Here is a 136,133-nt window from a genome sequence, read left to right as displayed (position 1 = left end):
ATTAGCATTATTATTCTTTCCCTTTTCTGTCATAACTCGAATAATGCTGTTGTCCCAAGCCCATGGCACTGTGAGTGTGTGTGACGGGTGAATAGAGAGAATGGGGGTGGGTAGATGGATGGTGGTGGTGTGGTTCGAAAGGGAGAATGACCCGATTTTTACCCCTTTTTACCTTTTCTATCCAAAACTTTACTTTACAATTTTTACAAAATCTATGGCATGCAGATTACAAGTATTCTCCTTTTTACATGTATGTATTTTAAGTGAAACTTGCTGTCATCTCAGCCGTTTAATCATGTGTGTGTGTGTGCGTGCGTGTGTGTGTGTGTGTGTGTGTGTCTGTGTTGGAGTGTAACAGTTGTAGTATTGAGAGTATGTTACTTTGTAAGTTTTATACATTGTGTTTTTATAATATTAATGATTCGGTTTTATGTTTCTACTACTTTTTATATGCTTTATTATTTCACTTTAGGTACTGGATTGTAAAGCGCTTACAGCTTGCTTATACTTGTATTATAGCGCTATATAAAAATAAAACATTATTATTATTATTTATGTTAATTTTTTTAAGCGCTTTGGTTTGTGTTATTAAGATTAGACAAGACAAGACGTATATATTTCAGGAAACTCCGTGGGGCCATATGAAAATGTTCAATATTTCACCTTACTTATACAAGTATAAATAACATTTGGTATTGTGCGTGTTTATGATAGTTTACAATGACCACACCAACTGTTTGGTAAAGACATACATAAGACATACATTTTGAGGTGAAGACATACATAAGACATAAATTTAGAGGTGAAGACATACATAAGACATACATTTTGAGGAAAAGACATACATAAGACATACATTTTGAGGAAAAGACATACATAAGACATACATTTTGAGATACGTAAGACATACATTTTGAGGAAAAGACATACATAAGACATACATTTTGAGGAAAAGACATACATAAGACATACATTTTGAGGAAAAGACATACATAAGACATACATTTTGAGATACATAAGACATACATTTTGAGGAAAAGACATACATAAGACATACATTTTGAGACACTTAAGACATACATTTTGAGGAAAAGACATTCATAAGACATACATTTTGAGGAAAAGACATACATAAGACACACATTTTGAGATACGTAAGACATACATTTTGAGGAAAAGACATACATAAGACATACATTTTGAGGAAAAGACATACATAAGACATACATTTTGAGATACATAAGACATACATTTTGAGGAAAAGACATACATAAGACACACATTTTGAGACACTTAAGACATATATTTTGAGGAAAAGACATACATAAGACATACATTTTGAGGAAAAGACATACATAAGACATACATTTTGAGGAAAAGACATACATAAGACATACATTTTGAGATACATAAGACATACATTTTGAGGAAAAGACATACATAAGACATACATTTTGAGGTGAAGACATACATAAGACATACATTTTGAGGTGAAGACATACATAAGACATACATTTTGAGGTGAAGACATACATAAGACATACATTTTGAGGAAAAGACATACATAAGACATACATTTTGAGATACATAAGACATACATTTTGAGGAAAAGACATACATAAGACATACATTTTGAGGAAAAGACATACATAAGACATACATTTTGAGATACATAAGACATACATTTTGAGGAAAAGACATACATAAGACATACATTTTGAGACACTTAAGACATACATTTTGAGGAAAAGACATTCATAAGACATACATTTTGAGGTGAAGACATACATAAGACATACATTTTGAGATACATAAGACATACATTTTGAGGTGAAGACATACATAAGACATACATTTTGAGGAAAAGACATACATAAGACATACATTTTGAGATACATAAGACATACATTTTGAGGTGAAGACATACATAAGACATACATTTTGAGGTAAAGACATACATAAGACATACATTTTGAGGTGAAGACATACATAAGACATACATTTTGAGGAAGAAAAGAAAGGAAGAACAAAAGTAACATACAAGAGATAGGGGATCACACTGTGCAATAACTGTCCATTGTTCTTTTGATTTTTTTTTTCGTCATCGTCACCGTCCTTAGTGTTGTCTTTGTGATCGTCGATTGTCACAGTCATCATCATCATCATCATTGTCATCAGCAGCAGCAGTAGTAGCAGTAGTAGCAGCAGCACGATTTCCACCTTTCTAACCACCCGCTATAAGCCCTGACACGGCCTCTTTTCGGTCAGCTGGGCGACAAGCAACCTAGAAATGAAATCTCCATGTCTAATTGTTTGTTCATTTCCAGTTGAAAAACCACCGAGGCAACCATGCGTTTGTTCTGTATTGTCCATGTGTTCTGTGTGGCTTGTTCAGGGTTAAAGAGGCTATGCCAGTCTTGAATAAAAGCTTATTTGTGTTTCTTCTGTCTTTGCTGCTGTGTGCACATGTCTGATGATCGGTATAAGGACAGGCCCGGCGCTTCCTTTTTTTTCGGGGGGGGGGGGGGGGGGGGGAGTGTCTGGGTTTGTTCCAATGTACCTTTTATTTACCTGTGTGCTAACTGAATCGGTAGCGTAAGCAGCACTGACTTGAAGTTGTGTACCTTGTGAATGGAGAGAGGTACCACTCTTTACTATTTGTTATACAAGCAACATAATTTGATTTGAAGCACTCACTGAAGCTGCGTTTCTTCTCTCTCTCTCTCTCTCTTTTCACCATTTACAGCTGGACACCCGACCTCTTTACTTGCCCAACCGGCGCCTGCACCCGGTGAAGTGGGGCCCGTGGTCGGCCTGGGGGGCTTGCTCGCGCACGTGCGGCCAGGGTGTGTCCAAGCGCACGCGCGTGTGCCAGGTGTGGGATGGGTCACGGTACAGGCGTACCTACATGGTGCTGTGCTCTGGGGTGGAGGTGTCCTACCGGATGTGTGCAATGCCGGTGAGTGTTGTTGTTGTGTGTTTCTCTGTGTCTGTGTGTGTGTGTGTGTGTGTGTGTGTGTGTGTGTCTGTGTGTGTGTGTGTGTGTGTGTGTGTGTGTGTGTGTGTGTCTGTGTGTGTGTGTGTGTGTGTGTGTGTGTGTGTGTGTGTGTCTGTGTGTGTCTGTGTGTTTAGAGGGATTGAGAAAGGGGAGGGAAGGAACGTGTGTGTCTGTGTGTCTCTGTGTGTATTTGTATGTAGAGGGATTGAGGAAGGGGTAGGATGGGGGAGGGAGAGGGAAGGAACGTATGTATATGTGTGTGTGTGTGTGTGTGTGTGTGTGTGTGTGTGTGTGTGTGTGTGTGTGCAGAACATGCACTTAGAGCACGCCACCAACAAAAAAAACAACACACACACACACACACACACACACACACACACAAACCCGCGACATTTAGAGATGAATTATCGTTTCTTTTCAACTAGAAAGTAATACCAGTACAATGCAATATAGTACAATATAATGCAATGTATTGCAACATAACACAATACAATATCTAGGATCTGTATGGATCCTGATATTTGACACGTCCGTTTCTTTGTGTGTGTGTGTGGGTTTTTTGTGTGTGTTTTTTTGTTTTGTTTTTTTTTGTTTTTGTTTTTTTCATGAAAGTTAATCATTGTTAACTTTTCAAGACATTTATTGTGTTAATAATCTTCAGCAGCGACAAAGATGCTGAATATGATAGTTTCAGTTTCAGTTTCAGTAGCTCAAGGAGGCGTCACAGCGTTCGGACAAATCCATATACGCTACACCACATCTGCCAAGCAGATGCCTGACCAGCGGTGTAGCCCAACGCGCTTAGTCAGGCCTTGAGTGAATATGATAATGACGATGATGAGAACGAAAGCTATGACGACGACAATAATTATGATTAAGACCCTATCGCTGTTGATAAGAGTGATGACAAGCAACAAGAAGACGATTACATATTAATCCTTTCGTCAGGACTGTCCACCGGGTAGCATGGATGACCGGCATTGGCAGTGTGCCACTGCAGGCGACCGTCTGGCCATGACCTCTAACCCTTCCCGCGTCACGTGGACTGCTGCACGAGGAGGTTCGTCAGTGATGGCGCGAACTCTTGCTGCCCCACGTTTTTTTTGTTTGTTTGTTTTTGTTGTTGTTGTTGTTTTTGTTTGTTTTTTCCTTTTTTTTTTTTTTTTTTTTTTTTTCTTTTTTTTTTCTTTTTTTGGTTTTTTCCTTTTTTTCCCTCCCCCCCCCCCCCCCCGTCGGAAATCCCCATTTTCTGTCTCTGCCCCATCCCACCCTGTCCTTTTAACTCTGTGTGTGTGTGTGTGTGTGTGTGTGTGTGTGTGTGTGTTATATCTGTCTGTACGTCTGTCTCTGTCTCTTTCTGTCTGTCTCGTTTTCTATTTGTTTCTGTCTGTCGGTTTCTTGGTCTGTTGTTGTCTGTGTCTCTTTCTCTCTTTCTCTTTTTCCTTCTCTGTTTCTGTCTATCTGTCTGCATCTCCTCTGTCTCTCTGTCTCTCTGTCTGTCTGTCTGTCTGTCTGTCTCTCTCTCTCTCTCTCTCTCTCTCTCTCTCTCTCTCTCACAATATCTCTCTCTCTTTCTCCCCGGCTGTTTTCTTCATGTACGTTTTCTTCCTCGTTGAATGATTGTTGAATCTCAAAAGTTGTGTGTGTTGAATGTATGCATTTCTTTTTAAATTGTTTGCTAAAACGCACATGTGTAGGGGCAGTAGCCCATGACAAAAGCAATATCTGCTTATCTCTTTTTCTTCTATAAACAGAATTAATTCATTTCATTACCCTCTCTCCCTTCCTGGTTTTACACTAAGAAAAGTATGTGAATAAATAAATAATATTTCAAAACAAAAAAAAGCTTGATGTTGTTGTTATTGACAACAACAGTCATGGCGATAACAATGAATGATGACGGCGCTGATGATGCTGACAACGACATGAATACCTCCTCGTAGTGATACTCATTACGATTTGGTGAAAGCCGAGCAGGAGGACGATAATCTTATCATTACGATAACGATGACAATAATAATATAATAATAATAATGGATACTTATATAGCACACTATCCAGAAATCTGCTCTAGGTGCTTTACAAAAACGCTTTTGTTAACATAGTACATCATATCTATGTTACATACACACACCAAAATGTGACTACACACACACACACACACACACACACACACACACACACACACACACACACACAACACACACACACACACACACACACACACACACACACACACACACGCTGCATACATACATTTTAACATACATGTGTATCTAACAGCTACCCTAACACATACGCACACATAGGCAGGCACAAACTTACATAAACACACGCACACACAATACACATTCATATATATGCATGTAGTTATGCACACATACATATGTATACACACATAGTCAAGCACAGCTAACGCAAAGGAAGTGGACCTGCCACAATTGAACTTATTGCTAAGGGAAAAGGTGAGAAAACAATGATGGTATGTGACGACAACGACGACGACGGTGGTGATAGTGGTGATGACGATGACGACGACGATTTTTTCAGGACGACCTTGTGACCTTCGGTGTCGGAGTTCGCTGGGTTGGGTCCACACCTTGGGCAACGCCCTTGACGGAACGCGTTGCTATAGCAACGCCAAACTCTCTCACGTCTGCATCAGGGGACTTTGTAAGGTCAGTAGAACAGCTCACAAAACAATGAAGTTAAGTGGAATTCTTTGTTTTTATATACAGTGGCTGCCGACTTCTGCTGCGTTTTCGGCACAGGCAAATTAAAAATATTTCTAAAATAATGTAGGTCTATCTCGATTTTTTTTTCGGGGAAAGGTGGGGAGAGTCGGATGGAGAGAACGAAAATAGGAAAATAGCGAGTAAGGTTTTGTGTTTATTCAGTGAGTGGGTGTTTAGGAAATTTTTTTCTTTAGAAATAAGAACATCAGAAGAGCCCCGTATTGCTCCAGCTTGTAAATGATTTCATTTTATTGAATTAAAAAAAAAAGAAGAAAAAAGAAACAAACTCAGAGAATGACATGGCGTGGCATAACTTATTTTCAGCATGTGGGATGGGAACTCGAGTCTTGTAAACAATAGGTGTGATAAGAAACTCTAGGGAGAGCTGGACAGTACAAGGTCTTCAGAGAAGAAGCCCCCCTCAGTCAAGAGTTTCGGCCCTTGACTCCTTACACTCTAAGGGGACTGGGCCGCACCCAGGTCATGACTCCTGGATGCCCTTGTATTGCCGCCTTTTCTTTTTCCTGTGTTTTGTAGGGCGTAACGATATAACGTTTGTAAAGTGTGGGTTTAGCATACTGGGGCTTGTAAGCTATGGAATGTGGCAAAGTTTGAAAAAAAAAATGTTTAAAAGGTTTTAAGCACATTTTGCTTATGATATCGTAGAATTTGTATTTAGATATTTACCTTAAATACCTCGCTTTCTGTTGGGTGTGATTCTCATAACCCACTCATACTGCTGTACAGGTTTTTAAAAAACTTTTTAAAATACTTATTTTCTTCAGAGGAAAAAAAAAAGAAAAGAAAACGACGAAAACAGAGGAAGAATTTGTATCGGTTTTTTTTTTTTTTTTTTCTCAGACTTGACTTCGCTCCCTGTAAATAAACAAAATACATGCGAATCCTTCACAAGGAAAACTGTGTACAATACGTCACAACTTGTCACAGAGCGTGGGCTGTGACGGCATCGTGGGTTCTCGTGCGACACTGGACGTGTGTGGCAAGTGCTCCCGGAGAGGGGTGAAGACCACGTGCTTTCTCATCGCCGCCAAGTACCACCAACCTGTGGCTGATGATTCCTCGGGTGGGTGATTTGAGTGATTGTGTACTGATTGATTGATTGATTGTCTTGATTGGGATGCTTGTCTTTGTGGATTTGTCTCCTTTGCGTCACGTACTGTCACGCCCCCCCCCCCCTCCCCCTCTCTCTCTCTCTCTCTCTAGCTCTCGATTGATATTGTCTCTCCTTCTTCTTCTTCTTCTTCTTCTGTGTTTGTGGGCTGCAGCTCCCACGTTCACTCGTATGTACACGAGTGGGCTTTTACGTGTATGACCGTTTTTTTACCCCGCCATGTAGGCAGCCATACTCCGTTTTCGGGGGTGTGCATGCTGGGTATTTACTTGTTTCCATAACCCACCGAACGCTGACATGGATTACAGGATCTTTAACGTGCGTATTTGATCTTTTACTTGCGTGTACACACGAACGGGGTTCAGGCACCAGCAGGTCTGCACACATGTTGACTTGGGAGATCGGAAAAATCTCCACCCTTTACCCACCAGGCGCCGTCACCGAGATTCGAACCCGGGACCCTCAGATTGAAAGTCCAACGCTTTAACCATTCGGCTATTGCGCCCGTCGATTGTCTCTCCCTTGTTTGTTGCCCTACTCTACTGTGATAGTAAAAACACTTATAAGGTCCTGTTAATGTTGATAACAATGCTTAATTAACAAAATATACTCTCTCCTATGTTTGTTGCCCTCCTCTGTTGTGATAATAACAACACTTGAAAGGTCATGTTAACGTTGATAACAATGCTTTATTAGCAAAATAGACTCTCTCCTATGTTTGTTGCCTTACTCTGTTGTGATAATAAAAACACTTAGAAGATCCTGTTAATGTTGATAACAATGCTTGATTAGCAAAATAGATTCTCTCCTGTGTTTGTTGCCTTACTCTGTTGTGATTATAACAACACTTAGAAGACCATGTTAACGTTGATAACAGTGCTTGATTAGCAAAATAGATTCTCTCCTGTGTTTGTTGCCTTACTCTGTTGTGATTATAACAACACTTAGAAGACCATGTTAACGTTGATAACAGTGCTTTATTAGCAAAATATATTCTCTCCTATGTTTGTTGCCCTACTCTGTTGTGATAATAACAACACTTAGAATGTCATGCTAATGTTGATAACAATGCTTAATTAGCAAAATAGATTATCTCCTATGTTTGTTGTCCTACTCTGTTCTGATAATAAAAACACTTAGAAGATCCTGTTAACGTTGATAACAATGCTTTATTAGCAAAATAGATTCTCTCCTGTTTGTTGCCTTACTCTGTTGTGATTATAACAACACTTAGAAGACCATGTTAATGTTGATAACAGTGCTTGATTAGCAAAATAGATTCTCTCCTGTGTTTGTTGCCTTACTCTGTTGTGATTATAACAAGACTTAGAAGACCATGTTAATGTTGATAACAGTGCTTAATTAGCAAAATAGATTCTCTCCTATGTTTGTTGTCCTACTCTGTTGTGATAATAACAACACTTAGAAGGTCATGTTAATGTTGATAACCATGCCTAATTAGCAAAATAGATTCTCTCCTGTTTGTTGCCTTACTCTGTTGTGATTATAACAACACTTAGAAGACCATGTTAACGTTGATAACAGTGCTTTATTAGCAAAATATATTCTCTCCTATGTTTGTTGTCCTACTCTGTTGTGATAATAACAACACTTAGAAGGTCATGTTAATGTTGATAACAATGCTTTATTAGCAAAATAGATTCTCTCCTATGTTTGTTGCCTTACTCTGTTGTGATTATAACAACACTTAGAAGACCATGTTAATGTTGATAACAGTGCTTAATTAGCAAAATAGATTCTCTCCTATGTTTGTTGTCCTACTCTGTTGTGATAATAACAACACTTTTTAGTCATGTAAATGTTGATAACAGCGCTTGATTAACAATATAGGTAACTATGTTGATTGTTAATTATATCATTATATGTATATTCGCCCACGTATTATATAGCTGTGGGTGATGTGGTAACTTGTGATAACCCCGTTTTGTCTCTATTATTTTGTTAATTAACTAAATGCCCTTTGTCCTTTTCAAGGCGAGGGACAGATGGGTAAAAAATACATTCGCTTTGCCAGCTGTTACATTCATAGTGATAAAGTTGTTGTTTGTTTGTTGTTGTTTCGTTTTCTTCAATTTACGAACCAATCATCCAACCACTCAGTAAATGAATCAATCGCATTCAGATATTAACCAAACTAGCTGATTACTCAGTAACATTCAGAAGTACATACAATTGATCGATCTGTCGATCAGTCAGTCAGTCAGTCAGTCAATCAGTCGGTCAGCTTAGCAATAATCAGTCAGTGTCGACTACACTGGGTGTGGTTCCAGAAATCGAGGGCTACAACTTCATCATCACCGTGCCCAAAGGGGCGACCTACCTGTATGTCCAGGAGAACGCCACCAACCTGATCGGTGAGTCCGTCCACTAGATGCTACACTGTTTGCTGTGTTTGTGATTGCTTTCATCGGAGCCTCTTTGTGTGTGTGTGTGTGTGTGTGTGTGTGTGTGTGTGTCGGGACTGGCGATCGAGGGGGTCTATGTGTCTATGTAAAGATTCACCGTGCTATGTCGAAGTTTAAGTCATGCCTCTCTCTGAACTACGACCCTGCCTTCTCCCCATCCACCCCTTCTCCACATCCAGCATCACCTGCTGACACTGTTTCAGGGTGGGAGAATGGGTGTCGGGGGGGGGGGGGGGGGGTGCAGGGGGGGTGGGGGGGGAGTGGTGACGTATTTTGCCTACGGAAGAAATCTGCATTAAACGAGTGTCTCCTCTTACTTCCTACCTTTCATCTTTTTCATTCCTCGTCCCACCTCCTGTGTCTGTCTTTGTTGTTGTTGTTGTTCATACTACAGTTTCAGTTCTTGTTGTTGTTGTTGTTCATACTACAGTTTCAGTTCTTTTTGTTGTTGTTGTTGTTGTTGTTCATACTACAGTTTCAGTTCTTGTTGTTGTTGTTGTTCATACTACAGTTTCAGTTCTTGTTGTTGTTGTTGTTGTTCATACTACAGTTTCAGTTCTTTTTGTTGTTGTTGTTGTTGTTGTTGTTCATACTACAGTTTCAGTTCTTCTTGTTGTTGTTGTTGTTGTTGTTCATACTACAGTTTCAGTTCTTTTTGTTGTTGTTGTTGTTGATGTGTTCATATTACAGTTTCAGTTCTTGTTGTTGTTGTTGTTCATACTACAGTTTCAGTTCTTGTTGTTGTTGTTGTTGTTGTTGTTCATACTACAGTTTCAGTTCTTTTTGTTGTTGTTGTTGTTGTTCATACTACAGTTTCAGTTCTTGTTGTTGTTGTTGTTGTTGTTGTTCATACTACAGTTTCAGTTCTTTTTGTTGTTGTTGTTGTTGATGTGTTCATATTACATTTTCAGTTCTTGTTGTTGTTGTTGTTGTTGTTCATACTACAGTTTCAGTTCTTTTTGTTGTTGTTGTTGTTGTTGTTGTTGTTCATACTACAGTTTCAATTCTTTTTGTTGTTGTTGTTCATACTACAGTTTCAGTTCTTGTTGTTGTTGTTTTTTCATACTACAGTTTCAGTTCTTGTTGTTGTTGTTGTTGTTCATACTACAGTTTCAGTTCTTGTTGTTGTTCATACTACAGTTTCAGTTCTTGTTGTTGTTCATACTACAGTTTCAGTTCTTGTTGTTGTTGTTGTTGTTGTTCATACTACAGTTTCAGTTCTTGTTGTTGTTGTTGTTCATACTACAGTTTCAGTTCTTGTTCTTGTTGTTGTTGTTCATACTACAGTTTCAGTTCTACTACAGTTTCAGTTCTTGTTGTTCATACTACAGTTTCAGTTGTTGTTGTTGTTCATACCACAGTTTCAGTTCTTGTTGTTGTTCTTACCACAGTTTCAGTTCTTTTTGTTGTTGTTGTTCATACTACAGTTTCAGTTCTTGTTGTTGTTCATACCACAGTTTCAGTTCTTTTTGTTGTTGTTGTTCATACTACAGTTTCAGTTCTTGTTGTTGTTCTTACCACAGTTTCAGTTCTTTTTGTTGTTGTTGTTCATACTACAGTTTCAGTTCTTGTTGTTGTTGTCCATACTACAGTTTCAGTTCTTGTTGTTATTGTTGTTCATACTACAGTTTCAGTTCTTGTTGTTGTTCATACTACAGTTTCAGTTGTTGTTGTTGTTGTTCATACTACAGATTGGTGTTGTTGTTGTTCATACTACAGTTTCAGTTCTTGTTGTTGTTGTTGTTGTTGTCCATACTACAGTTTCAGTTCTTGTTGTTGCTGTTGTTGTTGTTGTTGTTCATACTACAGTTTCAGTTGTTGTTGTTGTTCATACTACAGTTTCAGTTGTTGTTGTTGTTGTTGTTCATACTACAATTTCAGTTCTTGTTGTTGTTGTTGTTCATACTACAGTTTCAGTTCAGTTGGGGCTGTGGGTGTTTATTATTTTAAGTTGGGATTTTTGAAGTGACCTCAAACACATATACCAGTCACTTCACTGTTGTTTTCTCCTCCTATCCAGTCGCTTGAAAATCGCGCCTCCTCCATCTCCTCAAAAATAAATAAATAAATAAATCTTATTTATGGGGAGAAAACATACGTGATGTGCTTAGTGGACAGATGGACTGATATATCGGGGTGTGGGGGATGGTAATTTTTCATCTGGTGGTGTTTTTTCTCTCTTCTCTTTTTTTTTCTTCTCTACATCATCTATTGCATTTTACTTATAGAAAGAAACTGTAGTCTATGAAGTATGATATGATAACTGTGAAGTTATTGTTTCTCTTAGTTGATGTGGTTTTGATGAAAGACCCCACTGTTTATTCTCGTATTCAGCTGAATACACGATGTCATAGATATGGTGTATTTTCTTTTCCTCGTGAAAAAAATGTAAAATACTCCCACTTAAAAAAAAAATTTTAACTCTGTTTTTTCTTCTTCTTTTCTTTTTTTTTTCTTTTTTTTTCCATCACTTGTGCTAATCATCTTGTTCCCATGTGCAGACGTGTAACACGAGCTTGCGTGTGTGTATGTATATGTATCTATGTCATCGTAAGTTTGTGTGACTTCATGTATGTCTTGATTTAGCTTATGCACGTAACCGTCCAGTTGCAAAAGAAAAAAAAAAATCTTTGTACATTACATCAATATGAATTTATGATATGATGATGTAAAACTATCAATGAGAGGACCTCTTGTGACACTATGTTTAAAATTGCAAACCCAAAGATGGAAAAAACAACAACAAACAAGAGAGGCAAGGCCTTCAAGACTCACTTGTGATAAATTAAATTAAGTCCCCTATCATTAATTACAGAGTAATTTCCCTTTTTTACAATCTGCACCAAAACGTTTGCAAAATAAATAAAAATTCCATGCTTAGCAAAAGAAGTTCCTGTTTGAACAAAAAATGATAATAATGACTCCTCTTGTTGTTGTGTCAGAATAAGAGGTCAAAGTGCCAAGTTTAGAGAATACCAAAAATATAAACAGTAAATGCAGTTTGCATATAATTAGGCTTCTTTTTTTAATTTTTTGTGCCCATCCCAGAGGTGCAATATTGTTTTAAACAAGATGACTGGAAAGAACTGAATTTTTCCTATTTTTATGCCTAATTTGGTGTCAACTGACAAAGTATTTGCAGAGAAAATGTCAATGTTAAAGTTTACCACGGACACACACACACACACACACACACACACAGACAACCGAACACCGGGTTAAAACATAGACTCACTTTGTTTACACAAGTGAGTCAAAAACCACTGTTTGATTAAACCAGGTTATAACCTGACCATTGTAGGCCTGTTTGACCCCCGTTGATTGTGTCACCACACCACGCCCGTTCTCTGATTTTCAGCCCTTCGGGATGAAACGGGAACATTCATCATCAACGGACAAGGAAAACCGAGCAGAAATGGCGTCTACACCGTAGCGGGAAAGGACTTCCGTTACAGACGCTCACCCCTTGGGCCGGAATCGCTGGAGAGTGATGGGCCTTTAACGAGAGAAGCCACCATCATGGTGAGCGCTTTGTGAAAGTCATAATAAAAAAAATTAACGATAATAATAATGGTATTTATATAGCGCTGAATCTTGTGCAGAGACAAATCAAAGCGCTTTCGCACCAGTCATTCACACGCATGCATAATTCTAAAACTGGAGAAACTGAAGACAAGGAAGAGGCAGGGAAGGCAGGCTATTTTGGGAAGAGGTGGGTTTTAAGGCCAGACTTGAAAGAGCTGAGTGTGGAGGCTTGACGAAGCGAAAGAGGAAGTTCATTCCAATTGCAAGGTCCAGAGTCAGAGAAAGAACGGCGGCCAACAGTCGAGTGTTTGAATCTGGGTATGCGTAAACAGAGTGGATCCGAAGCCGATCGTAGTGAGCGAGATGGAGTGTAGAGGTGAAGGCAGCTGCACAGATAGGAAGGGGCAGATTTGTGAATACATTTATAACATAGAGTGCTGATCTTGTACTGGTCATGAGTATGATTACTGATTTTCATTATGGTTTTGACTTTCCGTGTTCTTTTTCCTTTTCTTTTTTGGCGGCAATTTTATCATGTCGGGTATGAAATTAATTATGTTCATGTGTTATGCAGTTACTCAAGGCACAAAAGTTTTGTTCGTTAATAATTTTATCAACATCTTAAATGTTTCATTCAATGTCTAATAACCTATGGTAGAAATGTGTGAACTATTTCTAGATAGAATCCACATAAGTCCCCCCCCTCCCCCCCCCCCTCTCTCTCTCTCTCTCTCTCTCTCTCTCTCCCTCAGTTCCGACAGGTTTGGAGTTGTACATGCAAAGAATTATACTATGTCTGCATGCGACTCTCTGAGTGTGTGTTTGGGGGGTGGGGGGCGGAGAGAGAGAGAGAGAGAGAGAGAGAGAGAGAGAGAAAACGTATTCAAAACGGTCGTATTTATAGTGGCGGCTATATCTTTTCGTGGCCTCTATGTGGATGAGGGTTTTCAAAACAGACTGCCTCCTAGATTTTTTTTTTACATGGTGTTGCGTGAAAGAAGGGGAAACAGAGACAGAGACACAGAGGGAGTGTTCAGATAGTTTAGAACATTTTTTCTAGCTTTGTTGACATCATATCGAAGAAACGATCACATAAAGACAACTGATTTTCGACGCGCAGCTGGTGATGAAGGAGCCCAACACCGGTGTCTACTACCACTTCTGGCAGCCCACGGCAGGCCCCGCCACCCTTCCCTTCGGCTCCACCTACATCTTCCCCCCTCCCCAGACCCTCCCGCCACCAGCCACCATCCGGACCACACCTAGAACACGACCCACCACAACGACAACGACCACCACCACCACCACCACAACCCCTCCCACGACTACAACACCGTCCACAACAACAACGACCACGACCACCACCACCGTCAGACAGCCACGGCTGCAGGATCGCCCGGTGGTGTCGGATGACGACATCTGGGCCCTGGTGATGGAACGACTCGCCGGGCCCAGCGAGGTCCGCACCCCTTCTGTGGACGACCCTTTCGGCAACAGCGGTCGGCCCGACGACAACCAGGCCTTCGGTGGCGGCGGCGACGACGTTGTTGACCAGTTCGGGTCTCAGCCCGGAGCGAATCTGGACCGCTTTGGCGGGGGTGGTCAACCCAGCAACGGCGATGGTGACCAGAGTAGACGGTCTGAGGGTGGTGATGATGGCAGCAGTAGCGGTAGGGGGCTGGGCACGGACAGTTTCGGCAGGGAGGGTCAGGGAGAATCTGCTGACCGTTCTGACACAGGCGGCAGGTCCAGCGGAAGGGACGTCATCCTCCCTGGAATCGACGGAGGGTCGGACCAGTCGGGACACAACGGAGGTTCCGGCTCCGGTTCCGGTTCCGGAAGCCAGCAGCCCTCTGTCCAGGGAGGCCCAGACGCGAACGTTCCAGGTCAGATCGGGAGACTGGTCAACGTCACTTCCTCGGAGAAAGACGGACGGTCTTCTACGACGGCGGCACCTACAGGAGGGGACAGAGACAGAGACAGAGGCAGAGGCAGAGGCAGAGCGGAGGGCAGAAAGACCACGGAAAGTCCCTCGCCGGTCAACACGACCGAAGCACGTGAGTATGGAGAGGAACTTCACGGGAGATCGGTGGTGTCTGTTGCTTTAATTGGGAAATGGTTCGTGTGTGTTTCGTGTGATGGTGCTGATTGAGTATTGATCGTTGGAGGGCAAGGGAGTGGGGAGAGAGATGTAGGAGAGAAGAGCGAGTCTATCAGACTGAACGGAAAGATTTGAATAAAACAATGACAAGAGAGAGAGTGAAAAAGAGTCGGCCATTACAAAAGATGTATTCAGAAGCTGTGCGAGAACTGCGTGTTTTCACACGTTTGCGCGTGTGCACATGCACACACACACACACACACACACACACACACACACACACACACACACACACACCACATTAACTGTCATTGTTGCCAATTTACAACAACTTAAAACAACTAAAAATAGAGAAAGAAGTATTGCCAACTGAGAAACAGACAAATAGAACCACTTCACTTTTCCATGAAAGAAATATTGTTAAATTTCCGAAGAAAATCAATCTTTATGTGAATGTAATCAACAGGTAGTTGGTTTCCTGTTATTATTTGTTTGAGGTTTGTGTGTGTGTTTCTGTGTTTGTATTTGTCCGTGTTTCTGTTTGTGTCTGTTTGCGTCTGTGTTTGCGTCTCTGTGTCTGTGTGTGTTTGTATTCATTTGCGTGTTCTGTGTTTGTATTTGTCCGTGTTTCTGTTTGTGTCTGTTTGCGTCTGTGTTTGCGTCTCTGTGTCTGTGTGTGTTTGTATTCATTTGCGCGCGCGCGCGCGTGTCTGCATGTATGTGTGTGTGTGTGTGTGTGTGTGTGTGTGTGTGTGTGTGATGCTTTTTTGTTCCTTTCACATGGTCATTTATTGATATTTATTCGTCAAATTCCAACATACAGACAGTCGTCTGGACAGATTTATGCACAGTCAGTCAATGTCTTTTGTTTCAGCTGTGTGCGGAGTGTGTAAGAAAATGAAGAGGAGGGTGTTTCATTTCTGCGACAGTGATTTTGGTGAGAATCCTTCTCTCTGTCTGTCTGTCTCTCTGTTTGTGTCTCTGTCGTTATCTTTCTGTCTCTATCTTATATCTCTCTGTCTCTTCTTCTCTGTAGATAGATAGATAGATAGATCTTTATTTCCATCTCTATACTTGTGAAGACAAACATAGAGAGGGGTGGAAGTGCATGCGGCGGAAGTGCACATGTGCCTGAACACACACACACACACACACACACACGCAGGCACGCACGCACGCACGCACGCACACACACGCACGCACACACACACACGCAGGCACGCACGCACGCACGCACGCACGCACACGCACGCACGCACGCACACACACACACACACACACACACACACACACACAGACGCGAGCGCGCGCGCGCGCGCAGGGAAAGAGGGAAAGAGATAACAATAAATTCAATCCCTTTTATCCCGGGGGTGGGCGGGGTGATATAGAAGAAATTGTCAACATCTATGCGTAAACAAGATAGATAACAGAAATCAGCAGATCTGCACATGTGTTGATCTGGGTCATCGGAAAACCTCCTTTCATACACCACCAGATTCGCTGCCGAGATTTGAACCACCGATCTCAAGAATCCTGGAGACAGAAAACGGGTGCTTTAAAACCACTCAGCTACTGTGCTCCAGAAAGCAGTCAATCTGGGATTGGTTGAAATCTTATGCGTAAAAAAGCACACACACACAAAAGTCCTCATTTAATCGTTAAAAAGATATCATGAGATTTAACAACATTCTCGTCAGCGTGTTATCAGAAAGTCAGTACAGATGAAGTTTCATGATCATTAGTTATCCTCTTTTTTTTCTTTTTAGTGACGCAAATGATGATCAACGGGAAGCGTTACGTCAACGGCGAGACCCGCTATGACGTCACCATCATGAAGTCCTACAAGGCCCGCATGCAGCTGCTGAGCAGAGAGTACCTGTGGGCACCCAACCTCTGCGACTGCCCTCGACTGCGCACGCGCAGATCTTACGTCATCATGGGTTTCATGCAGCGCCATCTGGACCGTGAGCTCAAACTGATTGTCACGCCAACAGCTTACGTCAGGCGCTACTCCGCCAAACAACACAAGCGTATGCTGAAGCTAAAAGATTTTGTCAAATGTTAACGCAGTCGTTGAGAAATTTGGATTTTCCCTACCTGCATTAGCGAGTGCCGGAAGTGCAAGACAATTAATTACCGATGATTTTAATGTTGGACGTGAAAGACAATCGTTAGCGCGAAACTGTCATAAACGGTTAACCAAAGAATAGGCTACTGGAAGTGCAAGACTGTTTCATACCAGTTGGTTATGAACAATGAACACGCAAGACACAAGAGGCTATCGATATCGCAGAACTGTCACTGAGACGCAATTTATTTGAAGTACTGAAAGTGCAAGACTGCAAAAAGAAACAAAAAAAAAACGAACGGCATATAACGGGTTATATGCAAAACTGTCGAATATACAAGCGTGTTGGGGTTTTAGATACTGAAAAGACGTTTTGAAACGCAACTGCATTTGTTTTTTCTTTAATGTGAGCGAAAACTGGAACCCAATGGCACTGCTCAATCAAAAGGAGATAAAATAAAAAGGTGGGGGGAGGGAGAGGGGGGGAAGTTGCTTCCAGTACTATCCCCAAACACTCACAATAATCAAACCACGAGGGACCCCGAAGCTTCAAGACTTCGTAGAAGTAAACTTGAGCATCAGTGAACTGAACTACAGTCAAGAGGACGAAATGAAAAGAGCGTTAATATAAGCACAGCACCACTCCGTCATCCAGAATCTGACGTGTTTAAAAACAATACATTCCATGACATGATTGGTGAAGATACAATACTTCGAACCTCGGGTGTTGCTTCCGATAGCAGCGTGTTTGTTGGTGCAAGTAAATGCTGATAACGCGGAACCTTTTCAACGTTTTGGTTTTACAGTTTCTCCAAGACTGCCCCCTGTATGAGAAGATGCGGCAGCAGTCCTGGCCTGGGGGTGCTGACCTCAACACCAAGCTCTGGGGGACGGCAGCCGATCTTCACCGGACGTCCGAGTTTGTGGCATCCCTCGGACTTCGACCCTGACTGCGTAGCTGTCGAACGCAAAGAAGAAGAAGAAGGTTTTACAGTATCATTTACATTGATTTCAGCGCCGGGGGAGGACAAAATGTCAGGGAGAAATGAGATTGCATTTTTACCCCCCCCCCCCCCCCCCCACCCCCCCCCCCCCCGGAACATAGCATTGAATCAACAGCACATACGCCTTCTCGAAATAAAGAGAGAATCTTGAGGACCAAAGAAAAATGGCCTTTCAAAAATGTTGCTTACAGATGATGATCATAATATCATATTGTTATGTATGAATGTAGACAAAACGTTGTTCTGTATTATCTCTAGTTCCTATTTATTTCATGTTGATTACCTGTTGTTCTTCTCCTGCCTCAGTCATAACATATTTATATGAAGAGTGTGTTTTTAACCGACCGAAAGAGACGGCGACAGTGCTGCTATCCTTGTTAAGTTATATGCGGGACGGACTAACGAGAGAGAGAACAATAAGTTTGAAGCATCCTGAATAATATACAAAGTAACGATTTTAATAAACTTTTTTTTTTCCACTATAATTATGTTCCATCTCTCAATGAGGTTGCAAAACCAAAAAAAACACGCAGAGACGCACGCACGCAAGCACGCACGCACGCACACACACACACACACACACACACACACACACACACACACTCACACACACAAACACACACACACACACACACGCACGCACGCACGCACGCACGCACGCACACGCATTCTGTATAGGCAATTGTATAGGATTTATCAGAAATGTGTTGAGGAAAAGGTTTAACATGTCAGCGCCGATCAGACTATTCGGATGTAAGCTGGTATTTTTTTCAGTTTGAGTGGGCCGTCAAAAACAAAACAAAAAACAAAAAAAAAAATCTCAAAATTCTTGTGTGGAACAGTGATGGTGGAAAACAGGGAGGCGTTAAGGATACATTCGGAGCATAGTCATCACATCATTAACAATAAGAAGGAAACGGAAAGAAAGGAGAAGACTTCTTTTTTTTCTTTCTTTCTTTTTTTTTTAAACAATACACTGTACATTATTTAAGTGATGCCGGCCACATATATTAATATATAACGCAAAGTGAGTGTGATATTCAGCATTCGGGAAATAGATGTCATATACAGGAGTGAGCGTGCGTGCATGTACACATTCTCGGGCACATAGACACACAGCCACGCACGCACGCACACACACACACACACACGCACGCACGCACGCGCACACACACACACACACACACACACACACACACACACACACACACACACACACATGAATGCATATAATCATGGCAAGCATGCAAACATTCGTGCACACGAACCATTCGACGCGTCAAAGCAACGCAGCGTAGACTCTCATGGCATTTGCAGCTATTGGCGAATCTATTCAATTCAATTCAAAACACTTTATTGATCATCATGGAAATTAACCTGTGCAGTCACACACACACACACACACACACACACACACACACACACACACAATATGCGCACCATAAAAGACATTAAGTGTCGGTGAAGGAAACAAAAACACCCTGTTGTTATTCTTATCTTTATTGTATTTTATCTATGTTGTTATTCGTTGATGAATGAATGTCTGTTTGTTCTGCATAATAAATGATTCGCTCTTTGGATGTTTGGTTTGGTGGATGGGTGATTGGTTAAATAGCTAATGTTGATTGCTTATTTATCTGACTGTGATGTCTAGTTTCCTTGCTTAATCAGGTTAATGTTACAGGTTCTTTGTTTGCTAACGCCGGTGGTCTTGTTAATAAAGAAAGCCATGGAAAACAAAACGAAAATAGAATTCATGCTGCCTTTCTCTGAACACAAACACCAAGACAGATAAGTATCTGCTGAGAGTAACGCAGCTCAAATAGCGATGTCGATCGTACATATTGGTTCTTAATACAGGATGAAAAGAACATGTTAGAGGAAGAACGTGTTAAGCTGTTCAAACTCATTTTAAAAAAAAAAAAAAAAAAAAAAAAAAAAACGTATCCACGACACACAACACACTGGCACCCAAGCACGTGCAGAACGAGACCTGCAAACTCTTCATGGTCTGATCCAGTTTTACCTGGGATGATGTGTTCGCTGCTGTGCCTCGCCTTGCCGACCGATACGCTTGGCAGTGACAGTGTCTCAGTTTCAGTTGCTCAAGGAGGCGTCACTGCGTTTGGACAAATCCATATACGCTACACCACATCTGCCAGTGTCGATGTTGACAAATAACGACTGTTTCATATGAAAAACAAAACAAAACATTGCCATGATCTCCATGACTGTGACTTTGCCGTCGCGCTTGCTTATGTTTGTCGTGTCGCATTGCTGAATGGGCTGAACAGCTTGATGGTATTCAATTTTTTTTTCGTTTGTTCTCAGTCTCTCTCTTCCCTCGAAATGTGAGATATTCAAAGCAAAGGCAACTTCATCTCTCTGACACAGAGGCAGATTCTCTCTCTCTCTCTCTCTCTCTCTCTCTCTCTCTCTCTCTTTCTCTCTAAAGATCGGCTCTTTCACATAATTATATTATCTTGTATCTGATGATTATATTATACATTCTCCCTCCTTTCCCCGAGGCGTGAGATATTCTTGACCGAGAGCAGAAAAGGCGTGGGTTGGGGGTTGGGGGTGGGGTGAAAATGATTAGAATTCTGTGTTGAATACGTGCCAAGCCTAAGAGTTATGTATATGTCATCCAGCAGGTAAAGGTGTTAGCCAGGTAGTGTATGTGAAACAACGAAACAGCCGGTATTCACGTTTAAAAAAAAAAAATGATTTAAAAGGTGGAATTGATTTAACAGCAGCAGTGGAGACGGGTGTGGCAGATTTGTCTGATGTTCACGAAGTTCACGAGAAAGGAAGGCATGTATCAAACTGTCCGTAGGCCAGTTCGCGATAGTTCGCTACTCCGACCCTCACCCCCTCCCTTTCACCCCTCCCCCTCCCCCACCCACCCTACCGCTGTCCTCTGTCCTTCCAGGGTAAACCGGTGTCAGGGCAGGTTTGATCCTGATCGTCCTCTGCTTCAGCGCAGCGACCTCATCCATGGTTGCAGAATCAAACCCCGGGCCCGGGCCCAGCAGTTCCCCAAGACAGGGGTGAACAACTGATGAGTGATGGAACCGCACGTCGCGCCAGCACGAGCCATGTTCTATAAACAGCCCGGGATTGTCAGAATTCCCACATGTAGAGTTTGTCATAATTATATGTGAGCTGCCAAGTTTAGTTTCACGACCTAGCAATTAAAAACTGTGAATGAGTCTTTGGGTATCCACACTTAACTGAAGGACTCCTTGAGACTTGATATGCACGGGCTCCAGGTTCAAGATTTTTAAGTATATAAAGGACAGACGGAGTAAATTAGACGATAACATGTGGAAAATGGCTCTGTACGAAAACAAATTATACAGGACGGACTCACAGAACTGGAAAGAAAGACAGACTTCGTTTGCGTTACGATCTGTCATAAAGAAACGGCTTGATATTTTATTAAACAAAAAATGGTTGTAGATATTCTCTGCGTTGAATGATAAATAACAAGCCAGAGCTGTTACAAGACTTAGAATTCAGGCACATCGTCTGAACAACGAAGAAAAAGAACATTGTGAGATTTACCTTTCATAATGACAAAAGAAGAATTCTGAAAGCGACAGAGAAACTGAAATGAGGTACACTCATTTTGAAGGATTATTATCCCCAACGAGAACACGACATCATACAGCGTCTAAAACCTATTTCACACACACACACACACACACACACACACACACACACACACACACACACACACACACACACACACACACACACACACACACACACACTGAAAAGGGGCACGTATTTAACACCGCATCTTCTCATCGATGGTAAAATACCCGTCTCCAATGAGATAAACCAGCTGAGATATGTTAATGAAGGGATTTGACCGGATTTGTATAAAAACAGAAACGGCTCAACGCATATGAAGCCTTTGAGCGGTCCAAAATTATACTGACACCGCATTGCAAAGCGGCCGGACAATTGCACGCACTGTGCATGCACCGTTTCATGCGTGCCAAACGTAAACGTTTTTGTAAGACTGAAACTCCTGTCCCTGAGGTTTGCAAAAGTTCACTTTCTTTCCAGTTTGGCGGAAAAACACTCACGTGTGAAGGGGAACAGCGGAGAGTCCTAACAGGTGGGAAACTTTACAATTTCAAGACTTTGGTGACAAATGACAATGCTAACGGAAAATACATTGTTTCCGACTCATAATTTTTCAAGAGAAAAATGTATCTTTCGTTCGAGGAATGGAAGTATTACGGTCAGTTTAGAGGGACATTGCTGGCGTGTTCCTTTATTCGATGCAGTTCAGCTGTTTGTTATTCACTTACAGCATAGTGATGATCACTTTCCTACACTCCGCTCCATCCTTGCATCTGTATCCGGCATGCATCCTGGGCACTTACCATTTGTCTGTCATTTAAGTAATCCACTTAATTACCTTACATCCCTTTAATAAGCGTGTACGTGCGAGTGCTGTTGAATAAGTGCGTATTCATGATTATGGTTATGTGACCTATTTTATTGTATGGTTTTCTCACTGTATAATTTTGGTCGGAAAAAAATCTGATTATGCAATGCATTTCTGTTAACAGCAGATAGACAGGGAGTATCTTACACTGAGGTTTCAAAAGCGTTACATGTCACAAATCATGTGTGTATGCGTGTGTAAGCGCGCATGGGTGCGCCAACCGCTTTGGATTTAGCCCATTTTGGGCGTTGTTCGTTTCAAAAAAAAATTGCCAGTTATATCTGATTGTGCATGTGTTTAAACTGTTTCTTTGGTCAGGTTGTACTGGCCTGGTATTGACTGTCAGTTTTCAGCCTTGTTATGGCCCCATGCGGTCGGCTGGGCTTTAAACAACAACGATAAGTAGTATGTTTACTGTGCTGTTTTAACGTGGAGTGGTGGGCAGGGGATGGGGAGGACCATGACCACTGTACCTGTATACACTCAGCCACAGCAGTTCCTTCGTACTAAAATCAGCACAGTAACAAACCATTTCAAGACCTTTTTTCAGTGAAGTCAGTAATTTACACACACACACACACACACACACACACACACACACACACACACACACACGTACGCACACGCGCGCGCGCACACACACGCACGTACGCACGCACGCACGCACGCACACACACACAATAACAACATAAAATGACAATGACAAAAAAATGGACGCAAATCCAAGTCATTTACGCACGCAAAAAACTGAACCCTAGAAAGGCAATAAGTACACATCGATTACACGTTCAGTATTACAAGAGACTGAATACAGGTCATGAAGTACAGGAGACAGTACGAAATAGAGAGGTGCGGGTTGAGTCTAACATCGCGGTACGAAATAGAGGTGCGGGTTGATTCTAACATCGCAGTCAGTTTAACGAACAGGCGGAAACGAACGACGCAAAACGGACGAGGAAGCGATGCGTTTCAACCTTTCTTCAGGCAATACAATGAAACTTGAAAACAAAGACGCAAGTAGGCCTACTTAGCCGCACATGAGTTGAATGACATCTTAGTGTAGCTCAATCCTTCATTTAAGTTCTTCAAGTATTTTTGGCGCTTGCTTGTGGTGGGAATCTTTTTTTTTTTTTCACTCGAGATCTCATCTGGTGGCTGGACAGAACGATAAATCAGCTAGACTTGCATGCGTGCAGAAAGGGACCAAGTTGTTGCTGGTGGAGTGAAGACTGACAGAAAGCGTACGTAACACGGTTAAAAAGAACGATAGCAAGCATACACTGATAAAAAAGATACGGATGTAGACATACGATACATTTACAAGCAGACTGACGTACGTGTAGAGGGAACTGCTCATTTGTGCTCCCTTAGTCAGTGACGAATGTAAAGTATAAAATAGCGGAAGAGCGTGGTCTGGTGGATTAAAACCCCTTCAGTGCCAAGGGGAAAACAGCAGAAAGTGGTGTTTCAGGTCATAAAACATTATCCAAAACAATAAGCCCCAAACTGAGAAAATGGTCTGGAGATATACCACTCTAGACAAAATGTGTGAACTTTCAGCCTTCCAGAGCTATTTACCGTTTTCTGATGACGTCATCAGTGACGTCACTATGCACGTACGTAATACGTTTATGGCAGTCAATCGAGCGTCCCGTTAGGAAGCGAAGGTCTTGGGTTCGTGTTGAGGAGGAAACAGTGTTCTTACACGTGAGCGACTGTCTTTGTTTTTCGGGCGAGACCATAAACCGAGGTTCTGTGCACATTTTGCTCTCAAAACTGGATGACTCTAAATAAGTTACAATTGAACGCAGACAAAACCGAAGCAATGATCATAGGAACTAAACAAAAACTCCCTTCCATCACAGCTGACAAAATCAAACTTGGCAATACATCCATCCCTCTTTCCAGCTCAGTCGGGAACCTCGGCGTTGTTCTTGACAACGCACTGTCCATGCAAAAAGTTATCAGTCAGACATGTCAATCCTGCTACTGTCAATTGCGACGCATCAGTGCCGTTCGCAAATATCTGTCCACCGACGCAACATCTAGACATGTCGTTTCTCTTATGCGCTCTTGCCTTGACAACTGTAACTCCCAATTGTCTGGTTTGCCTGCTTCATCCATTCAGTCCCTTCAGCGTATACAAAACTCTGCTGCCCAACTCGTCCTCAGAAAGGAAAGATATCTGTACATCACTCGTATTTGCAACATCTCCATTGGCTCACTGCTTCACACAGAATAAAGTATAAGATCAGCACTCTATATTATAAATGTATTCACAAATCTGCCCTTTCCTATCTTTGTGGCTGCCTTCACCTCTACACTCCATCTCACTCTCTACGATCGGCTTCGGATCCTCTGTTTTCGCATACCCAGATTCAAACACTCTACTGTTGGACGCCGTTCTTTCTCTGTCTCTGGACCTTGCATTCGGAATGAACGTCTTCTTTCGCTTCTTCAGGTCTCCGCACTCGGCTCTTTCAAGTCTGGCTCTAAAACCCACCTCTTCACAAGATAGCCTCCCTCCCCTGCCTCTTGTCTTCAGTTTCTTCAGTTTTAGAGTTATGCATGCGTGTATATGACTTGTGTGAAAGCGCTCAGGTTTGTCTCTGCACAAGATTCAGCGCTATATCAATACTATCATTATTTCTTATTTTTATCAGGGAAAGTAAAAGAGCCTGTCGCAACAGCAACGTTGTTCCTGGCAGAATGCTGTGGGGGGAAAAATCCACTTCGAAAGGGAAACACACATGAATGCAGACCGGAAAAGTAAAGTAAAATGGGTAGCGCGTTACTGTGGCGACTCGCTCTCCTCCCAGCGAAGATCAGCTCAGTTTTATCTAACTCGATCTGTGTGTCTGTGTCTGTATGCCTGTGTGTGTCTCTGTTCTGTGTCTGTGTGTGTTGTGACGTATATGACAAGTAATTTTGAATATTATATGTTGAATATTATATATTATATGTCTCTTTGTTTGAAGTTGTGAAGAATCCATTGAGCCTCCCACACATTTTGGTTTGTCCTTTTGAATAGCTTTTAGCATACAGTGCAGCGCAGTGATACACGCACGCACACGCACACACACACCCACACACACCCACACACACATACACGCGCACACACACACACACACACACAACCAACACACACACACCCACACACACACACACACTAAAACAAATAGGACCCATATCTCCCAGTGTATAAAAGGTTTGTTTTTTCAAACATCGCCCAAAAAAGTGGCAGGGAAGCATTGTTCTCTCCACTCTGTGGAGGGAAGGGTTTAACTCTCTCCATACAAACGGCGAAAGAGACGACGTTAACAGCGTTCATCCCAATTACCATCATCAAAATATTGCAAGCGGAACGCTCTTATACTGAAGAGGTAAATGTTGACAAAGAATACCACAGTTCTGACGACGGAAGCTAAAGGTTGGGTCATTCAGACACCCACTGGACATCCGAGGGGTCTGTGTAGAGGAGAAGAGAGGACTGGCCGTACTGAGTGAGTTAAAATTCAGTGATCCAGGATTAATATCACATCGATATTGTCATGACACACCTGCACCCCCCTCAAATATTATACTGATGGTAGAAATAATACAAACACCTTGGGATTTCACATCAGTCTGATCATTAACTGCACACAAATGTAATGAAAAGATATTGTTCTAAAAATCAAGATTCGGTTCCATAAACCGTTTTTCAAAAGTACAAAGAACACACATCAGCTTACATTCATAAAAGATGAAGTAAAATCTGAGGTAATGGCGAACCGCTGGCGTGTTATGTTCGTATAGTGAACAAAATATTTTGTGTATTCTATTATAATTGTTCGGATTAAGTGTGTGTAGTTTTTTTTTTTCCAATTCCCTCGCGAAAAAAATGTCGAAATGGTCAACGTCAGAGGCATGTCCCGGGTTTGTGTGCATGAAATGTGGAGTGATGGCCTGGAGGTAACGCGTCCGCCTAGGAAGCGAGAGAATTTGAGCGCGCTGGTTCGAATCACGGTTCAGCCGTCGATATTTTCTCCCCCTCCACTAGACCTTGAGTGGTGGTCTGGACGCTAGTCATTCGGATGAGACGATAAACCGCGGTCCCATGTACAGCATGCACTTAGCGCACGTAAAAGAACCCACGGCAACAAAAGGGTTGTTCCTGGCAAAATTCTGTAGAAAAATCCGCTTCGATAGGAAAAACAATAACTGCACGCAGGAAAAAAAAAAGAAAAAAAAGGGGGTAGCGCTGTAATATAGCGACGCGCTCTCCCTGGGGAGAGCAGCCCGAATTTCACACAGAGAAATCTGTTGTGATAAAAAGAAATACAACTACAAATACAAAATGATGGTACTTTCTTTCAGGTTCTATGGGATTGATACTGACAATATTTCAGCCCAGCTATGACCCGGATCGGCTGTCTGGGCTGTAAGTAATAAAGATGCGTGATAAATGGCATTCCCTCTCGCACTGTACCTTTCAGTCTAATGAAAAGCGATGACCGTAAACGTGGTAAGAAGTGTTGATGGAGAGCAGCATTATTTTGATATGGGTCCACATGAAATAGTGTTGGGGCTGAGGGGGATGGCACGTGTGCGTATACGTGTGTGAGCATGTGTTTTCGGAGCAACCTCATCAACTCCGCAATGCACAGGCCATATTTCATCGTTCTGAGCCCTGCAAGCAGTCGCTTCCCGTTCGGAATGTTGCAACAGGTGCGATCAAGTCGGTTAACCAGCCGAGTGCTGCAACCGTATTATGGTTTGTTGGTGAACATAGGTCACACACCTGTTTCAGATATAGCAACAGACCCCCACATAGTCCATGTAAGCTTTCTGTTTGCACTTTCGTACATCAGTACTACATTGTATTGTATTGCTCTTTTGTCAACAGATTTCTATTTCTCTTTGTGAAATTCGTGATGCTCTCTCCAGGGAGAAGTGTGTGACTAAACTGAGAACGCCGCCCTTTTTTTTTTCTTTTTTTTTTTTTTTTTTAATATCTGCATTTTCATTTGTGTCCTATGGATGTGGATTTTTCTACAGAATTTGCCAGGGACAACCCTTTTGTAGCCGAGGATTCTCTTTTACGTGCGCTAAGCTATATATATATATATATATATATATATATATATATATATATATATTTGCACTGGGGTTAAGATGGGCTTTCTTTTTGTTGTGCGCTTATTGATCGAATCCAAAACAAACCTTTAGGGACGGAGCACGCAGTAGTTGAATTTCTCTTCAGCATCGGTGATATAAGATGAAGAAAAGCGATTTGCGAGTATCGTGCTCACTCCACTGCTTTAAAAAAATATTTTTTTGTTTTTACTTCGGCATCACTGTAAAGGGAGAGAAAAAACGCACAAAAAAAAAAAAAAAAAAAAAAACCCTCTCGGTCTGAGTATAGTCTTCCCTGACTGCAGTGCACTTTGTCTAGCAATGTTCAGGCATTGCTATCCCTGTGTGGAAGAAGGCTGCATCTTAGTTGCGCCCTCCAAAATGCCTCAACGGCATGAATGATGTAATTACTCTCAAAACGGCGCCCACGAAGGTGGGATTTCATTTTGGGGAACAGGAAGTCAGATGGAGCCATGTCTGGTGGGTAATGGGGGATGGGTAAAAAATTGAAACCCACATTTGGCAGCCTCAGTCACTGCTACTTGCGCAGTGTGAACTGGTGACATTGTCCTGCAACAAGAGGACCCGTGCTCGGAGCTTTCCTCGGGGTTTTTCTTTAATTGCTTCTTTAAGTTGGCGCAGTTCTGAGGCATAGTAAGTCTCCTGTGATGGTGTGACCCTTTTGCAGTAGTCAGTCATTGATTCCCTCGCAGTCCCGGAAAAAAGCATGACCTTTCCAACAGATGCGACCTGTTTGAATTTCTTGGGAAGGGGAGAGCCAAGTTGCTTCCATTGCTTGTGTGTGTGTGTGTTTTGTTTTTGTTTTGTTTTGTTTTTTTGTTGTTGTTTTTAATTCAAATTCAGGCTCAAAGTGACGAACCCACTTTTCATCGTTGGTGACAATCCTCCTAAAGAAATTAGCCGGTTCGGCGTGGAAAAGAGCTAGAAGATCCCTTGAAGTTTCAAGTCTGGTCAGCTTCAAATCTGGCATCAGCATTCTGGGCACTCATCTTGCAGACAGCTTATTCGTCGGTCAAAAACGTCTGCGTTTAACCACAGCTGATGCCCATAGTGTTGACTAAACAATTAGTGAAATGACCATACGGCTGTCATTCAAGACCATGTGGTGAGTGGGCTCCACTGTCATCAGTGGATGAGGATTTGGAGCGGCCAGACCGTACATCATCTTCTGGGCTTTCCCTGCCCCGCTTAACTTACTCAGTACGGCCAGTCCTCTCTTCTCCTCTACACAGACCCCTCGGATGTCCAGTGGGTGTCTGAATGACCTAACCTTTAGCTTCCGTCGTCAGAATTGTCGTATTCTTTGTCAACATTCACGTCTTCAGTATAAGAGCCTTCCGCTTGCAATATTTTGATGATGGTAACTTGGGTGAAACGCTGTTAACGTCGTCTCTTTCGCCGTTCGTGTGGAGAGAGTTAAAGTCGGCAACCCACTTCTTGATTGTTGAATTAAAAATTGGAGTCGTCACCCAGCGTCTTTACCGTTTCTTCATGGGTGGTCTTGGCTGTCATGTCATTTCTCTGCACATCATTACCGCACGGGCTGCCGTTTTGCCCATCTCTGCTTTTTCGGTCGTTACCCTTGGCAGCTTTCAAAGACCTTTACCTGCAAACAAATACAGACAAATGATTGTAATTTTGTGAATAACCTTTGAAGAGATTCCAGTTTACAGTTGTGCTCATGTTTTACAGTTGGTGCCTTTGCTTTCAGGTTAGGACAAGAACTCTTTGATCCACCCCCGTACTACAAAAATCTTGCAAAAAGGTTTATATCAAAAGTAGTGATCTCTCTATAATGAGTCTTTTAAAGCTCATTCGATTAAGTTGCGGTCAGCATGTCCAGTGCTCTCTCGACCGCTTTGGTCAGTTGGGAGCGTTTGTTTGTTTTGTTTTTTGTTGTTTTTTTAATTTAAAAAAAACGGGGGTTTGGGGAGGGGCGTAGGGGGTAGGGTGTTCTACTCAACCGGAGCCTTCATGTCCCCGTCTTCATCTCTCAAATGTCCTCAAATCGTCTGGAAGTCAGACATCACAGTTGTGTTTTCTAGCACCATGTGACATAAATATAATTTATTTCCATCCCCTCTCCCGACTCGCGCGTACATACATAGAATATACGTGCACATAAAGCGTGAACAGATGGATTGTGAACAAAACATTGTGCCTACTTTTCAATATCATGGTAGACAAAATATGCTTTTAAATGGAGACAGAGGAGGGGAAATATATTTGTGACTACATTGCTGAGAAAAAAGTCATTATTCCTATGTATTGCTTTTCTTTACTACTGCACACACACCAAGTTACGCACGTGCGCCCACACTGATCCACAGACTCATAGGCATGGCACGCGAAGTTTGAAACTACGTACCACGGCACATCATTATCAACACTCCTCAGCTCTGGAAAGTCCCAATAACCAAAGTCCTGCTTACGTATCTCAGGTACGGTTGTACCTAATCGGCTTTATACAACGGTTCAACACGATTGGCCTGCTTTAAGTCCATATTTATATGAGTGGCATGTTTCCACAGTTCAGTATACAGAGATTCGCTCTCTTGATTAAAGGGATGTTCACCGGCAGAAACGTTTATTATGGATATTGTCATGATCACCCACACGCAGAAACGATGATCGTGATTAAGAGCTGACTGAATAATAGTGAATGTAGCAGCATGACAGAAAAAAAAACCCATCTTAACTCACATTTAGATTTCAGACTTTCTCCTCCTCTTTCAAGGCTTCTCCAACGGCATAGCTTGCTGGGCCGTTTGTCTTTCATCTGCCTGCCTGTGTCATTCTGTCTGTCCGTCTCTGTCTTTCTGTCTGTCTGTCTGTCTCTCTTACTGACACCCCCCCCCTCCCCCCCCCCCCCCCTCTCTCTCTCTACAGTGTACCAAACAAGGGTGACAAAAATAACTAAATATTTGTGTATTGTAAACTGCAACCTACCGAACACACTGAAAATGACAACGGTACATGATATTCGGTGTCTCTATACATAAATCGCATGACTCGTCTAGAATAATTATTTGGTCTAATCAACAGCGGCTGCAGAGATGTCGTTATAGAGTGCCATTATGTATATTGTACTGCATCGCCGAAAATGACCTTTCCCCTGTGTTGCTGTTCGTGGGTCATTTCACCCATATCAAATTATCAGTAGATATGGTGCGTCCGGCTGACTTCCCTGCGGCGCTGATATAATTATCTATCACTATCAAATGATGACTGGTCACTGTTGGAAGGACACACACACACACACACACACATATATATATATATATATATATATATATATATATATATATATATATATATAATTATGATTATCAACATATTAACATAAGTAGTCACCATTTTCGTGTGACATTAGTTCGACCACATCTACGATAGATTATTCGGGTCAAAAATTCCCACATCATGATTTCCATGGTGAAAATGAGCCGTATTCGTCGGGAAAATTAGGATGACTCTCACTCCACAAAAAAAGTAGTAGTTATATCGTCGAAGTGAAGATTGGTAGTTTTTTTTCTTGTGTCGCTTTTATTCATTTTCGTCCGTTTCGCAAGGATGTGACGCCACACTTGACAAAGTAAGCATCAAAATTGTTGATTATAATTCAGTCATGCACTTGTGCACAACAAAATTACCGCCTCATCCAGCCTCCCCAATCCCACTGCCAACACGCGTGGCTGCTTGTAGAAGATGGCACATGAAAAGTGGGGGAAACATTTCGAGTCCACAAAATAAAAACGGTTTCAGTTTCAGTTTCTCAAAGAGGTGTCACTGCGTTTGGACAAATCCATATATGCTACACCACATCTGCTAGGCAGATGCCTGTCAGCAGCATAATGCAACGCACTTAGTCAGGCCTTGAGTGCATGCTTACATATTTGTGTACCTGTCAGGGAAGATTTCTTTTTGCATAATTTTGCCAGAGGACAACACTCTCGTTACCATGGGTGGTTTTTCAGTGCGCCAAGTGCGTGCTGCATACGGGACCTCGGTTTATCGTCTCATCCGAAAGACTAGACGCTCAGTTTGATTTTCCAGTCAAACTTGGTAGAAAGGGCGAGAGTGGGATTCGAACCCACACCATCACGGACTCTGTATTGGCAGCTGAGCGTCTTAACCATTCTGCCACCTTCCTCCGTCTCCTCCAGAGAAAAAGGAAAAACAACTTGTTCACGTATCGCTGGTTCTATAAGAAGAATTGAAGGTCTTTCATGCCATGCTCATTGTGACAGCGTCAATACCCCTCTACTTCTGTGTATGGGGTGTCTTGTCAGTGTCTTCAGTATCGCCAGATTCATGGAGGATTGTCGTTGGAAGGGACGTGGTGGCGGTCTCCACTCTGGGAGGCATGCTAACTCAGTCTGGCTCCGTGACTAAGCCATTATTGTCCTCAGTAGGGGGCTTAGTAGGTGATGTCCTGAGTACGTACAGGCACAACTGAACACCACCAAAGTGACTCGGCAGCAGTGCAGGGTCTCCTCTTCCGGGTGTGTGATCCTCCTGGCGACCAAACATCGATCGGTTGTTCCCTGTGTACTGCCGGTGCTGGGACTGCGACAGACTGATCAGGGTGTGGCCGTGTATGGGGGATTCGGAATGAGCGGCGTGGGAGTAATGTCACGTCACTGAAACGGTGCAGATGATGGGACAGAAAAAAAGGCCTCCAGAATGCATTATCTTTACTTGCGTGTTTTGTTGCTTCGTGGCAGTGTATGTGACCACAGCAACCCAAGCAACAGATATTTTTCAGGTTGTGGATACATGTCCTCTATCCTTCTGTCATTATTACAGGCCAGATGCGAACGGAGCGGTCCGCAGTGACTAGATGCACCACTACAGTACAAGGGAACCGGCTGAGAACAGGAAACTTTTTGCGCCGGGGTATATTTTCGTTCGTGAACATAGCCGCCTCAGAAATTTTGTCACATTTTACGTGACTGAATTTGAAAAAATTCAAATGCTTGCATTTTCTAACAGCTTAATTAGCTGTTTGTTCACAAGGTGTATATCGGCCATAAAAAAATAAATATATAAAATAAAATAATGATAAGAAGAAGAATGCCCTAGTCTTGCCGGTTTGGCTTCTTCAGTCTATTTTGTCCTGATATCATTAATAATACAATCTTATTTGAAATGAAAAATTGCAATAACACCCTACTGATTCAGTGACTTTTCGAAAATTCATATATTGTCCCTGAACCACTCACTGGATTTGCCAACATGCACTGACAATAAAATGATAGGGTGACCGTAAGATTTCTTGTCACAAAATGGCGGCCGGTGGGATGGCAGTGTTTGTGCAGGTAATAATCCGACCTGGGGTGTCTGTCCTTTTCAGCCTTATCACTTGAGGTGCTGGGTTTCGACGTTAAACCCACATGTAACAACCCGTGACATTTAAACAGTCATCAGTGGCAGGTTTTAATATACGATGAGCCGAGCTTGTGCGCAACGTTTGTGGCATACAAAACATACTTTTGATCGGGAACGGGATCAGTTTATCAGTACGGGCCCAGTCAGTGTTCAGCTTCCATGTTTGAACAGGTTTACTGAGTTGGCGATCGACTTGAATTTTCGAAGGAAATATCGGTTGATCCTATTTCCAGTCTGATTTGCATGGGGGAAAAAAATCCAAAAAAAATCAGCACATCCACTATTTTAGAATATGTTTGTTGATAACCTCACTCTCTCTCTCTCCCCCTCTCTCTCACTGACACACACACACACACACACACACATTCTGACACACGTACACGCACACACACGCACGCACGCACGGCACACGCACTCACGGCCGCGCACGGCACGCACGCACACATACGCACGCACACACACGCGCGCGCGCGCGCATACACACTGCACACACACACACGCACTGCGCACTGACGCACATATACACACACACACGCCGGCACGCACCGCACACACACACACTGACGCACGCACGCACGCACACACACGCACACACTGACTCTCTCTCTCCGCACACACACTGACACACTCTCTCTCTCTCTCTCTCTCTCTCTCTCTCTCTCTCTCTCTCTCTCTCACGGACACACACACTATACGCACCAAAAAAGACAACCACGGTAAAACAAGTGACGGTTGGTGAAGGAAACAAAAACACCCTGTTATTCTTATCGATATTGTATTTCATCTACACACACACACACACACACACACACACACTGCAGGGCTCGTGCACTGTTAACGTGGGACCGACTGAGGAGGTGAGACTATGATCACTTGAAATGGGAGACGAATTTGTTGGTTGAGAGTGTGCAGTTCAGTTCAACAACGTGTGTGTGTGTGTGTGTGTGTGTGTGTGCGTGTGTGCGTGTGTGTGTGTGTGTGCGTGTGTGTGTGTGTGTGTGAGCCGTGCCATTGTGTGTATGTACATTGGGCGCGTTCAGTTCACGTTCGTGTACTGATGCAAGCACGGCCGGCGGTTGTACACACTTCGCCCGCCCGGCGGCACATCTGTCAAGTCGGGCAATGCATGCAAACGCGTGCGTCGGTGTGTTTTCGAGTATAGGCCTATATTTTGGTAAAGCACTTGCAGTCGACTGGACGAGATCAGCTCCGATCACGGGCAAAACTGAGTCCGTAAAACGTGGAGATGTCGTGTGATCAGTTGTAGACTATACAGTTGTAACTTGAGCTCAAGTTAATCAATGGCCGTGACTGAGTAACTCAGTGAGTGATTTTAACTGAAACAGTCGAAACTGAAATAGTAATGTTATTCGTATTCCGTTTTGGATACGTACCTGAAATTATGCAAGCTAACTATTATGTATGATCATTGTCTATGACAAAACACTCGATCAGTTGTGTTTGGTAACTTCACTTGTGGTATTATTTTGCCGGTGTCTTTCTCCCCGCCCACGTGCGCGCGCGCGCGCGCACACACACACACACACACACACACACACACACACACACACACACCCCTCCCCCGCCTACTCCGGCACTCACACACACACACACACACACACACAGTGGATATTACGCTTGAAAGAACATCCGTGTCACGAACAATTATTTTCCTTGTACTGTTCGCTCGGTGCGTCCCTGTAGCCTTGGCCCTCAGTATCAGTTTTCAACTGCCGTGACCCCAGTCAGTGTTCAATACTTCATTCACAAATCCGTTTGACCCAAACAACACACACAGCGCGCCTGCGCTGGGCTGACACGCTGTGCGTGGGCGTTGTGGTTTCAGCGCAGGTGCATTCATTCACCCGCCGGTCAGTCAGTGTCATCGACCATTTTTAACCAATCAACATTCAGCGAAAAGTTCGCTGCGAGGTGATAAAATGGCTGCGGATGGAGGCCTAGCAGAAGGAGGAGATGAGTTTGATCCCCGATCGGGGGAGATTGAGAGCATAGAGACGCATCTCAACAGTGCACTTACTGCTCCAGATCAGAAACTGTAAGTTACAGTTGTTTGGGGGGTAAAACAGGTGGAATGGTCGGGGCTAGCGAAGTTGTAGGACGGGTAGCGAAGTGTCCTGAGCCACTTCTTTCCTTCTTGCTGGATGCTGAGTGCCTGCCCTTCCCGTTCACAGATCTTCGAAGAATAGACACTTAACTTAGTGGCAGTTGTGGGAAAGGAGGTATCTGCACACGAAATAACTGTTGCTTATTTTGTTTCTTATTGTTACTGCATTTTATCCACCTTACAGAATTTGGTGCGTGGTCCATTTGGTCCAGTTTGCACTTCAGTACAGTTGTTCACGTCGAACTAGAATTCGATGCAGAACAGATCTGGTCGCGTCCTGGACGACATCTACTTTATCGTGATAGCTCTGTTTGTGATGTATGGTGTTTGTAAATACACTGTAAAGGGGGATCTCGTGGAGAAAGAAATATTATCTTAACAGGAGAAAGCTGAACTGAGTTATAGCCAGGAAAAAAGATGAGTCACCTGGTTGTGATGTGACTGTGCAGCTGTTCAAACTGGAATGTCTCCAGTTTTACAGTACATCACATACACACTTATGAATACACATGCACACACATGTGCAATCACACACATAATCATATGTGGACGTGTGTGCGCACATGCACGCATACACTCAGAGTGACTCACACAAATGCTTTCAAAATACCAGTAGCATTGCCAACTTGAAGTTTAGCTTCACTTTAATTTGCAGTCATTGAGACTAAGCCAAACTATTCACTAGCCTCTAAGTTGCGTTGTTTAACAATACAATGAATACGTGTGTTTACCTGCTTTAGATAATCCAGTTTCCAAACTTCATAGATTTATTGTAACTTGACTCCAGTTCCTATGTTGATGAATAGTTTTAAAGCCTCAGAGCTAACGAAGATAGCTTATTGCTTGGTTCACTGTCAGTTGGTTGATCTGTTGTCAGACATCTTTAAGCCGATACCCTATTAATTACTTACATATGTGTTCTATTTGTAAATGCCTAGGGCTTATTTTCAGGATTACTCTGAATAGGCATAAATGCTCGTAAGCATAATAATAATAATGATAATAATCATACATCTTCCAGTTTATGGCTGTATCAAAATGATGTTCAATCCGAGACCTTGATGATGTTTGATCCAAGACCTTGATCATAATTCCAATCAATTCTTGTGACATCTCCTTTTGGAATGGATAATCTCAGTATCGAAACGTAACAATTAGGGGGGAAAAAAAACAAAAAAAAACTAACCATGTCGACACACTTTAGCTTTCATTTAACCAGCCTCCTACTCATAGCTCTTTTTCTGCAAAATGTAAATTCATAAAATTGTCATGGAAGAATGAGTTACTCTTGGTATGGAGCAGGTCATTTGACAATGCGCCCACTGCATGTTTGCACAGTCTTTGGAATGACGGAAACAGTGTCTTTTCCACCAGTGGATGTCAGGATCAGGATCATGTTGACAAGGGGTTCTTTTGTTTCTTCCTGCTTGTCAGGTCTCCACATTTTCTTGTGATGGTCCTTCACCTTCCTTTGGTTCTATTGACTAGATTGAACATTTTCAGTTTCATATGTAGGCTGTTCAGCACATCTTGTTTCTTCATCAGGAGTGGGAATGGGACCTCAGGTGAGTATTTTATGGGACAAGGCAAATAGTGGGTCATGTTGGTTTCTAGAACTTTGACACACCAGTTTCAGGTGTCTTCTGTTTCATCGATTCTGGATTCGATTCTGGTTAGTTTGTACGATGCAGGATCTTAGAGCACATTTCTTGATGACTGTGGTTGGATTTTTAAAATTTCTTTTTAAGTCCAGTTTCATGACAACCACATCTCCTGGTATCAGTTCTGGAAGTGATTGTGCTATATGCTTTCTGTCAGTTTCCATGCTTTCTGTCAGTTATTTTCTTGGTCATTTCTTTGTTCTTTTTGTCTTTTCCAGCAACTCTTTCTGTCAATTTTCTTTGGCTCCAGGTTTGCAGAAATTGAAGGTAGTGTTGTCTTCAGCTGACGTCCCATCAAAGGTTCTGCTGGGCTGACTCCTGTCGGTGGTGTTGCTGTTGCTCTGTAGGACAGTAGAGCAAGAAATGGATCTTCTTGATTGAGAATATTTTTCGCAATTTGTACAGCTCTTTCTGCTTCCCCATCTGACTGAGAATGCTATTGATTGAAAGTAACTGTAGCAAACCTCCATTCTTCTGCAGACTTCTGGTATTCTCTTGAGGTAAATTGACTGCCATTGTCTGTGTACACAATTTCTGTGATGCCATGATGTGCAAATATGTCTTTTAGCCTGGCTATGTCTGTTGCAGATCCTGCTGATGGCAAATGTGCCATTTCAAGATAGCATGAGCAGAAGTCTATTACTACTTAATATTACTCTTTTCCTGCTTAAAAAATGTCAGCTCCAAATTCTTGAAATGGTCTTTGACTTTGGCAACTCTCTTAGCAGTGACCACATGATGCTATCTTGTTTTTAATTGCATCTTGGATTCCAGGCCACTAAACATTTTGAAACTTGCTGCTCTCTCACTGCACTTAGTGATGCCTTGATGACCGTCATTAATTTTCTCTGTGATTCTTTCCTCATTGAGAACTTGAGATAATGATTCTGTTGCCTCTAGTGAGTAGGCCATTGTGGACACTAAGATCTCCTCTCACAGCAAAGAGGTCTTGAAGGTTGTCTGCAAATCTCCCTTTTTCTCTGGCCATTCATGTTGTAAAATGCACATTGCCACTTTTATCTTCTCATCCTTGCTGGTTCCTTCTGCTATTTGCTGTAGTTTAATGACTGAAGCTGACCACTGGAGTTGAACAGCATCAAAGTGATTTTTTACATCTACCTGCACTGTTCCTCGTTTGACATTTTTCATGGAACTTCTTGATAAGGTGTCAGCCATGACCATGAATTTTCCTAGAGTGTACACTGCAACTGTATTGAATCGAAGAAGTCTCCCCAAAAGTCTAGAAGTGTATAGGTGTGTCGTTCATAGCTCTTGTGTTTATGAGTGGCACAAGGGGCTTGTGGTCTGTGAGTAACTTGAATGAAGGAACACCAGTAAGATACCTTTTAGATTTCTAACACACCCAAACACCAACACAGCATTCTTTTTTTCAATCTGAGCATAGTTTGTTTCTGTTTGTGTCAGAGTTCTTGAACCAAATGCAGTTGGCTTGTCTTCCTGAAGCAGCACTCCCGGTGTCGTAACTGCTTGCATCTGTGCGGACTGTCACTGGCTTTCACATATCATAGAAGGCAGCCATTGCGCTTTTCTGTATAGGTTTTTTGTTATCTTGACCAAAGCATTTGTAATCTTCTGGCTTGTTCCAAAGGAAATTCTGTAATTTTTAAATCAGTTAACACTTTCAGTGCTTCAGTGCCAAGCCTATTTTATGCTCTTTGACAACTTGTTGCCAAGGGATCTTTTGGTTGTGGAGGGTAAAGATTTAAAATTCTTAAAGTATTATGCAGGCTTCTAATAGAAAGTATGTGTACCCTATACTTTTCTGAAGGAGAATGAATGCACGATCCAATTAATGCCAGTTTCACATGAATTCAATGGTCTTGAGATAGATAATTCCTACAATGACGTGGACAGAAATTTCTCTCCTGGGGCACGTTTTACACACTGGAAGGGGAGATAAATTTCTGTTTCAGGGGCACTCAGGGTGTTAAGATGTGGTTTGAAATAATCAATCTAGCATTTCGAAATAAATGAAAATAGTTGATCATTTGATCTTGACTTGCATCTCAACACACGTTAAGATGTGGTTTGAAATAATCAATCTAGCATTTCGAAATAAATGAAAATAGTTGATCATTTGACCTATACTTGCATCTCAACACCCGTTAAGATGTGGTTTGAAATAATCAATCTAGCATTTCGAAATAAATGAAAATAGTTGATCATTTGACCTTGACTTGCATCTCAACACCCGTTAAGATGTGGTTTGAAATAATCAATCTAGCATTTCGAAATAAATGAAAATAGTTGATCATTTGACCTTGACTTGCATCTCAACACCCATTAAGATGTGGTTTGAAATAATCAATCTAGCATTTCGAAATAAATGAAAATAGTTGATCATTTGACCTTGACTTGCATCTCAACACCCGTTAAGATGTGGTTTGAAATAATCAATCTAGCATTTCGAAATAAATGAAAATAGTTGATCATTTGACCTTGACTTGCATCTCAACACCCATTAAGATGTGGTTTGAAATAATCAGTCTAGCATTTCGAAATAAATGAAAATAGTTGATCGAAAAATGGAAATAGTTGTTTGACCTTGACTTGCATCTCAACACCTTTTGGGACCTGGATTTTTACTCCACCCCCACTAGACCTTGAAATCTGTAGTATTCAATACAGTGCTGTACATTACAACATGACATAACACAACATAGGAAGGTTTTGTTTCAGTAATCTCTCTCTCATGATTTATGACCGTTTTGCAGCTTAATACTTATCGTACAAGCAATGCATTTTCAAAATCATGTATGGCCACAGCATCACACTTGCATGCTGTGTACATGTGATCTAATGTATTGATGTGTGCACATGCAGGCATTCACCCATGTACACGCCTTTGATTTCCAAAGAGGGGTAAAAGTGTTGACAAAGTGTGTTGGGTGACATGCAGCTGGTACCATGGACGCCTGGGGCGAGCGGCTGCAGAGGACCTGCTGCGAGACCAGGATGCCGGCAGCTACCTGGTGCGAGAGAGCGAGAGCAAGCTGGGCTCGTTTGTTCTGTCTTACCTGGGTCACAACTATAAGATCACCCACTTCAGGTTAGTTGTCCAAACGAGGAGGCTTCTCTGTCTTGTCTTACCTGGGTCTCTCTCTCTCTCTCTCTCTCTCTCTCTCTCTCTCTCTCTCTCTCTCTCTCTCTCTCACACACACACACACACACACACACACACACACACACACACACACACACACATCACACACACACACACACATATACACACACACACATATATATATACATATATATATATGAAGATCATCCATTTCAGGTAAGTTGTTAAAAGTGGGCTTATTTTGTCTTGTCTTACCTGGGTCATAACTATAAGAACACCAACCTCAGTTGAGTTGACCAAACTGGGCTCATTTGTTCTTGTCTTATCTGGGTCATAACTGTAAGATGACCCACTTCAGTTGAGTTGACCAAACTGGGCACTTGTCTTGTTTTGTCTTAACCTGGGTCACAAGTAAAAGATCACACTCTTCAGGTGAGTTGCCCAGCTGCATCATTTATTTAGTTATGTTTGTTCCATACCACCCAGCCAATTTTATGTTAATTGATAGATAAATAAATAAATAGCTTTCTTTAGTCACCTTTTTTAAATGAATCTGTTGGAAAATAGGCTGTGGTCAGAACAGAGCTAACTACAAATACTGGCCATCACAATGTGGTGTTTGTGTTGTGGAGTTGATTGTCTGAGGTGACTACAACTGGGTGACTATAACATCTAATATACTGGGTTGTGATCCTTCCCAGAAGTTTTCGGTTGGTCATTTTTTGCAGTAATATCTACCACAGTTTCCTCCATTCTGATGGTTTTTTCTTTATATATATATTATATTTTTTTTTTTCTTTCCTTCTTCACATTTTTCTTTGACAGTACTCCAGCATATTTGAACATTTTGATTGGCTGTTTGATGCGTTACATCAATACATGTCTTTATCTTTTAAAAAAACTTTTTCTTTCTTTCTTTTTTTCTTTTTTTTTAATACATTTTTTGATGAAGTTTGTACTCTATTGTGAAAAGGATAGTTTTAACTTAAAGAAAGACAGTGAATGAAAAATCATCTGAGAAATAGAAATGGATTTGTATTCATCACTGATACATGTTTAAGAACTTGGTTTCTTTTCTCATTTTTTTGTTTCTGATTCTCTAAAGAGTTGAATTTTGAGTGATTGAATACACAAATACAAAAAAGCATATACAAACAAGAGAGGCAAGGCCTTCAAGACTCACTTGTGATAAATTAAGTCCCCTAGCATTAATTAGAGTAATTTCCCTTTTTTACTATCTGCACCAAAATGTTTGCAAAATAAATAAAAATTCCATGCTTAGCAAAAGAAGTTCCTGTTTGAACAAAAAATGATAATAATCACTCCTCTTGTTGTTGTGTCACAATATCAGATCAAAGTGCCAAGTTTAGAGAATACATATAAATACAACAGTAAATGCAGTTTGCATATAATTAGGCTTCTTTTTTTTATTTTTTTTTGTGTCCATCCCAGAGGTGCAATATTGTTTTAAACAAGATGACTGGTAAGAACTGAATTTTTCCTATTTTTATGCCAAATTTGGTGTCAACTGACAAAGTATTTGCAGAGAAAATGTCAATGTTAAAGTTTACCATGGACACACAGACACACAGACACACGGACACACACACACACACACACACACACACAACCGAACACCGGGTTAAAACATAGACTCACTTTGTTTACACAAGTGAGTCAAAAAGCATAGTGTTCCTGATAATCTTTCGGTGATACTGAAAGCATGGCTATGAATGTTTGATTTTGATTGTCATGCTTCATTGTATCTATGCCGTTTGACACATGTTAGCAGTGAAGAGAATCATGGATAAGTATGATGTATTTTTTGTTTCGTTAGAAATGCATAATAAGCAACTTGTACACTTTTGTTTGCAGGATTTTGGCCATGTGTGGTGACTACTACATCGGTGGCCGTCAGTTTGAGTCACTGTCAGACTTGATAGGCTACTATACAAGCTGTTCTTGTCTCCTCAAAAATGAACAGCTTAGGTACCCTGTGGCTCCTCAAGAGGTAACATTTTTTATCCTTATTATTTTTTGTTCCTTTTGTTTAGATCTTTTATATATATTTAAAAAATATTTTCTTTAACTTGTCTTTCTTCACAAATTCATATTGTCTCTGCTTCACTGTATCTTGTTTTTGTGCGCACACACGCACACACACACACACACACACACACACACAGCATACTGCACACTGTAGGTGTTGATGTACCCATGTATGTTTTATGTACAATGTATGTGCATGTTATTGCAAAGCACTTCCATATGTTAGTGCAATACAAATATACTAATCAATATTATTATTATTATTATGCGCAGGTCATGGCATAAGGTTAACAAGAGCGGTTGTAGTGCAATACAAATATACTAATCATTGTTATTATTGTTATTGTTATTATGCGCATTTCATGGCATAAGATTAACAAGAGAAGTTGTAGAGTTAGAGCCTTGTGTCAGCGGTACATTTAATGTAGAGAATGTGTAGAAATGTGTGGGATCTGTTTTCTGTCACAGCCTGTGGATGACCGTCGGCGAGTGGTTGCAATGCTGTCGTATCGGAAAGCCACAGACTCCGATGAATTAAGGTACAGACGTTTCTTCATTTTCTAATCAGTTACTGTATGGTGGTTTTATATTAAGTTTATAACATAGATTGTAGCAGTTAGGTAAGTGGGTGTATATGTGTTTGTGCATGCATGCATGCCTTATAAATTAAGCTTCTTCAAAGGGGATGCTTCTGTGCTGTAGAAAAAGAAATATGGAAGGGAGGGGAGGAACGTAAGTAACATTGTGAAATGTTCACCATGTAATGGTTAATCGAACAGACAGGCAGAAAATACAAAAAAACTTAACCGTATGAAGAGCACAGTAACAGGAGTCATGATGGCTGCCGTCAAAAGAGGTTGCTACCCAGCGGGACAAAGGGGAGGTTACCTACTTCCGGGAGGTTATCGGCCATAGTTGCTTTCGTTTTCTCCGCATAGGCGGATAGTCAGACCCCTGCCGGAGTCTGCACTAGTTGGGTCACGGTAAGTATGTTATTTAAACGTAATTTTAGATAGAAAATTTCCTTTTTTCTTCAGATGAGGACAGAATATCATACTTTGTGGTGTTGGACTTCTAATAGTTCTTCAGAGGTTGTGTCTTTGATATCTTCTTCTTCTTCTGTGTTCGTGGGCTGCAACTCCCACGTTTACTAGTATGCACACAAGTGGGCTTTTACGTGTATGACCGTTTTTACCCTGCCATGTAGGCAGCCATACTCCATTTTCGGGGGTGTGCATGCTGGGTATGTTCTTGTTTCCATAACCCACCGAACGCTGACATGGATTACAGGATCTTTAACGTGCGTATTTGATCTTCTGCTTGCATATACACACGAAGGGGGTTCAGGATTAACGTGCGTATTTGATCTTCTGCTTGCATATACACACGAAGGGGGTTCAGGCACTAGCAGGTCTGCACATATGTTGACCTGGGAGATCGTAAAAATCTCCACCCACCGGACGCCGTCACCGTGATTCGAACCCGGGACCCTCAGATTGACAGTCCAACGCTTTAACCATTCGGCTATTGCGCCCGTCGTGTCTTTGATATGAAATGAAAGAGAGAGAAATGAAATGAGCACCATGGTCTAAGTTTTTTCAGTCTAAGGTGATGCTGCTTTTGTTCAAAACAGAAGTGGAATTGAAATTAACTTGCTTATAATGTTCCAGTTTCTTCAAAAAAGATGATTTTGTGTACAGAATTAAATGAAAGTAAAAATAACTTATTAGCTGTTTCACACAAAAGATGATGTTTACATGGTGCAGAAATAGAAATGGGAATAAAATTAACTTTGTGCATTGTGATGTGTTTAAGTTTCTTCAAAGGTGATGTGTTCGTGGCACAAAATGAAAGGAAAATAAACTTTTTTGTGCCATGTAATGTTTCAGTTTCTCCAAAGGGGATGTATTTGTTGCACAAAATGAAAAAGAAAATTAACTTTTTGTGCCATGCAATGTTTCTCCTTCAAAACTGATGTGTCTGTGGTACAAAATGAAAGGAAAAAATAAATTTTTGTGCCGTGTAATGTTTCAGTTTCTTCAAAGGGGATGTATTGGTGGTACAAAATTAAAGGAAATCAAACTTTTTGTGGCATGTAATAACTTTTTTGTACCGTGTAATGTTTGTTTCTTCAAAGGGGATGTGTTTGTGGTAGAGGATGAAAGGAAAATGAATCGACTTTTTGTACCATGTATGATAAAATGTCTCAGTTTCTTTATAGGTGTTGTTTTGTGAAAGGAAAAATTAAATTTTTTGTGCCATGTAATGTTTCAGTTTCTTCAAAGCGGATATGTTTGTAGCACAAAATGAAAGTTGAATAAACTTTTTTTGCAATGTTATGTTTTATTTTCTTCAAAAGTGATGTGTTGGTGGTACAAAATTAAAGGAAATTAAATATTTTGTGGCATGTAATAACTTTTTTGTGCCGTGTAATGTTTCAGTTTCTTTAAAGGGGATGTGTTTGTGATGGAAGATGAATGAAAATGAATCAACTTTTTGTTCCATGTATGATATAATGTTTCAGTTTCTTTATAGGTGATGTGTTTGTGGTACAAAATGAAAGGAAAAATTAAATTTTTTGTCCCATGTAATGTTTCAGTTTCTTCAAAGGGGATGTGTTTGTGGTACAAAATGAAAGGAAAATAAACTTTTTGTACCATGTATGATATAATGTTTCAGTTTCTTCAAAGGGGATGTGTTTGTGGTACAAAAAGAAAGGAAAATAAACTTTTTGTGCCGTGTAATTTTTCAGTTTCTTCAAAGGGGATCTGTTTGTGGTACAAAAAGAAAGGAAAATAAACTTTTTGTGCCGTGTAATTTTTCAGTTTCTTCAAAGCGGATGTGTTGGTGGTACAAAATTAAAGGAAATCAAACTTTTTGTGGCATGTAATAACTTTTTTGTGCCGTGTAATGTTTCAGTTTCTTCAAAGGTGATGTGTCTGTGATAGAAGATGAAAGGAAAATGAATCAACTTTTTGTTCCATGTATGATATAATGTTTCAGTTTCATATAATGTTTCAGTTTCTTCAAAGGGGATGTGTTGGTGGTACAGAATTAAAGGAAATCAAACTTTTTGTGGCATGTAATGTTTCAGTTTCTTCAAAGGGGTTGTGTTTGTGGTACAAAATGAAAGGAAAATGAATAAACTTTTTGTACCATATACGATAAAATGTTTCAGTTTCATATAATGTTTCAGTTTCTTCAAAGGTGATGTGTTTGTGGTACAAAATGAAAAGAAAATAAACTTTTTGTGCTATGTAATGTTTCATTTTCTTCAAAGGTGATGTGTTTGTGGTACAAAATGAAAGGAAAATAAACTTTTTGTACCATATACGATATAATGTTTCAGTTTCTTCAAAGGTGATGTGTTTGTGGTACAAAGTGAAAGGAAAATAAATAAACTTTTTGTGCTGTGTAATGTTTCAGTTTCTTCAAAGGGGATGTGTTGGTGGTACAAAATGAAAGGAAAATAAACTTTTTGTGGCATGTAATAACTTTTTTGTGCTGTGTAATGTTTCAGTTTCTTCAAAGGGGTTGTGTTTGTGGTACAAAATGAAAGGAAAATGAATAAACTTTTTGTACCATATACGATAAAATGTTTCAGTTTCATATAATGTTTCAGTTTCTTCAAAGGTGATGTGTTTGTGGTACAAAATGAAAAGAAAATAAACTTTTTGTGCCGTGTAATGTTTCAGTTTCTTCAAAGGGGATGTGTTTGTGGTACAAAATGAAAGGAAAATGAATAAACTTTTTGTACCATATACGATATAATGTTTCAGTTTCATGTAATGTTTCAGCTTCTTCAAAGGGGATGTGTTTGTGGTACAAAATGAAAGGAAAATGAATAAACTTTTTGTACCATATACGATATAATGTTCCAGTTTCTTCAAAGGTATGTGTTTGTGTTACAAAATGGAAGGAAAATAAACTTTTTGTGGCGTGTAATGTTTCAGCTTCTTCAAAGGGGATGTGTTTGTGGTACAAAATGAGATGGAGGACGGCTGGCTGTGGGTGACGTGTGAACGCACCAAGGAGAGTGGTTTGGTGCCGGCGCCATTCGTCAAGGATCTGGTATGGGTTTCGTTGGACTGTCTCCTTGTTGTATGTATTACACTCCACAACTGAATAGTAGAGCAAATGATTGTCCCACTGCCGTGTTGCACAGAACCACTGAGCAGTAGAAGAAACAAATGTTGAATTGTTGTATTATACTGAACCACTGAGTAGTTGAGGAAATGAGTGTCTTTCTGTTGTATTGCGCTGAGTAGTGGAGGAAACAAGTCTTTATGTTGTATTGCGCTGAGTAGTGGAGGAAACAAGTGTCTTTATGTTGTATTGCGCTGAGTAGTGGAGGAAACAAGTGTCTTTCTGTTGTATTGCACTGAGTTGTAGAGGAAACAAGTGTCTTTCTGTTGTATTGCGCTGAGTTAGTGAGGAAACAAGTGTCTTTCTGTTATATTGCTCTGAGTAGTAGAGGAAACAAGTGTCTTTCTGTTGTATTGCGCTGAGTAGTGGAGGAAACAAGCGTCTTTCTGTTGTATTGCGCTGAGTTGTAAAGGAAACAAGTGTCTTTCTGTTGTATTGCACTGAGTAGTGGAGGAAACAAGCGTCTTTCTGTTGTATTGCGCTGAGTTGTAGAGGAAACAAGTGTCTTTCTGTTGTATTGCACTGAGTAGTGGAGGAAACAAGTGTCTTTATGTTGTATTGCACTGAGTAGTGGAGGAAACAAGTGTCTTTATGTTGTATTGCACTGAGTAGTGGAGGAAACAAGTGTCTTTATGTTGTATTGCGCTGAGTTGTAGAGGAAACTAGTGTCTTTCTGTTGTATTGCGCTGAGTAGTGGAGGAAACAAGTGTCTTTCTGTTGTATTGCACTGAGTTGTAGAGGAAACAAGTGTCTTTCTGTTGTATTGCACTGAGTTGTAGAGGAAACAAGTGTCTTTCTGTTGTATTGCACTGAGTTGTAGAGGAAACAAGTGTCTTTCTGTTGTATTGCACTGAGTTGTAGAGGAAACAAGTGTCTTTATGTTGTATTGCGCTGAGTTGTAGAGGAAACAAGTGTCTTTCTGTTGTATTGCACTGAGTAGTGGAGGAAACAAGTGTCTTTCTGTTGTATTGCACTGAGTTGTGGAGGAAACAAGTGTCTTTCTGTTGTATTGCGCTGAGTTGTAGAGGAAACAAGTGTCTTTCTGTTGTATTGCACTGAGTTGTAGAGGAAACAAGTGTCTTTCTCAGTTTCTGCTGTATTGCACTGAGTTGTAGAGGAAACAAGTGTCTTTCTGTTGTATTGCATTGAATAACATAGTAGTGTAGGAAACAAGTGTTGCATTAAAACTGAACTACTGAGTAGTAAAGGAAACTAGTGTCTCACTGTTGTATTACTCTGAACCATTGAGTAGTGCTGGAACCATGTCTTTCTGTTACACTGAACAGCCGAGTAGTATATGAGGAAGTGGTGCATGTTTTTCGCCCCCCATTTTACCCCCTCAGTATACAGTAGTGACAAAAAAATCATTAAAATTATTAAATGGGGTTTAAAAAAAAAAGGGGGCGGTGGGGGGGGGGTGGGGGGGAATACAAGTTTTGACCAAATATGGAAAGCTGCATTAAATGATACAAATGATCAGTTAGTAACTGAGCAGGGCAAGGAAGAGAAAACATAAGTTGCATCTCCTGCACTTAACATTGACACACATGCACACACACACGTGTAACATGAATCAGCAAAGAAAGTGAGAACATGGGCAGATTCTGCTGTGCTAGTTAAAGTCCTCGGATTGAAGACATCTGGTGTTCCAGAGAACCCACTGTCCAGACAGCAATAAAATCTTTTCTACTTTTGACTGGTGACAGCTGTACTGGGACTGAGATCAGGGTCGTTGGTGTGGGAATCACTAGTGTTGTCTGATGTAAAGGTTTTGTTTTCAGTGATGGTACGAAAGCTGCATCTTGCATTTGGGATTGTTAACTGCATGGTTTATGATCAAACTGTAGCAGTCAGTGTGATACTGTGATTTTAAAACTGTGTGCTGATTTCATTACATTCATCAGATTGTTTCAGGGTTCACAGATTCTAGCCACAGGCATGCCAGATTTACTCCTGAAGCTGCAGAGATTTGGATTCGTGTCCTAGAAAGAAAAAAAATAGCAGTAGCTTGTAGATGTTAAATAATGGATGTGTGTTGCTGAGTGATGTTAACAGAGCTGATATCCACTTTCAGGACGGTGACTATGAGCCAGTGGAAAGCCTGCCCTATTTCCACAGCTGTTTGAGCAAAGAGGAGGCAGTGGAGAAACTTATGTTGGGTATGTACAGTGACCTGTGAGCATCAATTGTGAGTCTGAGATCTGCAAGTTTGAAAAAGGAAAATCTGTCTTGGAATTAGCACTCATGCTTTAAAAGTTAGTTTAATTACACATACTTAACCGTGACCCAAGTAGTGCAGACTCCGGCTGGGGTCTGACATTCCTGTCCTGTGCAAACTGCTATCCGCCTATGCGGAGAAGGTTAGTTATTTATTTTCTGATTTGTGAAAGCCAAAATTTTGCTCACCATTTGAGAAAAACTGGTTTGGATTCTTGCCTCTTTCGATTTTGACGTGATGTGGATTGAAAACCTCCCTAAAACGAAACGTGTTTTTTCCATTCTGTTTAGTGTTTCATTTCCATTTCTTGATTTCAGCTGACTGAGAAGATCACAGGGTGAACTGATAGGTTATGAGAAGTACAAGAATCAATACTGCAAAATATTGTTTTTCTTTTCCTTTGATTTTTCTCTGTCGTTTGCTTCAGTAAGTGTTTATGATTACTTGTGTATCAACCTGTTTATCCATATACTTTATCTGTGTGAGAGACTGAAAACTAGATGAACTCCAGAATTTTGATGTGAGTGCTATTCATTGGTAATCTGCTTTGATAAGTGAGTGTATCTGTATGAGAGAGAGAAAGCAAGCTTGTATGCATTTGTGTGTTGAGAGAATTATTTCATGGTACTCTGCTGATGGAGTGATGGCCTAGAGGTAACGCGTCTACCTAGGAAGCGAGAGAATCTGAGCGCGCTGGTTCGAATCACGGCTCAGCCACCGATATTTTCTCCCCCTCCACTAGACCTTGAGTGGTGGTCTGGACACTAGTCATTCGGATGAGACGATAAACCAAGGTTCCGTATGCAGCATGCACTTAGCGCACGTAAAAGAACCCACAGCAACAAAAGGGTTGTTCCTGGCAAAATTTTGTAGAAAAATCCACTTCGATAGGAAAACAAATAAAACTTGCATGCAGCAAAAAATGGGTGGCGCTGTAGTGTAGCGACATGCTCTCCCTCGGGAGAGCAGCCCGAATTTCACACAGAGAAATCTGTTGTGACAAAAAAGAAAAAAATACAAATACAAAATAGTACAACAGTTAGTTCTCAGGATGGTGTGAATTACTCGTGGTGTGATATTCTTTTTATTTTTTGTCACCAGCTGGAGAGGGCAGCTTCCTTGTACGTCAAAGTGAGAATTTTCCTGGTGATTACTCGCTCTTCTTTTTGTGCGAAAAGGACGTTCGTCGATTTAGAATTGAACGCCGTGGTAATCAGTTTCTCGTCGGTGGACGTTTGTTTGACAGGTAAGTTTTTATTGTATTTGTTGTGTGAAACACATGGGTTGAATATTTTTGTATCATACAGGTTTTTCTTATTGGCATTTTGGTGATTTTTGATCGTCCATGATGTTTTTATTGTCTGGATTAAAAATGGAGATGAATGAGTACCGTAAAGTTCGGTCTGTAAGCTGCAACTTTTTCTCCCAGCTTCAACCTCTGCGGCTTATACAATGATGCAGCTTAGTTGCAGATTTTCCCAATTCCAGGAGTGTCACGTTCTCGTCTATTCTTAGCTGCCCTCAACTCACCAAAATCATGATCTCTGTTCATTAATTTTTGGATGAGCTTCAGATTTGTGTGCTAACTGTTCACGTTTTAAAAATCAGATCCGCACACATTAAAGCCATCAGTTGAGCATTCAGTTCTCTCTCCTCAAGCGCACACCCATGCCTATGATGCAGCCTTCAAATTGAAGGCGATGACCGAGCTGTTGAAAAAGGCAATAGAGCCGCTGCACATTTGACAATTTATGATGTTTTTATAGAAGTATAACTTATTATAAGTTATATTCTGAAAATGTTTCTTAAGTTAATATATATGTTATTTTATAAACACTGTGTGTGTGTGTGTGTGGAGGGGGAGGGGGACTACGGGTGTGTGTTGAAACAAAGCCGCTGTCATATATTACTTGCTTGTGTTTGATTTGCTTTATATATATATATATATATATGTAGCTTTTTGACCATTTGGTCCAACCTTCGTCATGTTGTGTGTGTGCCTGTGTGTACTGGACTTGGCTATGGGTTGAGATGTTGTGTTGGGTGAGTGACGGGCCCATGGCTGCACAGTCCATTTCCAAATGGAAAAGAAAGATTTATTGTATTGTACTGTACATGTTTGAATGTTACTGTGTGCAAGCATTTGGTGTGCATGAATGCTGCGAGTGTATGTAAGCACGCATGGTGAGTGTATGTGATGCACATGTTGTATGTTAGTGTGTATGATGTTCACATGCCCACATTTTACTTATTTATTCTGTTGGTGTGCTTTTTTTTTTTTTTTTTTATAAAGTATGATGTGCACTGAAGTCTTAAACTGTAACACAGGAGGTTGCAATGGAAATAACATTTTCTTCAATATTTTAAAAATGAAAAAAAAAAAATCTATGATCAAAATTCAGTGTTTCTTGTATGCATGTGTGTGAAAAGAAGTGAGAAGAATACGGTTACAATTTAGGTAACAGAACTCTGAGGCCTTGTGCACTGTAAGCAACAATGATGGTGATGATAACCAAGGTGTGTTGTTGTCTTCAGTTTAACGTCTTTCCACTTGAAGTGATATTAGAACCAAGGTGTGTGTGTGTGTGTGTGTGTGTGTGTGTGTTGTGTGTGTGTGCGTGTGTGTGTGTTTGTGTGTGTCAGTCTGGACAGTGTCATCAAGAGGTACATGAAGGAGGAGATCGTGGAGGGATACAAGCTGGCCAATGCTGTCTACAGGGTCAGTCCTTCACTGTCTGCCTTTCACTTTTACCCCACACTTCTGTCTGTCTTTCTGTGTGCATCTTTTCTCTCTCTCTCTCTGTGGCTGTTTCTTTTATTGTTATTTTTTTTTTCTTTATGTCTCTTTTTCTTTTTTTAATTCTTTTTTTTTCTTTCTTTTTTTTATAATTATTATTTATTTATTTATTTGTGTAAGCTTATCTATTATTTATTCACTTTTTTCTTTCTTTTTTTTTTTTTTTTTTTTTTACATTATAATTATTATTTATTTATTTATTTGTGTAAGCTTATCTATTATTTATTCACCTTTTTTTTTTTCTCCCCTCAAGGCCTGACTAAGCGCGTTGGGTTACGCTGCTGGTCAGGCATCTGCTTGGCAGATGTGGTGTAGCATATATGGATTTGTCCGAACGCAGTGACGCCTCCTTGAGCTACTGAAACTGAAACTTTTTCTTGCTTTCTCTCTTGATGTGGTTGAATTTTTATATGGTTGGGCAGTCCTTATATGGTTCTGCACAGTCTGCTGGACTGTAAGTAACAATGTCAGTGATGTTTCTCTCCTTCTACTTAACAGCCCAAACTGAGACACCCCTCTGAAGTAGAGACAGAGCTGGCTGTCTCCCTCCTTCCCCCTCCCTGTCAGTCTTTCTCTTGTCACCTGCACTCCCACAACCTCTCTTATGTCCCCTTCCCTTTCTTCTTCTTCTTCTTCGTCTGCGTTCGTGGGCTGCAACTCCCACGTTCACTCGTATATACACGAGTGGGCTTTTACGTGTATGACCGTTTTTAACCCGCCATGTAGGCAGCCATACTCCGCTTTCGGGGGCGTGGGGGGTGTGCATGCTGGGTATGTTCTTGTTTCCATAACCCACCGAACGCTGACATGGATTACAGGATCTTTAACTTGCGTATTTGATCTTCTGCTTGCATATACACACGAAGGGGGTTAAGGCACTGGCAGATCTGCACATATGTTGACCTGGGAGATCGTAAAAATCTCCACCCTTTACCCACCAGGCGCCCTCACCGTGATTCGAACCCGGGACCCTCAGATTGAGGGTCCAACGCTTTAACCATTCGGCTATTGCGCCCGTCACCCCTTCCCTTTCCATTCACCTCTTTTTTCCTTCTCTTCTTTTCTCTTGCCCATGCATCTCTTATCTTTTCTCTCTCTCTCTCTCTCTCATTCCCTCTCTCACTTGCTTATTCCACAATTTTTTCATTCTTTTCTTTTCCTTGTTATTGAATTCATCATCATTTTATGTTGCAGGATGTGTTTGACAGCAACAACACGCGTTTCGAACGTTTGCGGGTGGAGGGTGGGAACGAAGACATCTATGCATCGATTCGCCAGAGCACCGGCCCGAAGCTGGTCACACGAACCAATGACCGAATTGAAATGTCGGGCTATCTTCACTTCAGGAGTGAGTTTAGAAACAGATCTGACTCGTGTGTGCTTTCCTGTTTTATTTCTGTAAGGGAATGGGTTGTTTTTGTTGTTTTCAGTTCGTTGGTTTTCTGTTCTGTTTCCATTGTGGTTCTTTATTCAGTACTTGCATTTTTGTGTATAAGATACCCGCATCTGCCAGTGTTAAAATGTACACAAGTTGAAAAACTTAAAGAGAAAATTACAATGAATACAATAGTTTCTCCCCCTCCACTAGACCTTGAGTGGTGGTCTGGACGCTAGTCATTCGGATGAGACGATAAACCGAGGTCCCGTGTGCAGCACGCACTTAGTGCACGTAAAAGAACCCACAGCAACAAAAGGGTTGTTCCTGGCAAAATTCTGTAGAAAAATCCACATCAATAGGAAAAACAAATAAAACTGCATGCAGGAAAAATGCAAAAAAAAAGGGTGGCGCTGTAGTATAGCGACTCGCTCTCCCTGGGGAGAGCAGCCCGAATTTCACACAGAGAAATCTGTTGTGTTAAAAAGAAATACAAAATACAAAACAAAATACAAAATACAAAGGAAGGGGTAATGTAGAACAGTATGTGACAGGTGTAATCTCTGATGGTTTCATTACTGAAAAATGTTAAATTTCAGGAGTGTTTGAGAAGGATGTTTAAATGCCTTTTTAAAGAATTAGTTTTATTAGCATTGTTGGTGTAATTTTTGTATACATCTATTTGCAGATGAAAAGATGAAGAAATTCAAGTCTTACTATTTTGTCTTGAATGGAACAGAAAATATGCTGTACTATTTTGAAAATGAAAAGGTAAGCTGGTTGTATTTGATTTTTCCTTTTCATCACAACCTCTTTTCTTGATTTGTTCATGTTTGTGTTTTAATTTCAAAGGAACAGAACAATTTTACATTCAGCAGATAGTCTAGTGGAAAACAAAATTGCTCAAGGTAACGAAACCTATATCACTGTAGGCAAAGTTACTCAGTATTTTCTGCTCTTTGTGAACAAATGGAACTTATTCCCACAGAGGCATGTGCACACACAAACACTCACACGCACACACACACACAAAATTGAATGATCACAGTGTACTTCTTCACTCTCTGTCTCTACCCACCATGTTCATCCGGTTTGGGGATGTATTGCTTCAGCATGTCTGTGTGCAGTGTGTATTTTTTCGTATTGAAATGTCTTTTACAAAATATTCCAGGACACTTTTTTTTTCTTTTGTTGTTGTTGTTGTTGTTGTTGTTTGCTGTTTTTAGCTTCTTTTGTGTGAAGTGTTTGTTTTGTTCTTTAACATGGAACTACCCTGATCTCCTCCCTCCCCTCCCTCCCTCTCTATCTCCCCCTCCCTCCCAGTGGTGATGAATGTTGTGAACTTAGTACATAAAGCTCTGGCCATAAGGAAGCAGAGTTTGACTTTGTGATGCAGTATTTTGTGCACTCCATTTGTAAAGGGCCAAGGACTATACAATGAAACCGTTTGTGTCCTTGTGTCTCCCTCCTTCCCTCCCTCGCTTTCTTATTGTCCTAAAGATGACAGTATGTACCGTCGTTGAACGTCAAGTTCACCTCCCCCCACCACCCCTCCCTCCAATCACTTCTGGCCTCCTTTGAGGAAAGCTGACCACACACCATTACAAAAAGGTAGAGCGGAGGATTGAGGAAAACTGTCTGTCCCTGGGTTATAACTGTGGCCTCTTGGCTTGGTAGTTTGTTGAAGTATGGAGGCACCATTTCATTGCTGAAGTATGAAGGTATGAATGAAGGTATGAAGGCACCATTTCATTGCTGAAGTATGAAGGTATGAAGGCACCATTTCATTGCTGAAGTATGAAGGTGTGAAGGCACCATTTCATTGTTGAATTATGAAGGCACTTTTTCACTGTTGAAGTATGAAGGCACCATTTCACTGGTTGTTAGTGACCTGTGGCCTTTTTACTTGGTAGTTTGTTGAAGTAAGAGGTCACCATTTCATTGCTGAAATATGAAGGCACCATTTCATTGTTGAATATGAAAGCACCATTTTATTGTTGATGTATGAAAGCACCATTTCATTGTTGATGTATGAAGGCACCATTTCATTGTTGAAATATGAAGGCATCATTTCTGAAGGCACCATTTCATTGTTGAAGTATGAAAGCACCATTTCATTGTTGATGTATGAAGGCACCATTTTATTGTTGAAACATGAAGGCACCATTTCATTGTTGATGTATGAAAGCACCATTTTATTGTTGAAACATGAAGGCACCATTTCATTGTTGATGTATGAAGGCACCATTTCATTGTTGACTCACTTGTGTAAACAAAGTGAGTCTTTGTTTTAACCCGGTGTTCGGTTGTCTGTGTGTGTGTGTCCGTGTGTCTGTGTGTCCGTGGTAAACTTTAACATTGACATTTTCTCTGCAAATACTTTGTCAGTTGACACCAAATTAGGCATAAAAATAGGAAAAATTCAGTTCTTTCCAGTCATCTTGTTTAAAACAATATTGCACCTCTGGGATGGGCACAAAAAATAAAAAAGAGAAGCCTAATTATATGCAAACTGCATTTACTGTTATATTTATATTTTTTGTATTCTCTAAACTTGGCACTTTGATCTGATATTCTGACCCAACAACAAGAGCAGTCATTATTATCATTTTTTGTTCAAACGGGAACTTCTTTTGCTAAGCATGGAATTTTTATTTATTTTGCAAACGTTTTGGTGCAGCTAGTAAAAAAGGGAAATTACTCAGTAATTAATGCAAGGGGACTTAATTTATCACAAGTGTCTTGAAGGCCTTGCCTCTCTTGTTGATGTATGAAGGTACCATTTCACTGGTTGTGTGTGTGACCTGTGGCTGGGAATCTTTCAGAGGTCCAAACCGAAGGGACTGGTGGAACTCAACTACACTTCCATCTATCCTGTTCATGACAGCTGGTTTGGCAGGTAAACTGAAGTGGTGGTAATGTGCTTTGTATATTGTAACTTGTATGTTGTAATGTAATAGAACAAGTCTTGAAGCGTTGATCCTGCTTTCATTATTTTGAAAAAAAGAAGGAAAAAAGAATGTTAAAAGATGACCAATGAACTTATCGCAACTAGAAAATAAACTGAAAATGTTCATTGAGTTGTCAAAGGCAGTTTTTTTGTCAGTGTTTATCCTGAAGTACATCATTGATTCCAGTCTCAAGCCTGCAGTCATGTTTGCATTAGCTGTGCTCGACTATGTGTGTATACATATGTATGCGTACATAACTACATGCATTTATATGAATGTGTATTGTGTGTGCGTGTGTTTATGCAAGTTTGTGCCTGCCTATGTGTGCGTATGTGTTCGGGTAGCTGTTAGATACACATGTATGTTAAAATGTATGTATGCAGTGTGTGTGTGTGTGTGTGTAGTCACATTTTGGTGTGTGTATGTAACATAGATATAATGTTTTATGTTAACAAAAGCGTTTTTGTAAAGCACCTAGAGCAGATTTCTGGGTAGTGTGCTATATAAGTATCCATTATTATTATTATTAAGAAAAAAGTGGTGGGTTTGCAATATCCCCACCTGAAATAATAGTGGTCGGACCTAGCAGTTTCCATAAGTGCGTGGTGTTTTTGTTGTGTTGATGTCCATGTCTTGTAATCTGAACACATTGCTCACTTTGTTCCTCTTGATCATGGCAGGCCCAACTGTTACCTCCTGGTGTCCATGTATGACAACCAGAGTAAAACTACTTCCTTCATTACTGCAGAGAGCAGTGAAGTTGTGCGAGTAAGTTACAGATGGTTGTGTTTGTGAGTGTGTATGTGTTAATGAGCATGATTTTAGGTGTGCACGCACACACTTGTTTAGAGTGTGTGTTTGCATGTATGTGCATGTGAGTGAGTGACTGAGGTTGTATGTGTGCGTTGGTCGGAAATGTATTTTTGAGGAAGTACAGGAGTAGGAAGGAATGGTTGCTTTCATCAGTGTGGCAAACGATCAAAAGAAAACTGTTCAGTTTGTAATTTTGTTGTTTGTTTTTTTTGTTTTTGGGGTTTTTTTTTCAATTTCTGCTTTGGTCAGTTTGTAAATTTTTATGGAAGACTGGGAAAGAGACACAAAGTACATTATGTCAGTTGAAGATAGTCTACAATTTGGTTTAATGAGACAGTGGAATGATAACCTTAGAACTTTTTTTTTTTTAAACACTCAAGCTTATGTTTGTTTTCATCAGATTCACGTTAATAGATGGGTAATTTTGCTCACCTTTTAGTCTGAAGAATGTTTTTTTTGTTTTGTTTTTTATCATATTAAAATTTCCACAGCCACACTTTGGTCTTCAATATTTCAGTGGGGTTAAAAAAAAAAAGAAGAGAGAGAACAAATTTTTATCTTGTCCTAGTCTGTAATTATGTCTTTGAATTTTATCATGTGTGATTTTATCACTGGAGAGATTTTTGTCATTACTTCTTTACTTTCTTCTAACGGATTTTGCTTTCTCTCACCCCTCCCCTGACCCCACCCTCTCCCCCCAACCCTCCACCCTGCCAGAGATGGGTACACATCTTGAAGGTGTCGTGCGTGAACACGTCAGGGGCTCCACCGGGCAAGGGGCTTCGCTCCCTGCACAGTTTGTCAGTCACCGTCTTCTCAGCCCACCATGTGGCCACCAAGCTGCTGACCCACCCGGCCTGCATCCTGTCCCTCAACCAGCACCGGGTCGCCCGCACACAGACCTGTGACAGTGGGGACCCCTTTTGGGGCGAGGAGTTTCAGTTAGAGTGAGTGGTGGTAGTTGTTGAAGTATTTCTGCGTTGGGGGACCCCTTTTGGGGCGAGGAGTTTCAGTTAGAGTGAGTGGTGGTAGTTGTAGTATTCCTGCATTGGGGGACCCCTTTTGGGGCAAGGAGTTTCAGTTAGAGTGAGTGGTGGTAGTTGTAGTATTCCTGCATTGGGGGACCCTCTTTTGGGGCAAGGAGTTTCAGTTAGAGTGAGTTGTAGTAGTTGTAGTATTCCTGCGTTGCGGGGACCCCTTTTGGGGCGAGGAGTTTCAGTTAGAGTGAGTGGTAGTTGTTGTAGTATTCCTGCGTTGATGGACCCCTTTTGGGGCGAGGAGTTTCAGTTAGAGTGAGTGGTGGTAGTTGTTGAAGTATTTCTGCGTTGGGGGACCCCTTTTGGGGCGAGGAGTTTCAGTTAGAGTGAGTGGTGGTAGTTGTTGAAGTATTTCTGCGTTGGTGGACCCCTTTTGGGGCGAGGAGTTTCAGTTAGAGTGAGTTGTAGTAGTTGTAGTATTCCTGCGTTGCGGGGACCCCTTTTGGGGCGAGGAGTTTCAATTAAAGTGAGTTATTGTTGTAGTATTCCTGTGTTGATGGACCCCTTTTGGGGCAAGGAGTTTCAGTTAGAGTGAGTTGTAGTAGTTGTAGTATTCCTGCATTGGGGGACCCCTTTTGGGGCGAGGAGTTTCAGTTAGAGTGAGTTGTAGTAGTTGTAGTATTCCTGCTTTGGGGACCCCTTTTGGGGCAAGGAGTTTCAGTTAGAGTGAGTTGTAGTAGTTGTAGTATTCCTGCTTTGGGGACCCCTTTTGGGGCGAGGAGTTTCAGTTAGAGTGAGTTGTAATAGTTGTAGTATTCCTGCGTTGATGGACCCCTTTTGGGGCGAGGAGTTTCAGTTAGAGTGAGTTGTAGTAGTTGTAGTATTCCTGCGTTGGGGGACCCCTTTTGGGGCGAGGAGTTTCAGTTAGAGTGAGTTGTAGTAGTTGTAGTATTCCTGCTTTGGGGACCCCTTTTGGGGCGAGGAGTTTCAGTTAGAGTGAGTTGTAGTTGTTGTAGTATTCCTGTGTTGGGGGACCCCTTTTGGGGCGAGGAGTTTCAGTTAGAGTGAGTTGTAGTTGTTGTAGTATTCCTGTGTTGGGGGACCCCTTTTGGGGCAAGGAGTTTCAGTTAGAGTGAGTGGTAGTTGTTGTAGTATTCCTGCGTTGATGGACCCCTTTTGGGGCGAGGAGTTTCAGTTTGAGTGAGTGGTAGTTGTTGTAGTATTCCTGCGTTGATGGACCCCTTTTGGGGCAAGGAGTTTCAATTAAAGTGAGTTATTGTTGTAGTATTCCTGCGTTGGGGGACCCCTTTTGGGGCAAGGAGTTTCAGTTAGAGTGAGTTGTAGTAGTTGTAGTATTCCTGCATTGGGGGACCCCTTTTGGGGCGAGGAGTTTCAGTTAGAGTGAGTTGTAGTAGTTGTAGTATTCCTGCTTTGGGGACCCCTTTTGGGGCGAGGAGTTTCAGTTAGAGTGAGTGGTAGTTGTTGTAGTATTCCTGCGTTGATGGACCCCTTTTGGGGCGAGGAGTTTCAGTTAGAGTGAGTTGTAGTTGTTGTAGTATTCCTGCGTTGCGGGGACCTCTTTTGGGGTGAGGGGTTTCAGTTAGAGAGTTGTAGTAGTTGTAGTATTCCTGCCAACGTTGGAGGCTTTAAGTGTGTTGAAGCCTTTTCTGTGCAGCAGTGTTTTTTACATGAAAGTGAGTTTCCTGAGCGTTGAGGAATTTTTAACGTGGACTGAAATTTGTTGTTTTTTATGTAAACGAAAACCTTGTTGAAGAATACTTGGGGGGTTTTTTGTGGGTTTTTTTGGTATGTGTAATGCGCTCATTCGGATGGCATTGATACCGGAGAAGTGAATTACGAAACAGGACATAGACCAAAGAATCAATGAAATGTTTCTTTTTTTCTTTCAGCAATATATTTTTTTTTGGGGGGGGGGGACGGGGGGGGGGTTGCTTGTTATTCATGGAATCATAGCACAGATGTCATGAGCTGCATTTTAGTTGTTTGTCATTTCAAGCAAAAGGCATTCTGCTTTAGTGTGACACATGAAAAAAAAAAAAAGTGAGATTTTGCTGTCACCTCCATTTCTGTTATGTTTTTTGTTTCCCTCTTTCTCTGTGTTCCTGTCAGTCTGTCTCCTTTTTGGGTTATTTTTCTTCCATTGATGACTCTGTGTGTGTGTGTGTGTCTGTGTGTGTGTGTGTGTGTGTGTTTGTGAAGATGATTTATAGGAAAACAAATGTTGATAAAGCACTGCTGTTAAAAGCGCGTGGTTGTTTTTCAGTGACATCCCTTCAGATGTGGAGAGCTTCACCGTCTCACTAATCAACGTCAAGCGCAACAGAGAAATGTTCATTGGTACTGTGCAATTATAAATGATACCTTTTTAAGAAATGTATATGTATATTTTTTTTTTATTCACCCTGTTTATAAAAAAGAAACAAAAAACAAATGGTAACATATATTGAAACTTGTTTCACACAAAGCATTTTTTTTTTTCGTTTTTTTTTTTAAATCACATTGGAAAGGAAGTGGAAGGGGGGGTGGGGGCAGGGGTTGAAGAAAGAGAAACACCATGGCATTCACTGGCTTGTTTTTTGTGTGTGTGTGTGTGTGTGTTTCGCAACTGTTTCTTTTATTTTTATGTGTGAAGTGACATTGATTTTTTAATTATTATCTACACAATATGCTAAAAAAATATTTGCAGAATTTTATATTGAATTTCAAGTGCAGCGCTTATTTTTACCACTGCCCTGTCATTTTCAAAGAAAAAGTATCATGTACAGTAAGCTGTAGTGATCTTAATGCTTTGAATTTAAACCCTTTTGTAAGAACTTCTGTCATATGTGATGGTGATTTGGTGGTTTCATCAGCAATACTGATTTAGTGGTGTCATCAGCATTATTGATCTTTCCACTTCAGATAATGTTAAAGCTGTTAACTTTTGATTACCTGATATTTAATAACAGCAGTGCCATGGTCATGATTACCTTTAAATGTTGTTGTTTTTTAAAACTTGCTAATTGTAAAATACACAACTGGAATATGTATAATTCAAAAATATATCAGCACAAAACACACATTCGGAACATGCATAATCGTTAAATATGTCAGTACATCTGTAATTGTAAAATGCACTATTATGTATAACTGTGAGTTAAAAGTGAAGTAAATCTCAAGTTTGAATGTGTTAGAATAAATGTCATGAATTGTTAAGATTTGTTCTTTGTAAAGTGCATTTTCAGTATTTATGTATGTATGACTGCGAAATAGTTCAAGTATGTGCATGATTGTAAAGTACATGCACTATATATATATAGAACAAACTACACAAGAGGTACACATGTGATAGTAACTAAGTTCAGATGCAGTGTTTCTGGGTTAAAGTGCACAGACAGGTACCAATAAAACTGGGAGGCATCACCTGTATGCTTTTGTGTCGTATATAAATGCACATATGCAAAAGACATTCAAAAGGTGAAAGCCTTTTACAGCCATTGGGGCTGTGAATTCATATCCCCTGTATCTCGGGCTGGGCATAGGAAGGCAGGGCCCAGTCCTCTCCTTTTGCCGTTTTAACCTTCCCCACCCACGTCAGGTACCCATTCACACCTGGGTGGAGTGAGGAAAATCAGAGTAAAGTGTCTTCCCCAAGAACACGCCAGGTTGGAACAGGGGAACAAACCCTGACCACTGGTTCAGAAGTCCTCTCAAATGACAATACTTCATGCATTTACGCAAACACACCAGGTCAGTTTAAAACCCTGGCATAACATCACATACTGACATAGTCTGAACACAAGTCCAGAAAGAAAATGTCCATTAATTAAACTTGAGACAGACATTATGTCAGTGAAATTGAATGTTATACTTCCTGAATATCTAAAAAGAAAAGTATGTGGATCAATGTCCATTATAAACATCAGATTGACATTATGTTAGTGATATTGAAAATTATACTGCCTGAATATTTGAAAAGAAAAGTAGAGTATGTGTGTCAATGTCCATTATTAAATGTCAGACAGACATTATATATGTTATATTTAGTGATAAGGAATGTTATGCTTCCTGGTTTGTTTGTTTTTTTAAGTAGAATATGTGTGTCAGTGTCCATTGATTAGACTTGAACATATTCTAAATACAATGTCCAGCTAGAAAATGTCCATCAATTAGACTTAAGACAGACATTATGTCAGTGAAACTGAATATTATACTTTCTGAATATTTAAAAAGTAGAGTATGTGTGTCAATGTCCATCGATTAAGCGTCAGACAGACATGTCAGTGATACTGAATATTATGCTTCCTGAATATTAAAAAAGAAAAGTAGAGTATGTGTGTCATTGTCCATTATCAAATGTCAGACAGACATCATGTTAGTGATACTGAATATTATACTTCCTGAATATTAAAAAGAAGAGTAGAGTTTGTGTGTCAATACCAATGATTAAACATCAGACAGACATTATGTTAGTGATATTCAATATCATGCTTCCTGAATATTAAAAAAAGAAAAGTAGAGTATGTGTGTCAATAACTATGATTAAACGTCAGACAGACATTACGTTAGTCGTATTCAAAATCATGCATCCTTGATATTAAAAAAAGAAAAATGGAGCTTGTGTATACTGGGGTTGCAGGCTCAGTTGTTTCGCTTGTCAGTTTAACGACTTCTCTTTTACGAAGTCCTTTAAGTAATTTCCTGTAACTGTATTTAGAGGGTTTTTTTTTTTTGTTTTGTTTTTTCTTCCAAATTTCACCCACATTTTTACCCTCATTTGCCCAGTTTCCCCCAACCCTCCATTCATCCACATCTCCCACCCCTTCTAACCGGTAATACTCAGATGTAGTCATAAATACTTATATGTCTTCAATCACCGATATGTGTGACGGGACATTAAACAAAAATTCCTCATAAATACTTTAACAAAATGTCTTCAATCACCGATATGTGTGACGGGACATTAAACAAAAATTCCTCATAAATACTTTTAACAAAATGTCTTCAATCACCGATATGTGTGACGGGACATTAAACAAAAATTCCTCATAAATACTTTAACAAAATGTCTTCAATCACCGATATGTGTGACAGGACATTCAACAAAAATTCCTCATAAATACTTTAACAAAATGTCTTCAGTCACCGATATGTGTGATGGGACATTAAACAAAAATTCCTCATAAATACTTTAACAAAATGTCTTCAATCACCGATATGTGTGATGGGACATTCAACAAAAATTCCTCATAAATACTTTAACAAAATGTCTTCAATCACCGATATGTGTGATGGGACATTCAACAAAAATTCCTCATAAATACTTTAACAAAATGTCTTCAATCACCGATATGTGTGACGGGACATTAAACAAAAATTCCTCCTCCTTGCAGGCTCTGTGACGGTCCAGCTGGCCTCGCTAGAAAACCAGGAGAGTATAGACGAGCACTACCCCCTGGTGGCGGTGGGGGGCCAGTGGTCCAAGGGGGAGGTGGGGTCCCTGAGGTTCCGTGCCCACTACAAGCACCAGGTGCTGCTGCCACAGGCGGAGTACACCAGTCTGAAGGAGGTAGGTGGGGGGCTGCAGCACGTTGGTCGCAGGTAGAAATGGGTCAGTTAGATTGGTTTTGAAATATTTATATTTGGAGAGAACAACATGGCAGTGGAGGGAAAGAATGTGATATGTATAGACGAAGAGAGAATAAGAGAGAGAACAGCGTGTTTTATATAGATGAATGCATAACCATCACTGCATATATATATATATATATATATATATATATATAAATCCTGTCACAATCTATGGTTTGGAATAAAATAGAAAGTTTCCATTTTCATTTTTAATTTTTTTTTTTTTTTTACATTAATCTCTGAACTGTTACTGATGATCAAGCATGCATGTGTGTGATTCAAAAGAAACTTTCTAACATCTTTCTTTTATGGAAATGTGTGTCCCCTGAACATTAAGGATAGAATGATTTTAGTTTCACTTTGAACATTAAAGAGAGAATGATTCCAGTTTCAAGTATCAAAAGAACAAATGAAAGTAATGTAAATAAATAGGCACATAAGTAGAAATGGCTAAAGATGCAGTTAAGTTTCCTAGGCAGACAGGGAGCATTAAGAAAGAGCTGAACTGGTTTGATTAAACAACAGCAGCAACAAAAAGAAGAAGAAAAAAAATGGTGACAATCATTGATCCAGATACTGTTGATCAGCTCAAACTTATTTCAGATTTATGTGTGGGTTTTTTTGTGTGTGTGTTTTTCATTAAAAATAATCAGAAATGATAATAAATCTTCTTCATTCGTGGGCTGCAAGTCCCTCATTCACTCTTATGTACACGAGTGGGCTTTCACATGTATAGCTGTTTTTATCCTGCAGTGTAGACAGCCATACTCTGTTTTCGGGGACTAATAAGTCATATTTTGTCATGTCAGAATTATAAATCATACTTTGACATGCCATATTTTGTGGACAGTTGCTGATAGAGGAGGGCTATGAGAACCTGCTGACGCTGTCCCAGCTGTGCCCGAAGCAGGACTGGTCCATGCTGGCCCGGGCCCTGTTACGCATCTTCAGCTCCGACCGCAAGGAAGTGGTGCTGCTGCGCACTCTGAACGATCACGAGATTGACAAAGAAGGTCTTTATTGCGTTCAGCTTTGTAATGGCCTTTGAGGCCTGTGTCTTTTCATGAGATTGACAAAGAAGGTCTTTATTGTGTTCAGCTTTGTAATGGCCTTTGAGGCCTGTGTCTTTTCATGAGATTGACAAAGGTCTTTATTGTGTTCAGCTTTGTATTGACAAAGGTCTTTATTGTGTTCAGCTTTGTATTGACAAAGATCTTTATTGTGTTCAGCTTTGTAATAGCCCGTGAAGCGTGTCATTTCACGAGATTGACAAAGAAGGTTTTTACTGTGTTCAGCTTTGTAATAGCCTTTGAGGTCTGTGTCTTTTCATGAGATTGACAAAGAAGGTCTTTATTGTGTTCAGCTTTGTAATAGCCTTTGAGGTCTGTGTCATTTCATGAGATTGACAAAGAAGGTCTTTATTGAGTTCAGCTTTGTAATAGCCTTTGAGGTCTGTGTCATTTCATGAGATTGACAAAGAAGGTCTTTATTGAGTTCAGCTTTGTAATAGCCTTTGAGGTCTGTGTCATTTCATGAGATTGACAAAGAAGGTCTTTATTGAGTTCAGCTTTGTAATAGCCTTTGAGGTCTGTGTCTTTTCATGAGATTGACAAAGAAGGTCTTTATTGAGTTCAGCTTTGTGATAGCCTTTGAGGTCTGTGTCTTTTCATGAGATTGACAAAGGAGGTCTTTATTGTGTTCAGCTTTGTAATAGCCTTTGAAGTCTGTGTCTTTTCATGAAATTGACAAAGGAGGTCTTTATTGTGTTCAGCTTTGTAATAGTCCTTGAGGTCTCTGCCATTTTCAGTGCCTTACTGTACATGTTTTTGATCGTGGTTTTTGGCTCACATGTATGTTTTTACACACAACGAGAGTCTGTGTAATAACCTGGTGTTTTGGTTGTCTGTCTGTGTGTGTGCGTCTGTCTGTAGTAAACTGTAATTAACAAATTCATTTTCTCTGGAAATACTTTGTCTCTGAATACCAAATCTGGATTGACTCTTGCCAAAGGCAGCTTTTGTCAACAAGACTGTTCACCGCCATAGGTGACTTTAGTGAACCTTGAAACATTCAGTGGACCGTTGAAAGGTCATGTTCAGTGGACCATTTTCACATTGTAACACAGCCTGACAGCTACAGCCAGCTTTCCAGTGCAACAGGAAACGAACCTTCCCCCCTTCCAACTTTGAAGTGAACAAGTCCACTTTGTTGTTCTGATATGAACCAGAGTGTGTGACTGAGAGCATTGAGTCTTAAAATATTTTAATTTTTTGGCACTGCAGAATGTTTTTCACACAGAAACCTGGTAGAGAAAGAGTTAAACAGAAAAATTTTTAAAATTTTCCACTCCTATCAGTTATAGGCTATAAGTCTTCTGGGTTAATCAGGATTTCCGGATCGTCAAGATTTGATTTCATTAACTCTCCAGAGGTTTATTTTGTTTCACATCCGGATCCACAAGATGTGATTAGCCTCATTAGGTCGTTTCTACTTCGTTGCCAGAATGTGTGGTTGACAGTTAGCCTGAGATCTGTTTCTTATCAACAGAAGGAAAAAAAAGAAAAAGAAATTCTGGACCAAACTCGCAGATTGACACAAACAACTCCGTAAATTTTTTTTTTTTTTTTTTTTTTTTATAATAAATTTTTACTGCATTCAAATATTTTAAAGAGGGTACTGATTTGATTAGAATGGGTATTCTGAAATTTGTAGTTGAAACATCATCAAAGGCAGCCATCTTGATTGAAAGTCCATCACTGTTGCCAGTGCTGGAATCATTCTGCAAATATGAGGCCTTTGATATATATATATATATATATATATATATATATATATATATCTATGTGTGTGTGTGTGTGTATATATATGTGTGTGTGTGTGTGTGTGTATGTATGTATATATATATATATATGTGTGTGTGTGTGTGTATCACTTTAGGTAACATTACATAGATAGATATGAAGGTAATTGATGTATTTGGATACAGGAGCATTCTTATCATGTGCAGTGGTCTGCAGGTTTATTATCATTATTTCTGTTTTGTTTTTTATTTCAATTTACACACAAGGGTGACAACTGCATAAATACCAATATATTCCATTCGGGTAACAAAAATCACCTTGATAGCTTAGTTTCACATTTCTATCAATACAAAGGAATTCACAGATTCTTTTCGGCTTATGTACTAAATCTGTGTCTTGATTGTGTGTGTGTGTCGATAGTAAACTTTAACAAATTAATTTTATCTGGAAATACTTTGTCACTACCAAATAAGGATTAAACGTTAAGAAATAAAGATTCTTTCCACACATACCAATGATAGGTTTAAGTCTCCTAGGTAAATCCTTATTTCTGGATTGTGAATGTCTCCAGTTTACTTCATTCCACATCCATAACCACAAGAATTTATTGAGTCTAAGTTTTTTGCCAGAAATATGGTTAAAAAATAACATGACATTCTATTTCTTGTCTGCAGTTAAGAGGAAAGAAAACAAAATTCTGGACAGAACACACAGACTGCACACACAAACTACACACAAACAATACGTTTTTGCACCGTTGTGAATGTTGCCATTTTGAATATCTTTCATTAACCTAGTGTGGGTGTAGGTGTGTTTTTCTTCCTGCAACTCATTTATGTTCAGAGTGAATGTTGCTGTTTGAATATCTTTCATTAACTCACCCCTGACAACAGAATGCTATAGTGATTTCAACAATTAAAAATTTTCCACGTTTTCCTCATGGGGCAGCATGACAATCACAGCTACACTGGGTACTGTGGACGTGTCGAGGGTCAAATGGAAAGTTTCTTCGTGAGATTTAGTAACAATACACTCGCCAGCAAGCCATTGACCTCGGCACCCCACATGACAAGCTAAACTGCATTCGTATAGAAAATGGCGTCGCATCGATACAAATGGAAATTTTTGGAGCAAATTATATATAGACAGGTGCTTTTTACTGCTGCTGAAGTGATTGAAATGCTTCAAACTGAAGGTTCCGACATCGATGAGGTTGATGAAGACGTTGAATAAATCATCTGCAGTGAAGAAAGCTACCAGCAAGAAGTTACTGACAGTGACTCAGCTTCTGAGGGCTGTGAAGGAGGGGGTTTGTCAAACACACGATGTGAGGTGAGGGGTCAGTGGGTCGAGTACAGCGAGTTTCATTCAGTTATATTATGTTTTTTATTTTTGGTGATTTTTTTTTTTCTTAACCCTAACAAATGGGTCGTCTGTAGGGAAAAGCAAGGGAGAAAACTATTTGTCTTGAGTGAGTTAACTGTGTGTGTGTGTGTGTTCCTGCTTCTCATTTGTGTTCAGAGTGAATGTTGCTGTTTGGATGTCTTTTGTTAATTGTGTGTGTGTGTGTGTGTGTGTCTTCCTGCTACTCATTCATGTTCCCAGTGTTGCATGGTTCCAGTGGAGGTGTCCACCCTGTTCCGGGCAACGACCCTGGCCACCACCCTGATGGACCAGTACATGAAGATGACCTCCACGGACTTTGTGCGACAGGCCGTTCAGCGCGGCGTCCAGAGGGTCATGGAGCTCAAGCACTCCTGTGAGGTCTGTACAGCACTGAAGTGGACAGTTAGACAGCTGTGGATCATAACGGTGGTGTAAACAGAGAGGTAGACAGCTGTGGATCATAACAGTGGTGTAAATAGAGAGCTAGACAGCTGTGGATCATAACGGTGGTGTAAATAGAGAGCTAGACAGCTGTGGATCATAACAGTGGTGTAAATAGAGAGCTAGACAGCTGTGGATCATAACAGTGGTGTAAATAGAGAACTAGACAGCTGTGGATCATAACAGTGGTGTAAATAGAGAGCTAGACAGCTGTGGGCCATAACGGTGGTGTAAATAGAGAGCTAGACAGCTGTGGGTGGTGTAAATAGAGAGCTAGACAGCTGTGGACCATAACGGTGGCGTAAATACAGAGACAGCTGTGGACCATAATGGTGGTGTAAATAGAGAGCTAGACAGCTGTGGACCATAACGGTGGTGTAAATAGAGAGCTAGACAGCTGTGGACCATAACGGTGGTGTAAATAGAGAGCTAGACAGCTGTGGATCATAACAGTGGTGTAAATAGAGAACTAGACAGCTGTGGATCATAACTGGTGTAAATAGAGAGCTAGACAGCTGTGGATCATAACAGTGGTGTAAATAGAGAGCTAGACAGCTGTGGACCATAACGGTGGTGTAAATAGAGAACTAGACAGCTGTGGATCATAACAGTGGTGTAAATAGAGAGCTAGACAGCTGTGGATCATAACGGTGGTGTAAATAGAGAGCTAGACAGCTGTGGATCATAACAGTGGTGTAAATAGAGAGTTAGACAGCTGTGGACCATAACGGTGGTGTAAATAGAGAGCTAGACAGCTGTGGACCATAATGGTGGTGTAAATAGAGAGCTAGACAGCTGTGGACCATGACAGTGGTGTAAATAGAGAGTAAAAAAAAAAAAAGCTGTGGATCATAACGGTGGATATATAGATGTGGATCATAACAGTGGTGCAAATGGATAGTTTGATAGCTGTAGATCATAAGTGGTGCAGATGGATAGATAGCAGTGGATCATAACAGTGGTGCAAGTGGATAGTTTGCTGTGGATCATAGCAGTGGTGCAGATGGATAGATAGCTGTGGATCATAACAGTGGTGCAAGTGGATAGATAGCTGTGGATCATAACAGTGGTGCAAGTGGATAGATAGCTGTGGATCATAACAGTGGTGCAGATGGATAGATAGCTGTGGATCATAACAGTGGTGCAGATGGATAGTTAGCTGTGGATCATAACAGTGGTGCAGATGGATAGTTAACAGTGGTGCAGATGGATAGTTAGCTGTGGATCATAACAGTGGTGCAGATGGATAGTTAGCTGTGGATCATAACAGTGGTGCAGATGGATAGATAGCTGTGGATCATAACAGTGGTGCAAGTGGATAGATAGCTGTGGATCATAACAGTGGTGCAAGTGGATAGTTAGCTGTGGATCATAACAGTGGTGCAGATGATAGATAGCTGTGGATCATAACAGTGGTGCAGATGGATAGATAGCTGTGGATCATAACAGTGGTGCAGATGGATAGTTAGCTGTGGATCATAACAGTGGTGCAAGTGGATAGTTAGCTGTGGATCATAACAGTGGTGCAGATGGATAGTTAGCTGTGGATCATAACAGTGGTGCAGATGGATAGATAGCTGTGGATCATAACAGTGGTGCAAGTGGATAGATAGCTGTGGATCATAACAGTGGTGCAAGTGGATAGTTAGCTGTGGATCATAACAGTGGTGCAGATGGATAGATAGCTGTGGATCATAACAGTGGTGCAGATGGATAGATAGCAGTGGATCATAACAGTGGTGCAAGTGGATAGTTTGCTGTGGATCATAACAGTGGTGCAAATGGATAGTTTGATAGCTGTAGATCATAAGTGGTGCAGATGGATAGATAGCAGTGGATCATACCAATGGTGCCAATGGACAGTTAGAGAGCTCTACTGCAGAGCAGTGGATCCAGTTGATAGTTATGGATCATAGCCATTGTGCAAATGGATGGTCCTGAACACATGATAGCAGCAGCAGAAGAAATATGCAAAACAGATAAGTATTCACTCCACACTGCAGAGCTTTTCTTGATCCCAACCATTCCATACCAAATATAAAGAAATACAGTATGACCAGTATGTTTCATATAAATTTGAATGAGGAAACAAAATTGTTAAATATTAAAGCTGTGTGCCTTAGTTTGAGCATCAGCCCTTGACTTGTGTTATTAAAAAATATGGATATTTAAAGAAACAAGAAACAGTGTACAGTCACTTACTTCAGAATAAACAGTTTAACTTGGATCCCAGAATGTTTGTGTGAGATATGTGGTGAAATAGTTTCGCTGCCAAGAGGTTTACATACCCTCACCTTGTTCACAGTGTATATGTTACATGATGGCTTTTTCTTGTTCTTGTTTCTCTTAACTCTCTCCATACGAACGACGAAAAGAGACGACGTTAACAGCGTTTCACCCCAATTACCATCATCAAAATATTGCAAGCGGAAGGCTCTTATACTGAAGAGGTGAATGTTGACAGAGAATACCACAATTCTGATGACGGAAGCTAAAGGTTGGGTCATTCAGACACCCACTGGACATCCGAGGGGTCTGTGTAGAGGAGAAGAGAGGACTGGCCGTACTGAGTGAGTTAAAGAAAGGTAAATGGACCCAGTAGTGTGCCAGATTCAGAGTGGTGGTTTGATGCTGGTTGCAGTTGAACCCTGCCTTACTGGATGGTGCCACAGACTCCAAAGCCAACACGGAAACATTGCTGTCCCTTCTCAACACCATGCTGGAGGACATCTTCAAAGCTGTCGACTCCTGTCCGCTGTAAGTGTGCACAGGTGTTGGTAGTTGTATGGTGCATGCTTGCTTGTTTGTTGCTTTTTGTGAGTTTGCAACTCACACAAGCAATGGACTTTTTTTCTGTGGAATTTGTCAGGTTTGCCATTTCTGGCTGTCAACTGGCTGGGTTTTATTTATTCGTTTATGTTATTTAATTATTATTTTATTAATTCTGACACATTTCCTTCCATGGGAAGATTTTATTTAATTATTATTGTTATTTTTACAGTTCCTTCCGTGGGAATGCCAGGTGCCCTTTGAGGATGAATAATATCCCCACCTGGAAGTTTTGTGCCAAAAATTTCATCTTTTCTATCACTGTCTTTGTTTCCAGACTTCCTTTCTCTTTACTGTCTCTTCTGGTCTTTTTTTTTCATATTAGTCCATTCACCTGTGTTTGTTTGTTTGGTGTTTTTTTTGTTTGGTTTTTTTTTCAAGGAAGACCTGAATATTTTTTCTTCTTGGACCATTCAGCAATCTTACTATATTTTCTGTTTAGCACCTGGGATGTGTGATTTGCTGTAACTTGATATAATTTTTGTATTATGTTTAGTTATGCTTGTGTTCAGGCTAGTGTTGTTTTTTTTTTTAATCCACTGGTGAAAATTTTACAGAATTGTCAACTTCAGATAAATATCCTACGGTTTTGTGCCTGTGACTTGACCTGTGCCAAAAGGTTTTTTTTCTATTTTCGGGATTTTTGTTTTTTGTTTCTTCAGATTGTATGTGGTCACTGTTTAGTTTAGATTTTCAGCCTGGTGTGGCCTGTGTGGCTGATTTGGCTATGATGGTATCAGCAACAAAGATAGATAAACTTTTCTGACACACGGTTGTGTTTTTGCAGGCAGCTGCGTCACATCTGCTTCTGCCTGCAGAGGAAGGCTCGTGGCAAATGGCCCGAGGATGATACGGTCAAAACAAGGGTAGTGAGGTCAGTTTTTGTGTTTGTGCATAACATTGGCTGCATGTTGTTGAATTTTCTGTACCTCTGAGAATTGTATCAGCTGGATTTTTGTCAAAGAGTAACACAATCAAATTGAAAGTAGTCAAATCAGGGGTGTTTGTTTTCTTTCTGGATCTGTGATTTGTTATGCAAATATATGTTTTAATATATTTGATTTACCATAGCTTTATTTCATTTGTGAATTTTTTTTTCTCTTCGATTATGTTGATCCACCTGGTTGAATAAACATTTGATTATACTTATGGTACACATGAAAGCAGACTCCTCACACACATAGGTTACATACACATACACAGATGCACACATACTTTATATCCAGATGTAACTATTTCCTCTTTTGGGGTTGAAAAGTATCAAAATGTGCCAGATGAAAAAACAAAGCCAGCTAGTGATGATGAACTTATCTAGAAGTAGAGTGATGCTAGTTACCAAACACAGATAAAATGTCCCCCTTTACAGTTGGCTTGGCTAAAGCAGTGTGATCTTAATTGAAATAAGAAAAGAAAAAAGACTGCTCAAGAAAATCTTGAGAATGTTAGTTACCGACTTTAAAAAAAATGTCATTGCTACAGTTTTTGATAATGATCAGATTGAAATGAAAGCTTTTTATATTTTTCATCGTGTTGAGAAAATAAATGTCCATTAACAAAATAACCTGTCATGGTGTGTTCATGTTCAGTCTATGGCGTCGTTGTTGTTGTTGTCTCGTTCGTCATTTATCAGATGGATTCCCCCGTCTCCTCGACAAAGGCAGCAGTACATTGCAGGTCCTCCAGTCCTCCGTAGAGCTTCCGGGCCTCTGGAATTGGGTCAGGCCAGGTTTTCTCTCAGAGCACTTGGTGGAGCGGGCAGGACTGCAGCAGATGTTATGTTGTCTGGCTGCCTGTTCTGCAGGGGCACTGCTCTGTGTCGCCGATACAGCGTTTCGTGTATAGGTGGTGTTTCAGGTGGTGGTTGTGGCCTGTCCTGAACCTGAAAATGGCTACCTGCTCTCAGCAAGTCAGCAGGTAGTACAGGTCTGCTCTGTTGTGACGTGGTTGCTGCTGCTTCTACTTGTTCTGCAGCTTGGCCTTAATGATGGTCCTGGATTCAGAGTAGCACTCTGACATTGATAAAGGCATTGATGTTTTCTTCTTTTTTTCTGTTCACAGTAGTTTCATATTTCTCCGACTTCTGGGTCCAGCAATAGTCAACCCCAAGTCCTTCAACCTTGTATCAGGTGGGTACCCATTTAGTAAACTGCAGTTAGAAGAAGCACTCATAAAATATGGAAACTGTACAGAGGGTATTTTTTGATATTTACTTATTTCAGGTGGCTAAAATTAACGACCCTTTTTATGCAAAGAGGTAATAATAATGAAATAAGAGACAGGTAACTTCTTTTAATCAAAAATGTGTATGTGTCAAAACAACTAAAGCTAACCATCAGTTATTCTAAGCAATCATGATTACTGTGTTTTATTACTGAGTTCAGAGGAATGTATTGTTATTTGTGCTGATACAAAGGCCATGTACAGTATAACACTTTTTTTTCTCTCTTCCCTGTTATATACATGACAAACATGAACTTAAATATACCTAGAGATCAGATATCGGTTTGAAGTGAAATACACCCAGTGATCAGGTATTGCTTTCTTTCATGTACATATCGTGTCACATAAACTGTGCTGTTGTTCCCATTGTCTGCAGAAAACCCATCGGAAACAGCCTCCAGAACACTGAAGCTGATAGCTAAAGTCTTACAGATGCTGGCAAACCTGGTGGATGCTGGTCCTAAGGTGAAGTAGATAAGATGATTTATTATAAATAAATGAATTGATAGATACATATACATGTGTGTAATTCAGTATATAGGTTGATTTATTATAAATATAATTCAGTTACAAAGGACAGAACGCTATAGCGGTTTGGACAATTAAAAATTTGTCCACATTTTCCTCATGGAGTAGCATAAAAATAGCGCTACACCGGGCATTGCGAACGTGTCAAGGGTCGAATGGAAAGTTTCTTCGCGAGGTTTCCATGACTATACACTCGCTGGCCAGCTGTTGACCTTGGTACCCCACATGACCAAGCTAATCTGCATACGTACCGAAAATGGCATCACAGGCGATACAAGTGGAAATTTTTGGAGCAAAGAAGATCATGACAGCGGCTTTTTACTGCTGCTGAAGTGATTGAAATGCTTCAAACTGAAGGTTTCAACATCAGCGAGGATGATGAAGATGTTGAATAAAGTATCTGCAGTGAAGAAAGCTACCAGCAAGAAGGTACTGACAGTGACTCAGCTTCTGAGGGCTGTGAAGAGAGGGAGGGGGGTGGGCGTACACACGACATTAGAAGAGGGGTCAGTGGGTCTTCTTCTTCTTCTTCTTCTGTGTTCATGGGCTGCAACTCCCACGTTCACTCGTATGTACATGAGTGGGCTTTTACGTGTATGACCGTTTTTACCCCGCCATGTAGGCAGCCATACTCCGCTTTCGGGGGTGTGCATGCTGGGTATTGTTTCCATAACCCACCGAACGGTGACATGGATTACAGGATCTTTAACGTGCGTATTTGATCTTTTGCTTGCGTGTACACACAAAGGGGGTTCAGGCACTAGCAGGTCTGCACACATGTTGACATGGGAGATCGGAAAAATCTCCACCCTTTAGCCACTAGGCGCCGTTGCCGAGATTCGAACCTGGGACCCTGAGATTGAAAGTCCAACGCTTTAACCATTCGGCTGTTGCGCCCGTCGGTCAGTGGGTTCAGTACAGGGAGTTTCATTCGGTTACTTTGTGTTTTGTATTTTTTGTGATTTTTTCCCTAACTCTAACAAATGGGTCGTCTACAGGTCGTCTGCAAGGGAGAAAACTATTTGTCCAGAATGAGTTAGTCTTTTCTTATGCAAGCTTTAACTCTAACAAATGGGTCATCTACAGGTAGTCTGCAAGGGAGAAAACTATTTGTCCGGAATGAGTTAGTCTTTTCATATGCAAGCTTTAACTCTAACAAATGGGTCGTCTACAGGTCGTCTGCAAGGGAGAAAACTATTTGTCCGGAATGAGTTAGTCTTTTCTTATGCAAGCTTTAAGAAGAATTTTAGGATTGTTTGTCATTTCAACATTTTGGACATAACGAAATTGCAGATTTGCTTAGAAATTCAGTGTAGTTTCCAAATATTTTCTTTCTTTTTTTGTGTGCCATTTCTGAGTATGCTGTACAAAAAACAGCAGCTACAGGAATGTTCAGTTGGAGCTTTGAAAAAAGAAATTTTGCTGCAGTGATTAGAAATCATTGATTAGCAATGATCCATTTGAAATCAATCTCCGAATAAGATGTGTGACAGTGTGTCGGGTAAGAGCTATTTCACGACGGGACAGTGAAGAAAGATGTTTAGATACTTTCTCTCTGCATGGACACGCAGTGTCTGTCACTGCCTGTGATCCCCTCTCTCTCCTTCCCTTTCTCTCTCTCCTCTGTTGAACTGGTTGGTTTTTCTTTATTTTGTTTTTTTTTATAAGAAAATGTCTTGTCTTTGTCATTTTTAAAGCGCTTAGGGCTTTGTCTTCAACCGAGGATAGATGCTGTATAAGTATCCATATCAATTAATCGATCAGTTATGTACCTTTTTAAAAAAAACGATAACTTTTTAATGTGTGGTGTGTGTGAGTACTTATTTGTGGCCTGTGTGTGTTGACTGCATTCACTTCAGGAACACTTGTAGACTGCTTCAGGTTTTTAAAAGAAACAACTTTTGTGAAGTTTGTACAATTAAGTATGTATAATTTCCATTTATGTTTAAGCGTGCCTTAGCATTATGTTTGTGAGGATAAGACCCAAAATGCACAGGAGCACAAGTTGTTAACCATTCCTGTGCTGTGAGGGTCAGAGTGGACCCATATTGTTCACAGAGGCAATGCACATTTCTGTGCTCCACAGGTTGAAACATTAGTTTTACATAAAATTGTAAAAGATTTTTTTGTTTTTATCCATAAAACATCAGGAATATGTATTTACAAACCTGGTTTGTGACTTTTTAAAGATATCCTGAAATGAAGAAAAACAGTTTAATTACACATACTTAACCGTGACCCACTAGTGCAGACTCCGGCAGGGGTCTGACATTCCTGTCATGTGCAAACTACTATCCGCCTATGCAGAGAAACCGAAAGTAGACAGAAGATTTCCTGGAATTAGAAACACGTTGATGGTACAGCAAAAATGATTTAAAAAATTTAGAAAAAGTCCAAGTTGTTTACGACCTGCGATGCATGGGTAGGGTGAAAGAGAATTGCTGTTTTGTGATTGCAGGAAACGTTCATGGAAGCTGTGCATCCCTTCATCAGAAAGAACAGAGACCGAATGGTGACCTTTTTGGATGAACTGTCTGTGAGTATCTTTTAAAAAAAATTTTTTTACGTCTAATCCTGTTTCTGGAGGTATTTTTTTTCTTATTTTAACATGTGGAAATACACTTTAGTAGAAGTATAGAGAAGAAGACAATCATGCGTGGAGAAGTGTGTATATGTATACTGATTAACCATTATTGAAGACGGGCGCAATAGCCGAGTGGTTAAAGCGTTGGACTGTCAATCTGAGATTTTTACGATCTCCCAGGTCAACATATGTGCAGACCTGCTAGTGCCTGAACCCCCTTCGTGTGTATATGCAAGCAGAAGATCAAATACGCACGTTAAAGATCCTGTAATCCATGTCAGCGTTCGGTGGGTTATGGAAACAAGAACATACCCAGCATGCACACCCCCGAAAACGGAGTATGGCTGCCTACATGGCGGGGTAAAAACGGTCATAAATGTAAAAGCCCACTCGTGTGCATACGAGTGAACGCAGAAGAAGAAGAACCATTGTTGAAAAAATTATCTGAACTTTGTTGTAATGTGAAAGAAAGGACAGTGTGCTTTTTTTTTACTTAAGGCCTTGGCCCCTCACGAAGGGGATGGCAAACAAACTATAACCATACTCATTGTGAAGTCCTATGATAAGGTAAACTGTTGTTGACAGTGTGTCTCTGAACCACGCACAAGCATGGGAGCCTTGTCGCCCAGTGACACGGCACGGGAGCTGGCAGTCATCCACCACCTGTGCGTCTCTCACATTGGGGAACTGAAGGACCTGTCCGATCGACAGGTAAATCAGAGGCATTTCTTTGTTCTGCACTTTGGATACAATACTGACCCCAGCTGATCTGGACTGTTCAACATTGATAATTGATAGGAAATGCCAGTTAAAAATGTTGAAAAGTGAACACAGTGGGTGAACTCATGTGGTGTTAACAATGTCTGTAGAGTGATAGATCAGTGAATGCAGTATGTGGGTAATTGTAAAAGTGTATGTTCAAGGAGAGAGAAAAATAGCTCCTCACCATACTCTGTTTCTGTATTTTCCTTGTCCTTTTGGCTGGGTTGCATAAGCCACCTCAGCAATGCTATGTTTGCCCAGTGTTCAGAATTTACCCCAACTGTTATGATCGCTCTTGCAGCCTCCCCCCTTGAGCTAAAGCAGTGTCAGTCTTGTTTTGTTTTTTTGTTTTTTTTTACATGGCTGTTATGTCCCCTGTTCACAAGGGGCTTTAACTGTTTAATTTTTCTGTGGTGGTGACAGCGGCAGTAGCATGTTGTGTTGTGGTCACACTGAGTGGTGGTGTACTGTGCTGTGTGCAGCCCTCCCTGAAGCGGCTGGTGGCAGTGACGGAGGTGTTGACGAATCACAAAAAGCAGTACATGGGCGACACATGACACACAGCACAGGACTCGTCCCAGCCGTCAAGGAGGGAGTAGGGAGAGACTGTGACCCACTTGGTGGTTCATCTCTGGTGCAATGTTACTCACACCTATGTCAACGACTTCTAGTGGCAATCTAGAGACGCTACCGCGCACCATGTGCCTAGGGTCAAACTGAGGGACCTCAACTAGACTTGTTTTGTATACATGTACGGGTGATTGTTCTAGAGGGGAAGTCCCCAGCTGTACCACAGACCTTGTCACGCATGCTCTGTCACCACTCTGGGAACACTGCAGGTGCTATCAACACACAAGCTTTATGCAACAGCCAGGTAAATGCCTCCAATGGTTCTTGTCTGCCTCACACTGTTGAAAAATGGAAGTGAAGCTGCTCAGTCGACGGTAACCCCTCCACCCTTCAAACGACAAGCTGTCTGTTACCCCAGGTGGTCGCTGAAAGGGTGGATGCTGAAGGAGAACTGCTGTTGTAATGTGCCGCTACATGAGGATCACACATGGACTGCAGCCGCATGTTATTTCATCATGCAGATGTAGAACTGCTGACAAGTTAACGTCCACATGATGATCTAAAACAACTGGTGACAAGAGACAGAAAGGTGTCCACACAGTGCTTGGATGATCTTGACTATGCATGTTTTGTTGTTTTTGTTTTTTTCTTTTTTGTTGATCACTGAAGCATGGGTTGTATTTTCATTCAGATTTACAGTCTGCTGCATTATGTTTCAACTGAACATCCCTGCTTGGACACTGTTGTCGTGGCTGCTGTTTAAAGGAAGCAAGCAGGTATGTGTATGAGGAAATTTGTCCATCATGGACAAGTTATATTTTAGGGCTTTTTGCATTCAGGTAGCTCAGTTGAGGCATGCCAGTTTGGGTGATAGTCAACACTCAAACTGCACTGCTGGTGAATTTTTCTCGGGTTGGGAATTAAAGAAAAATAAATTGGTAAACAGGCATAAAATCAAACACATCATGAAGCAACGATGGGTATTTCCGAACTGAGTGCAATAAAAATCTTAACCAGGTAGTGGTTAGGGAGTAAATATACCTGCCGTTGGACTATTCATATCATTAAAGAGAAATCATACTTCAGGGGTCAAACTAAAGTGCATACAACCAGTTTTGTCTTTTTCCCTACAAATGCTACCAGTATTTTCACAACACAGCTTGGCTGCTGATGTGAAGTTTACAAGTAACAGTATTCAGCTACTGTGTATTAAGCTTCAGTTCTGACGTTTCTTCTGATCACCTGATCTGTTACAACGTGAGTTGCTTCTAAACATAGTGGAAACAACTGTTGTTTGATTCTATACATTTAACACAGTTGAACAACAATTGATTGCTAAACACTCAGCAACTATTGATTGCTTGCACTAAACATTACAAATAACATGCTCAATCAAAATAGAGATATCAAACAAAACTGCAATGATTGCTCTTTTGGATTCCACTTTCTCTCTGTATGTATTACGGAGGAATATATGTGCTGTATCAGTTCAAAACATATACAAAAGAGAAGAAAAAAAAGTATTACTGCATATACAAGCATAATTGAGTACAATGAAGTATCGTCTGGTATGATGGTTGGCAGAGTACACCACTGATTTTGGGATGATAATTTTGATAGTAACATCATCAGGTTAGGATTCAGATTACTCTTGTCAGAGAATGACAATTTTGATTTAATAACATTATCAGGTCAGGATTTAAATCAGATTCACTTTTGTCAAAGAACTGCAGAAACATGCAGATTGTTTCCTACATACTGCTAACCAGAATGCGTTTAGTCTTGTCACCAAATTTTGGCCTGCCTGATAGCTTAGGTGAATACAGGAGAACTGGAGCCCTGAGAGAGCTTTCTCTCTCATGCAACTCAAACACACATGGGTTTCTCCCTGTATAAGTCAGCTTTGAGATGTACACTCCTTGTTGCCTTGTTCTACTGGGTTTTTTTTTTGTGTGTGTGTTTTTGTTTTTTGGGTGTGTTTTTTTCAGGTTTGGGGAGCAGGGGCACCGTGGGTATTACTGGGTGTGTTCCTGTTCCTTACAAATGCTGGCAAGGATTACATAATCTTTCATGTGCTCATTTGATCTGTATGCGTATACATACAAAGGAATTACTGCAGAATGTTGATGGGGGATGTGGTGATGCTCAAGGTTCTTTAGGTATAAATAGTATCCGCACCTTTTGGAAATAATGTGCTGGAAATGTTATCTTTTCCATCGTCGTCTTTCTGTGTGGCTGTTTCCACTTATTTTTTATTTCTGTCATCTCTTTTGAATTTTCATGATTGCTCATCCTTTCACCCTTTTTCCCCCCCCCCTTGGAAGTTGTTAATACCTTTGGTCTTTTTCTGGACTCGATAATTGGGCATTCTTACCATGTTGCTTTCTTTTCTCTTTTTTTTTTTTTTTTTTTTCTGCACCTGGGACGTTAGTTGCCCTCCACTTTGTTTGTTTTTTGTATGCCTGTTACAAACAATTTTGTGTACTCTTATTTGTTTGGGTTCAGGTTGTTTCGTAGGTTTTTTCATCCTCTGATGAAAAAAAGATGGAATGGTCAACCCTAGATGCATGTCCATGTTTTATGTGCATGAATGTGACTGTACTTATGTCTAATTTCTCTTTTCCATATATATATATAGTTTTTTTTGTTTAGGTTTTTTTTTTTTTTCACGTTCTACAGGATCTACATTGACTGTTTTCAGCCCAGATATGATCCTGCGTGGTCAGCTGGGCTATAAGCAACAATGATAATGATTTTGTGTGCTTATTTGGCCCGTGTGCATATACATAAAAAGGAGTTATTGCCCAGCAAAATGTTGACAAGAGCACATCCCCTGAATTAAAGAAAAATTCGAGAAAAATCATAGAATAAGGCACGCTCATGTATTATGCATGGTCAAGTTATAATTGACCTGGTGAAACCCAAAAAAATAACTTTGGAAGTTGCAGCCCATGGATGAATGAAATGTATGGTGACACGAACCTTCAAATCTGTTTCCACTGATGTAAAAAGAAGAAAAGAAATGAGAAGACTTCTTCACTTTTAAGTCAGACTCCTCGTTGTCATGTGATAAATCAGAACTCGCAGAGTCCGTTAACTCACTCGGGACGACAAGTTTTCTCCCTTGCTTTTCCCCACAGACGGCCCATTTGTATGGGTTTGGAAAAAAATTACAAAAAATACAAAATACTGTGTAAGAAAATGAAACTTTCAGAACTGGTTTATTACGTGTTGAGCTATTACATATAAAAAAAATCAAATTTCCCATCTTATTTTTACAGTTTTGCCATGTGTAGAAAATACTGCCAATTTTTCACCCCGAATCACCATACCCATGCTCGCTTTCTGCATTAAATTCGCTTTCTTCTTCGTCATCATCCACCTCTTCAATGTCCGACCCTTCAGTTTGTAGCATTTCAAGTACTTCGGCAACCCAAAAACATTGCCGTCACTGCCTTGTTCGCTTCACAACATTTTGAGAAGAGCCCGCTTTGCTGACAGGCTGGCACGCGAGCAGACGACCGGTCAGTGACTTTGTCAGCGTGTGTGCGAGACAGGCCACACATCATAGACTAACCAATCATACTATTCGATTGTGGAGTGACCCAGAATAGCGCACTCTGCTTGGCTAATCACAAAATCACGTGTACAGCGCATGATGGAATTTTACTTTCGGAGAATGCTATTCCATTCCTTCGTCCGAAACCGAATACGTTTTGTGTAGGAATGCGTGAGCATTCCTTCGTCCGGAAAGAGTTAAGAAAAGTCAGCAAGCATCTTCAGACATGTTCAAGGTGAAGGTTGAAACACTACTGTCTGGTCCACTGAAGGTGGAAGTGTGTCAGCTGCTTTGTCATTTGTATTTTACACATTGTTGCATGTTGTTATTTCTTTTCTTGCTTAAAATTTTTTGGGGGGGTTTGTTTGTTTTTGTTCATTTATTCATTCATGGGTTGCGACTCATGTTCACTCACATGCGCGAGTGGGTTTTTACATGTATGACCTTTTTTAATCCCACCATGTAGGCAGTCGTACTCCATTTTCAGGGTGTTGTTTTTTTTTGTTGTTTTTTTAACTGTTAAGAAAAGTAGTTAACTGAACTTCAAGATGATCACCTCCCATTGAAATGCAATACTGTAAGATGTGCGCTTTGTTTTCAGCATTACGCCAACTGGTCACAAGTATGTCTGATCACTTGTGCACGAAAGAATCAGCTGAAGGCTCTGCAGTCGACTGATTGTACAAAAGTAAATAGTGTCCAGTATGAAAAAATACTGTCCTCACATTCTAGAAATTCTGTGCTAGAAATGTCCTCTTTTCTACCACTGTCTTTCTCTGTGGCCTTTTCCAGTCTTTTCTGTCGTCTCTCCCTTTGTTTTCTGCCTTGCTGGTCCATTCACAAATACTTCCAGGAAGCATTTAATATTTTTGCCTTTTTTTTTTCTGGACTTGACAGGTGGGCATTGTTACTGAGTTGTTTTCTTTTTTGCACCAAGGATTTGAGTTGCCCTCTATCATTTAAAAAAAAAAAGTTTTGCATAGGTATTATAATTTCATATAATGTGTAAGATTATGTGTGTGTTCATTTAGTTTTTTCTTTTAAATCCTCTGATAAGCTGCAGAATATTTTTTTTCTTTTAAATCCTCTGATAAGCTGCGAAATGATCAATATCAGAGGCATGTTGTAAGTCAGTGTGTTTGAATGTGACTGCATTTGTGCCCAGTTTTCTCTTGCAGTTTTTTTGTTTGTTGTTGTTTTTTTTTTTTGTTTTGTTTTTTACTCAGGCTCTACAGGATTGACATTCATGGTGTTTTCAGCCCTGATACGGCCCTGTGTAGTCAGTCAGCTGGGCATTAAGCAGCAGTGCAGTAATAAATTGATAAATGTTGACAAAGAAAGGTAGAAAGAAATATAACATGAAATGAAATAATAATGATAAATATTGACATGGGATTGGGAGGTTGGAAATGTAGCATCTCCACCCTTCATCCAGCGGGTGTCAGCATGATTAGAACCACTCACCTCACACAGGCCCTCAGGGTGTAAAATGTCCCATGTTGCTAGTCACTCAGTTTGTCCAAAATAATTTCTGTGTTAGGATTTTTTTTTTTATACAAGCATTTTTTGTTTTTGGTTTGTTTAGGGATGTTTTCTTTTGATGGTTGCTGGAGCCTGTTAAGGTATTAAAGAATATATATATATATATATGTATGTATGTATGTATAATCCATCTTTGGGTAACATGCAGATTTCCACCCCTCGGTGCTTGAGTTCCTTGCAGGGGGTGGGGTGGGGGAAGTACCTGTAGAAATAGGTACTATGCAAATGATTCCCTTCTGTTCATAAGGAAGACAAATCGGTATTTTAACCAAAAAGTGAAAGGGTTCTCTCACTGATCAGATCTACTTATCTAGGCTGGAAATTGGTGAACTCACTTGTGTGTGAAAGTGGACCAGACAAGTCCAAGGACCAACTTGGGGACACAGCCATCGGCAGCACAGGGCAACAGGTGGTATTGCACGGGAGAATTGGGTGTCATAGTTTTGTTGTATCACTGCCATGGGGGAATTATTCTGTTCTAAAATTTCAGGTTCGTCAGGGTACTGATTATCGGAGAGGGTGCAGCATGCCAAAAGTGCTGGTGTTTTGGGGTTGTTTTTTGTTGTTGGTGGTGGTTTTTTGTTGTTGTTTTCTTCTGTTCTGCTGAACAAGTTGTGATTGCTTTAAAGTTTATATGCTGTGTTTTAGACAAAAAGTAGCACCCTTCCCATTTGAATAGAAGACAATTTCCTGATTTTTTTTTTTTTTTTTTTTTTTTTGTCTCCAATTGCAAGGATCAGCAAGCAAACAATACTTATGTAAGGTTATATGGCACATGCTAGAGGAATTATAGAAGGATGTGATGGAACATATATGCCATTCTACACAGATTCCAATCAATTAGCTTTAAGAGAAGACTGCTTAAGAGTAAGTTTTTTCAAATTTGGTTGAGTGGTACGTCACTTGGAACACCGATGAAGATGTTCTCTTGAATGTCCATAGTGCTGCACGGCCGTGACAGATTGTGATCTCTGGGTCCCTTTACCACTGGTTTGCTAGGAAATTATTTTATGTGAACTATCAGAATATGTCAGGTTTTCAAACTGAACATAGCATGCATGTGACTATGTTGGTGGATCAGTGCAGACAACACTACCACTGGAAAATAAGCATGCATTTAGGCTTGCTGTGGATTATGCAACTTCTGAGGCGAGCATTTTAATGCATGTTGAGTCGATCCATGTTCAGAGACTGGCAGAAAAAATTTGAAGTGTACTGAAAAAGCTCCTTCAGCCGACTGCTGTTGCAATATATTTGTGTCACTCTGACTGCTTTGAGGGGGGGAGAGTTGGGTTTATGTGACACTGACTTGTAAAATGACCTGCCTGTGCTGTGTTTTTGTTTGTTAAATGCTCTTTCTTTTAACGCTGTTTTAAGCAGTTTTCAAGAAGGTGAAAATATGTCTGTGATTTTTTTTTTTTAATAGTACATGCCACTTTTTTTTTTGTTGGTGTCATATGCTGACTTGATCAAACTGGTGCAAGTTATAGCCCATAGGTTTGCTCTGTTGCCTAATTTTTGTGGCTGACGTAGAACAACGACCCCACCCCCACCACCCTGGTTCAACCAGTATGCAGTTTGCTGTCTTCATTGCTGAACTTCAGCTTGTAGTGGTAGGTTCTCAGTCATTGGCCATCAGTAGACAGGACAGCAAATAGATTTGAGTTCTATCTTGCCTCAAGCTTTTTTTTTTTTTCCCTTGCTCACTTTGTGTGTTTGGCACTTCGCTCTTGTTGGCTCTTGTGTGTAAACAAAGTGAGTCTATGTAATATTACTGTTTCGGTTGTTGGTGGGTTGTTTTTTTTTGTATGTCAGTATGCATGTATGTCTCTTAGGTAAACTTTAAGAAACTAAGTTTTGTCACTGCAGAATTTGGCTGTAAACTTTCTTCTTTTCTCTTTTTTTTTTTTTTTTTTTTTTTTTCCACACACTCCAGTTACAGGGATCTCCATCAGCCTTGCTCCATGAATAATTGTTACATAGTTTCCCTGCAGTTCCAGGTACTCCTACAAACAGTGACATCCCCTGTCTCATGAGGTGCCTCAGTGGAATCAGTGCTTGTGGAGGGAGGGGTCTGTTCTGACTCCAGTTCAATTGTCACTCTCCCATAGACTGGGGACAGAAAACGTACACTTCTAGTGGAGGAAATGTGTGTCAGTGCTGCTTCCCCCACCACCTCACCCTTTAAGAAGCCCTCTATTTTTTGCAGAGGGTTACTTGGTGGTCAGATTCCAACAAGGCGTGGCAGCCAGCATGACAGCATGGCGGCCAAGCAGTATGCTCAAGCTTCTTGGTGGTCCATCCTTTGAGGAATTCCTGCTGTGATAGTTAGCCAGAGGGGTGGCTCTTACAGAAGCTGGGTCAGCCAGGCGGATTCCAGCTGGGGAACTCTTCCTGGTCTTTGACCATCTCAAAAAAGTCAGAGTTCTTGGTCTGTACTCCATTCAGTATCCTGTCAAAGTTAGCCACCTTCCTCCTCTCCCTGGCCACCTGGAGGCAAATGAGTGGAAACCATGGCGACAGTTCTGTCATCTTCCATGTCCTCCCAGAGTTTTTAGCCAAGAACGAGGAGCTGTGGACGCCATCACTGTCCCTAGAAGTTCGTCCCCTGTCAGACATTAACTCACTCACCGCCATTGGTGACTTTGTTTGACTGGACAGTGCAGCACCATAGGCGATTTTTGTCAGCATCGAGGGGTCATGTTAAGACAATTTTTCACATTGTAACAAAGCTCTACAACAGCAGCCAGTTTCCCACCAGTAGAAGAATGACTACTAACCTTTGCCCCTGACTGCACTACTAACCTTTGCCCCTGACCATGTTTGCAGTGCTCTAGTCCACTGTTGTTTTGACATGAACTGAAGCTTTTGACTGAGATCACCGTTTCTAAAACATTTGGTGCTGGGGAGTGTATTTCACACACAAACTTTGCAGTGAAAGAGTTACAGGTCATGTTGACGGAGGATCTACCCTGTCAAATGCACAAGTAGTATTGACACTTCTCCAGTTTGATATGGTCACTATATGACGTAAAAAGGGGAATCCCATCGTATGTTTTCTGTTTCACTGGAATACTTAACATGTCAAACTTGTTTTCCTGGCCAGCCATCCCCTCTAATATTGCTTTGGTAATGCATGGAAGGGAGCTATTCTCACAGAATAAGTCGGCAACAGCCACAAAAATTAGGTTAAAAAAAAATCAAACCTACGGGCTGTATTGTCAACCAATTAGACAAGGCAAGTGTGCATGTCAAGCAGAGAGTATACGGAGAAACTCAACCCATTTTGGTTTTGTTTTATTATCCAGTATTGCATTCATGGTAGAATGAACCGACAACTGTGACAACAGATGTGAACACATTTCGTTTGATGTGATGCCATGTTTCCTTTTCTTTTGCAGTTCCGTTTTGTGAAAGGGATTTTCTTTTCAAGTTTATGCAAGCGTGATCGAGAATTGTGTGTTTCACGACAAAGTATGGCTGAGTTTAGTGCTATGCCGTTTCTGTGCAAACTGTGATTTTCTCATTTTTACTTTTTCTTTTTAGACTTGCCGTTAAGTTACCGAATGCTTAATAGGCATATGTGTAAACATGAATTGTGTGCTACATTTCAATGTAAATGTTTGTATATAATTAGGTATGTGTATTGTATATGTTCAACCTGTTTGTAGGACAAACTCTTGTGTGCTTTTTTTTTTTTTGCTTTTTAAAAAAAAAATTTATAAATTTTTTTTTTATATCAAGCACTCATCTGCAAGTTGTCATGTGCTCAGGTTATAAACCTTGAGACAACAGGTAAGACGATATGTTCTCCAACAGCACCTTTCATTAGCTACAGGGTTCATACAGGTTGTTTTATTTGTAATTTTTTTTTTTTTTTTTTTAAAGCATTTTTTAAGTTAAAAAAAAAAACAACCCAAGTTTGTAATTTTAATTTTGGCTTAAAAAAAAAAAAAAAAAAAAAAACTTTCTTAAAAAAAAAAGAAGAAAAAAACTAGTAGTAAATTGGCTGCCTTTACAGGGGGGGGGGAAGGTTATTTTTGTCGGTAAAATGTTCCACTTTCATTTTAATCAAAAAGGAAAACGGTAACATGAATCGTAAATTATCAAAAAAAAAAAAAAAAAAAAAAAAAAAAAAAAAACCCAACAAATTCTTGGAAATATCTTTCCCACCGAAAACCACAGTTCTCACCTCAGTAGCAACCAGTTTTAATGTGCATCAGCTGGCACTCATAATAATGGGTTTGTTTTGTTTTTTTTTGGTTCCCAGTTTTCTGATGCAATTGTTTCAGTTTTATTAAGCCTGTATGAACTCTGTCAATGTCCCTCCTGGCCCTTTCAGCCATTGAACAGAAGGAAGTAGTTCTGAGAGTGGGGTTTCTGGACCACCAGATGGAGTGATGGGAGAGGGAGGGGGTTGAGAGGTATCTGACTGGTGGATGGTGCAATCTGTGGAGCCTCGTTTACGGAGCCTTGTACTCGCTGCACAGCTAAAAGTGACTGTTGCACTTAACAGTAGCTTCAGGCTGTGCTGTGGGGTACAAGGTCTGTAAATGAGGCTCCACAGATTGTACCACCCCACAGCAGGGACCTCTCAACCCTCTCTCCCGTCTGGTGACCCAGCGGCCCCATTCTTTGAACTGGCAGAAGTCGGGAGGGACACTAAAGGGGTGTGGGGGATGCAGGAAGGGAAGGGGGAATTTTTTTGGAGGGAGGGATGGAAGAGGAGAGAACATTATAGGGGGGGAAGAATGGAGAAGAGAACACAAAAGGTGGGGGTAGCTGTGATGGGATGTTAAGGACCCAAAGTATTGAAGAAAAATAATAAATAAAAAAACACTGCTGTTTATCTTTTTTTTTCGGCCATTTGTCCAGTCTCCTCCCTCCTTTTTAACTGGAGTCTTCTCCCTCCTTCCCTGTCTCTTCTCCATCCCTCCTTTTAACTGTCTCCTCCCCTCCTTACACAGGGCTCGTCAGGTCTGCACTTACGGTAACCTGGGAGAACTTTTTTCTCCACCCTTAGCCCTGCAACGTGCACTACCTGGATTTGAAGCCAGGTACACCAGGACACTCAAGATTGAGAGCCCAGTGCTTTAACCATTAGGCTGTAGCACCCGTTGAGATGTAAGGTTGGAAGATATATATATAGTTAAGGTGACAGGAATTTTTATTAAAAAAAAAATCCCTCCCTCTCCTTCCACTCCTTGTCAGTGAACACTGTTCATCACCAGTGTTAGACCTGATGAGTGGGGAAAAAGAAGCAGGGATTTTTTTTTTTTTTTTTTTTTTTTTAGTTAATATTGTCTGCATAAACTATCTTAGCAGCGGCAAACCTAGCAAGAAATTAAGTCCACTTCCGCAAACTTAACAATACATTATTACTTATTAATCCCACACATAATTTTATTTGTGTGTTTCCTCATACACATACACCAAGAATCACATACACAGGACATAAACTATTTGGTTTATTTAATTAGAATACAAAAAAAATACAATGTACAAAGTAAAAGCTTCATGTCTCTCAACACATACACATGTGCAAACAGGCAAAAAGACACTTTTAATTGGCATGCACTACAAAAGCTGTTCGTTAAACAGACACAGGATGAATTCACACTGTTTCTTTCTCTGTTCCCCAACCCCTCTGCCTGCTGTAACACAGGGAGATGGCTTCATGGTACGCTTATCTGGTTGTCCTTGCCCTCGGTGCTTTCAGCCTCTTACAGCGGTCAGTCTACTGTCAAACTCTTTCCTTGGTGTATGTGTCTTGTAGAAGTCGGTTAGTTTGTTGCACATTGAGTCTGAGATTCTTCCTTGAACAAACAAATGTTTAGTGCTGGAGTGTGAAAGTGTCCACCAAAAGTTGGGCAGTCCTGTCTACAACAGTCGCCATTTTTTTTGTTCCAGTACAGCGCAGACAAATGTTACAATCGAATATATCCATCTTTTCACCTCTTCCTGACTTTTTTGCGACTAAAGCCGGTTTCCCAGCTAAGATATTTCTGAAGAAAACTCCAAACGGTGGTCATTTACACCTGAAAGAAATCGTTATGTTCGCAAGTAAAACCATTATGTCAGCAAGTTGGTGGATCTTTTCGCGTTGATGTAGAGTTGATGCACAGCACAGACAAACGTTGCTTCACTGTGAGCTTTGCTGAAACTGTGTGGCTGGTCGTTTCTTGCCTGCTGAGGCCATTTCATTGCTCTCTTGGGTTTTTGACAAGACACATCCAAGTTAAAAGAATCTGAGGACAGGATGGTGATCTTCAGAACAGAAATGGAGAAAAGCACTGACTGGCTTTCCGTGTGCTGAATATCATGTGCTGCTGACACTTTAGACCGATTATCACCCCTTCTCATGCCAGTTTGCTGTCATCAATCTTTATTATTCAATCTGACACTTGGCGTATTATCGTACGATCAAAATGCAGCAAGAGGATTAGTCAGGGAGGCAGGTGAAGGGGATAGGTAAAGGAGACAGTGCAATAAAGGGAAATTATTTTTTTTTAAGAAGAAAAACTGCTGTTTGGAAGTGTTTGTGTGACATTTACAGGCATGTGTCATGCCATTTAAGTACGTTTGGAATTGCTAGTGCATTACTGTTGCCCAAGATGCATGCTGATGCAAGTTTTAGCTTTATATTAGTTGAAATGGATACTGCTGCCGAGATGGCAAGTGTTGTTACTGTGCACGCACTAGGTCCTGAGTAGTAATTTCATGCAAGTGTGTTGGTCTCTATGCATATAGTTTACATATGCATTGTTTTGTTCGTGTCCTTGTTGTTTCCTGTAATAATTTTAAGATAACTTCTTCCTCCTTATTCTTTGAAGTGGCATTGGTGTATTGTGATGAACTTAACTGATATAGTTGATTTCACATTGCAACTTTCCAAAAGGTGCTTACAGAACTGAGAAATTCTAAACTCTCCATATAACATTGTTTTCAAAATGTGCTGGAGTTATTGATCATTTGTAACACTGACCTGTGTACTATTCTGTACAGCTTCTTTGTGCAAATTGTTTAAAACTATCGTGCATATTAGAAGTATGTTTGCAAAATAATTTGTATATACATGTATACAATATGTAATGGTATGTAAATATAACAGCATCTGTATATTTCATTGTTACCTGTTGTTTTTCACATTTACTACAGAACTGTTGCTGCATTTGTGTATAACATCAATGAAAGTGATTGGCGTTTTTTTTGTTCACACCTTTTGCCATTCAGCCAACCATCTTTTTATTTTATTTATCTTTTATTCAATTTTTTCAGGCCTTGCAGCCCCAATGCCCTGTGTTCTTGTATCAGATTTTGCTGCACATGTGCATCAAATGTTAAACAAGAGAAAGTGAGGAAAACTGCTTAAAAGAAAGAAAACAAAAAAGACTTGCACACAACAAACTTAAATATAGAAGAGGTAGTGTCTAATGTATTGGGGGGGAAAAGTGCACATGTTGACCTTGAGGCAAAAGTCTTTTTGTGGTTATCTGGTGTGTTTCAAACTTTTACTTACTATTTGCTAGTGGAAAATGGAAGTAAATATAAATATGTTTGAAGTATTGAAGTGAAAGGTAGACTTGTTAGAACAGTACCTTTAAGAATACTGCATACAGTAAAAAAAAACACCAACAAACAAACAAACAAAAAAAAAACACTTCTGGTAAACTAAACCTTATCAGCTTGTCTACACAAGGTTAGGCATAGCAGCTAGAGGTTGCTAGAAATTGACAAACTTTTTCTCTCAATCTCTGGCAGTGGCTTTTCTTTTGTGATGGTCAAACTGCCTGATAGTCTCTTTCAAAGCCATTTTCCAGCATCTACTCTGCTGTTGTAATTTTTATTTAACCAGTAAATTTAAATAAATAAGTATTATTTATATATATATATATATATATATATATATATATATATATATATATATATATATATATATCTTTCACCATTCTTTGGTTTAGAAATGATTGGCTCAAAACGTTTGTTTTATTAATCAAACTACACTGAAAACTTTATTTGTGGTGGCTCACTTGGAAGTGTTTCAGTGTATTGTTTTATGCATCATTTAGAAGGGCTGACCCAAGTAAAGGCATGTGCTGCTGCATGCTACAATAGATTTCTGGATTTTTCTTGACACCAATCATCTGGAAATGTCACACGCACATCAATATGTGCATAAATTTTTATAATCATTATAAATTTTGTGTTTGTGTAATCTTTATAATAATTATCATAACTTTTATGTACTGATTTGTATGTGATAATTCTGGGTTTCCTGTTTTTAGCTGTTGTGAAAAAAGCTAAGAAGTGTGATCAAACTGTGGTATTTTTTCTGCAGAAGGAAAATGAAGAAAGTGTGTGAGAGAGCCAGAGAAAATAATGTATCTCATCTGTGTGTGTGTGTGTGTGTGTGTGTGTGTGCATTGCTCAGTGTTTTGTTATGTTGCCAGTCTGCATATGCTGTTTTGACCTTGCTCCAAGTATCATACAAGTGTATTGTGGTTCTGTTTCATGCTGATGAATACATTTACCCTCTATAAATGCTTTCTACAAGTAATAATGTTTGTACAGTTTTGTAATAATAATAATACACACTGTTGAACATGATCGTGGGGAAGAAACATGTAGAATATCTTACCAGGGGGGGAGTGGGGTGTGGGAGGGAAGCAAGTACTCTTAACAGAACTATCACATTTCTTTACAATGGTATGAGACTGTGTGCGTGTGTGTGTGTGTGCGTGTGTGTGTGTGTTTCCCCCTCTGTCCCATCAACCCCTCTACTGTTGCCTTGTACATGATATGCATTTGTAATGATTCAATGATGAAAATCAGCAGCTCCTTATCAATGCAAAATTATTATGGTTTCTAAACACTGGATTTTTTTTTTTTTTTTTTTTTTTTAGACCTGTTCATCATTAATTGAAGTTTGTTAATTATTAAGTGTTAATGATTAATTGTAAGGAAAAGCTGAGGATTTGGACAAGGGAAAGGGCGACAAAAACATGAAATTGTGTGTTTGGGAAAAGGGGGATGGATGGAGAGAAAAGAGGGGAAAAAAACCGGGTTTCATTAAACAGTGGAAACTGCCTCCCATTCACAAAACCTGTCACCCACCCACACCTATCCCTCCCTCCCCTTCTGATTAATGTAGTCTACATTATAAGAACAGCATCCCCCGCCTTACTCCTTACAGGAAAAATCAACAAATCCATTTTTCAGTTAAGACAGTAGCAGTCTCATCTTTTTCCATGCTCTTTTGATAATAGTATTACTTGTAGTGCACTCACCCTTATTCCTCAGTGCATTGTGTATTAAATAATAGCGTTCACAAAAGTCAAACCGTTTGCAAAATAAATCCGCAGATTGCAACTGACTTACTCATGACTTTGGTCTCTACCCTTCGCTGTTCCTCTTCCCCCGACCATCAAAAAAGCAATGGCGGCTCACACACACTCTCTCACCCACCTACCCAAACCAACAAACCATCACCCTAGCACACGCACACACATACACACAAACATGCACGCACACATACCTTCCATGCAAAATTACAATAAAATACAATAGCAAAACCACCACAGAGCTAGTGCACTCATCCCTGTTTATCAAATACTCGCCTTTCCTCATGCTCTCATCTCTCTCTATGCACATTATATGTAAGGGAAAGAAGTCAGGTGACTGTGTGTCAAGACTAGGACCTGGGTGGCTGGCCGATTGTTAGTGTGGGGAACGTGAATGTCACAGACTTTGTTCATTCTCCCTGTGCCTGTAAATAATCAAATGGTGATCAACTACTGCATTTGGTTACGTTTTACTTCAGTCCTGAATTACAAAAGGTTTGTAAAGTTGCCCTTTGCATACTGTTCAGTTTTTTGTTTTGTTTTGTTTTTTGTTTCACCATGCAGTTCTTTTGTATGCTTTATTTACCATGTATCAGATGTCAGTACATTGTTTCTATAAACACTGAAAGACAATGTGTTGAGTTTCATTTTGTGTGTATCATGTGCGAGTGAAAAGAATGCAAGCTTACAGTCAGTGAAAAGAATGCAAGCTTACAGTCAAAAGGACTCCTACATCTTTCCTCCCTGAATCACTCATACTTTCGGAACAGTTTCACCCCATACCGTCTTTCCTCTTCCCTGTATTCATCGACTAAACCGGCACTGCCACCGCTCCCTTCCGGGACTGGTGAGGCGGGTGGCTAGACACCCTTATGGAGATCCATAAAAGGGCGTTGGCTCAGGAGAGCCACCGACGGCCATCTAGCTCCACCATGCTGTGTGCATGCCACACGCAGTTGGCCCCCGGGGTGTGTCTACTCATGCATGCGAAGTCTGGATCCGGCAGAATCTGCGGAAGAAACCTATCGGTTCAACAGAGAGGAAGGCGGTTACAGCAACGCACTGTGGAGTGCAGAGAGCAAGATGAGACACCGAAAGGATATCTTGGTCATCCTCCAGTCGTCTCGACTAAGTCTTGCTACTGGAAATTGGTGGACCCGGACGAGAGAGTGAGGTCGACGTTGCACAACTCCTCTTCACTTTAAACAAACTCATCGCGCAAGTCATCAGTCATCCAAAATGACCTTTCATCCTTCATCCATCCTCCCTACAGTCTCTCAAGTGCCTGAAACTATGCTCTTCCTCCCTAGCAGCAGCATCACCAACCAAGCCCATGTCAGCACCCATGGCTTTAAACTTTGTGTAAGGGTCTTGGTGAGACAGACGGGCGGTGTCCCCTTTAATTTCTTCCTCGGATAGGTCACCTGGACCTTTCTCTTTCAGCTGAAATTGGATCCATCCAGATAAATATGGCTTATCTACCTGAGGAGGAGTAGGGGCACCTGACTTGTCCATCTGGGACTTTGACCCGGGAGTGACGTCCGCAGCCGTTTGTCGCTGAGTGGGCATTTTTCCACTTTTGTTTTCCTCTCCTCTCACAGAATGTAAGAAAGACAAAACCAAACCTAGGCCAAATCAAGCTACAGCCAAAATCAAGTCACCTAGACAATGACCAACTAGTTAAACAGGTAGGTAGTCTACTACAACCTCACCAGAACATTCTGCCAGCGACACACATCACCATTTCAGTTTATATTCATAGGCAGGATTGTGATATCACAACAGATAACAGACAAGACAAACGAGATGATTATACCCACCCCCCCTCCCATTCTAACCTAACGTACCCCGCATCTCCACCAATTTGTCATGGTCTATAGGAGAACAGACTAGAAACCCCTGCCCAACCCAGCACTAACACCCAGACAACACAAACACAGACTAGAATAGAATAAAGATTTTTATATATTTTTTCAGCACGTGATCGATAAAAGAACCAAAACACAAAGATAATCACGCAGATCAAACAAAACAAAGCACAACGCTAAAGTATAAACCAATAATCAATCAATGATGCCTGACGTGACACAAGAGGCGCCAGTTAAACTGATCACATCTGATCACTTCCCTCCAAGTGGAGGTAGATGATGTCCTGAACAACAAAATAAATAAACCAATCTTGCAGGAAAAAGCAGCATAAATGAAACCCACACCGACACCACACTGATGACGATGGAGGCACTAAAGCACTACAACAGGACAACAACGACAATGAAGGTGAGCAGGAACTGAAGATGACGAGACTGGAAATGACGAACTGAAGTACGACAACAAAGACAAGGACAAACGCAGATTCCCTTGTAGAGACTTGGCAAGGCCAGAGAACACTGGCGGTGGAAGGCGGTAGCAGCCAGCTGATGCCAAACCCATGGAAGTCAAAGGTGGCAGCGGGAGCCAAGGGAAGACAGTGGATGGTCAGTGGAAGACTGCGGAAGTGGGAACACTGAAAGGCTTCCAGAAGAGACACTACTACCAGAAGGCTGGAGGAACACCAAACACCAAGACACAGTGCAAAGAGCACACGACCATCTCAGAGGAAACGGGAGGCAAGGCCTTCAAGACTCACTTGTGACTGAGAGTAAAACACACAAGCTTTTTATGTATTGAGTATAATTTCAAAATGTAATGTTTAAGATGAGAAAGATCAGTTTTAAAGCAAATTAAGTCCCCTAGCATTAATTACAGAGTAATTTCCCTTTTTTACTATCTGCACCAAAACGTTTGCAAAATAAATAAAACTTCCATGCTTAGCAAAAGAAGTTCCAGTTTGAACAAAAAATGATAATAATGACTGCTCTTGTTGTTGGGTCAGAATATCAGATCAAAGTGCCAAGTTTAGAGAATACAAAAAAATATAAATATAACAGTAAATGCAGTTTGCATATAATTAGGCTTCATTATTTTTTATTTTTTTTGTGCCCATCCCAGGGGTGCAATATTGTTTTAAACAAGATGACTGGAAAGAACTGAATTTTTCCTATTTTTATGCCAAATTTGGTGTCAACTGACAAAGTATTTGCAGAGAAAATGTCAATGTTAAAGTTTACCACGGACACACAGACACACACACAGACAACCGAACACCGGGTTAAAACATAGACTCACTTTGTTTACACAAGTGAGTCAATGATCCCCACTGACAAGAGTCAAGCCAGGCAAACTGCCCTGGAGCGCACCAAAAACAGGAACGGCTACCTCCAATGACAGTCGTGGGTGAAAAGCCCCGCATCCCTAAGTAAGACCTATGGACACAGATCGTTTTCTTTTCAATCGCCAAAGACGTGGAACAAGCTCCCTGATAACCTCCGTCATTCTGATTCCCTCGCATCTTTTAAATCTCGTCTCAAAACTCACCTTTTCCCTCAGCAATAAGTTCAATTGTGGCAGGTCCACTTCCTTTGCGTTAGCTGTGCTTGACTATGTGTGTATACATATGTATGTGTACATAACTACATGCATGTATATGAATGTGTATTGTGTGTGCGTGTGTTTATGTAAGTTTCTGCCTGCCTATGTGTGCGTATGTGTTAGGGTAGCTGTTAGATACACATGTATGTTAAAATGTATGTATGCAGTGTGTGTGTGTGTGTGTGTGAGTGTGTATCACATTTTAGTGTGTGTATGTAACATAGATATAATGTTTTATGTTAACAAAAGCGTTTTTGTAAAGCAACTAGAGCAGATTTCTGGATAGTGTGCTATATAAGTATCCATTATTATTATTATTATTATTATCCCGCCACCGACCAGCCAAGAAACCGATCCCAGTTTAGTGACAGCCTGAAGTCAGACTGAGACATGAGACCCACATACAATCAACTTAACCCACACCGCTCTCTAGCTGAATGGGGTGCGTGAACAAGGAGGGGGTTAAAGCATGCACACCCTGATTTGTCATGAGATGTGACAGTGTGTGTGTGTGTGTGAGAGAGAGAGAGAGAGAATGAATGTATGTGTGTGTGCATTAGTGTGTGTTTACTTATATTTACTTGTTTGTCTATACATTTATTTATTGATATCATCTTTTTTTTTCTCCCTATTTTGTGTGTTAATCTATTTATTTAATTACCTATCTATTTTTCATTTTTTTCCATTCTATCTTATTTTCCCTCAAGGCCTGATTAAGCGCGTTGGGTTACATTGCTGGTCAGGCATCTGTATAGCAGATGTGGTGTAGAGTATATGGACTGTCCAAACACAGTGATGCCTCCTTGAGTAACTGAACTGCTGGTCAGGCATCTGCTTAGCAGATGTGGAGTAGCATATATGGATTCGTCCGAAAACACAGTGACACCCCCTTGAGCAACAGAACTGAACTGAACTGGCCAGGCTTCTCACTCACCAACCAAACAATACACTGTCCATGCAAAAATTTATCAGTCAGACATGTCAGTCCTGCTACTGTCAACTGCGACGCATCAGTGCCGTCCGGAAATATGTGTCCACTGACGCAACATCTAGACTTGTCGTTTCTCTCATTCTCTCTCGCCTTGACTACTGTAACTTTCTGTTGTCTAGTCTGCCTGCTTCATCCATTCAGTCCCTTCAGCGTATACAAAACTCTGCTGCCCGACTCGTCCTCAGAAAGAAAAGATCTGAGCACAACACTCCTCTTTTGCAACATCTCCACTGGCTCCCTGTCTCACACCAAATAAAGTACAAGATCAGCACTCTATGTTATAGATGCATTCACAAAACTGCCCCTTCCTATCTCTGCAGCTGCCTTCACCTCTACACTCCATCTCGCTCACTACGATCGGCCTCGGATCCACTGTTTACGCATACCCAGATTCAAACACTCGACTGTTGGCCGCTGTTCTTTCTCTGTTTCTGGACCTTGCAATTGGAATGAACTTCCTTTTTCGCTTCGTCAAGTCTCCACACTCAGCTCTTTCAAGTCTGGCCTTAAAACCCACCTCTTCCCAAAATAGCCTCCCTTGCCTGCCTTTCCTTGTCTTTAGTTTCTACAGTATTAGAGTTATGCATGCGTGTGAATGACTGATGCGAAAGCGCTTTGATTTGTCTCTGCACAAGATCCAGCGCTATATAAATACCATTATTATTATTATTATTATAAACCATAGTGAAGAGATAATTATAATAACACCATAACGTACTTCTGCACTTCAGCAGTCACAGGGTTAGTACTTGATATGAGAGTGGGGAAATTTCAACAAGGTATCAACACGAAGACAGTAACAAGTGGTTAGCATCAAAGACTCACAACACGGAGGTCATGTGTTGTCCTCGTTTCTGTCATTCACAGCCCTGCCAACCCACACCGGGACCAGACTGGGGCTGAAAACATGCTGATAAAAAAAAAACCCATCAATAATGATGATCCTATGGAACAAGTAAAGATCAACGTCTAGGACACACACACACACACACACCCACACCCACACCCACACACACCCACACACACACACACCCACACAAACACACACACACACACACACAAAACAAAACAAAACAGGGAAACAACCAGGCACAAGTGCAGCAACAGTCACACATTTTAGACCCAGGATGTGTCCGAGCCACTGACCATTCTGTCAAATATTAACTGAGCATCACCACCAACAAAAATAAAATATACCAAAAATAACCTACAAAATAATTCATAATCACATAAGATTTTTGCATCAAAACAGGCTTATCATGGTGTGTGTGTGTGTGTGTGTAATATACAACTGTACACTGCCAACAGGTAAACCCAAGAAAAACACAACATTAACCGCATTAAATACATAATTATATATATATATATGATGAGATGGATACTTATATAGCACCTATCTTCAGAGACCAAACTCGAAGCACTTTTCAGACACATAGTCACTTGCACAACAGGCTGTCTACCTGGGTAGAGCCGACTGACAGCTGCCACTGGGCGCCCATCATTCATTTCCTATGTTATTCCGATTTCAGACATGCGCAAAAGCACACTCACATAGACATGTAGCTTTTTATGTGTATGACTATTTTATTTATTCACCCCACCATGTAGGCAGACGTACTCCATTTTCCGGGTGTGCATGCTGGGTATGTTCTTGTTTCCATAACCCTCCAAACACTGACACGGATTACAGGATCTTTAATGAGTATATTTGATCTTCAGTATGCATAAACACATGAAGAGGGGTCAAGGCACTTGCAGGTCTGCACATATGTTGACCTGGGAGATGGGAAAAATCTCCACCTTCACCCACCAGGGACAACAGGGATTGGACTCGAGAAACTCAGGTGAGAATCCAGCACTCTAACCATTTGACCACTGCACCCACATAAAAGAACCCACAGCAACAAAAGGGTTGTTCCTGGTAAAATTCTGTAGAAAAATCCACTTTGATAGGAAAAACAAATAAAACTGCACGCAGGAAAAAAAATTTTAAAAATGGGTGGTGCTCTTCAGTGTAGCGACGCATTCTACCTGGGGAGAGCAGCCCAAATTTCACACACAGAAATCTGTTGTGACAAAAAAGAAAAAATACAAATACAAATATCCATAACAACAACAACAACAAAAAAACCCAAAATACACAATATATATACAACCAGACATCACCAGCCAGCAAACCACACATACTTGAATGAAAAAACAACAACTAAATACTGGTACTAAAAAGTACAGAATAATCAAGTCCACAAAGAGACAAACAAAAGGTATGATGTTTCTGAAAGGAAAAACTACAGGTGAATGGACTGGCAAGGCAAAAAATAACAGAGATGACAGAAAGAAAAGGTGAAAACAAAAAACAACAATAGCAACAGAAAAGCAGTTTACACATCTATATTTGGAAGTTAGTTTTTAGAATGAGTTGTGTCTGAATGTAATAGTTATCCATGTGTACATGAATCTTTTCCAGTGTATGTCCTTTGAACCACAGGCAATAATTCCTTCTATTGGTGGAGGAATGGTACATGATGTTTCTCTAGGTTGTGCTGTTGTTGTTTGTTAGTTTTGTGTGGCATTATGTCATTTGCAGTTTGCTAGATATTTTCATTCTCTTTGAATTACTCGCTGTGCCAACACTTTCCAACCTGATGATTTAGTGCAGAGTTGTTAACTCACTCAGTACGGCCAGTCCTCTCTTCTTCTCTACACAGACCCCTCGGATGTCCAGTGGGTGTCTGAATGACCCAACCTTTAGCTTCCGTCGTCAGAATTGTGGTATTCTTTGTCAACATTCACGTCTTCAGTATAAGAGCCTTCTGCCTGCAATATTTTGATGATGGTAATTGGGGTGAAACGCTGTTAACGTTGTCTCTTTCGCCGTTCGCATTGAGAGAGTTAAAGTCTGGAATCTTACCCCTGGCAGACTGTGTCACAGTGTAGTATGTGTAATCAAATTGCCCTTTAAAAGCTTCATGATATATTTCATCTACACCAATTCCGGCACCATGTCTAGAGTGTTTGGTTCTTTCATTCACAAGGAACTGTTATCAGGTTGTATGAAACAGAAGGAAACCAGACAACGGACACTGCCAAAAAAGAAATTAACTAGACTTGTAGGGATGTTCTGGGTCAGCCATGTGAAGGCAATGCCACTAACACTGTACAGAAAATGGGTCAGCTATGTGAAGGTAATGCCACTAACACTGTACAGAAAATGGGTCAGCTATGTGAAGGTAATGTCACTAACACTGTACAGAAAATGGGTCAGCCATGTGAAGGTAATGCCACTAACACTGTACAGAAAATAGGTCAGCTATGTGAAGGCAATGTCACTAACACTGTACAGAAAATGGGTCAGCTATGTGAAGGCAATGCCACTAACACTGTACAGAAAATAGGTCAGCTATGTGAAGGCAATGCCACTAACACTGTACAGAAAATAGGTCAGCTATGTGAAGGCAATGCCACTAACACTGTACAGAAAATGGGTCAGCTATGTGAAGGTAATGCCACTAACACTGTACAGAAAATGGGTCAGCTATGTGAAGGTAATGCCACTAACACTGTACAGAAAATGGGTCAGCCAAAGAATACAACAAATTCTCCGTAATCAATACTAACAGCAGTACAAAAGTGAAAATAAACAACAAATAGTTCTCAAAATGAAGTCTAACAAATATCAACAGATACAAATATAAACCAAACAGAAAACCATTTTGACAACAAATATAAAGCAAAAGAAAACACTTTTTTCTAAGATAAAATCACAGATCAGTCAAAAAGTTTTCCATCACTTCCTCACAACTAAAATGTCTTCTTCATCTATCTAACCACAACTGATGCTGCCGTTCTGTAAGAATATGCAGAATGATACACACTGTGACACACAGCACTTTTTGCCATAGGCTTCCTACAAAAATGTGACAATTCTACCATTATTGAGTGAACGTGCATCTTGGTGATCACACACCTTACCTCCTCACATAGAAAATACTGGAACTTACACAGTTACTCTTTTCTTCTGAATCTGCTGCATTAAACTGTTCTCCAAATTAGGAAACACGATCACATATTATTTGGTGCGAAACGAGTTATTCACTTCAATAATGTTTCACTCATTCCAAATGTGTTCAATTATGCCCTTCATTTGTAGCCAGCATTCTAATTCATGCACTTATGAATGAAAATAATTTAAAAAAAACTAACAGAAATAATCGTATAAATATCTTTTTTGAAAACTCAGGCTTTGCTGTTAACACAAAACAACACCTAAAAATCACAATATCTGTTGCCACAGCTTAGTACACCCCTACGTATGTGAAGAAACAAATAACTTTTCAATTGTTCACAGGACAATAGTTGGTTAGGTTTTTTTTTAGCTGAACAATACTAACACATTGACTCTGGCAGTTCTGTGCAATGGCCAACAGCCATACCACGTTGAAAACACTGGTTCTCGTCCAATCACCAAAGTTAAGCAATGTCGGGCCCGGTTAGTACTTGGATGGGTGACCGCCTGGGAACACCGGGTGCTGTTGGCATTCCTTTCTCAAGGCCTGACTAAGCGCGTTGGGTTACGCTGCTGGTCAGGCATCTGCTTGGCAGATGTGGTGTAGCATATATGGATTTGTCCGAATGCAGTGACGCCTCCCTGAGCTACTGAAACTGAAACTGTGCAACTGATTTCAAGTCCAGATCATAGATATACTAGATAAGGGCTCTATGAAAGTTCTCTGCTGTCACTTTTTTTTTCTAACAAATTAAAAAAAAAATATAAACAAAACTTATGGCTAACAGATCGTCCATTTGACTGGGAATACTGCCTGTCAGTGCACTTAGTTTCAGTGCAATGGAGGTCGACTGGTATGAGTAAATGACTGAAGATTATGAGCAACATTAATTCCCTTTAACTGCAAGACTTTCTGTCTCTGGACCTTGCAATTGGAATGAACTTCCTCTTTCGCTTCGTCAAGTCTCCACACTCAGCTCTTTCAAGTCTGGCCTTAAAACCCACCTCTTCCCAAAATAGCCTCCTTTGCCTGCCTCTTCCTTGTCTTTAGTTTCTACAGTTTTAGAGTTATGCATGCGTGTGAATGACTGGTGCGAAAGCGCTTTGATTTGTCTCTGCACAAGATTCAGCGCTATATAAATACCATTATTATTATCATTATTAAGACTGCCTTCATCACATGAAATACTGCAGGCGAAAGAGATTAAAAACTAGTGCTTGTAATGAAGGCCGAATCACTTCCATCCCCATTTTTGTCACTAGAACTAGAAGGTCAAAACCTTTAAATCCATCCTCACTGAAAGGTAAGATTTGCCTTTTTGAACAATTTACTTCAAATAATCATGAACATGCCTATCAGGTAATGTTTTACAATGTTTGTTTTTTTTGTGACACACAATCTGTCATTTTGTGTGACAGGTGCGTGATCACCATTAACCATGTGAAGTTCCAGTATTTTATATGTGAGGAGCTGAGGTGTGTGATCACCATTAACTATGTGGAGTTCCAGTATTCTATATGTGAGGAGGTAAGGTGTGTGATCACCATTAACTGTGTAAGTTCCAGTATATTCTATGTCAGGAGGTAAGGTGTGTGATCACCATTAACTGTGTAAGTTCCAGTATTTTCTATGTGAGGAGGTAAGGTGTGTGATCACCATTAACTGTGTAAGTTCCAGTATTTTCTATGTGAGGAGGTAAGGTGTGTGATCACCATTAACTGTGTGAAGTTCCAGTATTCTATATGTGAGGAGGTAAGGTGTGTGATCACCATTAACTGTGTGAAGTTCCAATATTTTCCATGTGAGGAGGTAAGGTGTGTGATCACCATTAACTGTGTAAGTTCCAGTATTTTCCATGTGAGGAGGTAAGGTGTGTGATCACCCTTAACTATGTGAAGTTACAGTATTTTCCATGTGAGGAGGTAAGGTGTGTGATCACCATTAAATGTGTAAGTTCCAGTATTCTATATGTGAGGAGGTAAGGTGTGTGATCACAATTAACTGTGTGAAGTTCCAATATTTTCCATGTGAGGAGGTAAGGTGTGTGATCACCATTAACTGTGTAAGTTCCAGTATATTCCATGTGAGGAGGTAAGGTGTGTGATCACCATTAACTGTGTGAAGTTACAGTATTTTCTATGTGAGGAGGTAAAATGTGTGATCACCATTAACTGTGTAAGTTCCAGTATTTTCTATGTGAGGAGGTAAGGTGTGTGATCACCATTAACTGTGTAAGTTCCAGTATTTTCTATGTGAGGAGGTAAGGTGTGTGATCACCAACCCGATCCCTAATGGGGAGGAAAGTGATAAAACCAGAATAAAAGCTGTAAATATTGTGTAAAATTGTATTAGCTAAATAAAAAACAAAGAGGGGGAATTTCAAGTTTTGTTAAGACTGAAGACTGAGATAGTGAAAATGTGTATGTATGTTTGAAGGTAATTAGTGAATAATGTGAACTGAACACGTGAGCTTCTGACAATGCCCAACATCAACATTTTGAGGGCAAGAGCTATGGTACTGGTTTCTGAAGACTGAGCACTAACAACATTTTAAGTAAATCAAACCATGGGGCAAAGCCTTTAGATACTTACAGTTTACTGTCTAACAGTTTAGATTGACAAATCTGCCCTCTTTCTGATCAGTTCAGAGCAGAGCAGTTACCCACTTGAAAAAAAAAAAATTTGGAATGTTTGTAAAATAATAAACCGGCACAAGGTGTATAAAAAATATGACTGGTACACCAGAAGTACATCAGATTACAAAAAAATGAAATACATGGCTTCATAAAATTAGCACCACTCAAGCACTGACTGTCATACAATCATTTTCATCATGTTTATTGAATAAGTAAAGCTAGAAAATAACCCAAAGGATGCTTATTAGTAACAACAAAACACGTCAAGACTGTAACAAAAAAATTGGTTCTACATGATCTGTTCTGCACTGTTTTGTTTTCATTATTCATTGACAAAAAAATGATATGATGCAGCACCTTTTTCTCTTCCACCTATGAGTATATTTTCACATCAGGAACAACGTCCTGAATGGGCACTGGTTTGCGTAAGGACACTTTGACCGAGAGATAGGTATGAATCCAGTGATGATCAGTGAATGCCAGCAACCGTCTTTCTGCTTCTGGCCGGCTCCTCTTCAGACTGTGACACGCCCTCCTCTGCAGGGCGCTAAGAGTGTTATAGTCTGCACACTTCTTGTAAACATAACCAAATTTTTCTGGATCAATGTTTGGGTAGAAGTACTCTGCTGGTGCCAGGTAAGTTCCATTGACATGTTCTGGCGGGTATTGAGGGTGATCTCGTGTGTATTTCTGAAAGACATAGGAGAGAAAGTGGGGACCCGTGCTGTCCAGAAATGACCACATGTGGGCAAAGTCAGGTAGCGTGTCGACCACCATCTTCAGAAAAGGGTGTTTCTGCTGGCAGGCCATGAAAGCGTTGATGACCAGGGTCTGTGTGTTGGTGTCCATGATGGGATGGACGTAGGGCTCCTGCCCGACAAAACAGGAGTAGCGGAACGTCAAGGGATCCAGCGGCTTCAGACTCTCCATGTCCAGATCAGCATACACACCACCAAACTCATGCAGCACCACGTAGCGCAAGGCATCTGCTCGCTGGATATTGTTCGGATAAGCATCGTAGACATGCAGTAAGTTGGGGAACCTTTCTTTAATCAACTGACGAGCACTGCTGTCCGTCCACAGCCAGTATTCCCAGTCTGGGTGGTTCTTTGTCCAAGATCTGGCGATAAAACATACTGCATCACAAGCACTGTTTTGAGCGTGTTCATATAGAGAGTGGGTGGGGCCTAAGATACAGGTCTACAAAGAGCCAAGGAAGGGATGCAGGGTGTCTACAATAGATCTACAAGACAGATAGGGTATATGGTACACCTATGGGGACGTGGGTGAGGGTCTACAACAGATCTTCATGGGAGAGGGAGATGTCTACCAGAGATCCACCTGGGTCCACTGTTGTCAGGTCAGATGCTCTTCTCTGCTTCTGGTAACCATGTAACCCAGTACCACCTGCCCTGCTGCAAGTGGGGAGTAAACCCAAAATGAAAATCTGATCTGGAGAGGGAAAGTCTCCACCAGATTTGGCACATCATCAAAGATGTCTATTAAGGGAGGTGGCTGGCCCCCTATACATAACGTGCGGCGCGCATGGCCCACCTCTGTATGGATACACTCTGGCTCCCATGAACCAGCCCCTCTGTATGGGTCAAATACGAAGAGGTAATCCTAACAGTAGAGCTGATGGAAGAGCAGACATCTCCAAACGGCTGCAATGGCGGATGAGGATTCTAAATAATGGGTTGGGAGACTTGTGAGCATGCCTCAAGAACTGCTGTGGACCCCCACCATTTAGGGCTTGTCTACCTAGAGTGTGAAGCCTGGATTCGGCGGACTGCACAGAAGAAACCATCACTGGTTCAACAGGCAGAAAGGCAATGTGCTGTGAAGCATTAAAAGGGCGCGGTGAAACACATGCAGAACACTGCTGGCCATCTCCTGCATCCCGACCTATCTCCTGCCATCTCCACTATGTCTTGCCACTGGGTCCAGATAGGCCGGGATGAGAGTGAGGCTGATGACTGTTCCAACTGTACTATCCACCAACATCTTGGAAGGTTACTTTTCATGTGGACTCAAAAACAAACTCTCTGAAGACAAAGGAGTACAAAGAAAGTTTTTTTTCAGCAGTCTTTTCTTCTTTCTTTTTTTAATTTTTTTTTATTTTTAAATGACTATCACCAATTTTTCAATAAAACTGAAAAAACAGTTTGATTATGACAGTGATATTGGTAACTGACAAATATTCTGAATGAAAATCACAATCAGAACTTGAGTAAAGTAATGACAAAACCTCCAGAAACAGAGGTTACTTCAAACTTACCAAGAATTTCTGCATTAAAAACTAACCAAAAACAAAACCACCCCAAACAGCAACAATCCTCAAGTCCTTTCAAGGTTTCCCATGTTAATGCAGTCCCTACTGCACCCTCCGCGCACACACTTTCACACACTGCACACACCACCACCACCACCCAATCCAAAGCACTCACTTAATCCAAGCTATCATGCTGTGAGGAATCTGCTCCGTCTTCCAAGTCTGGTGGATCCGACGGGGCAACCGGGAGGACCCTGAATTGGGCAGCTCCTCCACGGCCATGACACCCAGCGGGGCCAGGCCAGGGTCCTCTGGCAGGGGCAGGGAGGCAAAGTACACCCCCTGGTCCACAGTCTCATTCATGATGAGGAAGTGCAGCAGCACCAGCACACAGCAGCCCAGGAGGAGGGTCAGGAGGCTGGAGCGCAGCTCCCACACCCTCTTGCCGCAGCACAGGAATCTCAGGCGGTACACTGCACAGCAAGGAGATCTGTTCTGATTCTTTTTCACCTGGTAGCAGTAGCAGTAGTGCCTGGAGGAATCTGGTGAACAGTGCTTCTGTACGGCATCCCAATGACTCTTTGCAGAGTTGAGGGAGAAGAAGAAGGAGCAGTAGCAGCAGAGGTCTGTTTTAAGCTTTGTGAGTGTGCATGTGAGAGTGATATGGAGTTCATCCAGCATTGCAAGGACATACTTGTTTGTGGGGACACTGCTTCTTTTATGGGACTGCAGCTGTGCTGTGACACAAGTTTTTTTCATGCTTTTTTCATCTGATGATAGGAATTATATGTTTCAGTATGTTAAAGTACTTGACATATAATCTAATCACCAAGTTGTTTCCACATGATGTGTATATTTATCTATCTTCCTTTTGACCAAAAAGCAAAAAAGGCTGAAGACCACCTACAGGAGGAGATTCTGCTATGTTGCTGAGTCATGTCACTGATACCCAGCTGTGCCTCTTCTGATTCAATATATATGCAGGAAACTACCTGATAAACCCCCTACTGCTGACAACAATTATTATTGTTGTAGAGGCAGACTGAGTGAGCACCTCCCTGGAATGAAACCTGTCACCACATCCCACACCACCCATGCAAAAACAATAACTATGAATCTGCTGACACCCAAATACTTAAATATGAATTCACCACAGGTGCATAAGTGCAGGGGAATTTGAAAGAAAGGTCCCAATGAAAACAAGGTATGAAAGGCTGCATAATTTCATGAATGTTTTTTTTTTTTTCTTCATTCTTGCCGCTGCTGCCATAAAAATCCATTCAGGCACCTGGGGTGTTAGTTAAGAAATTTAAGTAACTCTCAAAGACACATCAATGAAGTGGATGACAATGGACCACTGTGGCACCGGTTTTCCAATCTGAGCTCATAGCACACTCAACTCTGGGTAAAAGCCAATCAGGGGCTGAAAAATCCAACATACATACCATCCACCTTGACAGAGTCTGAAAGTGGTCAATTACTGATCAATGACTGGAGGGCATTCCACCCTGTGGAGGGTTTTGGCCTGTAACCAACTCCTATTCAAAGATGAGTACACTGTAGGCTCCAGTAGAAAGACTAACCACATAGTCAAGGGTCATCTACTTCACAGACGCATCTTTGGGAGTGCTGCTAAGATTTTCTGGCCAACACTGCAGTGCCTGTATCTCTCAAGCCTGGCTGGTGTTGGCACATAATATGAAAGAAAGTGCAAAGTATACAGATCCAGCCCTAAATGGACCTCCACAGCATCATCTTCATCATACTCATCATCAAATATAGAAAATAGATTGTCCTAAATTCTATGGCTTTCATCCCCTGCTCTCGTCGTGATTTCAGTTTGATTCCCCTCCCCCCCCCCCTCCCCCCCTTCCCCCCCCATTCATGTTTATGGAGAGTTTCTCCAGCATCGTGGGGGACTGTTTTCGCAGGGATGTGGTGGTGGTGATCCCCATTTGTGGTGGGACGCTCACTCAGTCTGGCTCTGCAGCACCCTATTGATAGTTCTTTCTCAGACAACAACAACAAAAGTCGTCAAGTTTTTCAGTGCATACGTTGTGATGAATGTCCCCCTAGATTACACAGGTGACAGTGCCATTAAAATTGGTCATCAGAGTAACTGAACGTCAGAATACCAACAGTCATGTGGACAGCTGTGGAAAAACACTATGGAAACACAGGTCACAGGACTGCATGGAAAAATACAGATCTTGGCCACAGAAACCAACATCCCAAAGAGAAAGACTGGATAAGCCTTGGAGATAAGGCATGAAGGTTAGGCCTAGAGGTCAGGCATGAAGGTTGGGCAAGGTCAGGCCAGGTCAGACATGGATCTCACTCATGGTCAGGCATGGAGATCAGAAAAGGTCAGTCAATATGAAGTCAGGCATGGTAGTAAGACAAGGTTACTCAACATCAGGCATGGAGTCTAGACAGAGGTCAAGCATGGAGGTCAGACATGGAGGTCAGGCATGGAGGTCAAACATGGAGGTGGGGCAAGGTCAAACATGGAGGTCAGACATGGAGGTCAGGCATGGAGGTGAGGCAAGTTCAAACATGGAGGTCAGGCACGGAGGTGAAACATGGAGATGGGGCAAGGAGGTCATACATGGAGGTCAGGCATGGAGGTCAAACATGGAGGTGGGGCAAGGAGGTCAAACATGGAGGTCAGGCATGGAGGTGGGGCAAGGAGGTCAGACATGGAGGTCAGGCAAGGAGGTGGGGCAAGGAGGTCAGACATGGAGGTCAGGCAAGGAGGTCAGACGTGTAGGTCAGACACAGACTCAGAGGTCAGGCATTGCGGTTTTATAAAGCATGGAGTTTGGCAAGATCAGGTATATTGGTTTGGCAAGGTAAGATGTGGAGGTCAAGCACAGAGGTCAGGCATGAGATTAGGCTTGGAAAATCATAACTGATAAGAAAAGTGGGATCATCAGATGCAGCCATCATTACTGGTGCAACACTTTCATGACACACAACTGAAACCTTCTGCACATGGATATATGAACTTAACTTTAACTGCATTCCACTTTCAACAGCTTTTACTTCAAATACATGAACTACCTGGATCAGTAACTAACCCCATGCAACATATTTCACTCCAGTTTGCTGGTCAAGTTTTATTAAAATTGTAATAAGGGAACAAAATGCCCAGTTCTTGAAATAAAATATACAAAGATTTTTTTTTTTTTTTTTTTTTTTAACAACACAAAAAGACCTAATCATAAGTATTCATAAAGGTGACAAACCAAGAGACTTTGTTATAAATTGTCATCCATTTAAATTCTCTTTCAAATGCACTTAATATCTGCACTGCAAACAAACAAAAAAAAACAACAACAGCATTTATCAATGAAAGTTTAGAACTGAACCATACCATCGTATGAACAAATCAACAAAACAACAACAGCAATGACAATACGGACAAACCCTTTGACATGAAATACCTTTCATTTCTCTGATATTTTTTTATGGACCAACCTATGCCACTTTTATGAACATAACATTTGCAGCTGCACTCTGACATAGTCTACACAGCTTGCATGAATCATTTTGAATGTCTTATGTGCTGACTCATCAAAAATATCTTACTGTTTTCATTCAGGTTTTTGTGTTACATGTTTTTATTTGTTTGTCAATAAGTCAAATGGATTATTTTTCTTTGATGATAAATGGTAATTGTGAATCTATCATATCTAATGTAACTCATCTGCATAAAAAATACTGTCTAATGATTCATTAAATCTCTGATATTATAATTCCAAATGGCTTTTCCTTGATACACAAAATTCATCTTCATGCAACCCTGTTTTTTCACCATCACATGTACCACATCACAACATAAGTGCCCCCATGCAAAGACACCTTAGATGTCTCCAGGACGTAGTACAACACACTTCTTCACAACAACATGTATATATTTCAAAAATAAAATATTAAAATGGACACATCAGCACCCGTTTATCATACAATATCGTAAGTGCAGGACATGATGGCTTGCATATCCCATTACAATGTTTTTCACTTCAAATGCTAAAACTCACAACAGTTTTTTTTCTTTTGGAAGGGTGTTATAATTCAAACACAATACAAAAACAAACTATTCTGCCACAATAACAAATATAAATAAAATGTTTTTCTTTGCTTGTTGTTTTTCTATTGTTTTGTTTTTTCATTCTGTGGTTTATCATGCAATCTTATATCAGAACAAATCAAGATATTAGGTTAACATCCTTAGGCTACAAAGATTTTTTTATTCAAGTGTTAAAGTACAGCACAACATAAATACATCATTAACAAGACACAAATGCAATCTACCCCAACATGATTTTCTTTAATGTTCACTGTGTGGTTCAAGTGGTGATGTAAAATAACAGCAGTATGAATCTGTCTGTCTTGTGCTGTCTTAGCTGGCTCCACTGTCCTGTGCCTTGTCTTCCTTGGTCTTCCTCACACTGGTGTCCAGCAAAGGGCCACTCTAGAAAGTGTGTCTGGTAACATTCTATTCCAAGGATGTGTCTTACTGAGCGCTATCTTATACACTTGATCTTCTTCTTCTTCTTCTGCGTTCACTCGTATGCACACGAGTGGGCTTTTACGTGCATGACCGTTTTTACCCCACCATGTAGGCAGCCATGCTGGGTATGTTCTTGTTTCCATAACCCACCGAACGCTGACATGGATTACAGGATCTTTAACGTGCGTATTTGATCTTCTGTTTGCATATACACATGAAGGGGGTTCAGGCACTAGCAGGTCTGCACATACGTTGACCTGGGAGATCGTAAAAATCTCCACCCTTTACCCACCAGGTGCCGTCACCGTGATTCGAACCTGGGACCCTCAGATTGACAGTCCAACGCTTTAACCACTCGGCTATTGCGCCCGTCATACACTTGATCTAAATGCTGATGTCCAGCTCTGGGGTTCAATGTTCCAGAAGGTGTTGGGCAACAACCAAAATTTCAGAAATCTGCACATGCAATGTTTCTGGAATGTTCCAAGTTTATGGGTGATTCTTTTGGTGGACTTTCCAGAACTCTGATCCATGCTTAAGTGTGCGGAGAATACTGCTCCTGAACAGACAGATCTTGACTTTGGTACTGAAGATACCAGTCTTCCTGATGTCCAAGAGAAAACACGTAGCAGCAAATGTCTCTCTGCACTGATGTTTAACGTCAAATACTCAGACAAACAAAGCAGTACTGCTGTACATACCTAAAAAGCAACCAGAAAACAACAAAACAATGGCAGGCAACTCAGTTTGAGTTACTAATGCCCCTTTGATACAAGTAATGTCCTCATGCAATTTGAGAAAATATGGAAGTATGACAAAGTACCTTCTTCATGTTTGTTTGGGTTTGTTTGTTTGTTTTGTTTGTTTTTTTTTTGTTTTTTTTGTTGTTGTTTTTTTTGTTTTGTTTTGTTTTGTTTTGTTTTGTGTGTGTGTGTGTGTGTGTGTGTGTGTGTGTGTGTGTGTGTGTTGTTCTTTTTTTGTTTGTTTTTTTCCTTAATAGTGTTCTACTACTTTTATGTTCTACCATTTCTAGTTTACTATTCTCAAAAACAAAGACTTTGGATTAAACTTTATCCTCATCATCAATAATGTCTTTGTTTATCAGTTATTCCTCAGTCAATACAGTCTTTGTGGATTTACTTTTATCCCCAGCCATCAATACAGCCTTTGTGGGTTGTGGATTTCATTTTGTCTTCATCGGTCAAAACAGCCTTTGTGGACTGTGAATTTCATTTTATATTCATGTCAGCAGAGCCTTTCTGGATTTTATATTACCCACATCAGTCAATACAACCTTTGTGAATAATACTGGATTGTTGATTCAATTCTATCTTCATCAGTCAATACAGATTCTGTGAGTTTAATCAACCCACAAAGAATGTATTGACAGAAGAGGATAAATATTAGTCCATAAAAGGTAATAACTGATAAAGATAAGAATAGTTCTATAACAGCTGTATTGAAAATTAATGGCACCAATGCTGTCTTGGTTGATGAGGATAAAAATTAATCCGCAAAGGCTGAAAAGGACCACATCGCTTAAAGTCCATGAAGGTTAGCTGGCTGATGTCATGATGAGAATACAAAAATAATTCACCCGATCCCAAATGTACAAAAGAAAGCAAATAACACTGCAGATAAACAGAATACGGAGCAAGTGCAGAAATCTCAATACTATCTTCAGCAAGGATATAGATGTCATTGCTGTCATTTAATAAAACAAAAACAAAACAAACAAACAAACAAAAAAGCATCATCGTCCTTCAACAAAAAGAAAAGGGGGCAAATACAAACCATACACTGATACAGTCAGCTATCTAGGGTATGAGTATTTATTGCTGAGCTGTAAGGAAATCTTCAATATTGGACCCCCATCACCACATTTGTTGTTATAATACATCCGGGTTAGAAGCGATGGCATTCTTCATTAGGGCTGAACAATAGAGTGAAATGTTTCTGCCTTGACTTATGAAAATAAAAGATCTGTACGGCAAAAAAATTTCTCTCAGTTAGAACGGACAGTCAAGTTTCTTCCCAACCACACATCACATGCCAAGCCATCTACACTAGTACCACACCATGCACTATGAAAAGGGTTTACCTCGGCCTCTCCAATGCATCATGAACAGCTGTCACAAGTACAACATTCACATCACTCCAGGTAAACATTCCTATACAATTTGTATACATTCTAAAAGTATTAATGCTAAATGTGAACATATCCACAGGTGTGTGTAGGGGCATCCATGCAGCTGCTGAAATAGCAATCCCCAAAAAAGGTTCAAAGAGGAGTGACACTTTTTCTGGAAATGTTTGGTGGAATAATGCATGTGCGGAGACTGTAAATGCAAAGAAACTAGCATACCTAACATGGTTAAGACTCAGAAAAGTACCTGACAAAGATGTAAAAGAAGCCGCTCATAAAGAAATGTGTTTCACAAAAATCAAGGCGAATAGTGTCATAGCCCAAGAAAAAAAACAATACTGGTCACAGTTCTGTTTGAATGAAGTATCTGACCATAAGCCTGATAAGGATATGAAAAAAGTGTGGGGCAAAGTGAAAGAAATGAAATCAGGCATTGTTCTGCAAGACTATCCTATTAAAATGAAAGATAAAGAGTTTCTGACCCCTCAAGAGAAGGCTGAAGAATTTGTTTGTATGTATTCTAAAACAGGTAGTGTGGATGGTTTGACAAATAGACAAAAGACATTAAGAGAGGATGAAGAAATCAGTGACAAATATAGAGACCCTACCCCACAAAATGATAATACAATCAACTCGGCAATAACTTTACATGAGGTAAAGAACGCTATTCATTTGCTGAGTAACAAAAATGTGTCAGTTGGTAAGGATGTAGTATCTTACACCATGTTAAACCATTTGCCAGAAAACTGGATAATTATATTACATACATTATTTCAAAAGTGCTGGGAATGCAGACAAATCCCTGAGGTATGGAAAACTTCCATTGTAACTCCTGTATTAAAACAGAGTAAACCTCAAACAAAAGCTTCGAGCTATAGACCTATTTCGGTTACCTCCCACGTTGGGAAAGTCATGGAGAAAATTGTAAATATTAGAATGGTATATTACTTGTGACAAAAATGACATAATTCCGTCAGCTCAAACTGGATTCCGGAAAGGAAGATCTACAACTGATCACCTGACCCGTCTCACTACCCAAATTAAAAAACAGTTTTCTAAGCAAAAAGTATCCTTGCGTCTTTCTTTGATCTTACTAAAGCTTATGACCGAGTATGGTATAGCAGACTGTTATCTAAGCTGAAACAAATTGGTCTGTCGGGTCATGTTTATGACTATGTTAAATCCTTTTTAAGTGGGAGATATATAGCGGCAAAAGTGGGAGTAATTTTATCAACCTCTAGGCCTATAAACATGGGAATCCCGCAGGGTTGCATTATTTCTCCACTGTTGTTCAACATTATGCTTTATGATTTACACACATGTTTTTCATCATCTACCAAGCTGGCTCAATATGCAGATGGTATTGCCATATGGATTCAGACATCCTTGAGGAAAAGGACAAGCCTACATTACATCAATTATGTACTGAAACATTTTCAGGGTGAACTCGATAGACTGAGTAGCCATATGCACTCTAATGGTTTTGAGTTTTCTGTAGAAAAAACACATTTGATCCTCTTTAATAATGGTTATAAACTACCACGATTTTTTGGGGGGAGGACGTGAAATATTCTTCAAGTCGGAAATAAAATTTCTTGGGATCCTATTTACTTCAAAACTAAACTGGAAGAAACACATTGATTCAATAGTGACTAAGGCAGTTAAAAGTTTAAATTTCTTAAAAATTGTAAGTCACTCTCCTTGGGGACAAGACTCCAAAATTCTTTTACATTTAGCGACATCTCTCGTAAGATCAAGACTGACCTACGGTCAAGAAATCTTCTTTCTGCTCCACCGACGTTTCTGAAGAAGCTGCGAATAATTGACAGTAAAGCCGTGAAAGTGGCATTAGGGGTACCTGTGCATACTAAGACCTCAGAAGCCTATAAGCTTGCGGGTATTCTACCACTAGATGAAATCAGAAAATTAAGTTCTGCTAAATACATTGTGAGATGTACAGCAGTGGATGATTTTGAGGAATTAAATATTAGGTCTGATATTGATTTTCCAAAAAATGCACAAAATAATTCAAATCTACAAACCATTCGCACATAGGTGTCAGATATTTTAAATTCTTCCGACATTGATTTACATGATATGGCACCTCATGTTCTGGTGCCACCTGTCCCTCCCTGGGAGTTAACAAAAGCAAACGTCAACATATGTGCTTCTGACACAACAAAAGGATATCTCCACATATAATAGCAGCATCTGTCAGAACTGAATTAGAAGAAAATTTTGATTATCATTTAAAAGTTTACACTAATGGCTCGGTCCTGGATGATAGCAGTGCAGGATCTGCTTTTGTCATTCCTGACCTAAAAACAGAAAAATCATATTATCTAGGTAAGGGACATTCAATTTTTAGTGATGAATTGGTGGCCATCCTTATGGCTTTAAATCTTCTTATTGATATACTAATCATAGTAAGTAATATCCTATTTTGTGTTGATTCTCAATCTGTTTTAAAAAGCTTGCTCCTTTTTGAGAATAATCAAAGAGAAGATTTATTGTTTGAAATTAGGTATTTATTGCACTCCCTATTTATGAAGAGTACAAATGCTGATTTTTGTTGGATACCATCCCATACTGGATTCCTTTATAACGACCAAGCAGACAGGGCAGCAAAAAGAGGAGCAAAGAATTATATAGATTGTATCAAGGTATACTGCCCATTGTCATACAAGGAAATAAGTAATATACTAGAAAGAGACTTTTATAGGTGCTTGAATTCAAGTCTAAAACTTCATCAGTTGACTTTCTCAGACTTTGGTCCAATTCACAGACCAATTCTGAGTTTAGCTCTCAGACTATTATCAAATTCATTACGAACCAAGTATTGTTCTAATGTCAAGTGCATATGCTTTAGTAACCTGACAATTTAGCATATAATTTTTGACTGTAGCTTGATGAATCCTTATGTACACGAAAGTGTGTCTTCACAAGTGACTGAGAACGTTGATGTGTTTGACTTTTTGCATTCATTATCAGTTGTTTCACTTGTCAGTTTAACGACTTCTCTTTTACGAAGTCCTTTAAGTAATTTCCAGTTATTGTATTTAGATTTTTTTTTTTTCAAAGTTCACCCACATTTCACCTTCATTTGCCCGGTTTCCCCCAACCCTCCATTCATTCACATCTCCCACCCCTTCTAACCAATAATACTCAAATGTATTCATAAATACTTTAACAAAATGTCTTCAATCACCGATATGTGTGATGGGACATTAAACAAAAATTCCTCCTGTGCATCCATGCATGCACGCGTGAGAGTGTGCGGCTACAACAATATGGGATGATGACATAACCTGGAAGTCTGTTCTCAATAGATGGAAAAAAATAACAGTGTAAATGAAGTCCATTGTTCAATGAAATTGCTAAACTGCTGAAAATATATCAAACATCTGAGATAAGAAAGGAAGAGAATACAGACAGAAGGAAGGAATTAAATGTAAGATAAAGGAAAAAACTGAAAACCAGAGAAAACAAGAGCGGCAAGGCCTTCAAGACTCACTTGTGATACACTTTAAAAAAAATCAAATTGTTAAATTGTGTTCTGTATTTGTTATTATAAAGCTTTGGGTAAAATATAAAATAAAATTTTTAAAAAAACCCTAAGCGCAGATTCGAACCCAGCATGTTCGGGTGGGAAGAAATTGTCTTACTCCCTACACTACTGCAGTGACTTTTTTAAGGGCGAAACATCGATTGCGGTATTCGAAGTGAGAACGCTGTGAGAGAAAAAGCTGGAATGGGAGGAGGAGCAACACCAAGAGCAGTGCGAAGAGCATGTCCTCCAGTTTGAGGTTCTGCAGAGGGAGAAGGTTGGCAACATCGCAGACAAGGATCAGAAAGGAGAGTCTGATGTTGATGACAACCATAGATTTCGCCCATGCCTTCCGAAGTTTGATGAGAGTAAGGGTGACGTTTCGTCTTGGTTAAAGAGATATGAACATGTTGCTACTCTATAAAAATGGATGGAAGAAGAGTACCTGGGCGACTCGAGCTTCCACATGTTTTACTGGCAAGACTGAGGATGTGCACAACAACCTGAGCGACACTGATGCAGGTAACTATGATAAGTTGAAGGACCAACTTCTGGCTTGTTTCCAGTTCAATGCGGAGACGTAGTGTTGGTGTTTCGGGAACTGTAGGAGGAAGGATAACCAAACCTTTGTGCCTTTTAGCACCAGGTTGGAGGATAACTTAAAGCAGTGGCGTGAGCAATCCAAGATTCCTGATCTGAAACAGTTTCTCCTTCAACAAGTTCTGCAGTCTTTGCAAGCTAACATGGCCACCTATGTGATGGAGAGGCAGCCACAGATTGTGGAAGAAGCTGTCGCATCAGCTGATGTTTATTTCACAGCTCCTTGTGGCAGGGAGTTTTTTCAGCCATAAGTCCTGGTGGGAATGCTTCTGAAGGACAGGATAAGTCCAAGGTGGGTGGAACTAAGAGCAATTCTGGGAATTCCTTTGTGAAACCTGTTTCATTTGTCAGTCATATAAGCACTTGGCTAGAGACTGTCCCAGGAAAGGGAAATCAGCAGGTGCAGTACAGTGTCAAGAGATGGGGGTCAGGCAATTAGTTCAGGTGCCTATTCTCTGTGCGCCGTGTAGAAAGCAAGAATATGATCCCCGCTGTCTGGTAGTGATAGAAGGCAAGACACTATAGGGACCATGTGACACAGGGTCTCATGTCTGTGTTGTGAAGAAGTCCCTCATTTCTGACTGTCATCTCACTGGTAGAGAACGAGGTGTCAATGGCTGAGAAAGAAATCATGCAGCATTATCCTATTGCTATGGTCAGGACTGAGAGTCTGTTTTTCATGGGTCAGGTTGAGGCTTTAGTTATGGAGACTCCAGTGGTTGATTTCATTGTTGAAAACCATGTTTTGTCAGAAGATGAAAAGATCCTGCCATGTATGGTCCACTCAAGGAAATCTCCATCGTTACTCGTGCTCAGGCAGCAGAGAAGAGGCAACCTTCTGCTTTGCGAGTCGTTCCTTCAGGACTGGAGACCCTGATGCCATATCGAACTCCAGAAAAGTGATCCTGGATTGAAGTCTTCACAGGAGGCAGCCAACTGTAGGGTTATTAGATTTTCTGGTTGTACAGGTGAGGTGTCCTTCACGTGGAGAAAGGATATTCTGTACCATGAGTACCGTCAGGGGAAGACTGAGTACAGTCAGGTTGTGGTCCCTGCACAGCTCCAACAGGGCATGATTAAACTGGCTCATGAACCACCTATGGGGAGTCATCAAGGAGGAAAGAAGACTCTGGACAGGATTTGGAAACAGTTTTTTCTGGCCTGGTATGTGTGCTGACGTTCGCCAATTTGTTTCATCCTGTGACCAGTGCCATAAAGTCTCACAGAAACCTCAGAGGGTACCCTTTGGGAAGATGCCTCTCACTGACACTCCATTTGAGCATGTGGCAGTTGACCTTGATGGGCCAACTACTCCAGCATCAGAGTCAGGGAACAGCTATATCTTAGTGGTTGTGGATTAAACCACCTGTTACCCTGAGGCCATTCCTTTGAAGACTATCAAAGCTACCAAGGTCGCTGAAGCACTGTCGGAGGTCTGGACTCGAGCTGGTGTGCCATCTGAGATTCTGACTGATCGAGGAACCCAGTTCATGAGTAAGGTAATGAAAGAGATGGACAGACTGCTGTCCATCTAGGGTTTGACAACTCCTTACTATGCTCAAGGAAAAGGACTGGTAGAGCGTTACAATGGCATTTTGAAGACTACACTGCAGAAGCTTACTCAGGAGAAACTGAAGCAATGGGATCGGTATTTCACTGCACTGCTTTTTGCTTACCAGGAAGCGACTCAAGTGTTTGGGGTTCTCACCATTTGAGCTTTTGTCTGTCTAGCGTCAGCTGCGGACAGCAGAACAGACTTCTGAGGAAGTTCGCACCCCTGCAGAGTATGTTGCATACTTGAGGAACCATATCGAGGAAACCTGTGAGTTAGCACACAGGAATTTGGCTGCAGCTTCTCTGGGACATTAACAGGAAGTCTCAGAACCGTGTGTTCTTCCCGGGTGACAAGGTACTGCTGCTTTTGCCCCAGAGACATAACAAATTACAGCTGTGCTGGCAGGGTCCCTTCCAGGTGTTGGAGAAGAAGGGAGAAGCTGACTATAAGATTCAAATGGAGGGGCAGCATAAATTGTACCATGCCAATCTGGTGAAGCAATATGTGGAAAGACAGGTGGACTCAGCTTCTTGTGAAACTCCAATGGTGGCTGTCCCTGCCGTGGAGGAGACTGAGCCAAGTAGTTACACTGACAGGGAGCTACCTCTACCTCTACCTAATCTGGTAGCCAAGGAAACAGTAGCCCACTTGAACTTTGGTCCAGGTCTTCTTCTTCTTCTTTGTTCGTGGGCTGCAACTCCCACATTCACATGTACACAAGTGGACTTTTAAGTGTGTGACTGTTTTTTACCCCGCCATAAATGGCAGCCATACTCCGTTTTGGGTGTGTGCATGCTGGGTATGTTCTTGTTTCCATAACCCACCAAATGCTGACATGTATAACATTATCTTTAACGTGCGTATTTGATCTTCTGCTTGGGTATACACACAAAGGGGGTTCAGGCACAAGCAGGTCTACACATAAGTTGACCTGGGAGATAGGAAATCAGATCATGTTACTGAGATTCAAACCCGGGAAACCTAGATTGAAAGTCTAACACTTTAACCACTCAACTATTGCGCCCGTCAGGTTCAGGTCTGAATAAGAAACAGATGGAGCAAGTTTTAATTATTGCTCATCAACATAAAAATGTCATCATGGATGTTCCTTGACGGACGACCTTGACAGAGTTTGACTAAACTGTACAGACTGTAAAGCCTGTGTGAGTCAAACAGTACCCTTTGCCCCACGCCAAGGTTGAGGTCATCAAGCAAGAGGTGGAAACCATGAAGAAGCTTGAGGTGATAGAGCCTGCTGCCTTTCCATACAATGCACTGGTGGTTCTTGTCCACAGAAAGACTGGAAGATCCGGTTCTGTCGACTATTGATGTTTGAATAACGCACTGTTTTCAATGCGGAACCTTTGCCTGACCTGGGGCATCTTTTTTCTTGCCAAGGGAAAGCCTGGTTCTTTAGCAAGTGGGACCTCAGCAAAGGCTACTGTCAAATTCCGGCCAGAGAAGACATCTGACCTACGACCACTTTTACTTATAGCAGACAGTTCCAGTTCACTGTGATGCCCTTTGGCTTGAGAAATGCAGCAGCAGTTTTCTCGAGGATGATAAGAGCAATGCTGGAACCAAAGGTCTGAAAGACACAACTTCATGGACGACATCATGACTGCATCTGAAACGTGGGAAGAACATCTGGCCACTATATAGGCAGTTTTCTAGCCATTGGAAGAAGCAAACTTGTCAGTCCGTCCGAAGAAGTGCTTCACTGGTTTTGAGGAACTAAGTTTTCTTGGACATGTTGTACAGCACGGTCAGGTCCTACCGGAAATGGACAGGGTGGAGAAGGTTATGAAAGCACCTGTTCCTGAGACAAAGACGCAAGTCCCAGCCTTCCTTGGCCTGGTAGGCTACTACCGTAAGTTCATTCCTAATTTCTCTGCCATAGCACTTCCCCTGACTGACCTTACCAGGAAAGGTACTCCCAACAATGTTGTTTGGACTCCAGAGTGTGATCATGCCTTCAAAATGTTGAACTTGAAGGATCGTTTGGTTTCTAGGCCTGTTTTGCAGTTGCCAGATCTGTCCTGCCAGTTCATCCTATGAACTGACGCCTCACACCATAATCGGGGGGTGGTGCTTCTGCAGGAGATGGACGGCATACTGCATCCCGTCACATTTGCATGTAGGAGTCACTATTCTACGACTGAGAAGGAACGCCTTGCAGTGGTGTGGGCAACAGACAAATTCCAGCAATTCTTGTTCAGTCAACAGTTCATGCTCGAGAGTGATCACCAGCCTCTATGTTATTTACAGACAGGCAAGGTCATGAATCAACAGCTAATGAGATGGAGTTAATTGCTACAGTCCTACTCCTTCAGCGTTCGAGTGATACCCGGAAGACTAAATGTTGGAGCCGACTACTTGAGTCAGGCATCTACAGAGGAGAACAAGTTTCCCTTGGGTATTGTCACAGACAGAGGTTTGACATTCCTATACGAAAAAAGCACAGGAAAATTCATATTTGCTTTCTGTACTCAACTAAGGTGACTAATGTGTGCAGCAGAACCAAAAGCACATGCACCTGAGGATGTTAAAAAAATACTACAGAAAATCTCATTTTTCATTATTTTGACCCTTATCAGCTTCTTTTTGTGCACAGCTAAGAATAGCTGGCTGCGACTTTAGCCAGGTTTTTGTGTGCTGTGTCACACACACACATGCACACGCATACACACACACACACACACACACACACATAGCTAAGAATAGCTGGCTGTGACTTTAGCCAGATTTTTGTGTGCTGCGTCACACACACACACACACACACACACACACACACACACACACACACACACACACACACACACACACACACACACACACATATAAACATCCACTCTTAAGTCTAAATGAGTGAATGTGGGAATCACTATGAAGAAAAGAACAACAAGCTTGAAACTCCAGGATCCAACCCTAGGCCACATATCAGGGATCTTCACGCTTCAAAATACAGCACTGGGTGACGTGGAAGGATTCAACAGTTGACCTAAAAAGCACCAAGCCCTGCTCATCTATCATTCCATGTCCCATCCTTCTACTGATATGCACATCTAGCCATTCATTCCACACATTATGAAAACTTGATTTTATGCAAGTTGAAATGTTATTACCATGATGTCACATTCTTTATCATTTTAATTTTACACCTTATTCTAAACACTTACGTTTTGTTTTAGAGGGGGAGGGGATAACAAACCATTCTTTTATCTCAGATTCTCTGAACCAGCATCAATCATATATCTAATAGTACCAATCCTTCCATGTTCTAAACCACTGATCCACAAACAAAAAGGACAGTACTCCATAAAAAAAAAAAACTTACTTGTCAATGCTGGGCATTCAAAGGTCTCTCACAAATTCTTGGAAAAGATGCCTTCCCAAACAACTATGGTCTCAGTTCAAGCCAGACCCCCTGTTTTGCATCTGGAAACAGCAAAAAAACAAAAAGTGTTTGATCAAAGTTTCAAGACATTATTACTACTTAAAAAAAATCTCGTTATAACACTTATGGAGCTTCTTCACAAGACATGAGGAGGCACAACATATGATTGCCAACACAACAGCTATTGAATAAATTAACTGGGTAGCCATCTCTCCTGTACTTAGAGACAGCATCAATACTGCATGTTTCCTGAGGTATCACAAAATGGCAAACCTGACAGTTTTTCTTGCAGGTCACTGTCTCAGTGCCTTTGTCTGGCAACTAAATGTTAGAGTTCAGACAGCAATCCATTATCAGCTGGATCAAATTCTTCTGGGAGTGATTCATATTGAATACAGTTGTCTGATACATGTTCGCCGATCCAAGATCAGACAGTGCAAGACAATACAATAGTCAAGTCCTTTGTTTCTGCTGTCCATCACATGTGGTGGTGATGTCGTGAGCAGCAATAAAGAAGGAACATGTGATCAGTGTTAATAATCAATACACATATTGATGGACTGTTGTATACCCTTGTCAGATGACAAATGGAATAGGGTCGACCTTCACATTAGACACCAGATCATCCAACGCTAGTGGTGATGTGTGTGTGTGTGTGTGTGTGTGTGTGTGTGTGTGCGTGTGCATGAGTGCACGTGTTTGTGTGCATGTGTGCATGCATAAAGGCGTGCACGAATGTATGACATAGAGAAAGATACGACTGAGAGCTGATAATATTCAACTCAGACAAAGTGCACAAACGTCTTTGCGAGCTTGTTCACACAGAGGTACAAACTCTTGTTGCCCGCACTGTTTTACCACAGTATCTGTCTCATGGTGCCACAGTATCTGTTTCATGGTACCACAGTATCTGTCTCATGGTACCACAGTATCTGTCTCATGGTGCCACAGTATCTGTTTCATGGTGTCAGTCTGAAGGCACAACATCCACACAGCTACTCAGTGCCCATGCACTTGTGCATACTGATAACTGCACACGTTGGACAGAACACAACAGCTGTGACTGTTGACACATCTTGCCAGAATGAACCATTATCAGTGACAACAAAGCAAACACAACAAATCTGTTCCATCATAGCCTGGAGTATTCTGTTTTTGCCAAAACTACAGATGATTCCCTGGTGCACTGTACATTACTACAGAATCTGACTGCAAAAAGATCTAAAGTTTTACTTGGTAACCATTTTCAGGAAATCAACGCTGTGACTGTGAACTTACTGACAACTTACTTTCACTTTTTTGTTTTCATTTGACAAGTTTTGACTACCATGCAAGCAGTGTGGAAAGTTAGAAAATGCTATCATCTGGACCTGCGCAAATGTCCTTGAAACTTGGTGTTGTTTTGTCTGAAACCTGTGAAACTGTTCTGCACTGATCTGAATACAATTTGCAATTCTGTGTGTATAAGCAGGTGGGAAATAGGGATCAAATCAGGAATGGGTACATGTGTTAGCCTCTGTGTGTGTGTGTGTTTGTGTGTGTGTGTGTGTGTGTGCACAGAGAGTGTAAGTGTGTTTGTGTATGCGTGTGCAGACTGTCTCAGGGTAATGTTCCCTGACCCATAATAGTGCCCAGTGTAACTGCATACATATATGTATGTATGTTTGAACAGGAAATATTTCCTTTCAGCAGTCAAAACACACACACACGCACACACACACACACTGTATGTACTTTTTTGGGGTGTGGAGAGGGTCTAAAATCACTTTAGTGAACAGATATTAAATTAATGACCAACCCACACACACACACACAAACCCGTTTCACATGACTGTGTATAAAAATCTTTAAAAGAGTTAATGTGGCGTGGTTAGGGGCATTGACGATTGCCAAAGGGCTGGAGGAAGAAAGGGAAATTTTTCATGACTGGTTAATTCTGAAAATGACCCACTGATTTTGTGGTGAACAGGTCAAATGACACATAGAAATTATCAGTGGCTGCCGATAATTTCTCCTCCTCCACTAGACCTTGAGTGGTGGTCTGGACGCTAGTCATTCAGATGAGACGATAAACTGAGATCCTGTGTGCAGCATGCACTTAGAACACGTAAAAGAACCCATGGCAACAAAAGGGTTGTTCCTGGCAAAATTCTGTAGAAAAATCCACTATGATAGGAAAATCAAATAAAACTGCACGCAGGAAAAAAAAAGAAAAAAAAAAGGGTGGCACTGTAGTGTAGCAATGCACTCTCCCTGGGGAGAGCATCCCAAATTTCACACAGAGAAATCTGTTGTGATAAAAAGAAATACTGATACAAATAGTGTGCTGAACCAAACCTAAATTCTCAATATGGTTAATAATAATAATAATGGATACTTATATAGCACACTATCCAGAAATCTGCTCAAGGTGCTTTACAAAAACGCTCTTGTTAACATAAAACATTATATCTATGTTACATACACACACCAAAATGTGACCACACACACACACACACACACACACACACACACACACACACACACACACACACTGCATACATACATTTTAACATACATGTGTATCTAACAGCTACCCTAACACATACGCACACATAGGCAGGCACAAACTTACATAAACACACGCACACACAATACACATTCATATACATGCATGTAGTTATGTACACATACATATGTATACACACATAGTCAAGCACACCTAACGAAAAGGAAGTGGACCTGCCACAACTGAAATTATTGCTGAGGGAAAAGGTGAGTTTTGAGACGAGATTTAAAAGATGTGAGGGAATCAGAATGACGGAGGTTATCAGGGAGCTTGTTCCACGTCTTTGAATTGAAATGTTGTCATAAGACAGTACCCACCAGTGGAACCCCCTTTAGAGGTAAGCAAAGCTGTTCTTCATCCTGCCCACTCCTGGATGAGAACCATGCACATCACCTGAAACCAAACCACAATCCCTGGGTGCTAATAATACACCAACAGTGACCATCATGAATCAAAAGCAACAATGGTCAGCTAACCCACCTGTGTCAATTTCTATATCAGTTCATTAGTTGTACGTGCATGTGCTACATTTCAATTCAAACTCACTGTAACGTAATTAATAAATTATCATGGTGTAAATTACTATTCATCAGCATTACTGTAAACAAAAAACATCAAGTGTGAAATTGTAAGTTCTGCTGCTGTTAATATGGCCATATTTTCTACCACACAGATTCCAGATTTTTGGAACAGTAATGGTTCCTTTACTGTGCAAGGAACAATTTTAAGAATAATATGTTCAAAAAAGAAAACTTGAAAGTATATGTTAAGAAAAGAAAAGGAAAATAAACAAAAAAAAGTGTATATGTGAGTGTTAGAGAGAGAGAGAGAGAGAGAGAGAGAGAGAGAGAGAGAGAGAGAGAGAGAATCTTCAAATCCAGTATTCTTAAGGCTGAGAACTGAAATCCTCCCAAATCATGGGCTTGCACAACACCACACAGGGCTGCTTTGGAACAATACACACAGTAAAGAAACAGTCAGCAGAAGCCATTTGACTCTGCCTGTTTTAGAACATCGAACAAAAACGTACTCCTTGTCCACTGCACAAATGATGACAAAAATAAGTCACATGCTGCTTAATTAAAAACAAAGAACTAACCAACCAGGAGAAACAATACAAAGAGCAAAATAAAGCACTTATAATTATATATATATATATATATATATATATATATATATATATGTGTGTGTGTGTGTGTGTGTGTGTGTGTGTGTGTGTGTATCAGTGTTCTAATAGATTATTTAGAACATGGAATTGGAAGCAAACTATTTTTGGCAAAATGTGACATCAATGGCGATACACTGGGTATCAAGATTCAGCTTGATCAGATTTTGAAAATCATGTCCTACTGGTTCTCACCAGTCTCAGTAACAATATCAGAATATGCTATAATTCAACAGTAATATTAATACTGAAACATGAAGGTGTTTTTTTTTTTTTGTTTTTTTTTTTTATCATGTCTACATGTATGTGTACTTGTAAACAATTTCACTTTCAATATAATTTTAACCCATCAGTTGTTTTATCCAACTGTTGTTTCATGCTTTTCATAAGGTTTTATCATGTTATTAAACTATAATGATAATAATAACAATAATAATAATAACTGGACATTTATCAGCGCTTTCCTCATTGCACAAAGTGCTTCACAATCCACACACATACACATACCAGACACACTCAGTCCTCAACACACAATCATACAAAATAAACACATAATATATACGCATACAAACTTGTACATACAATACAAACATGCATACAAACAAACATTCATGCATGCATCCAACCATACTTACATACATTGGACGCACACAAAACACAGAGTTTCAAATATACCTACATAATCAACTAACTACTTTCATGATTGAAAGAGGGTCCAGAGGAAATGCTGCTGGAAGCAGAAAGACTTGAGGTTAGATTTATAGGAAGGCACTGCGGGGCTGTGATGGATATGGTAAGGCAAAGAGTTCCATATTTAAACAGCAGATGATGAAAAGGCTCGACCACTGTGCTGTTCTCTTTTGTGATTTGGGACATAGAAGGTTCTATCATCAGCAGCACAGCAAAGAGAACGGGAGGGTACACAGATTTGTAAAATGTCAGAGAGGTATTGGGGCGCAGTTCCACATATGACATGGTAGCAGAGACAGGAAGCTTTGTATTTGATTCTTTCCTCTATGGGTAACCAGTGCAACTCTTTTAGAAGGGGTGTGTAGGGTGCGGAAATTTTTGCTTTATAAATCACTTTGGCTGTTTTGCAAGTGCAGAAGTTGATTTAAGGGGTGTGAGGTTAATACAGGATTCTTTCCTTAACAGACCTACACCTGAATTTAAGTGCAAAGACCACAAATAACAGAGATGCACTACACTACATCTGAGGCGCATTTCTTACACGCTTTTTTGGCAAGGTTCTCACAAGACATGCCAGAGAGATGCACTTCTTTAATCCACTTAACAGCAAGAGTGATGAAGTATTCACAAGACAAGGCCAGGTAGCCTTCTGAGCAACTTTGCTTTCTGGTGAGGATAAAATCTACTGCCCCCCCCCCCCCCCCCCCCCCCCCCAACCTCCCTCCCCTCCCCCCACCCTGCATCTGTTTCTTTGGGCATTTGAACTCCTTGCCTTCACCACTCACTCCCATTCCAGCGGCATGCAAGAATGCTTTTGAATAAGAAACACATCTCTGCTGACACTAGTAACAAACGCAGACAGTTTCAGTTTCACTTTCTCAAGGAGGCGTCACTGCGTTCGGACAAATCCATACACGCTACACCACATCTGTTGAGCAGATGCCTGACCAGCAGCATAACCCAACGCGCTTAGTCAGGCCTTGAGTGCATGCTTACATATTTGTGTACCTATGAAAGTGGATTTCAATTTACGTAATTTCGCCAGAGGACAACACTCTCGTTGCCATGGGTTCTTTTTCAGTGCGCCAAGTGCGTGCTGCACACGGGACCTCGGTTTATCGTCTCATCCGAAAGACCAGACGCTCAGTTTGATTTTCCAGTCAAACTTAGGAGAAAGGGCGAGAGCGGGATTCGAACCCACACCCTCACGGACTCTGTATTGGCAGCTGTGCGTCTTAACCATTCTGCCACCTTCCTCCCGCAAACAGTAAAAACATACAAGGGCAGGCTTGGCAGAAACACAACAGCTGCCAGATCCATGTATTTAGATTTTAACTAAACAAAACAGTCAGATCTTAGGACTGAGAGAGGCAAGAGTATATCAAATGCTATATTGTTATTGTCAGTATGTTGGGGGGGTTTGTTGTTTTTGTTTGTTTTTTTGTTGTTGTTGTTTTCTTCCTTGTACACTCACGGTCAAAATTTTGACCATTTTTACTGAATTCTAAACTCAATCTTTGCTTGTGTTTAACTCTGTATTATATGCAATAAGTCATCCTGTATCATTCATATTGTATTCAACTTCTATTCACAAAATTAGTCTTGTGTTGGATTCTCTATCTCTCTCTGAGTTTGTTGAGAACGACCTGTCTTCGTTGCGGTAGTTTCCGGCGTACGCCCTCTCTTGTCCAGACGCAGGGTTACGGTAAATATAATGACCCAAACGAATACAAAAGAACGAACGTGTCTGCTGTGCCCACGAGCTGGAAGACAGCAAAGAAAAAAAAAACAATCCAACAAAAACAACAACAAAATAATAATAATATTTAACTGGCATTCGAACATAAGTGCCAAGGGAGTGCATTTAATTTACCATTGCACTGTCAAAATGCCTACCTTTTTCCTGTCATATCAGAACATCATTGTTGCTTGGATTATCGGAAGTTAAGTCGGACACCATACACGAGCGATTTAGCATTGTGACAGACGACAAAATCAATTAATTAGGCACACACAGCCTGTTGATGGAAAACAGGTCGACCATCTGTTCAATTTCAAGGGAAGTAATTCTCATAAATTCGAAATACAAATTTTGGATGACCCTTATCTCCCCTCGATACACTTTCCGACGCGCTTATTTTATTTTATTTTATTTCATTTTATTTTTCCCCCTTTTGTTTCTTCTTTTTGAATTATCTTCGCTCTTCCTCTGTGGCCGTCATCCTGTTATTGTCATGTTTCTTTGTTTCTCTATGACTCAAAAGAGTTAATGGGAATAAACAAAGTCTGAAACTCTGAAGCCTCTCCTGCCATCCACGCCAAAGTTACAAATTGAATGTCTGCAAATGCACATAAATTTGTCTTTTGGCCCGAGTACATGTAATATTAAACATATGAAGCGCGAGCACTTCCAGAACATGAGCATTCATGAAAATACGCAACACTATAACTAAATAAAATTGTTGCTGACAAGGTAAGAAAAAAAAGGCATGTCACTGACTGAAATATATACCATCGTTGTCATCCAGCTGGGGGATGGGGGGAGGGTGGTGGTGGGGTGGGGGGGAGGATGCTCATGAATCTATCTGTGAATGCGCAGATGGCTGAATAGTCCAATCTGCGCACGAAATGTTCGCTGACAGTTGGGGCAGACAAAGACAGGCATATCATTGTTAGGGAGCTTGTTTGCCCGTGACTTTCTGGCCTGCCTCTTCTGAACAGCTGCAGCAGTCCTGTTGGCCTCGCACAACTTGGCACCTTTGTGCACAGCAGCGCGCCATTTGTCACGGTCCACTGCAGATTCCTCCCAGGAGTCAGGGTTAATATCAAACGCTTTCAGAGAGACTTTCAGACTATCTCTGAAGCGCTTCTTCTGACCTCCGTGTGATCTCTTCCCTTGTTGCAGCTCGCCATAGAAGAGCCTTTTGGGCAGCCGATGGTCTGGCATGCGCGCCACGTGTCCAGCCCAGTGAAGCTGGGACTGCATCAGGATGGTGAAGATGCTGGGAAGGGTGGCTTTTGCGAGCACCTCTGTGTCTGGGGTCCTGTCTTGCCACTTGATGTTCAGTAGCTTCCTGAGGCATGTTGTGTGGAAGTGGTTCAGCTTCTTGGCATGTCGTTGGTACACTGTCCAAGTTTCGCAGGCGTACAGTAGTGTGGGGAGAACTACTGCTCTGTAGACCTTTAGCTTGGTCTCAAGACTAATGCCTCTTCTGTTCCAGACATTTGCACTGAGTCTACCAAAAGTTGCGCTTGCTCTTGCAATCCTGACGTTCACTTCATCGTCGATGGTCGCATTTCGTGACAGTGTACTGCCAAGGTAATATATATATATATATGAAGCTAAACACATATATGTCTGGACAATGAAATTTGCAGGAATCTGTAATGATATTGGGGAACATATATTTTTTACGCTAGGATTTTTATCTTTGGCAGATAAACAAAAAGGCATTCGTCTTTCATTTCGTATCTTCTTCTTCTTCTTCTTTCTGTTACACGACCAACATCCACTTGCCGATGACTGTCGTGGTTCATGCATGCTGGGTGTTTTCGTGTCTCCCTAACCCACCGAACACTGACATGGGTTACAGGATCTTTAACGTGCGTATTTGATCTTCTGCATGTGTATACACACGAAGGAGGTTCAGGCACATATTCTGACCTGGGAAATCGGAAAAATCTCCACCCTTTAACCACCAGGCGCCGTTATCGTGATTCGAACCTGGGACCCTCAGATTGAGAGTCCAGCGCTTAAACCACTCGGTTATTGTGCCCGTCTGTCACACTGGACACAGAATGGGTTCACTGTTGGTTTACCAAAGCGAGATATACCGTTCAAAGGTAGTTTTTTGCACGGTAACGGGCAAAGTGCATTCATGCATGCATGCCTGTGTGAGAGAGAGAAAGAGGGGGAACTTCACGTGCAGATACACCACCTTCAGAACAATCAACAAGTGGATGTCTATTCCCATAACCACATGTAGTTTCTGGGTCTTCATCGTGTTCCAGTCAGCAGATCAATGTCATTTTTCTTGACTATCTCCTCTTCAAGAGCTGACATTCAAAAGGCCAGTGGATGTACACATAAAAGCAGAATCAGTGGCCATTATAACATTTTCACAGAACAAAGCAATAGACTAGGGTGTCTGTGATAGGGTACCTGTGTGTGTGTGTGTGTGCGTGCATGTGCGTATGTGTGTGAAATTACTGGCCATGTTTACTGGAGGTAAAACAAGAACATATGCCAGAGTGGCTTTGTGTCAACCCATTAAATGAAAATCAAAATAGTAATACAAGCCAAAAGGCATACCCCCACACCCATCCTCTTTACCTATCTCCAAACCCTAACCCACACTCCACTAACAAAAAAAAGGTACCCATTCATGTTATGTTCTTAGTATTTTAGTGTGTGTGTGTGTGTGTGTGTGTGTGTGTAGCAGGTTAGGTCTAGGCATAGATTAGGGATATGCTCTTTTCCCCCCATTCTGAGCAGCGTGTAGCAGTATGTGAATCAGTTTACGATTACGCTTTGACGCCCTCTTGAAACTTGTGTGTGTGTGTGTGTGTAGGATGGGATGGTTGATAATCATCAACATTAGGAGACGAAAAGTGCACAATACCGATTATTTCCTCAGACACGGGAGCCTCTCAGCCAGCATGGAGATGGCAATGTTCCACTGTACATCCGTCAGGTTTAAAAAAAAAAAAAATTAATTTCTTTGTTTAACTGAGTCCTGCAAATACTTCTTTCTCAACATAAGGAAGTAAAAGGAACTGTTGATTTGTTTGAATTACTGTTCAGTTTTTGTGAATTGATTTCATAAATAAATATAGATCTTTAACTGGCTTCCCACAACAGCTTCAAAAACAATGTTTGATGAATTACTGGAAAAAAGATTCTGAAGTTCCAAATGGACCAAAAAAAAACGTATTTTGGAGAAAACAATGGATCTTTTGGGGAGATCACCATGATCAATCTGATAAAAATAATTCACACATCTGGGGATCAGAATCCTGAGACAATTGTGGCACATTTGTCCATGTAAAAATCAGCCCTTTTTTCCTTTCTTTTTTCCACCTCAGTTGCATACAGGTCATGGTGCACTACTTTATTGACTCACTTGTGTAAACAAAGTGAGTCTATGTTTTAACCCGGTGTTCGGTTGTCTGTCTGTGTGTGTGTGTCCGTGGTAAACTTTAAACATTGACATTTTCTCTGCAACTACTTTGTCAGTTGACACCAAATTTGGCATAAAAATAGGAAAAATTCAGTTCTTTCCAGTCATCTTGTTTAAAACAATATTGCACCTCTGGGATGGGCACAAAAAAAGAAAGAAAAAAAGAATGAAGCCTAATTATATGCAAACTGCATTTACTGTTATACTTATATTTTTTGTATTCTCTAAACTTGGCACTTTGATCTGATATTCTGACCCAACAACGAGAGCAGTCCTTTTCTTCATTTTTTGTTCAAACAGGAAATTCTTTTGCTAAGCATGGAAGTTTTATTTATTTTGCAACCGTTTTGGTGCAGATAGTAAAAAAGGGAAATTACTCTGTAATTAATGCTAGGGAGTTAATTTGCTTTAAACCGATCTTTCTCATCTTAAACACTACATTTTGAAATTATACTCAATACATAAAAAGCTTGGATTTTAAAAAAAAAGTGTATCACAAGTGAGTCTTGAAGGCCTTGCCCCTCTTGTTTTTCTTTCTTTTTGGTGCTTCAACATGCCTTCTTCACTGGTGAATGAAAAAAAATTGAATAATTTTTTTTCTGGTAATTTTAAACAAAAATCCTACATGCACAATATCTGTGTTTAGCATAATTTTGGAGATTTTGCCTCACACACCATGCGGATTAGCTCACACTGGACATCAGTATGAATATTCTTAAATATCCGTTCATGACTGGGTCACATTAGCCCCAGTGGTCAGCTTCAATGCTGATGTAATAAAGTTGTGGAATGTTCAACTTCCACATTTGAAACATTTCTTCATTGATATATCTTTCATTTACACATGATCCTATATGTCAGTGGAAAGGAGAGGACAGTGTTGAAAAGTCTCACAAAAATAAATTCTGTGCAAGAATTCATTTGTTTTGAGTTGGAAACTCCAGTAGCTTTTGCACAACACTGGTGAAAACATATGTATGAACATAAAGGCCTGCAAGTTATCCCACTTTCATGGCTGCCAAATTTTTGCCCTATCTTTACACCTTCTCAGGACACTCTCTCTCTCTGGCCAGCAGTTCATATGTTTCAGATTTACAACCGATAAGGGAGACAGAATCTGGCATGACGTGTTTTTGTTTTCATTGTAACCCTGGTCTGCCAGGCTGTGACTGTACCTGCAGGTGTGTGGCGCCTGCATCTGAAGGGAAACTGAAATCCTGGGGGACTCCTGTCATGCCCACTAGCTGAAAGCTGAGTGAGGCTCAACTAAGGATAGCATGTATGGTTTGAATCTTTAAACCAACGCCTCCCTAGACAGTCAATCCCCGAAAGGCAGCTTCCTCAATGCAGCACAGAGACAAAGAAAAAATAATAAGGGTTGAATTCTGCAACCGACGGGCGCAATAGCCGAGTGGTTAAAGCTTTGGACTGTCAATCTGAGGGTCCCGGGTTTGAATCACGGTGACGGCACCTGGTGGGTAAAGGGTGGAGATTTTTACGATCTCCCAGGTCAAAATATGTGCAGACCTGCTAGTGCCTGAACCCCATTCGTGTGTATATGCAAGCAGAAGATCTTCTTCTTCTCTTCTTCTTCTGCGTTCGTGGGCTGCAACTCCCACGTTCACTCGCATGTACACGAGTGGGCTTTTACGTGCATGACCGTTTTTACCCCGCCATGTAGGCAGCCATACTCCGCTTTCGGGGGTAGCAGAAGATCAAATACGCACGTTAAAGATCCTGTAATCCATGTCAGCGTTCGGTGGGTTATGGAAACAAGAACATACCCAGCAAGCACACCCCCGAAAACGGAGTATGGCTGCCTACATGGCGGGGTAAAAACGGTCATACACGTAAAAGCCCACTCGTGTGCATACGAGTGAACGCAGAAGAATAATTCTGCAACCAAATGAAATTGGTGCTTCATGTAATAGTAACAGTCTCAAGAGTTGACTTTTATGACCAGTCCAATATATCAAGCATGGAAAGTTTAAAGGAATGTTACAAATGAGCTGTCTTTGCATGCAAAGCATTCCTTTGAGAGTGTGTGGTGGGGCCCTGGGTGAAGGTTGACAAACTGCACAAAAAATACAGCCAGATGCATATATATATATATATATTTTTTTTTTGTAATGGTGCCAGCGGATATTGGTGGACTTCTCAAATGGCGCATATCACTAATTTTCAGTGCAGTAGCCACCATGGTAAGGGCCCCTCAGACCTTAAAGAATGACAAAAGCCAATTTTGGCTAAGCAGTTCACTGGAGGGACCAAGGTGGCATGAACCCTGACATGGTTTTCAGTGGGGTTTTTTCTTCAGTTGTTTCTCAGCCTGAAAATAACTGAGACTTCTAGACACGTATGAATGTGCTTTCAGTGTACTGCTACCAGTATGTGTGAAATTGAGATCTTAGCCTTACAGCCAGATTCATCTCCAGTGATAGTTAACGTTTCATGTCAATTCTGAGGAAACAGTCACCTGAAAACGAAGTCCAGTAAAAACATCAACTGGGTCACTGCAGTTTTAAGCATGCTGATCGGTCCTGCCTTGTAGACATGTCAAGCATGTAACATGCATGGCAGTCTGCTTACTCATGCCATCAAGATAACAATATGAATCAGCATTGAAAAACCAAACACAAAAAAACACTTTAATATTCTGAAAAAAAACATTTTATTTTTTTGAGCAAATGATTTTATAAACTATGTACTACAAGTTTACACCACAATAACACAAGACACCGTTTAAAAAAAACAAAAGTAAATGACCACTTCATCCAATTCTGAACGCAGTTCATGGCAATAACTTGGGAGTCAGTATTTTCAGCAAGACTAAAAATTGAAATGGACTCCTTTCCAAAATGCAATCCAATCGTTGACAATCACACATGGTAATTACTCTGTTGCAATCTGTCAAGGGCACACTGTGATTGTAAAGATCACGACTGTTGAAATTATGTATTCCATGCTGTCCAATTCTTCACTACTTCAAAACCTCAGAGCCCATATAACGGCCAAATAAAATAAAAAGCATGCAATCTCCTCAAAAAGACAGTGATCACATCAGTATAATGCTGCAAAACGTAACACAAATAATAAAATAGGAAACTACAGATAAACATGAAACAAAAGATCACAAATCTTTACCAACAATGTTTTCATCAATCATCAAAAGAACAATGTCTTCATGCAAATGTCCTCCTTCAAAAGCCCACATATAAAACTGACAACAAACACCAATGTCTTAAGTTTTGTGCCACTCTCAAACACTGCAATGCAGGAGTGAAAAGTGAACTGAGTTTTCTGGAGGGAGGGTATCGATGGTGCATAATGGCAACATCAAATTTGCCACAGGTGGATTTTTTCTTCCCCTGTATGTGCATTTCAGTAGAAAAACCTTGCAAATGGCACTAACTTGAAATTCAAGGTAGGCAAACAGCACTTAATTAGTAATTCCTGGCACTTGTTTTGACCCATAATTAAAAAAAAATCAAAAAAATCCATTACTGTGTCAAACACATCTACTTGACGGAAAAAAGCATATGGAAGGGGACCTACAAATAGTGTTCCCTCCAATTTTTCCGACAGATTCATATTCTACATGTCTCCAGGAGGTTGCATTGTTCTCTCACTTGACATTTCTCGGGCTGATATTTCAATCTGTTGCTAAAGGGGGAAAAGAAGCCATTGTTTCCTTATCTCTTCAAGGGAATCCTGGCACAGAATGTGCAGTTGAAAGAACATAAAAATTTGAATCATCAGGTATTTGCCTTTTGACCATAACAATTATATCATTTCTGTCTCTGGAAAAAAAAAAGAAAAAAAAAAGAGATCCTGTGAAAAATGTCCATCAACAAAACTAACATATGATATGATATGATAAAGGATAAATGGTCCTCTCACATAGGCCTGTATGAAATACACCTCATTACAGTCGGTTTAACAAAGTACTCACTATTTACAACACTACATTGTCTGCAGTCAATATGGCTGTTACTGACTTTTGAATGCTGTTTCATCTTTAATGCTGTGAATTTTGAAGATCATTTGAGATATATGCCTCAACACCAACTGTCAGAATATATATACATATATATATATATATATTTTTATTTCATTAACAGTATTGAAATATTTGTAAATAAATGATTTGTGTTCACTGATATGTGTACTGCTTGGAAATTAGTGTCATTCATAAGTGCTGGCACCAGTCTGTCACAAAACCGGTACAGAATACAGACATCTTGCTCTGGTTTTGGTACTGTGGTCAAACATATCCGTGATTATGTCCTGTCACTATGTTAACTAAATGGTAAGTTGAAGAAGACAACAAATTCTGTAATCTGCGATTCATTCAAGGAAGGCATGTTGCTGCTTAGGAGTTCTTCTGAGGGATGCGGATGTTCACCTGTTCAGACAGAAAGACAACAGATCAATCTTATATCACTGATGCTGACTAACATGTTTTAAAACGGATTTTTTAAAAACACTGCCAGATATCCAACGCACCATAAAAAAATGTTCACTAAAACCAATTTCATGCTTTATTGGGAATAACATTGTTGATTCCAACAGTGAAATTTTGTTTTGCCTTTCCTGGGAAAAGGGACAATGAGGGACAAGCCTTCTCAGTATTTATCCAGTTGACATCATTCATGAAAACATCACAGGTCAAATGAAATCAAATTATGATGCTTAGAGCCTCGCCGACCACTAAGGCCATAGAAAACATCACAGCAATGCTAGCAAGGGGAGTAACTATTGCTGCCTTGAGTGTGTACACTTAAAGCAGACATGAGTTTTCTACCTTATACTGCTAATGTCCAGTTGTCTCTGCGCTCAACGCCGACGGATTGTGACCGCAAACTATTTCTTCATGGATGTGTTAAAAGCGCACATTCTTCAGCTCTTGAACCGATTTATGACAACTGCTTTCTGTATGTAAGTCTTAAATTTTACCTCTTTAAATCTCTCCATACGAACGGCGAAAAGAGACGACGTTAACAGCGTTTCATCCCCAATTACCATCATCTAAATATTGCAAGCGGAATGCTCTTATACTGAAGAGGTGAATGTTGACAAAGAATACCACAGTTCTGATGACGGAAGCTAAAGGTTGGGTCATTCAGACACCCACTGGACATCTGAGGGGTCTGTGTAGAGGAAAAGAGAGGACTGGTCGTACCGAGTGAGTTAAACAATATCACAGCGTTCTGAACAGAAGCATCACTACTGAATGAATCTGGGGTCATGGCCGAAACGATCAGGCGTTGGGCTTCTGATCCAGGGACCAACATTTTGATGCCTGTTTCAGCCTGCTGTGTCCTTAGGAAAGGCACTGTTTGCTGATCTTTCTCACTCCACCCTGGTGTGAATAGGGTACCTGACCTCAGCTGAGGAAGGTTAGAGTTGTGGAAGGAGAGGACTGGGCCCTGCCCTCCTATGTTCAGTGAACTGTATGAACAATGTGTTAAGCCATCTCGATCACATGCCCTTTTCAACCTAAGTTCTCAAACAAGTGGATTTTGTATTTGTATTTCTTTTTATCACAATAGATTTCTCTGTGTGAAATTCGGGCTGCTCTCCCCAGGGAGAGCACGTCGCTACGCTACAGCGCCACCCATTTTTTTTGTATTTTTTCCTGCATGCAGTTTTATTTGTTTTTCCTATCGAAGTGGATTTTTCTACAGAATTTTGCCAGGAACAACCCTTTTGTTGCCATGGGTTCTTTTACGTGCGCTAAGTGCATGCTGAACACGGGACCTCGGTTTATCGTCTCATCCGAATGACTAGCGTCCAGACCACCACTCAAGGCCTAGTGGAGGGGGAGAAAATATCGGCGGTTGAGCCGTGATTCGAACCAGCGCGCTCAGATTCTCTCGCTTCCTAGGCGGACGCGTTACCTCTAGGCCATCACTCCACATCACCAACCACTAAGGCCATAGAAAACATCACAGCAATGCTATTGCTGCCTTGAGTGTGTACACTTAAAGCAGACATGAGTTTTCTACCTTATACCACTAATATGTCTAGTTGTATCTTGCCG

The 136,133-nt window shown here is 40.7% G+C and overlaps 4 protein-coding genes and 1 non-coding gene across 7 annotated transcripts in view; 3 read left to right on the top strand and 2 right to left on the bottom strand.

The window, feature by feature from the left end:
* The first annotated feature begins 15,794 nt into the window (after positions 1-15,794).
* Positions 15,795-17,924, top strand: LOC143297459 (ADAMTS-like protein 5). Its single transcript, XM_076609851.1, has 2 exons — positions 15,795-15,854; positions 16,684-17,924. The coding sequence occupies exons 1-2, from the start codon at positions 15,815-15,817 to the stop codon at positions 16,980-16,982; spliced, it is 339 nt and encodes a 112-aa protein (XP_076465966.1). The 5' UTR covers positions 15,795-15,814; the 3' UTR covers positions 16,983-17,924.
* A 16,997-nt stretch (positions 17,925-34,921) lies between these two features.
* Positions 34,922-76,917, top strand: LOC143297120 (ras GTPase-activating protein 1-like). Its single transcript, XM_076609294.1, has 24 exons — positions 34,922-35,037; positions 39,688-39,837; positions 41,728-41,863; positions 42,370-42,440; positions 45,855-45,972; positions 48,122-48,206; positions 49,367-49,511; positions 50,909-50,984; positions 52,257-52,410; positions 53,126-53,208; positions 55,263-55,336; positions 56,069-56,156; positions 56,919-57,148; positions 59,463-59,536; positions 62,572-62,747; positions 63,660-63,822; positions 67,232-67,374; positions 70,079-70,194; positions 71,054-71,140; positions 72,325-72,392; positions 72,863-72,951; positions 75,473-75,550; positions 76,184-76,309; positions 76,843-76,917. Exons 1-24 carry the CDS (start codon positions 34,922-34,924, stop codon positions 76,915-76,917), a joined length of 2,721 nt encoding a protein of 906 aa, XP_076465409.1.
* Positions 76,918-100,250: 23,333 nt separating this feature from the next.
* Positions 100,251-100,369, top strand: LOC143297549 (5S ribosomal RNA). Its single transcript, XR_013057295.1, has one exon. It is a non-coding gene; the product is annotated as a 5S ribosomal RNA (ribosomal RNA).
* A 614-nt stretch (positions 100,370-100,983) lies between these two features.
* Positions 100,984-126,955, bottom strand: LOC143297344 (uncharacterized). 3 transcript variants are annotated; one of them, XM_076609640.1, is made up of 6 exons: positions 126,807-126,955; positions 123,373-123,448; positions 120,448-120,548; positions 111,364-111,391; positions 104,922-105,219; positions 100,984-103,594 (listed from the first exon to the last, which is right to left on the bottom strand). In XM_076609640.1, exons 4-6 carry the CDS (start codon positions 111,383-111,385, stop codon positions 102,847-102,849), a joined length of 1,068 nt encoding a protein of 355 aa, XP_076465755.1. In that variant the 5' UTR covers positions 111,386-111,391; positions 120,448-120,548; positions 123,373-123,448; positions 126,807-126,955; the 3' UTR covers positions 100,984-102,846. The 3 variants fall into 3 exon arrangements, with proteins under 3 accessions (XP_076465755.1, XP_076465757.1, XP_076465756.1); XM_076609642.1 differs by lacking the exon at positions 111,364-111,391; XM_076609641.1 differs by lacking the exons at positions 123,373-123,448; positions 126,807-126,955 and adding an exon at positions 120,781-120,866.
* A 7,238-nt stretch (positions 126,956-134,193) lies between these two features.
* LOC143297502 (aldehyde dehydrogenase, mitochondrial-like) overlaps positions 134,194-136,133 on the bottom strand; it is a 26,365-nt gene continuing 24,425 nt past the window's right edge. The window contains exon 14 of the mRNA XM_076609902.1: positions 134,194-134,495. Within this exon, the coding sequence (XP_076466017.1) occupies positions 134,463-134,495 (33 nt within the window). The 3' untranslated portion in view covers positions 134,194-134,462. The remainder of the gene's footprint in view (positions 134,496-136,133) is intronic.

This window comes from Babylonia areolata, chromosome 22, assembly GCF_041734735.1.
Source record: "Babylonia areolata isolate BAREFJ2019XMU chromosome 22, ASM4173473v1, whole genome shotgun sequence".
In the NCBI taxonomy this organism is placed as follows: domain Eukaryota; kingdom Metazoa; phylum Mollusca; class Gastropoda; order Neogastropoda; family Buccinidae; genus Babylonia; species Babylonia areolata.
Note: the sequence above shows the minus strand (reverse complement) of the source record. Positions and strands in the feature narration are given on the sequence as shown.

Bases quoted from the DNA above. Each gene is read 5' to 3' on its own strand.
- LOC143297344 (XM_076609640.1), bottom strand. From the start codon at position 111,385: ATGATGCATTGGAGAGGCCGAG. The intron at 105,220-111,363 runs GTAAACCCTTTT...CTTGCTGTGCAG, and splicing joins GATGCATTGGAGAGGCCGAG to TGTACCGCCTGAGATTCCTG. The intron at 103,595-104,921 runs GTGAGTGCTTTG...TTTTATCGCCAG, and splicing joins AGCATGATAGCTTGGATTAA to ATCTTGGACAAAGAACCACC.
- LOC143297459 (XM_076609851.1), top strand. From the start codon at position 15,815: ATGAAGAGGAGGGTGTTTCATTTCTGCGACAGTGATTTTG. The intron at 15,855-16,683 runs GTGAGAATCCTT...TTTTCTTTTTAG, and splicing joins TTTCTGCGACAGTGATTTTG to TGACGCAAATGATGATCAAC.
- LOC143297120 (XM_076609294.1), top strand. From the start codon at position 34,922: ATGGCTGCGGATGGAGGCCTAGCAGAAGGAGGAGATGAGTTTGATCCC. The intron at 63,823-67,231 runs GTCTTTATTGCG...GCATGGTTCCAG, and splicing joins TCACGAGATTGACAAAGAAG to TGGAGGTGTCCACCCTGTTC. The intron at 72,952-75,472 runs GTGAAGTAGATA...TTGTGATTGCAG, and splicing joins TGGTGGATGCTGGTCCTAAG to GAAACGTTCATGGAAGCTGT.